This window comes from Rana temporaria (assembly GCF_905171775.1).
Source record: "Rana temporaria chromosome 4 unlocalized genomic scaffold, aRanTem1.1 chr4z, whole genome shotgun sequence".
Classification (NCBI taxonomy): domain Eukaryota; kingdom Metazoa; phylum Chordata; class Amphibia; order Anura; family Ranidae; genus Rana; species Rana temporaria.
This window is the reverse complement of record NW_024404463.1, coordinates 1-144,179: the sequence shown is the minus strand read 5'-3', so window position 1 is coordinate 144,179 and position 144,179 is coordinate 1. Positions and strand designations below refer to the sequence as shown.

The 144,179-nt window shown below is 46.6% G+C and overlaps 1 protein-coding gene across 2 annotated transcripts; it reads right to left on the bottom strand.

Moving 5' to 3' along the window:
* Positions 1–82,926: 82,926 nt before the first annotated feature.
* Positions 82,927–144,032, bottom strand: GNMT (glycine N-methyltransferase). 2 transcript variants are annotated; one of them, XM_040334332.1, is made up of 7 exons: positions 143,726–144,032; positions 110,974–111,101; positions 99,621–99,734; positions 87,529–87,671; positions 87,339–87,457; positions 83,169–83,365; positions 82,927–83,084 (listed from the first exon to the last, which is right to left on the bottom strand). In XM_040334332.1, the coding sequence occupies exons 1-6, from the start codon at positions 143,929–143,931 to the stop codon at positions 83,194–83,196; spliced, it is 882 nt and encodes a 293-aa protein (XP_040190266.1). In that variant the 5' UTR covers positions 143,932–144,032; the 3' UTR covers positions 82,927–83,084; positions 83,169–83,193. The 2 variants fall into 2 exon arrangements, with proteins under 2 accessions (XP_040190266.1, XP_040190265.1); XM_040334331.1 differs by having other exon boundaries at positions 82,927–83,365.
* Positions 144,033–144,179: the final 147 nt, after the last annotated feature.

The following is a 144,179-nucleotide window of genomic DNA, read 5'->3' as shown; positions in this document are numbered from 1 at the left end:
TTTGCACATGCCTAGAATGCACTACCAACCCCTATCCGACTGGAGTCGGACCACTTGGCCTTCAGGAGAAAGATTAAAACCCATCTCTTCTGAGGTCAAGGGGTTCCTTACCCATAAAATGGATACAGCGCCCAGAGGCGATTCAGTTCGCATGTGTTGCACGTTACAAGTCTCTCTCTCTCTCTCTCTGTATGATCGCTTTGGCTTTGAACCGCATAATCTCTGAAATCTGCCTCCTTAGTTGTCCTAGCTCTCTCCCCACCTCAGATGATTGTTTTTTTTTGTGTTGGAGTTCTAATTTCTGAATTTCCTCTAATATCTCCCTAATCTGTTTATCCTGTTTTTTTTTCAAATATGACCCATGTTTTATCAGGATCCCCCTGATTACTGTCTTATGGGCCTCCCACACCATACCTGGATTGCACCCTGGTGTGTCATTGACCTGAAAGTATGCTGCAATCTCCCTGGCCACATCGTCTCTAACTTCTGGATTTTGCAGCAGACTTTCATTCAAACGCCAGGTTCTGTCTTGGGCAAATACCTCATTGGAGAGGGAGAGACATAGACTGATCGGGGCATGGTCTGACCACGTTATATTCCCAATTGTTATCTCCGTTACTGAGGTAATCAGATAATAAGGGATAAGAAACATATCTATACGAGTATATACTTGATGTGGATTAGAAAAGAAAGTGTAGTCTTTTTCCTCTGCGTGTAAAATCCTCCACACATCCACTAGTTGTACCTCGTGTAGTTTCTTTATTATACCCCTTCTGATACTCCCTGGGATCGACGAGGCCCCTGAGGATGCATCCATTCTGGGATCCAACGTAATATTGAAATCGCCTCCCAAAATTAATTTACCCTCTGAAAATTCAACCTTCTGTAAGAGCTTTCTTAATAAATATATCTTGTTTAGTATTTGGTGCATACAGCGTAGCCAAGGTCACCTTGACCCCTCCTATACTACCTTTCAGGAAAAGGAACCTGCCATTGGAGCCCAGACGTTTGTCTTGTAGAGTCCAAGCCACTTGATTCGAGATCAAAATTGATACTCCCTTAGATTTCGCCTTCTGATTCATTGCGTGGTACACGCATGGAAAGAATCTGTTCTGGAGAAATGGCAGGCTCCCTCCCCTAAAGTGGGTTTCCTGGACAAAGGCCACATCCGTCCCCCAATTCCTTAAATCCTTTAAGATCATTTTCTGTTTTTATGGAATATTCAGTCCTTTAGCATTCAAAGAAGTTACTTTTATTGTCCCCATCTTGAGAGTCAACGAGGTAAAGAGGAGAGAGGGAGAGAGAGAGAGAGAGAGAGAGAGAGAGAAAAAAAAACATCTCCCTATGACCCTATTCCTGTTCCCCCCATCCCCCTATGACCCTAGTCCTGTCCCCCATCTCCCTATGCCCCTATTCCTGTCCACTGTCCCCCTATGACCCCATTCTTCTCCCCCATCTCCCTATGACCCTACTCCTGTCCCCCATCCCCCTATGACTCTATTCCTGTCCCCCATCTCCCTATGACCCTATTTCTGTCCCCCATCCCCCTATGACCCTATTCCTGTTCCCCCATCCCCCTATGACCCTAGTCCTGTCCCCCATCTCCCTATGCCCCTTTTCCTGTCCCCCTATGACCCCATTATTCTCCCCATCCCACTATGACCCTATTCCTGTTCCCCCATCCCCCTATGACCCTAGGCGTGTCCCCCATCTCCCTATGCCCCTATTCCTGTCCCCTGTCCCCCTATGACCCCATTCTTCTCCCCCATCCCCCTATGACCCTATTTCTGTCCCCCATCCCCCTATGACCCTATTTCTGTCCCCCATCCCCCTATAACCCTCTTCCTGTCCCCCATCCCCCATGACCCTATACCTGTCCCCCATCTCCCTTATTTGTGAACAAATCCAATCCTCCTGAGAAAGTCATGTGACATGTGAGAAAACGTGTAGGGGTGGGACGTGACGAATGACGCTGGGAGGACGGTCTAAGGTGAGCCGATATACAAAGCCGATTTTACAGCATAATCTGGCGGTCTGTAAATGGAGAAAAGGATTTATACTCTGAAATAAATACCCCTACAGTATATATAATTACTACACCCCACTATATATAACTGCCCCTCCCCCTACAGTATATAGAATTACTACACCCCACTATATATAACTGCCCCCCCTACAGTATATAGAATTACTACACCCCACTATATATAACTGCCCCTCCCCTACAGTATATAGAATTACTACACCCCACTATATATAACTGCCCCCTACAGTATATAGAATTACTACACCCCACTATATATAACTGCCCCATAACTGCCCCCCCTACAGTATATAGAATTAATATTCTGCTCAGTATATAGTCCTTCTAAACCCCCAGCATATACAATTCCTATAAGATATGATATTATTATGTCCCCAGTATATAAGTGCAGTATTACCCCCGGAGGAGCTGCTGGTTCTTTTGGGCGTCACATTTTGTTAGCATACAAGGTTTGTATTTAATGAGCAACAACCACTATATGTCATTGCTGTGTGCCTACTACATTGTATGATCACTAGATGGCAGTGTTACGTTTGTGGGTTCATGTTTTGTCTATGCCTTATAAGTAATAAAAGAGTTCCTGTCGCAGTTTTTCCAGAGAAACAACAGACTGTCTGCCTGTACTTTGTTTAGCCCCAAAAGATTATATCTAACAGGTTATGGGCCCAGGACATGTTACAGAAGCCCAGGATATAATACAGATTACCCCTGGATATAGCCAGATACAGTAAGCTAGAGCAATTGAGTGCAGGAGACAGCAACAGAAAGACAAACAGCAGAAATGGCTGCTGCCATCCCCTCAGCAAAGTTCTCCATTGCAAATCTGACGAATCAGAACTACCCATCTTGGAAATTTAAGATGAAAATGCTGCTTATAAGAGAAGGTACGTGGAAATGTATAAATGAACCAAGACCTGCACAGCCCACAGAGGAGTGGTTAGACAGAGATCAGAAGGCGCAGAGCACAATCTCCCTGTGCATAGATGATGATCAAATCATACATATATGTAACTGTCAGACTGCAAAAGACATGTGGGAAGAGTTACAGAAAGCACATGAAAGAGTTAATCTCAGCAATAAACTGTATTTAATCAGAAAGCTCTATCAGACTAAGCTACAGAAAGACCAGGACATGCAGGACTATATAAGACAGACCTTAGAGATGGTGGAGAGACTGCGAGGGATTGGAGAAGAGATAAAAGATTTCCATGTTGCAGCGCTATTATTAAGTGGACTTAATACACTTGTAACAGCACTAGATGCACGTCCAGATGATGATCTGACACTGGAATATGTTAAAGGCAAGCTTGTGGATGAATACAAGCGCAAAACTGAAAGCATGAGTAATGTGAGTGTGTGTTCAGAGACGGCTTTAAAGACGAAATACAAAAATAAACACAGTAACGTGCAGCTAGAAAAGCGGGAATGCTTTGTGTGCAAGAAACCAGGACACCTAAAAGCAGATTGTAGAATCTGGAAAGCTAGAATGCAAAAACAAGCTAAGAATGTCATAGAAACAAGGAGTATGCATTCGGATCCAAAAATGGTGTCACCTCTGTGCAAGCATGGTGTGTGGACTCAGGTGCTACAAGTCACATGACAAATGACCAAAGTTTCTTCGCTCAGCTTGATGAAAGCAAAACAGAAGGGATAACTACAGCTAATGGACAATTCATGAAATCAGTGGGAATAGGAGATGGCTTTCTATACTGTCCTATCTCTCCAGATATCACTAAAAAGATCCATATGAGGAATGTTCTGTATGTGCCAGATCTTGAAAGCAACCTTTTGTCAGTAAAGAAACTCACTAACCAAGGCAATGTAGTCACATTTCAGGGTGACAGTTGTATCATAACAAAAGGGGATTGCTTGCTTGCAAAGGCTAAAATCATAGATGAACTATATCAGCTGAACTGCAGTGAAATGGTTAAAATAGCCAAAGAGGATAAACATTCAAACTGCATCCACACTTGGCACAGACGATTGGGGCACAGAAATTCTGATACAATAAAGAAAATAGTTGAGAATAACTATGCAAGTGGTATTAAGATTAATCCATGTGATCACATAATGATTTGTACCAGCTGTATTAAAGGAAAATGGCAAGGACACCTTTTCCCAAGCAGACCAACAGCAAAGCTCAAAAACCTCTGGACTTAATACATTCAGATCTTTGTGGTCCAATGAAAACTATGACTCCAGGAAAGAAAAAATACTTCCTGACCTTCATTGATGATTACTCCAGATATACCACAGTATTTCTACTTCACAATAAGGATGAAGTGCCAGAGAAATTAGAAGAGTATCTCGCTCAAGTAAATAATATTTTTGGCGGAATGCCCAGAGTACTACGAACAGATAATGGCTCAGAATATACAAGTGGTAAAACACAAGCCATTCTCAGGAAGCATGGAATTATGTTCCAGACAACAGTTCCATATAACCCGGAGCAAAATGGAGTTGCAGACAGAATGAACCGCACACTGTGTGAAAGTGGGAGGAGCATGCTATTTGATGCTGATACGCCAACTACATACTGGGGAGAAGCTATCACAACTGCATGTTATCTTCAAAATCGCTTGCCGGGAAAAGCAACAACAAAAACTCCATATGAACTGTGGAACAAAAGGAAACCAGATTTAAGACACATCAGAATTTTTGGAAGTAAAGCCTATGTACACATTCCAAAAGAAAAACGTACAAAATGGGATGCATGTGCAAAAGAAGGTGTACTTGTGGGGTACAGTGAATCTCAAAAAGGATACAGGATTTTACATCAAGACACGAACAAGGTAACAGTCAGCAGAAGTGTGATTATTGATGAAACTTCTATGTGCTCAAAGTTTGAACAACAGACACAAACTATTCAAACTGAGAAAGAATCAACATCAGTCACTCAAGAAAATAAGGAAGGTGATACAGAAATAGAAATTACTGCAGAAGAATCAAAACCTGAATCTGAACCAGAAATACCTTCAGTCAGAAAATCAACCAGAATCAATAAAGGTGTTCCAGCTGAACGTTTATCTTCCATAGCTCGCAGAGCTGTTCAAACTGAACCAGGTTCATGGAAAGAGATGCAGAAACTGCCAATGTGTGAGAAACAAGTATGGAAAAAAGCCGCTGATGAAGAAATTACATCACTCGAAGGTCTCCAGACATGGACACTTTCAGAGCTACCTCAAGGTAAACATGCCATAGGATGTAAATGGGTTTTTAAAACCAAATGTAACTCTGAAGGGAAAGTCTGTCGGTACAAGGCAAGGCTGGTTGCTAAAGGTTACTCACAGAAGTTCGGTGAGGACTATGATGCTACTTTTGCTCCAGTTGCTAAACAAAGTACTTTCAGAACACTAATGACAGTGGCTGCCATGCGTACAATGATTGTGAAACATCACGATATTAAGACAGCTTTTCTTAATGGTGATATTGAAGAAGAAATTTACATGTCACAGCCAGAAGGATATTTGAAAAAGGGACAAGAGCATCTTGTCTGCAAGTTGAATAAATCTCTTTATGGCCTTAAACAATCAGCTCGAGCATGGAACCTGAAGATTAATCAAGTTCTACTAAATGAAGGATTTACAAGAAGCAAAGCTGATCCGTGCCTATATTCTAAACAAGTAGACACTGAGTGGATGTATCTGCTAATTTATGTAGATGACCTGATCATTGCTCACAAAAACAACAATGAAATTGCAAAGTTAACAGGAGTACTCAACGAGCACTTTGAAACTAAAGACCTAGGTGAAGTGACATATTATCTTGGAATTGACATCCAGCGTGAGAAAGATGGAAGTTTCCTGTTGAATCAGAGTGCAAAAATTGAATCTATTCTTCAGCAATTCAACATGACAGAGGCGAAAGGAGCAAGCACACCTATGGATACAGCCTATCCAAAGTTAGAAGGAGAAGATGATCTTCTCACATCCAATGAACAATACAGACAAGCAGTGGGGGCACTTCTCTACATTGCAACCACTACATGTCCAGACATTGCAGCCAGCATGTCTCTTCTTTGCAGGCGAGTTGATAAACCACGTCAAAGAGACTGGAATGCGATCAAAAGAGTGATGAGATATCTGAAACAGACAAAAGACTTACATTTGAAACTGTCAGCAAGTGGTGATTTAAACCTCGTGGGATATGTGGACTCCGATTGGGCAGGTGATCACAGCACACGCAAATCCACAAGTGGTTACTTATTAAAATTGGGAGACAGTCCTATATCATGGTCCAGCAAGAAACAGATGTCAGTGGCATTGTCCTCTACAGAAGCTGAATACATATCTGCAGCTTATGCCAGTCAAGAAGTTGTGTGGTTACAGCAATTACTCAAGGATCTTGGAGAAGCAACATCAGAACCTACCGTCTTATTTGAGGACAATCAGGGTTGCATTAAGCTTGCAACAAGTGAGAAGATTAATAGAAGAACCAAGCACATCGATGTCAGACATCATTACATTCATGACTTAGTTGATCAGAAAGTGATTGAACTTGTGTATTGTGAGTCGGAAAAAATGATTGCTGATGCTTTGACAAAGCCACTAGCTAGAAACAGATTTGTTGATCTTAGATCAGAAATGGGATTGACATAGATAGTAGTTGTTGAGTGGGGGTGTTAGCATACAAGGTTTGTATTTAATGAGCAACAACCACTATATGTCATTGCTGTGTGCCTACTACATTGTATGATCACTAGATGGCAGTGTTACGTTTGGGAGTTCATGTTTTGTCTATGCCTCATAAGTAATAAAAGAGTTCCTGTTCCTGTCGCAGTTTTTCCAGAGAAACAACAGACTGTCTGCCTGTACTTTGTCTAGCCCCAAAAGATTATATCTAACACATTTACCTCGTGGCTCCTCCTCCTAGGGGTGGATGATGCGTATTGCATGTAGTAGAAGTAAAGGAAAGTCCAGACAGGTTCTCTTTATTACCCAGCCGGGGGAAAAACAATAAAACTTGTGGTGAGGAAAGTGAAGCTGAAGAAGAAGAAAGGAGAATAGCAGATTCAGGAGTAATGAACAGTCCTGATCCCAAACATAACACTTCTCTGCACCACTCCCGCCGGAGTGGGTATAGTGTACCCGGACAGGCCCCTCCCACTGACCCGGACAGGCCCCTCCCACTGACCCAGACAGGCCTCTCCCACTGACCCGGACAGGCCCCTCCCACTGACCCGGACAGGCCTCTCCCACTGACCCGGACAGGCCTCTCTCACTGACCCGGACAGGCCCCTCCCACTGACCCGGACAGGCCTCTCCCACTGACCCGGACAGGCCTCTCCCACTGACACAGACAGGCCCCTCCCACTGACCCGGACAGGCCTCTCCCACTGACACAGACAGGCCCCTCCCACTGACCCGGACAGGCCTCTCCCACTGACACAGACAGGCCCCTCTCACTGACCCGGACAGGCCCCTCTCACTGACCCGGACAGGCCTCTCCCACTGACCCGGACAGGCCCCTCCCACTGACCCGGACAGGCCCCTCCCACTGACCCGGACAGGCCTCTCTCACTGACCCGGACAGGCCCCTCTCACTGACCCGGACAGGCCCCTCCCACTGACCCGGACAGGCCCCTCTCACTGACCCGGACAGGCCCCTCCCACTGACCCGGACAGGCCCCTCTCACTGACCCGGACAGGCCTCTCCCACTGACCCGGACAGGCCCCTCCCACTGACCCGGACAGGCCCCTCTCACTGACCCGGACAGGTCCCTCTCACTGACCCGGACAGGCCCCTCTCACTGACCCGGACAGGCCCCTCCCACTGACCCGGACAGGCCCCTCTCACTGACCCGGACAGGCCCCTCCCACTGACCCGGACAGGCCCCTCCCACTGACCCGGACAGGCCCCTCTCACTGACCCGGACAGGCCCCTCCCACTGACCCGGACAGGCCCCTCCCACTGACCCGGACAGGCCCCTCCCACTGACCCGGACAGGCCTCTCTCACTGACCCGGACAGGCCTCTCTCACTGACCCGGACAGGCCTCTCTCACTGACCCGGACAGGCCCCTCCCACTGACCCGGACAGGCCTCTCCCACTGACCCGGACAGGCCCCTCCCACTGACCCGGACAGGCCCCTCCCACTGACCCGGACAGGCCCCTCCCACTGACCCGGACAGGCCCCTCTCACTGACCCGGACAGGCCTCTCCCACTGACCCGGACAGGCCTCTCCCACTGACCCGGACAGGCCCCTCTCACTGACCCGGACAGGCCTCTCCCACTGACCCGGACAGGCCTCTCTCACTGACCCGGACAGGCCCCTCCCACTGACCCGGACAGGCCTCTCCCACTGACCCGGACAGGCCCCTCTCACTGACCCGGACAGGCCTCTCCCACTGACCCGGACAGGCCCCTCCCACTGACCCGGACAGGCCCCTCTCACTGACCCGGACAGGTCTCTCTCACTGACCCGGACAGGCCCCTCTCACTGACCCGGACAGGCCCCTCCCACTGACCCGGACAGGCCCCTCTCACTGACCCGGACAGGCCCCTCCCACTGACCCGGACAGGCCCCTCCCACTGACCCGGACAGGCCTCTCCCACTGACCCGGACAGGCCCCTCCCACTGACCCGGACAGGCCCCTCCCACTGACCCGGACAGGCCCCTCCCACTGACCCGGACAGGCCTCTCCCACTGACCCGGACAGGCCTCTGTCACTGACCCGGACAGGCCCCTCCCACTGACCCGGACAGGCCCCTCCCACTGACCCGGACAGGCCCCTCCCACTGACCCGGACAGGCCTCTCCCACTGACCCGGACAGGCCCCTCTCACTGACCCGGACAGGCCTCTGTCACTGACCCGGACAGGCCCCTCCCACTGACCCGGACAGGCCCCTCCCACTGACCCGGACAGGCCCCTCCCACTGACCCGGACAGGCCCCTCCCACTGACCCGGACAGGCCCCTCCCACTGACCCGGACAGGCCCCTCCCACTGACCCGGACAGGCCTCTCTCACTGACCCGGACAGGCCTCTCTCACTGACCCGGACAGGCCTCTCTCACTGACCCAGACAGGCCCCTCCCACTGACCCGGACAGGCCCCTCCCACTGACCCGGACAGGCCCCTCCCACTGACCCGGACAGGCCCCTCCCACTGACCCGGACAGGCCTCTCTCACTGACCCGGACAGGCCCCTCCCACTGACCCGGACAGGCCTCTCCCACTGACCCGGACAGGCCCCTCTCACTGACCCGGACAGGCCCCTCTCACTGACCCGGACAGGCCTCTCCCACTGACCCGGACAGGCCCCTCCCACTGACCCGGACAGGCCCCTCTCACTGACCCGGACAGGCCTCTCTCACTGACCCGGACAGGTCTCTCTCACTGACCCGGACAGGCCCCTCTCACTGACCCGGACAGGTCTCTCTCACTGACCCGGACAGGCCCCTCTCACTGACCCGGACAGGTCTCTCTCACTGACCCGGACAGGCCTCTCTCACTGACCCGGACAGGCCCCTCTCACTGACCCGGACAGGCCTCTCCCACTGACCCGGACAGGCCCCTCCCACTGACCCGGACAGGCCTCTCCCACTGACCCGGACAGGCCCCTCCCACTGACCCGGACAGGCCTCTCCCACTGACCCGGACAGGCCCCTCTCACTGACCCGGACAGGCCCCTCCCACTGACCCGGACAGGCCCCTCTCACTGACCCGGACAGGTCTCTCTCACTGACCCGGACAGGTCTCTCTCACTGACCCGGACAGGCCCCTCCCACTGACCCGGACAGGCCCCTCTCACTGACCCGGACAGGCCCCTCCCACTGACCCGGACAGGCCCCTCCCACTGACCCGGACAGGCCTCTCCCACTGACCCGGACAGGCCCCTCCCACTGACCCGGACAGGCCCCTCCCACTGACCCGGACAGGCCCCTCCCACTGACCCGGACAGGCCTCTCCCACTGACCCGGACAGGCCTCTCTCACTGACCCGGACAGGCCCCTCCCACTGACCCGGACAGGCCCCTCCCACTGACCCGGACAGGCCCCTCCCACTGACCCGGACAGGCCCCTCCCACTGACCCGGACAGGCCCCTCTCACTGACCCGGACAGGCCTCTCTCACTGACCCGGACAGGCCCCTCCCACTGACCCGGACAGGCCCCTCCCACTGACCCGGACAGGCCCCTCCCACTGACCCGGACAGGCCCCTCCCACTGACCCGGACAGGCCCCTCCCACTGACCCGGACAGGCCCCTCCCACTGACCCGGACAGGCCTCTCTCACTGACCCGGACAGGCCTCTCTCACTGACCCGGACAGGCCTCTCTCACTGACCCAGACAGGCCCCTCCCACTGACCCGGACAGGCCCCTCCCACTGACCCGGACAGGCCCCTCCCACTGACCCGGACAGGCCTCTCTCACTGACCCGGACAGGCCCCTCCCACTGACCCGGACAGGCCTCTCCCACTGACCCGGACAGGCCCCTCCCACTGACCCGGACAGGCCCCTCTCACTGACCCGGACAGGCCCCTCCCACTGACCCGGACAGGCCCCTCCCACTGACCCGGACAGGCCCCTCTCACTGACCCGGACAGGCCTCTCTCACTGACCCAGACAGGTCTCTCTCACTGACCCGGACAGGCCCCTCTCACTGACCCGGACAGGTCTCTCTCACTGACCCGGACAGGCCCCTCTCACTGACCCGGACAGGTCTCTCTCACTGACCCGGACAGGCCTCTCTCACTGACCCGGACAGGCCCCTCTCACTGACCCGGACAGGCCTCTCCCACTGACCCGGACAGGCCCCTCCCACTGACCCGGACAGGCCTCTCCCACTGACCCGGACAGGCCCCTCCCACTGACCCGGACAGGCCTCTCCCACTGACCCGGACAGGCCCCTCTCACTGACCCGGACAGGCCCCTCCCACTGACCCGGACAGGCCCCTCTCACTGACCCGGACAGGCCCCTCCCACTGACCCGGACAGGCCTCTCCCACTGACCCGGACAGGCCCCTCTCACTGACCCGGACAGGCCCCTCTCACTGACCCGGACAGGCCTCTCCCACTGACCCGGACAGGCCCCTCCCACTGACCCGGACAGGCCCCTCTCACTGACCCGGACAGGCCTCTCTCACTGACCCAGACAGGTCTCTCTCACTGACCCGGACAGGCCCCTCTCACTGACCCGGACAGGTCTCTCTCACTGACCCGGACAGGCCCCTCTCACTGACCCGGACAGGCCTCTCTCACTGACCCGGACAGGCCTCTCTCACTGACCCGGACAGGCCCCTCTCACTGACCCGGACAGGCCTCTCCCACTGACCCGGACAGGCCCCTCCCACTGACCCGGACAGGCCTCTCCCACTGACCCGGACAGGCCCCTCCCACTGACCCGGACAGGCCTCTCCCACTGACCCGGACAGGCCCCTCTCACTGACCCGGACAGGCCCCTCCCACTGACCCGGACAGGCCCCTCTCACTGACCCGGACAGGTCTCTCTCACTGACCCGGACAGGTCTCTCTCACTGACCCGGACAGGCCTCTCCCACTGACCCGGACAGGCCCCTCCCACTGACCCGGACAGGCCCCTCCCACTGACCCGGACAGGCCCCTCCCACTGACCCGAACAGGTCTCTCTCACTGACCCGGACAGGCCTCTCCCACTGACCCGGACAGGCCCCTCTCACTGACCCGGACAGGCCTCTGTCACCGACCCGGACAGGCCTCTGTCACCGACCCGGACAGGCCTCTGTCACCGACCCGGACAGGCCTCTGTCACCGACCCGGACAGGCCCCCCTCACTGACCCCGACAGGCCTCTCCCACTGACCCGGACAGGCCCCTCTCACTGACCCGGACAGGCCCCTCCCACTGACCCGGACAGGCCTCTCCCACTGACCCGGACAGGCCCCTCCCACTGACCCAGACAGGCCCCTCCCACTGACCCGGACAGGCCTCTCTCACTGACCCGGACAGGCCCCTCCCACTGACCCGGACAGGCCCCTCCCACTGACCCGGACAGGCCTCTCTAACTGACCTGGACAGGCCCCTCCCACTGACCTGGACAGGCCTCTCTCACTGACCCGGACAGGCCCCTCCCACTGACCCAGACAGGCCCCTCCCACTGACCCGGACAGGCCCCTCTCACTGACCCGGACAGGCCCCTCCCACTGACCCGGACAGGCCCCTCCCACTGACCCGGACAGGCCTCTCTAACTGACCTGGACAGGCCCCTCCCACTGACCTGGACAGGCCTCTCTCACTGACCCGGACAGGCCCCTCTCACTGACCCGGACAGGCCCCTCCCACTGACCCGGACAGGCCCCTCCCACTGACCCAGACAGGCCCCTCCCACTGACCCGGACAGGCCTCTCTCACTGACCCGGACAGGCCCCTCCCACTGACCCGGACAGGCCCCTCCCACTGACCCGGACAGGCCTCTCTCACTGACCCGGACAGGCCCCTCCCACTGACCCGGACAGGCCTCTCTCACTGACCCGGACAGGCCTCTCTCACTGACCCGGACAGGCCTCTCTCACTGACCCGGACAGGCCTCTCCCACTGACCCGGACAGGCCCCTCCCACTGACCCGGACAGGCCCCTCCCACTGACCTGGACAGGCCTCTCTCACTGACCCGGACAGGCCCCTCCCACTGACCCGGACAGGCCCCTCCCACTGACCCGGACAGGCCTCTCTAACTGACCTGGACAGGCCCCTCCCACTGACCTGGACAGGCCTCTCTCACTGACCCGGACAGGCCCCTCTCACTGACCCGGACAGGCCTCTCCCACTGACCCGGACAGGCCTCTCTCACTGACCCGGACAGGCCCCTCCCACTGACCTGGACAGGCCTCTCTCACTGACCCGGACAGGCCTCTCTCACTGACCCGGACAGGCCTCTCTCACTGACCCGGACAGGCCTCTCTCACTGACCTGGTACCCGAAGTATCACTCAAACCTTTGAGGATAAGTCTCTGCCACAGACCCTCTCTGACTGCAGTAACGGAGGCAATCCTCCTTAGGTGAATTACGCCTGTATCTCCTTCTTAACGTCGCCCGACTGACAGGAGATCAATCCTTCAGTGTCCGGCTACCTCGATCCCCGGTGGTTTGTCGCTGTTCAGATGCTCCGAGCCAACGTGGTCCCGATACCAGGAACACCGCGTGGCACGCACGCCCCGGCCAGGTAGGCCATAATGCTGGGGCGCCGTGATGTGGCCACCCTAAAGGTGGGTGCCACACTGGACGAAGGAGAACCCAGAACCAATGGCGTCTGCCCCATAAATACCCTCCCCCAGCATGCACAGCGAGGCTCAACCCTCCTGATTGGCTGCTGGGGAAGAGCACCTTGACTCCACTGCTGCCATCTATTGCACAGGGGTGGGAGGAACACCCCAATACAGCAGAATGAGCCCACAGCACAGCCGAGACAGAGACCCTGCTTTGCACATAACAATTTGGATCAGAGTTTAAAGCGGAGTTCCGGCCACAATGTCACTCTTTATATATAAATACCCCTGTAATACACAAGCTTAATGTATTCTAGTAAAGTTAGTCTGTAAACTAAGGTCCGTTTTGTTAGGTTGTTACAGCATTTAGACACTTTATAAAATAGAAATTGACTGGGGCCATCTTAAGTGTGGGCATCATGAAGCCAGACTGTATGACTTCCTGGATTTCAGCCTTGCAGATCTCGCACATCCTCTGTGCTGCACAAGCGGTGTAATAGGTTTCAGATCAGGTTTCAATAGCAACGGGAGTGTCAGAGGAAGTTGCCGCCCCTTATCTATGCAAACCCCTCCTCCCCTCCTCCCCTCCTCCCCTCCTCCCCTCTCCTCCCCTCCTCCCCTCCTCCCCTCCTCCCCTCCTCCCCTCTCCTTCCCTCCTCCCCTCTCCTCCTCCTTCCAGGAACCAGTAAATATACTAAATAATTTGTTCCTGTGCAGATATATATATCTCTTGTTATATATGTGGTGTGTATACATATACCAGACATCTGCACTGACAATAAATTCATTTTGTTTAGTTCCGTTTCGCATTAGCCGTTATTTCATATTTTATGCCCGAAACTCAATTCGGATTCGTACGAAATATGAATTTTCGTTACATTCGTTCACTTTTCATAACAATTACCAACATTCGTTATGATGAATTTAAAAAGCTGGATGCAATAGTATCTGCTGTGCCCATTATGAGGGGTTCCCACCATCCCTGTGCTGACTTCCTGTGACTGTACCCCCCGCTGTGCCCATTATGAGAGGTTCTCACCATCCCTGTGCTGAGTTCCCTGGTCTGTACACCCGCTGTGCCCATTATGAGGGGTTCCCACCATCCCTGTGCTGAGTTCCCGGGTCTGTACACCCGCTGTGCCCCATTATGAGGGGTTCCCACCATCCCTGTGCTGAGTTCCTGGGTCTGTACACCCGCTGTGCCCATTATGAGGGGTTAATTTTGTTTATTGAAAAAATCTTACAAACAACAACTTATATCCAATAAAACCATAATAAATAAAACATATTTACAAAACAATTGAATATGACTATACAAAACAGAAACAAACACAAGAACATAATAAACGGTGCAAACCAAATTGCGCACAACATAATCCCTACGGGAGAGCCAGACTAAAGAGCATCACCATGCATGTCACCTTTTATATAAAGTGAGTGGGAACTGCCATTAAGGTGGCTGAGGCTGTTTCCCAGCCTGGCTCCTCCCTCTCCCTGGAGAACCAGCGCGCTTCGTTGCACCCTGGCACTCTTCATCCATAGAGGATGCAGAACTGAACGAGTCCCATTCATAGTCATCCTCAGACAGTACCGTAAATTTATTCGCCAAAGGCAAAACCTCAGGACTTAAGGTAACTGTATCTCCTTTTTTCCCCTTCTTTTTGCCTCTCCTCCTTTTATCCTCCAACCACTCCATATCATCCTTGGACAACCCGTAGTCACCAGCCTCCCCACACCCTTCACCCCCCTCCCCCCCATACTCCCTTCCCTTATCTACCCCCAGGCCAGCCTCTTCACCATCCTCCCCACTCCTCTGCACCCCACCATCCTTAACAGGAACCCTGCAGCATCGAGGGAGGGGGACTGGCACCGCACCTGATGCACCAGCACCTCTTGCTGCCTCTGCGATTTTAGAAGACACAGAAGGATTGGACACATTCTCTGCAACTGACACCTTACCTACAGACTGGGAAGACACTGACACATTGGGAATTGGCACAGTCTGGGGCACCACGGACACATTGGGAATTGGCACAGTCTGGGGCACCACGGACACATTGGGAATTGGCACAGACTGGGGCACCACGGACACATTGGGAATTGGCACAGACTCAGATGGACTCACAGGCCCTCCAGCTGTTGAGCTCCGAGCATCCTCCATGTCCAGGCGGAAGAACTCCCTCATGAGCTCAGGCTTGTTGTGCATTGCCTCAGGACACTGGCTATAAGGATGCCCCACTGCATTGCACAGATTGCACCTTATGAGGTTACAATCCTTAGCCAGATGTCCTATACCCTGGCACAGAGAGCACTTCATCACTGGACAAGAGGACGCAAGGTGACTCTTGTCTCCACATTTATTGCAGAGCTTTGGCTGGCCTGGATAGAAGATGGTCAGCCTGTCCCTCCCCAGGAAAGCTGAGGACGGCAGATGCTGGACGACATGGTCAATGACTTTTAGTTTCAACTGAGCAGACCATCCCCCCGTCCATATTCCCCGGTCATCCAGAATCTTCTTTAGGGGGCCCAGGACGTCTCCATACCTCCTCAGCCATATACATAGATCCCCCGATGGTATGGACTCATTGCGGACCAGAATCGTGACCACTTTAATGAGTGGCTGGCGGGAGACAAGTTTGGGCATGAGCCCCTTCCAGTCCGGCAGGCCCCTACACACGTGTTCATATTTCTCCCAAAAAATGTCCAAAGACTCCGGGCGGAGAAAGGACAAATCATACTCATAGGAACCTGCCGGACTGATCAGGGCGAAGATATCTGCGGGCGTGAACCCCATCTGCAGAATCTTATCCACCACCGCCCTCCTGTGTGGGGGGATTCCACCGCCGCCCTCCTATGTGGGAGGGATTCCACCACCGCCCTCCTATGTGGGGGGATTCCACCGCCTTCCCACCTCAGCTGCACAACATTCCTCCTTTTAAACAGGGAGGAAGACAACCCATTCCCATGCTCCTTCCCTGCTTGTTCCCCCTTCCCAGATCCTGCAGCAGCAACACCAGCATAGGATTTCCTTCCACCCCCAGCACTTGCAGTCCTGTCCTTAGACACATTCAAACCTGCCGGCAAAGCGTCTGATTCAGCTGGGATTGTATTAGCAGAGGCAGGACCCACCCCCTCCCCCCGCTCTGTACACACAGCTCCAGTCCTGTCCAATGCAGACTTCTGCAGAGTTGTGGCACCACTGCACCCAGCATCTCCTCCATCATTCATAGTTACAGCCGCTGTGCCTGGTCCAGGCAAAGTCTCTGTATTGTCCATGGACCTCTCCGCAGACTGGCAGTTATCAGGTGTACGCTGTACATTGTCTATGGGCTGACTGCCTGCAGCACTACAACTCTCAGCAAGCTTATTGTCAATAATAAAGTTCCCACCACCATCCTGCACACACACTGTACCTGCTTGCTGGGTTGTCACCTGTGCGATTTTATGGCTGGGATCAGAGCTTCCCTCAGCTGCTGCAGACTCCATGGTGGATCTTGCTCTCTCCACAGGACTAGAAACGGCGTCCATCTTGACATCACCATCCGGGGAAGCCGCATCTGGAGGGGATTCCAACTTGGTTATGAAATCCAGCATGGCAGGACCTTCACCCTCCTGAGATGTGCCACATTGCTGGGGTGTGAAGGGGGCAGAGGGCTCAGCGAATGTCAGAGGTGCCTGCACCTGCATCTCCTCGCTGGCTTCCCCATCCTCCATGCATGAAGCGGCTCCTCTTCCCATGCGATTAAATCGCTCCTCATTCTTATATATTTTTTTAAATATTCCGCTCTTCTCCTTCAGAGAATACAGCAAATCCTTCTGTTTCCTCACAGCTTGTTCCAGGTCCTTCAGCTCAGGCCTCAGAGCTGGTCTTTTCTTACTGTATACTTTAGCACAGATCTGTTTTTTCTTTCTGAACTCGGCCATCAAAACCATCAATTTCTCCTCCTCCTTCTCAATCCGCTTCAACTTACTGACAGTCCTCTGTCTGAAGGCTGACAGGGACTCATCTTTCCTTTGGGTAGGCCCAGAATCTTCCACAGGCCTATCCAGGGGGGCCCCGCCCGGCTCTTCCCCAGGATCCAGCATCCCTCCTGGGGGAAGAGAAGCCACTCTAGCCCCTGGTCTCTGGAGCACAGGAGCAAAGGAATTAGCAACCACACCCTTCACTGACAAGGAGTGGAATGGCAGTTTCCCACCATCCCTGTGCTGAGTTCCCAGGTCTGTACCCCCCGCTGTGCCCCATTATGAGGGGTTCCCACCATCCCTGTGCTGAGTTCCCTGGTCTGTACACCCGCTGTGCCCATTATGAGGGGTTCTCACCATCTCTGTGCTGAGTTCCCTGGTCTGTACACCCGCTGTGCCCATTATGAGGGGTTCTCACCATCTCTGTGCTGAGTTCCCTGGTCTGTACACCCGCTGTGCCCATTATGAGGGGTTCTCACCATCTCTGTGCTGAGTTCCCTGGTCTGTACACCCGCTGTGCCCATTATGAGGGGTTCTCACCATCTCTGTGCTGAGTTCCCTGGTCTGTACACCCGCTGTGCCCATTATGAGGGGTTCTCACCATCCCTGTGCTGAGTTCCCCGGTCTGTACACCCGCTGTGCCCATTATGAGGGGTTCCCACCATCCCTGTGCTGAGTTCCCGGGTCTGTACCCCCGCTGTGCCCATTATGAGGGGTTCCCACCATCCCTGTGCTGAGTTCCCGGGTCTGTACACCCGCTGTGCCCCATTATGAGGGGTTCCCACCATCCCTGTGCTGAGTTCCCGTGTCTGTACCCCACTGTGCCCATTATGAGGAGTTCCCACCATCCCTGTGCTGAGTTCCCGGGTCTCTACACCCGCTGTGCCCATTATGAGGAGTTCCCACCATCCCTGTGCTGACTTCCTGTGACTGTACCCCTGCTGTGCTCATTATGAGGGGTTCCCACCATCCCTGTGCTGAGTTCCCGGGTCTCTACACCCGCTGTGCCCATTATGAGGGGTTCCCACCATCCCTGTGCTGAGTTCCCGGGTCTGTACACCCGCTGTGCCCATTATGAGGGGTTCCCACCATCCCTGTGCTGACTTCCTGGGGCTGTACCCCTGCTGTGCTCATTATGAGGGGTTCCCACCATCCATGTGCTGTGCTGACTTCCTGGGGCTTTAGGGATGGTGGGAACCCCTCATAATGGGCACAGTGGATGTACAGACCGGGGAACTCAGCACAGGGATGGTGGGAACCTCTCATAATGGGCACAGCGGGTGTACAGACCAGAGAACTCAGCACAGGGATGGTGGGAACCCCTCATAATGGGCACAGCGGGGGGTACAGACCCGGGAACTCAGCACAGGGATGGTGGGAACCCCTCATAATGGGGCACAGCGGGGGGTACAGACCCGGGAACTCAGCACAGGGATGGTGGAAACCCCTCATAATGGGCACAGCGGGTGTACAGACCCGGGAACTCAGCACAGGGATGGTGGGAACCCCTCATAATGGGCACAGTGGGTGTACAGACCCCGGAACTCAGCACAGGAATGGTGGAAACCCCTCATAATGGGCACAGCGGGTGTACAGACCCGGGAACTCAGCACAGGGATGGTGAGAACCCCTCATAATGGGCACAGCGGGTGTACAGACCCGGGAACTCAGCACAGGGATGGTGGGAACCCCTCATAATGGGCACAGTGGGTGTACAGACCCCGGAACTCAGCACAGGAATGGTGGAAACCCCTCATAATGGGCACAGCGGGTGTACAGACCAGGGAACTCAGCACAGGGATGGTGAGAACCCCTCATAATGGGCACAGCGGGTGTACAGACCCCGGAACTCAGCACAGGAATGGTGGAAACCCCTCATAATGGGCACAGCGGGTGTACAGACCAGGGAACTCAGCACAGGGATGGTGAGAACCCCTCATAATGGGCACAGCGGGTGTACAGACCGGGGAACTCAGCACAGGGATGGTGAGAACCCCTCATAATGGGCACAGTGGGTGTACAGACCCCGGAACTCAGCACAGGAATGGTGGGAACCCCTCATAATGGGCACAGCGGGTGTACAGACCAGGGAACTCAGCACAGGGATGGTGAGAACCCCTCATAATGGGCACAGTGGGTGTACAGACCCCGGAACTCAGCACAGGAATGGTGGAAACCCCTCATAATGGGCACAGCGGGTGTACAGACCAGGGAACTCAGCACAGGGATGGTGAGAACCCCTCATAATGGGCACAGCGGGTGTACAGACCGGGGAACTCAGCACAGGGATGGTGAGAACCCCTCATAATGGGCACAGCGGGTGTACAGACCGGGGAACTCAGCACAGGGATGGTGAGAACCCCTCATAATGGGCACAGCGGGTGTACAGACCGGGGAACTCAGCACAGGGATGGTGGGAACCCCTCATAATGGGCACAGTGGGTGTACAGACCCCGGAACTCAGCACAGGAATGGTGGAAACCCCTCATAATGGGCACAGCGGGTGTACAGACCCGGGAACTCAGCACAGGGATGGTGGGAACCCCTCATAATGGGCACAGCGGGTGTACAGACCCGGGAACTCAGCACAGGGATGGTGGGAACCCCTCATAATGGGCACAGTGGGTGTACAGACCCCGGAACTCAGCACAGGAATGGTGGAAACCCCTCATAATGGGCACAGCGGGTGTACAGACCAGGGAACTCAGCACAGGGATGGTGAGAACCCCTCATAATGGGCACAGCGGGTGTACAGACCGGGGAACTCAGCACAGGGATGGTGAGAACCCCTCATAATGGGCACAGCGGGTGTACAGACCGGGGAACTCAGCACAGGGATGGTGGGAACTCCTCATAATGGGCACAGCGGGTGTACAGACCAGGGAACTCAGCACAGGGATGGTGGGAACCCCTCATAATGGGGCACAGCGGGGGGTACAGACCTGGGAACTCAGCACAGGGATGGAGGGAAACTGCCATTCCACTCCTTGTCAGTGAAGGGTGTGGTTGCTAATTCCTTTGCTCCTGTGCTCCAGAGACCAGGGGCTAGAGTGGCTTCTCTGCCCCAGGAGGGATGCTGGATCCTGGGGAAGAGCCGGGCAGGCCCCCCTGGATAGGCCTGTGGAAGATTCTGGGCCTACCCAAAGGAAAGATGAGTCCCTGTCAGCCTTCAGACAGAGGACTGTCAGTAAGTTGAAGCGGATTGAGAAGGAGGAGGAGAAATTGATGGTTTTGATGGCCGAGTTCAGAAAGAAAAAACAGATCTGTGCTAAAGTATACAGTAAGAAAAGACCGGCTCTGAGGCCTGAGCTGAAGGACCTGGAACAAGCTGTGAGGAAACAGAAGGATTTGCTGTATTCTCTGAAGGAGAAGAGCGGAATATTTAAAAAAATATATAAGAATGAGGAGCGATTTAATCGCATGAGAAGAGGAGCCGCTTCATGCATGGAGGATGGGGAAGCCAGCGAGGAGATGCAGGTACAGGCACCTCTGACATTCGCTGAGCCCTCTGCCCCCTTCACACCCCAGCAATGTGGAATGTCTCAGGAGGGTGAAGGTCCTGCCATGCTGGATTTCATAACCAAGTTGGAATCCCCTCCAGATGCGGCTTCCCCGGATGGTGATGTCAAGATGGACGCCGTTTCTAGTCCTGTGGAGAGAGCAAGATCCACCATGGAGTCTGCAGCAGCTGAGGGAAGCTCTGATCCCAGCCATAAAATCGCACAGGTGACAACCCAGCAAGCAGGTACAGTGTGTGTGCAGGATGGTGGTGGGAACTTTATTAATGACAATAAGCTTGCTGAGGGTTGTAGTGCTGCAGGCAGTCAGCCCATGGACAATGTACAGCATACACCTGATAAAAACTGCCAGTCTGCGGAGAGGTCCATGGACAATACAGTGACTTTGCCTGGACCAGGCACAGCGGCTGTACCTGCGAATGATGGAGGAGATGCTGGGTGCAGTAGTGCCACAACTCTGCAGAAGTCTGCATTGGACAGGACTGGAGCTGTGTGTACAGAGCGGGGGGAGGGGGTGGGTCCTGCCTCTGCTAATACAATCCCAGCTGAATCAGACGCTTTGCCGGCAGGTGTGACTGTGTCTAAGGACAGGACTGCAAATGCTGGGGGTGGAAGGAAATCCTATGCTGGTGTTGCTGCTGCAGGATCTGGGAAGGGGAACAAGCAGGAAATGAGCATGGGAATGGGTTGTCTTCCTCCCTGTTTAAAAGGAGGAATGTTGTGCAGCTGAGGTGGGAAGGCGGTGGAATCCCCCCACATAGGAGGGCGGCGGTGGAATCCCCCCACATAGGAGGGCGGTGGTGGAATCCCCCCACATAGGAGGACGGTGGTGGAATCCCCCCACACAGGAGGGCGGTGGTGGATAAGATCCTACAGATGGGGTTCACGCCCGCAGATATCTTCGCCCTGATCAGTCCGGCAGGTTCCTATGAGTATGATTTGTCCTTTCTCCGCCCGGAGTCTTTGGACATTTTTTGGGAGAAATATGAACACGTGTGTAGGGGCCTGCCGGACTGGAAGGGGCTCATGCCCAAACTTGTCTCCCGCCAGCCACTCATTAAAGTGGTCACGATTCTGGTCCGCAATGAGTCCATACCATCGGGGGATCTATGTATATGGCTGAGGAGGTATGGAGACGTCCTGGGCCCCCTAAAGAAGATTCTGGATGACCGGGGAATATGGACGGGGGGATGGTCTGCTCAGTTGAAACTAAAAGTCATTGACCATGTCGTCCAGCATCTGCCGTCCTCAGCTTTCCTGGGGAGGGACAGGCTGACCATCTTCTATCCGGGCCAGCCAAAGCTCTGCAATAAGTGTGGAGACAAGAGTCACCTTGCGTCCTCCTGTCCAGTGATGAAGTGCTCTCTGTGCCAGGGTATAGGACATCTGGCTAAGGATTGTAACATCATAAGGTGCAATCTGTGCAATGCGGTGGGACATCCTTATAGTCAGTGTCCTGAGGCAATGCACAATAAGCCTGAGCTCATGAGAGAGTTCTTCCGCCTGGACATGGAGGATGCTCGGAGCTCAACAGCTGGAGGGCCTGTGAGTCCATCTGAGTCTGTGCCAATTCCCAATGTGTCCGTGGTGCCCCAGACTGTGCCAATTCCCAATGTGTCCGTGGTGCCCCAGACTGTGCCAATTCCCAATGTGTCCGTGGTGCCCCAGACTGTGCCAATTCCCAATGTGTCCGTGGTGCCCCAGACTGTGCCAATTCCCAATGTGTCCGTGGTGCCCCAGACTGTGCCAATTCCCAATGTGTCAGTGTCTTCCCAGTCTGTAGGTAAGGTGTCAGTTGCAGAGAATGTGTCCAATCCTTCTGTGTCTTCTAAAATTGCAGAGGCAGCAAGAGGTGCTGGTGCATCAGGTGCGGTGCCAGTCCCCCTCCCTCGATGCTGCAGGGTTCCTGTTAAGGATGGTGGGGTGCAGAGGAGTGGGGAGGATGGTGAAGAGGCTGGCCTGGGGGTAGATAAGGGAAGGGAGTATGGGGGGGAGGGGGGTGAAGGGTGTGGGGAGGCTGCTGACTCCGGGTTGTCCAAGGATGATATGGAGTGGTTGGAGGATAAAAGGAGGAGAGGCAAAAAGAAGGGGAAAAAAGGAGGTACAGTTACCTTAAGTCCTGAGGTTTTGCCTTTGGCGAATAAATTTACGGTACTGTCTGAGGATGACTATGAATGGGACTCGTTCAGTTCTGCATCCTCTATGGATGAAGAGTGCCAGGGTGCAACGAAGCGCGCTGGTTCTCCAGGGAGAGGGAGGAGCCAGGCTGGGAAACAGCCTCAGCCACCTTAATGGCAGTTCCCACTCACTTTATATAAAAGGTGACATGCATGGTGATGCTCTTTAGTCTGGCTCTCCCGTAGGGATTATGTTGTGCGCAATTTGGTTTGCACCGTTTATTATGTTCTTGTGTTTGTTTCTGTTTTGTATAGTCATATTCAATTGTTTTGTAAATATGTTTTATTTATTATGGTTTTATTGGATATAAGTTCTTGTTTGTAAGATTTTTTCAATAAACAAAATTAACCCCTCATAATGGGCACAGCGGGTGTACAGACCCAGGAACTCAGCACAGGGATGGTGGGAACCCCTCATAATGGGGCACAGCGGGTGTACAGACCCGGGAACTCAGCACAGGGATGGTGGGAACCCCTCATAATGGGGCACAGCGGGTGTACAGACCCGGGAACTCAGCACAGGGATGGTGGGAACCCCTCATAATGGGCACAGCGGGTGTACAGACCAGGGAACTCAGCACAGGGATGGTGAGAACCCCTCATAATGGGCACAGCGGGTGTACAGACCAGGGAACTCAGCACAGGGATGGTGAGAACCCCTCATAATGGGCACAGCGGGTGTACAGACCGGGGAACTCAGCACAGGGATGGTGAGAACCCCTCATAATGGGCACAGCGGGTGTACAGACCCGGGAACTCAGCACAAGGATGGTGGGAATCCCTCATAATGGGCACAGCGGGTGTACAGACCCGGGAACTCAGCACAGGGATGGAGGGAACCCCTCATAATGAGCACAGCGGGTGTACAGACCCGGGAACTCAGCACAGGGATGGTGAGAACCCCTCATAATGAGCACAGCAGAAGTACAGGCCCAAGAAGTCAGCACAACACAACACAGGGATGGTGGGAACCCCTCATAATAAAATAAATAATAAATAAATAAATAAAATGAATAAAAAAATGCACATTACAACATTAGAAGCGGTGGGGGGGGGGGGCAGGGGGTTGTTTGCCACTGATCGCCGTAAAAAAAAAATCCCATTGCAACATTAGAAGGAGGGGGGTGCTTGCCGCCGTTTGCTGTTTAAAAAAAAAATTGCACCATTAGAAGCGGGGGGGGGGGGTATTGGTTGCCGCCACTCGCCGTTAAAAAAATAAAAATGTATTAGAAGCAGGGGGGGGTTCCGAGCGGTGCCGAACTGGGGTGCAGATTGTACAATCGCTGCTGCGAGCGAGGAGTGAGGAGCGTCCTGCACCATGGTTACAGGCAGGATTTCGCCCCTCTGATGGGTGTCATGATGTGCTGGCCAATAAGGAAACGGGGGCGTGGCTTATCGCGATCTGGGGGCGTGGCTTATCGCGATCTCCGAAGTGTGTGTAACTGCGGCCTGACTATTGTCTCCTGGCTGGGATTGATTACAAACATCTCCCAGGAGGCATAGCGGACGGGGGGATGAAGAAAATCATTGATAAAACTGTGAGTTTAAAAAAATAAATAAAATATATATATATATGCCAAATACGTTTAAGGGTACTGAGCAGCAGGCGATGAGGAAAAGTTAAAAAAGAGGGTGAAACTCCACTTTAACTAACACTCTGATCTCCCTTTAAATGTAACTATCACCGGTACTGTAAAGTAAGCAGGCGCTACATATGATACGATATTATTATATCCCTAGTATATAAGATTACTCCCTGTAACGGTCAGGGGTTAACGCCGTTTACAATATTCCATTCCACCAACCCACCACAGCTTATCGACACAATCCAGCAAACACGATCCATAGGATTCCCCAGAATAACGAGACACACAGCTCTGTTCTCTGGTTCAACAGGAATAGATCCTTTAATGGGGAACTCAGGCTCTTCACAACATCATACAATAGTTCCTAACGAGCCCCCCTCAATACACATCTTTTAAGATAGACACCTGCTTATACAATACACATTCCTTTAGTCAGACATTCTGACTCCAATTCTAATTACCTACAGCTGGCAAGTCAGATATCTCACAATCCACATCTATCATCAATAGAACTTCACACAATACAGTGTTAATTAGCATCACACAATGAAAAGGTCTTTAGAAGTCAGACTAAGGTTAGTTTACATGACAGTAGCAGACTTAATTACCACCTTAACAGTCTGTGTCCCCACATGAATGAATCACTCTATTGACCTGTTGGGTTTAGAATCAACAACTTGTAATATTTCAAGATATCCTGGAATATATTGTAAATTATCATTATTGTCCCATCTCCTATAATCCGAGATATCATTTCTCAGTCATCCTATGCCCCTAGTGGACATAGGATGACCCTAGACCCAAGAGTCATTGGTGAAGCTGAACCAGGAGTACCCCGCACCCTGCAAGAGCCTCTGGGTTCCACGGGCCATACCGTTACATCTCTCCCCTTTCGGCAGGAGACTAACACAGGAGGAGACCCCAGACGGGTTGACTCCGAAGTTAGTCCATAGTTCCAGTCCTCCAATGCTGGTACCCACACAGTACCCCAGATAAATTGCTCCAAACAGAGCATTACTCACCCAGCCAACCTCTGCCTCTCTCAGAGAACATGCCTGCCGCTGGGGAGAGGCCTGGACTGGCCCTTCTCCCTGGAGTCCTTTCAGCCGCTGGAGAGAAGACAGGGTTACTGGGCTCAGTCCATCATGCTGTTGGGCATCTGGGCCAACTGCCCCCCATCCCTGGAGTATACAAGTGGAGACTGAAGTCCCATCCACTGGTGGTAGGTAAAAATCCCCCGGTGCTTGCAAAGCAAAGCCGACATCCTCCTGTCTCAGTGCCGCACCATTTTCTGGGGTTGTGTCAGTGAAGATCGAAGTCCCATCCACTACCCCAGGAACTCACTCTCCTGCTAGTTGGGAGCAGAGGCCTGTGGCACTGTTACGTACCTGGTTTCCAGAGTCTGATGCAGGGTAGCCTCTCTTACGACTCTGGTTCGCGAGCCACTGGATATGGGACAGCGGGCTCGGAGCACAGAGGGGTAGGAGTGCCGGGTGGTGATGTGTAGAAGCAGGTGGACGTAGATGCTGAACGTACAGCGGAGGATGGGTCAGCGACCCGCACAGAAGCTGCGACTACAGCGGCACAAGTTAGTAACAGTTCAGGTAGGATGGGTCAGCGACCCGCACAGAAGCTGCGACTACAGCGGCACAAGTTAGTAATAGTTCAGGTATACCGGGAAAGTAGGGTCAAACAAGCCGGGTCATAACAGGTGATCGTGCATGTAACGGACACATGCATGCTGCCGGGACAGTTATGATCTTCGTGCAGGGGGACTACAAGGAACTGCATGGCTTGTCACAATTGGATGTACCACATTGTATTCTGAGCTCAAAGGGTTAACTGGACAAGGGTCTCTGTCACTGCTGAATGCTAATGTACTCTTCGCATAGCTAATGAACTCTCTTTTGTGTAGGTAACAGCCTCCTGTGAGGTGTATGCTGAGGGGGATTATGTGTGAGTGATAATTGTTTTAAAGGTTAATTGAATTCTATTGTCTGATCAAGCTAAGTTAAGGAGCCAAAATGGCTAGCAGCTGATTGGCTCAAGGGAAGGTCATTGTTTCAAAGTGTGTGTATTGAAGTCCCCCTGGGGGGGGGGGAGTGTCATTTGTTTCTGTACAGTTGTAACCAGATTTAAGGAGGAAAAATGTGACATTAAAAGTCAGTCTGCTTGACTCTGCAAACGTAGCACGTCTCGTTTCTTGGAAGGGCAATCGATGGGATATACCGGCGGTACTTGCATATCGCAGCTTGCCAGGGAAAAGGACGTCTCCAACGGCTGAGACGCTCTCACCAGTGGGTAGCCGTTACATTGGTGGCAGCGGTGGGATGGTCCTTTTATCCAAAGAGCAAGTGCTGAATGGAGTCGCAGTACGCCAGGCTGAAAAGATCCACACTGAAAGATTTATTAGAGAGTCGTGGTAGGAGCGCCAGCAACAGACCACGGAGGGAGCTGATAGCTGACCTGCTGGAGCTGGACGAAATGGATGGATCCATGGAAGGAACGGAGCCCCTTGCACCGGTCAGCAAAGAAGATGTAATTACTGGGATTGTACAGCGGAGATTATCCTTGTATCCAGAAACGTCCGTGGAACTTATCAACCAGCTGTTCCGGGAGGCAAGGGAAGAGATACAAACGAAGAGGGGACAAGAACTGGAACTGGTAAGAGCGAGACAGCCCATTACACCTGCAGTTCCTACCCCCCCACCTGCTGCTACAGGAAAGAAAATACCGTTCACTGCATTTAAAGCTTTTGTAGAAAGTGAGGAGGAAATCGATGGATATTTGGCGGACTTTGAGAGGCAGTGCTCACTACACCAGGTACCACCAGACCAATGGGTCACTATTTTGTCTGGGAAATTGTCGGGCAAAGCCAATGAAGCCTTTCGGGCTCTCGCTCCAGAGGATATTTTACAATACCAGCAAGTTAAAAAGGCGCTGCTAACCCGATACGCCGTAACGCCAGAAGCCTACCGCCGGCGCTTCCGGGAGTCCAAGAAGATGGCTGTGGACTCCCACATGGAATGGGCCAACCAGTTACAAAGGGTGGCATCCCTTTGGGTCCAGGGGTGCAAGGCCAACACCGGGGAGGAAGTATTGCAGCTGTTCCTAATGGAACATTTCTTCCAAGACCTGGCCGCAGACATACAAGACTGGGTACGAGATCGCCGGCCCGCTAACTTAAACGAGGCGGCTCGGCTAGCAGATGAGTACGCGGAAACAAGGAAAGTAAGCCAGGGTACTACACGGCTGGCTCATAAGGTAGAACCGCGTACTCCAACCGTCACCCCACGCCCAGAGTTTCGGGCTCCAGTCCCACCACGTCCTCAGGGGCATAGCAACTACCCCCGGGATTCGCATAGGGTGACGTGCCATCACTGCAGCGACACGGGACATATTGCTCGTTATTGCCCTTTGAGAGCTACAAATAACAATTGGAGACGCACAGAACCTAACACAGAGGTCACTCCATCACGTCCCTTTGCGGCCCACTGCCTGGAGACCGAGGGGGGCCCTGAGGAATGTCTGGGAATTTGGTATGAGGCAGACCCAATACAAGCGGCCTCTCCGGATAACCGTCAGCATCACCGTCAGGAGGTACGAGTGAATGGACAAGTAGCACAAGGCTTAAGAGATTCCGGGACTACTATCACTCTGATTCAAAAACATCTGGTAAAGCCAGAGAACGTGTCCACTCGCACAGTTGCCGTCCGGGTCGCAGGGGGTGCTGTACTTCGCGTACCCACCACCCGGGTGCACTTAGACTGGGGAGCCGGGTCAGGAAAGACCACAGTTGGTATCATGGACAACCTACCTGCCGAGGTGGTGCTGGGCAACGACATTGGCCCTCTGACTTCGGCTTATTTACCTACACCTGCTGCTGCTTGTCCCGTGACCACCCGCGTTGCTGGAATCAACCCGCTTGCTGCTGAGAACCGGGTAAGACTACCTTCCCCGACATGTACTGTAGATCCGGCACAATATCACAGTCTAAAATGGGAATGTGACAAGTTGGCCAGTGAGAAATCAGAGATGCAACGACACTATGTCATGTATTATGAGATGTCCCGTGGCTTGAACATTGAAATGCACAAACAGGCGGAAATTGTCAAAAGATTAAATGGGATTTGCATCCAGGTGGTGCCGTATCTGTCCCAAGAGCATCAGCAACAGGTTTTGGGAGCCATTGAGAGAGCAAAGCAAGTGACTTTTCCAGAACTGAATTCCATTATTCACCTTCACCATCAGCTACCGACCTGGTAAGCCAATGAGAAGGCCGACGGACTGTCCAGGCAAACGGAACTTTTACCCTAACAGCAGACCGGACATCCCCAAGTTGATCCGAAAAGGATCAATCCGGGTCTGCCGGAGTGTTCCACAAAGGGGGAGTAGTGTAACGGACACATGCATGCTGCTGGGACAGTTATGATCTTCGTGCAGGGGGACTACAAGGAACTGCATGGCTTGTCACAATTGGATGTACCACATTGTATTCTGAGCTCAAAGGGTTAACTGGACAAGGGTCTCTGTCACTGCTGAATGCTAATGTTCCCTTCGCATAGCTAATGAACTCTCTTGTGGAGATAACAGCCTCCTGTGAGGTGTATGCTGAGGGGGATTATGTGTGAGTGATAATTGTTTTAAAGGTTAATTGAATTCTATTGTCTGATCAAGCTAAGTTAAGGAGCCAAAATGGCTAGCAGCTGATTGGCTCAAGGGAAGGTCATTGTTTCAAAGTGTGTGTATTGAAGTCCCCCTGGGGGGGGGGGGGGGAGTGTCATTTGTTTCTGTACAGTTGTAACCAGATTTAAGGAGGAAAAATGTGACATTAAAAGTCAGTCTGCTTGACTCTGCAAACGTAGCACGTCTCGTTTCTTGGAAGGGCAATCGATGGGATATACCGGCGGTACTTGCATATCGCAGCTTGCCAGGGAAAAGGACGTCTCCAACGGCTGAGACGCTCTCACCAGTGGGTAGCCGTTACAGTGCAGAAAGATGACTGAAGAATAGTCGGTAAACAAGCAGGTGGATCTGGCAGCAGTGAAGTCAAGCAGGCGGATGGTCAAACGGAGCCGGGTCAGGATAGGAGAGATGAGAGGAGTCAGACAAGCCGGGTTCGGTGTTCAAATCAGGTTTCAGGTAGAGTAGTCAAAACAAGCCAAGTTCAGTGTTCAAATCAGGTTTCAGATAGCAAACAGGTCTCAGATAGGATCCACGTCAGAACTGCAGATCAGGCAGCAAAGACACTGTGCTGCTGAGGTGTTTAAATAGGGCAGCCTGCTGTTAATCACTGAAATCAGTCTGCACCATTAAACCTTAAGTGGCAGATCCATGACATTGCCCCCCCCCCCAAGGGGCAGCCTCCGGATGCCCAGTCGGGCTTCTTTGTCAGGATGAGCAAGGAAAAAAGCACGTAACAACCTCTTGGCATGTATATTACCTTCTGGCTCCCAAGAATTATCCTCTGGGCCGTACCCCTTCCATTTGACTAGGAATTGATTCTGGCCTTGTCGCTTCCTACAGTCCAAGATAGCTTCCACCACGTATTCTTCCCAACCGTCAACCTGGATGGGTTCGGGAGGTCTGGATCCTCTGTTGGGAAAAGGATCGGCCACTGCAGGCTTGAGTAGAGAAACGTGGAACACAGGGTGAATTTTCAATGAGTCAGGCAAAAACAGTTCGTAAGAAGCTAAGTTGATTTTTCTTTTAACTGAAAATGGACCCAAAAACCTAGGTGCCAACTTTTTGGATGGGCAAGGTAATTTGAGATTACTTGTAGACAGCTGTGATACATTTGCCTATATGTCTCAGTTTACTGCTCCCTGCTAGCCAGGTTATTGATGTGCTAATGTCCCCTCACTATTTCTAAAGGTTAATTGATCTATTGTGTTGTGTGAAGGAGAGCTGGGTTTAAGTGGCTTGTGTTAATTATTCTGATTGCTTCATTGTGGTAATTATCTCTCTATATGCGGGGTCGAGCGGTCTGGTTGATGTATTCAGTACAGCTAGTGCTCAGCGTCATTGATGTCATTGTCTAAAGAAAATGTGTTTCAGCATCGGCCCCGTCGTGTCTACCTATAATCTGTATGGAAGCCCCAGTGTGAGGGGGGCGGAGATTTGTCATTGTAACAGTTTTGGAAATGACATATAAGCTGTGTGTTATAACATTAAAGTCTGTGTTGTTCAAGCAGTAAGCTGGTCTCATGTGTGGCTTTCTGGGCGATTCCAGGGATATCCCTCCTCGTGGAATATTGGGGTGATTTTCGTTATGGGAAGAAGGGAACGTTGACGGGGATATCATACCGATACCGTCACAACAGCCATACCTGATCGTCTGGTTTCAGGTCCAAGTCACCCCTTCTTTTCTTGTTAAAAAATCTCTTGCTATCGGCCTGGGCTTTAGTTACTGCGTCGTGCAATAACTGATTGTTGCGTTGGAGAAAGTCCATAGTACTCTGCACAGCTGGAACTGCTGACTCTGAAAAGAAATCTGGTAAAAATGTTAAATTAAAGCCATAATTAGAGAAAAAAGGGGATTGCCCAGTAGCTGAGTGATTGGTGTTATTATATGCAAATTCTGCCAAAGGCAGCAGAGAGACCCAGTCGTCTTGAGAGAAGGCTGTGAAACACCTAATATATTGTTCCAGGGTTTGATTCGTCCTCTCTGTTTGCCCATTAGACTGGGGGTGGTAGGCTGAGGACAAGGAAAGTTGAATCTGTAGTGTTTCACAGAGGGCTCTCCAGAAACGAGAAGTAAATTGGACTCCCCTGTCCGAAACGATGTTGGAAGGTACCCCATGTAGTCTAATGATTTCCTTGATAAACACGCGGGCCGTTTCTGCAGCAGAAGGTGTGTTTTTTAAAGGCAGGAAATGAGCCATTTTAGTAAAACGGTCCACGACAACAAAAATTGCGGTACATCCCTCGGAACGAGGAAGTTCAACAATAAAATCCATTGCGATCATCTCCCATGGTCGGTTAGGTACTGGTAAGGGTTTTAGTAAACCCCAGGCTAGTTTTCGGGGTGTTTTATTTCGGTTGCATATCGGACAAGAACTGATGTAAGACTTGCAAAATTCCTCCAAATTGGGCCACCAGAAGGTGCGTCGTACCAATTCAAGAGTCTTATTAACTCCAAAGTGACCTGCAAGTGGGTGATCATGAAGAAGTTTCAAGACTTCCACTCTAATGTTTTCTGGGACAAAAACCTGACTTCCTCTTCAAAACAGCCCGTTTCTGGAAGTTAGTGAGACATTAGAGGGTTTGGATGAATCGGAAGATGCTCCTCGGATCATGGAGATTAGGTCAGTGTGTAGGAGCAGGAAGTTGCCATCCGACAGGATGGTATCGGGAATAGAAGTATCCTTTGGGTTATCGTACATTCGGGATAATGCATCCGGTTTAATGTTTTTGGATCCTGGTCGGAAGGTAATATGGAAACAAAAACGAGAAAAGAAAAGAGCCCAACGGGCTTGTCGAGGTTTAAGACGTCTGGCAGATTTCAAATACTCCAAATTCTTATGATCTGTGTAGATCAGTACAGGATGAATGGCGCCCTCCAATAGATATCTCCATTCCTCTAGAGCTGTCTTAATGGCCAGTAATTCTCGATCTCCTACATCATAGTTCTTTTCTGTGGGGGAAAGCTTTCGAGAGAAGAATCCCACTGGGTGTATTAAATCTTTGTCCCCCAAGCGCTGAGAGAGAACGGCTCCTACCGCAACTTCGGAGGCATCGACCTCAAGAAGGAAAGGTAACGTTGGATTGGGATGTCTAAGGATCGGAGCTGAAGTAAAGAGTCTTTTTAAAATGTCAAAGGCCTTCTGCGCTTCAGGGTTCCAACAGAAACGAAGATTTTGTTTCGTGAGTTGTGTGATAGGGGCCACAATAGCCGAAAACCCTCTAATAAATTTTCTATAGAAGTTTGCGAATCCAATGAAACGCTGCACCCCTTTTTTATCCAAGGGTGTTGGCCAGTCTAAGATTGCAGATACCTTCTTTTGATCCATCTCAATTCCTGTAGGGGAAATTACCAGGCCTAAGAATTGGATGGTTTGCTGTTCAAACTCGCATTTTTCAGCTTTCGCATATAAACTGTGCTGACGGAGGCGATCCAGAACCTTACAGACATGTCCTCGGTGCTCCTCCAAGGAACGGGAGAAAATCAGTATGTCATCTAGATACACGATTACAAAAATGTCCAAAAAATCTCAGAATACGTCGTTGACGAAGTGCTGAAAAGTAGCGGGCGCATTACATAGCCCGAAGGGCATGACCAAATATTCGTAATGGCCATAGCGGGTACGGAATGCTGTTTTCCACTCATGTCCATCCTTGATACGTATTAAATTATACGCTCCCCTTAGGTCTAATTTTGTAAAGATAACGGCAAATCTTAATTTTTGGAAAAGTTCAGGTATTAAAGGTAGAGGGTAACGATTTTTCACGGTGACTTTGTTGAGTTCCCGGTAGTCAATACAGGGACGAAGAGTTTGGTCCTTCTTTGTGACGAAAAATATTCCGGCACCTGCTGGTGAAGTGGACGGGCGGATAAATCCCTTTTCCAAATTCTCGTCAAGGTAGATTTTTAACGCGTCTTGTTCTTTTTCAGAAAGTGGGAAAATTTGTCCGAAAGGGATCTCGGCCCCTGGAAGAAGATCAATCGGACAATCGGACGGCCGATGAGGTGGAAGGGAATCTACCCCTTTCTTACTGAAGACATCCAGAAATCCATGGTAGGGTTTGGGGATGGATTGAATCAAACTTGGGTCAGTGTTTAAGCACAGCAGGGCAGAAGATGGTTTAGGACGTTCGGGAAAACAGTGTTCCTGACAATAATGAGATGGGAACGAAAGATTTTTAGATGTCCAGTCAATCTGAGGATTGTGTACCTGAAGCCAGGGTATACCCAGGATTACTGGAAACAAAGGAGATGAAATGACGTCCAAAATTAAAAGTTCCTTATGATTGGATGAAGTAATAGCAGGTAAAGGAAGGGTCTCATGGGTCACTTGCCCAGACTTGATGTGTGAGCCATCAGCCAAAAAAACGGAAAGTCTAAAGTCCTTTGTGCGGACGGGAATGTTATGCAGATCGGCAAATGAGGAATCGATGAAACAACTGCATGCCCCTGAATCAACGATAGCGTTGACCGACACCGTCTTTCCCGGAAGCTGTAAGGAAAGGAAGAGAGCAAGATGGTTGGGGTTGGTAGTAATAGCAGAGATGTTACCAGGAACTGAAGAACGGAACTTACGTATTTTGACGGGACAATTGTGTACGTAGTGACCGGCCTCACCGCAATATAGACACAGGTTTAGCTGACAGCGGCGTGTGCGTTCTTCAGGTGGCAAGGTGGGTCGCATCATGCCTATTTGCATGGGTTCTGAAGTATCCATGGGTGGACCAGCAGAATTGGAAGAAACAGGTGGTGGAAAACGAGAAGGAGGCAAGGGAGCCCGGGTGGTGACCCAGACTGGGCGACTCTGTTGAGAGGATCGTTCCGCTCGGCGTTCCCTTAGTTGTCGGTCGATCTGAACGGCTTTGTCAATCAGATCATCCAGGGTGTCAGGTACCCCAATACGGGCCAATTCATCCTTTAAGGCTTCAGACAGACCTAAGCGAAATTGGTGGCGCAAGGCTGCGCTATTCCACTGGGTGTCCGCACTCCAGCGGCGGAAATCAGTAACATAGTCCTCCACTGCTCTACGCCCCTGTTGGAGAGCGAGTAAAGCAGCTTCAGCAGTAGCAGTCCTTTGCGGGTCGTCGTAGAGCTGTGCCATAGTCTGGAAGAAGTTTAGCAAAGTCTCTGTCTGGACACCGTTCTCCTCTAACAAGCGATGTGCCCAATTTTGGGGTTCCCCTTGGAGTAGGGAAACGACAAATCCCACTTTAGTGGCTTCCAAAGAAAAGGTTCGGGGTTGCAAAGCAAAGTATAACTGACATGCGTTTCGGAAGTCCCGGAACTTGGTTCGATCCCCGGAGAATCGTTCGGGCATGGGAACCCTGGGTTCAGGTGGCAACATCACAACTGACGGACCCGCAGATGACGATGATCTAGCAGTGGATGCTGAAGTTGCGTCCCCAGAAGCTGATAAGTTCTGAACCTGCCCCTCCAATCTCAGGTAGCCATCTTGTAGGTTTTGAACGGCCTGGGTAAGTGATGCTAAGTTCAGGTAGGATGGGTCAGCGACCCGCACAGAAGCTGCGACTACAGCGGCACAAGTTAGTAATAGTTCAGGTATACCGGGAAAGCAGGGTCAAACAAGCCGGGTCATAACAGGTGATCGTGCAGAAAGATGACTGAAGAATGGTCGGTAAACAAGCAGGTAGATCTGGCAGCAGTGAAGTCAAGCAGGCGGATGGTCAAACGGAGCCGGGTCAGGATAGGAGAGATGAGAGGAGTCAGACAAGCCGGGTTCGGTGTTCAAATCAGGTTTCAGATAGCAAACATGTCTCAGATAGGATCCACGTCAGAACTGCAGATCAGGCAGCAAAGACCCTGTGCTGCTGAGGTGTTTAAATAGGGCAGCCTGCTGTTAATCACTGAAATCAGTCTGCACCATTAACCCTTAAGTGGCAGATCCATGACAGGCACTCTGCTCTGTTGCTCTTCTGCTGGGTTGCTATGAGTGGAGACCACAGTCCCATCCCCCGATATCAGCTCAAGCTGCAGTGGTGTTCAGCGGTCAGCAGCATCCTGCCCCGCTGCCAGTGATTCAGCTGGGAGTAAAAGCTTTACCACCTCAGCTTGTTGCTGGAGAGAAGGGCCAACCTCCCTAGCTCCCTGGAACTCCACACCATCCGCTTCGGCTTTAGGGATGGCAATCTCCATATTTTCCACTGCCGATTCATCAGCCAGAATGTCAGGGCTGTCATCTGAAATTTCCTCATAGTCCCAGGCAGCGGGAGCCCCACCCTGCTGCTGAGCAGAGTCTAGCAGCTGTCTGTAGGCGATCTCCGGCTCCCATTCCTGAACGGCCAGAATCTCCAAATCTTCCTGTGCCCAGTGCCCATCCGAGTCATTCAATTTTTGCTCTCTGTGCTCCATTATGTCCTCCAAGCGCCACTCCCGATCATTCCCAATGTCAGGATCACTGGACATCCTCCAATACAACAATCCCAGGCCATCATAGTCATAGCCTTCCGTGGGGCTGTCATCCGCTGACCACGGGCACTCTTGGGCTACATACCACCGGAGGGCTCTGTAGCTCTCGTCCAACCGCATCTCTGCCCGGATCAGCCTGCTTAACTCTGCTGTCCCCCCAACAACGGCATTCGTGCGTCATACTGCGACCAGTACCTTACATGGATGGAGGGGAGGACCTTCCCCTGGTGTTGGAGCTCAAGAGCTAGCGCTTCCTTCCAGAGTTGGCAACGAATCACATCCGACCCTCCCAGCAGGGCCTCCTCTGATACTGGTCCTCTGTGCTGTATCCTCATCTCTTGTAACCTCCTGAATTCCTCTTCCATGGAGACTGGTATCTGTACCTCTCCTCTCTTCAGTTGGTGCTGCTGTGACTTCTGCTGCTGCAGCACCTCTTTGATGTAGCCAAGTGGCATCCACAGCCGCTATAACCCGGTCTATGATCTCCGGTGGAGGATTAGGACCATACTGTGCCAGTCCTCGTTTAACAGCCCGGTCAAAACTTTCCTCCTCGGGTGTCCTGTCTGTTACGCCGGGCCTCTCAGCTCTATCCATTTCCACAAGTTCTGCCATAATGTCCCTTTTCTTACGGTTGCTGGCCGGTCTGCCCCGGCTGTCCAGTAAGTCCATGAGGGAAGAGAGTCAGCCGTGCATACTGAGTCTCCATCGTCCTGTGTCCTTGCCTGTGTCTGGCGATGGAAACATCCCACTGCTGCCACCAATTGTAACGGTCAGACATCTCACAATCCACATCTATCATCAATAGAACTTCACACAATACAGTGTTAATTAGCATCACACAATGAAAAGGTCTTTAGAAGCCAGACTAAGGTTAGTTTACATGACAGTAGCAGACTTAATTACCACCTTAACAGTCTATGTCCCCACATTGAATGAGTCACTCTATTGACCTGTTGGGTTCAGAATCAACAACTTGTAATTTTCCAAGATCTCCTGCAATACATTGTGAATTATCATTACTGTCCCATCTCATGCAATCCGAGATATCAGTTCTCAGTCATCCTATGCCCCTAGTGGACACAGGATGACCCTAGACCCAAGAGTCATTGGTGGAGCTGACACAGGAGTCCCCCACATCCTTCATGAGCCTCTGGATCCCACGGGCCCTCCCGTTACACTCCCTGTGCAGTATATAGAAGAGATATTACTGAAGTATACTAATGACATGATATATATCTCATCCCCACATTATATATCAGTATATAAGCCCTTCCCCCACACTATACATTCTCACCCCCGGAGTTACATTATACAATTTCCTTCAACAAGGAGTGATTGAGTGTGACCTCATAGTGAGGAAAATTGTACAATGTATGGCCGGCTCAATCCCCCCACCGATATAAGATTCTTATCTCTGCAGTATACGGATGTATTACCCCCCCAATATACAGCATTCTTAGTGTACAGTATACGGATGTATTACCCCCCAATATACAGCATTCTTAGTGCACAGTATACGGATGTATTACCCCCAATATACAGCATTCTTAGTGTACAGTATACGGATGTATTACCCCCCAATATACAGCATTCTTAGTGTACAGAATACAGATGTATTACCCCCCAATATACAGCATTCTTAGTGTACAGTATACGGATGTATTACCCCCAATATACAGCATTCTTAGTGTACAGTATACGGATGTATTACCCCCCAATATACAGCATTCTTAGTGTACAGTATACGGATGTATTACCCCCCAATATACAGCATTCTTAGTGTACAGAATACAGATGTATTACCCCCCAATATACAGCATTCTTAGTGCACAGTATACGGATGTATTACCCCCCAATATACAGCATTCTTAGTGTACAGTATACGGATGTATTACCCCCAATATACAGCATTCTTAGTGCACAGTATACGGATGTATTACCCCCCAATATACAGCATTCTTAGTGTACAGTATACGGATGTATTACCCCCCAATATACAGCATTCTTAGTGTACAGAATACAGATGTATTACCCCCCAATATACAGCATTCTTAGTGTACAGTATACGGATGTATTACCCCCCAATATACAGCATTCTTAGTGCACAGTATACGGATGTATTACCCCCCAATATACAGCATTCTTAGTGCACAGTATACGGATGTATTACCCCCCAATATACAGCATTCTTAGTGCACAGTATATGGGTGTATTACCCCCCAATATACAGCATTCTTAGTGCACAGTATACGGATGTATTACCCCCCAATATACAGCATTCTTAGTGCACAGTATACGGATGTATTACCCCCCCAATATACAGCATTCTTAGTGCACAGTATACGGATGTATTACCCCCCAATATACAGCATTCTTAGTGCACAGTATACGGATGTATTACCCCCCAATATACAGCATTCTTAGTGCACAGTATACGGATGTATTACCCCCAATATACAGCATTCTTAGTGTACAGTATACGGATGTATTACCCCCCAATATACAGCATTCTTAGTGTACAGAATACAGATGTATTACCCCCCAATATACAGCATTCTTAGTGTACAGTATACGGATGTATTACCCCCCAATATACAGCATTCTTAGTGTACAGTATACGGATGTATTACCCCCCAATATACAGCATTCTTAGTGCACAGTTTACGGATGTATTACCCCCCAATATACAGCATTCTTAGTGTACAGTATACGGATGTATTACCCCCCAATATACAGCATTCGTAGTGTACAGTATACGGATGTATTACCCCCCAATATACAGCATTCTTAGTGCACAGTATACGGGTATTACCAATGACAATTTATCACGCTGGTAGAATTTTATTACCACAAAGTACAGGAGTAATACCCGTGTACTGTATATAGGAGGATCACCTCTGGAGTATATAGGAGGATCACCTCTGGAGTATATAGGAGGATCACCTCTGGAGTATATAGGAGGATCACCTCCGGAGTATATAGGAGGATCACCTCCGGAGTATATAGGAGGATCACTTCCGGAGTATATAGGAGGATCACTTCCAGAGTATATAGGAGGATCACCTCCGGAGTATATAGGAGGATCACCTCTGGAGTATATAGGAGGATCACCTCCGGAGTATATAGGAGGATCACTTCCGGAGTATATAGGAGGATCACCTCCGGAGTATATAGGAGGATCACTTCCGGAGTATATAGGAGGATCACTTCCAGAGTATATAGGAGGATCACCTCCGGAGTATATAGGAGGATCACCTCCGGAGTATATAGGAGGATCACCTCCGGAGTATATAGGAGGATCACCTCCGGAGTATATAGGAGGATCACCTCCGGAGTATATAGGAGGATCACCTCCAGAGTATATAGGAGGATCACCTCCGGAGTATATAGGAGGATCACCTCCGGAGTATATAGGAGGATCACCTCCGGAGTATATAGGAGGATCACCTCCGGAGTATATAGGAGGATCACCTACGGAGTATATAGGAGGATCACCTCTGGAGTATATAGGAGGATCACCTCCGGAGTATATAGGAGGATCACCTCCGGAGTATATAGGAGGATCACCTCCGGAGTATATAGGAGGATCACCTCCAGAGTATATTGGAGGATCACCTCAGGAGTATATAGGAGGATCACCTCCGGAGTATATTGGAGGATCACCTCCGGAGTATATAGGAGGATCACCTCCGGAGTATATAGGAGGATCACCTCCGGAGTATATAGGAGGATCACCTCCGGAGTATATTGGAGGATCACCTCCGGAGTATATAGGAGGATCACCTCTGGAGTATATAGGAGGATCACCTCCGGAGTATATAGGAGGATCACCTCCGGAGTATATAGGAGGATCACCTCCGGAGTATATAGGAGGATCACCTCCGGAGTATATAGGAGGATCACCTCCGGAGTATATAGGAGGATCACCTCCGGAGTATATTGGAGGATCACCTCCGGAGTATATAGGAGGATCACCTCTGGAGTATATAGGAGGATCACCTCCGGAGTATATAGGAGGATCACCTCCGGAGTATATAGGAGGATCACCTCCGGAGTATATAGGAGGATCACCTCCGGAGTATATTGGAGGATCACCTCCGGAGTATATTGGAGGATCACCTCCGGAGTATATAGGAGGATCACCTCCGGAGTATATAGGAGGATCACCTCCGGAGTATATAGGAGGATCACCTCCGGAGTATATAGGAGGATCACCTCCGGAGTATATAGGAGGATCACCTCCGGAGTATATTGGAGGATCACCTCCGGAGTATATAGGAGGATCACCTCTGGAGTATATAGGAGGATCACCTCCGGAGTATATAGGAGGATCACCTCCGGAGTATATAGGAGGATCACCTCCGGAGTATATAGGAGGATCACCTCCGGAGTATATTGGAGGATCACCTCCGGAGTATATTGGAGGATCACCTCTGGAGTATATAGGAGGATCACCTCCGGAGTATATAGGAGTCAGTGGTCCCCTCCCCCCATCACACTCACCAATTGGAGCCACACATTGGATTCCTGTCTTTGCTGCTCGTTCTTTCTGATCCGCATCCCTCATCTGTGTGACTAGAAGCTTCACCCGGACAATGAGCCGGGTCATCACCTCAACCGGACTGTCCACTCAGCAAAGAGCCACCAATCCTGGCCGTCCCACCCTGCGTTCCCCCTACTCACCCTATACATCCCATCCTATATATACAATGTACATCCCATAATATCCCATCCTATATATACAATGTATATCCCATAATATCCCATCCTATATATACAATGTACATCCCATAATAATATCCCATCCTATATATACAATGTACATCCCATATGTAAAGGAATGACCCGGGACATCCAGAGACTTTGTGAGGAGGGGGGATACTCCTGTGTCAGCATCCCTGATAAGTCTTGGGTCTGAGTCCACTCTGTGCCCTTTGGGCATGGAGTGGCAAGTGAATCATAACTCATGTATTACATGAGATGGGACATCACTGACAGTTCGTATTGCAGGATTTTGAGACACTGCAAGATGTTGGATTGTTCTGGCATGGATAGTGTTTTACAGTATATTCCTTAAAATGCCTGCAAAGAATATTCTATGATTTCTAGTGACATGCTAATTGCGTCAGGGCCTGGGAGGCAGTCCATTGTCCTTGTGTAAAGGTGTTGTAACGGACAGGTGTTAATCCCAGGTCTGCTCTCAGACCTATAATTATGCATGCTAAAAACTGTTTATGTGTGATAACACTGTCTCTGTATGCAGAGACGAAACGTCTGCCTAGGAGACGGAGTGGGTGAAGGTTTTGTTGTTATTAATTAAAGAATGTTTAGTAATTAGCCTTAGTGTGTGATGAGGGGGGGGGGGGGACAGTTTGATTGTTCCTGTAAATTCTGTGACCTGTTGTACTATATAAAAAGCTGAGAAGAAATCATTAAAGTGTCATTACATTTGGAACAAGTACAGAGCTGCGTGTCTCGTCTTGATTCTGGGAAAATGGGATGCCTGCTGGTCTGTCTGTGTGTCAGATGAGCTGTTGTCGTGGATGGAAGGTCGTAAACGGTGGTGACCGTTACAGTGGTGGCACAGCAGTGGGATAATTCCATCGCTTAAAGGACGGCGACAAGGACACAGGACGATGGAGACGCTGTATGAACGGCTGAAGCTCTCTTCCCTCAAGGACTTATTGGAGAGCCGGGGCAGATCGGCCAGCAACCGTAAGAGAAGGGACATTATCGCACAACTTGTCGAAATGGATAGAGCTGAGAGGCCCAGCGTAACAGACAGGACACCCGATGAAGAGTTTTGGGACCGGGCTGTTAGACGTGGACTGGCACAGTATGGACCTAATCCTCCACCGGAGATCATAGACCGGGTTATAGCGGCTGTGGATGCCACTTGGCTGGAGCAAAGAGGTGCTGCAGCAGCAGAAGTCACATCAGCACCAACTGAAGAGAGGGGAGAGGTACAGATGCCAGTCACCATGGAAGTGGAGTTCCAGGGAGCCGGGGCAACTGGCCCCTCTCCCCAGCAACAAGCTGTGGTGGTAAAGCATTTACCCCCAGCTGAATCCCTGGCAGCAGAGCAGGATGATACTGGCTGCGGCACACAACTGCAGCTTGAGCTGACATCGGGGGATGGGACTGTGGTCCCCCCTCAAAGCGACCCAGCAGAAGGGCTGGCAACGGAGCAGAGTGCCACAAGTCTTGGCTCTCACCTAGCAGAAGAGGGAGTTCCTGTGGCAGTGGATGGGACTGTGGTCTCCACTGACACAACCCCAGAAAATGGTGCGTCACAGAGACAGGGGGATGTCGGCTTTGCTTTGCAAGCATCAGGGGATTTTCTACTACCAGTGGATGGGACTTCAGTCTCCACTGGAATACCCCAGGAATGGTGGCCAGTTGGCCCAGATCCCCAGCAGCATGATGAACTGAGCCCAGTCACCCTGTCTTCTCTCCAGCGGCGGAAAGGACTCCAGGGAGAAGGGCCAGTCCAGGCCTCTCCCCAGCGGCAGGCAGATTCTCTGAGAGAGACAGAGGTTGGCTGGGTGAGTAATGCTCTGTTTGGAGCAATTTATTTGGGGTACGGTATGGATACCAGCATTGGAGGACTGGATCTACTGACTGACTTCGGAGTCAACCCGTTCGGGGTCTCCTCCTGTGTCAGTCTCCCACCGAAAGGGGAGAGATGTAAAGGAATGACCCGGGACATCCAGAGACTTTGTGAGGATGGGGGATACTCCTGTGTCAGCCTCCCTGATAAGTCTTGGGTCTGAGTCCACTCTGTGCCCTTTGGGCATGGAGTGGCAAGTGAATCATAACTCATGTATTACATGAGATGGGACATCACTGACAGTTCGTATTGCAGGATTTTGAGACACTGCAAGATGTTGGATTGTTCTGGCATGGATAGTGTTTTACAGTATATTCCTTAAAATGCCTGCAAAGAATATTCTATGATTTCTAGTGACATGCTAATTGCGTCAGGGCCTGGGAGGCAGTCCATTGTCCTTGTGTAAAGGTGTTGTAACGGACAGGTGTTAATCCCAGGTCTGCTCCCAGACCTATAATTATGCATGCTAAAAACTGTTATGTGTGATAACACTGTCTCTGTATGCGGAGACGAAACGTCTGCCTAGGAGACGGAGTGGGTGAAGGTTTTGTTGTTATTAATTAAAGAATGTTTAGTAATTAGCCTTAGTGTGTGATGAGGGGGGGGGGGGGACAGTTTGATTGTTCCTGTAAATTCTGTGACCTGTTGTACTATATAAAAAGCTGAGAAGAAATCATTAAAGTGTCATTACATTTGGAACAAGTACAGAGCTGCGTGTCTCGTCTTGATTCTGGGAAAATGGGATGCCTGCTGGTCTGTCTGTGTGTCAGATGAGCTGTTGTCGTGGATGGAAGGTCGTAAACGGTGGTGACCGTTACACCATAATATCCCTTCCTATATATACAATGTACATCCCATAATATCCCATCCTATATATACAATGTATATCCCATAATATCCCATCCTATATATACAATGTACATCCCATAATATCCCATCCTATATATACAATGTACATCCCATAATAATATCCCATCCTATATATACAATGTACATCCCATAATAATATCCCATCCTATATATACAATGTACATCCCATAATAATATCCCATCCTATATATACAATGTATATCCCATAATATCCCATCCTATATATACAATGTACATCCCATAATATCCCATCCGATATATACAATGTACATCCCATAATATCCCATCCTATATATACAATGTACATCCCATAATAATATCCCATCCTATATATACAATGTACATCCCATAATAATATCCCATCCTATATATACAATGTACATCCCATAATATCCCATCCTATATATACAATGTACATCCCATAATATCCCATCCTATATATACAATGTATATCCCATAATAATATCCCATCCTATATATACAATGTACATCCCATAATAATATCCCATCCTATATATACAATGTACATCCCATAATAATATCCCATCCTATATATACAATGTACATCCCATAATATCCCATCCTATATATACAATGTACATCCCATAATATCCCATCCTATATATACAATGTACATCCCATAATAATATCCCATCCTTTATATGCAATGTATATCCCATAATATCCCATCCTATATATACAATGTACATCCCATAATAATATCCCATCCTATATATACAATGTATATCCCATAATATCCCATCCTATATATACAATGTATATCCCATAATATCCCATCCTATATATACAATGTACATCCCATAATATCCCATCCTATATATACAATGTACATCCCATAATATCCCATCCTATATATACAATGTACATCCCATAATAATATCCCATCCTATATATACAATGTACATCCCATAATATCCCATCCTATATATACAATGTACATCCCATAATAATATCCCATCCTATATATACAATGTACATCCCATAATATCCCATCCTATATATACAATGTATATCCCATAATAATATCCCATCCTATATATACAATGTATATCCCATAATAATATCCCATCCTATATATACAATGTACATCCCATAATATCCCATCCTATATATACAATGTATATCCCATAATATCCCATCCTATATATATACAATGTACATGCCATAATAATATCCCATCCGATATATACAATGTACATCCCATAATATCCCATCCTATATATACAATGTACATCCCATAATAATATCCCATCCTATATATACAATGTACATCCCATAATATCCCATCCTATATATACAATGTACATCCCATAATATCCCATCCTATATATACAATGTACATCCCATAATATCCCATCCTATATATACAATGTACATCCCATAATAATATCCCATCCTATATATACAATGTACATCCCATAATATCCCATCCTATATATACAATGTACATCCCATAATATTATCCCATCCTATATATACAATGTACATCCCATAATATCCCATCCTATATATACAATGTACATCCCATAATATCCCATCCTATATATACAATGTATATCCCATAATAATATCCCATCCTATATATACAATGTACATCCCATAATATCCCATCCTATATATACAATGTATATCCCATAATAATATCCCATCCTATATATACAATGTACATCCCATAATAATATCCCATCCTATATATACAATGTACATCCCATAATAATATCCCATCCTATATATATACAATGTATATCCCATAATATCCCATCCTATATATATACAATGTATATCCCATAATAATATCCCATCCTATATATACAATGTACATCCCATAATATCCCCTCCTATATATACAATGTACATCCCATAATATCCCTTCCTATATATACAATGTATATCTCATAATAATATCCCATCCTATATATACAATGTATATCCCATAATATCCCATCCTATATATATACAATGTATATCCCATAATAATATCCCATCCTATATATACAATGTATATCCCATAATAATATCCCATCCTATATATACAATGTATATCCCATAATAATATCCCATCCTATATATACAATGTACATCCCATAATATCCCATCCTATATATACAATGTATATCCCATAATATCCCATCCTATATATACAATGTATATCCCATAATATCCCATCCTATATATACAATGTACATCCCATAATAATATCCCATCCTATATATACAATGTACATCCCATAATATCCCCTCCTATATATACAATGTACATCCCATAATATCCCATCCTATATATACAATGTACATCCCATAATATCCCTTCCTATATATACAATGTACATCCCATAATATCCCCTCCTATATATACAATGTACATCCCATAATATCCCATCCTATATATACAATGTACATCCCATAATATCCCATCCTATATATACAATGTACATCCCATAATAATATCCCATCCTATATATACAATGTACATCCCATAATATCCCATCCTATATATACAATGTACATCCCATAATATCCCATCCTATATATACAATGTACATCCCATAATATCCCATCCTATATATACAATGTATATCCCATAATAATATCCCATCCTATATATACAATGTACATCCCATAATATCCCATCCTATATATACAATGTACATCCCATAATATCCCTTCCTATATATACAATGTATATCTCATAATAATATCCCATCCTATATATACAATGTATATCCCATAATATCCCATCCTATATATATACAATGTATATCCCATAATAATATCCCATCCTATATATACAATGTATATCCCATAATATCCCATCCTATATATATACAATGTATATCCCATAATAATATCCCATCCTATATATACAATGTACATCCCATAATAATATCCCATCCTATATATACAATGTACATCCCATAATAATATCCCATCCTATATATACAATGTATATCGCATAATATCCCATCCTATATATACAATGTACATCCCATAATAATATCCCATCCTATATATACAATGTACATCCCATAATAATATCCCATCCTATATATACAATGTACATCCCATAATATCCCATCCTATATATACAATGTATATCCCATAATAATATCCCATCCTATATATACAATGTATATCCCATAATAATATCCCATCCTATATATACAATGTACATCCCATAATATCCCATCCTATATATACAATGTACATCCCATAATAATATCCCATCCTATATATACAATGTATATCCCATAATATCCCATCCTATATATACAATGTACATCCCATAATAATATCCCATCCGATATATACAATGTACATCCCATAATAATATCCCATCCTATATATACAATGTATATCCCATAATATCCCATCCTATATATATACAATGTACATCCCATAATAATATCCCATCCGATATATACAATGTACATCCCATAATAATATCCCATCCTATATATACAATGTATATCCCATAATATCCCATCCTATATATACAATGTACATCCCATAATATCCCATCCTATATATACAATGTACATCCCATAATATCCCATCCTATATATACAATGTATATCCCATAATAATATCCCATCCTATATATACAATGTACATCCCATAATATCCCATCCTATATATACAATGTACATCCCATAATAATATCCCATCCTATATATACAATGTACATCCCATAATAATATCCCATCCTATATATACAATGTACATCCCATAATATCCCATCCTATATATACAATGTACATCCCATAATATCCCATCCTATATATACAATGTATATCCCATAATAATATCCCATCCTATATATACAATGTACATCCCATAATATCCCATCCTATATATACAATGTACATCCCATAATAATATCCCATCCTATATATACAATGTATATCCCATAATATCCCATCCTATATATACAATGTACATCCCATAATAATATCCCATCCTATATATACAATGTACATCCCATAATATCCCATCCTATATATACAATGTACATCCCATAATAATATCCCATCCTATATATACAATGTACATCCCATAATATCCCATCCTATATATACAATGTACATCCCATAATATCCCATCCTATATATACAATGTACATCCCATAATATCCCATCCTATATATACAATGTACATCCCATAATATCCCATCCTATATATACAATGTATATCCCATAATAATATCCCATCCTATATATACAATGTACATCCCATAATATCCCATCCTATATATACAATGTACATCCCATAATATCCCATCCTATATATACAATGTACATCCCATAATATCCCATCCTATATATACAATGTACATCCCATAATATCCCATCCTATATATACAATGTACATCCCATAATATCCCATCCTATATATACAATGTACATCCCATAATAATATCCCATCCTATATATACAATGTACATCCCATAATATCCCATCCTATATATACAATGTATATCCCATAATATCCCATCCTATATATACAATGTACATCCCATAATAATATCCCATCCTATATATACAATGTATATCCCATAATATCCCATCCTATATATACAATGTACATCCCATAATATCCCATCCTATATATACAATGTACATCCCATAATATCCCATCCTATATATACAATGTACATCCCATAATATCCCTTCCTATATATACAATGTATATCCCATAATATCCCATCCTATATATACAATGTACATCCCATAATATCCCATCCTATATATACAATGTACATCCCATAATATCCCATCCTATATATACAATGTACATCCCATAATATCCCATCCTATATATACAATGTACATCCCATAATATCCCATCCTATATATACAATGTACATCCCATAATATCCCATCCTATATATACAATGTATATCCCATAATATCCCATCCTATATATACAATGTACATCCCATAATATCCCATCCTATATATACAATGTACATCCCATAATAATATCCCATCCTATATATACAATGTACATCCCATAATAATATCCCATCCTATAAATACAATGTACATCCCATAATAATATCCCATCCTATATATACAATGTACATCCCATAATAATATCCCATCCTATATATACAATGTACATCCCATAATATCTCATCCTATATATACAATGTACATCCCATAATATCCCTTCCTATATATACAATGTATATCCCATAATACTATCCCATCCTATATATACAATGTACATCCCATAATAATATCCCATCCTATATATACAATGTACATCCCATAATAATATCCCATCCTATATATACAATGTACATCCCATAATATCCCATCCTATATATACAATGTACATCCCATAATATCCCATCCTATATATACAATGTACATCCCATAATATCCCATCCTATATATACAATGTACATCCCATAATATCCCCTCCTATATATACAATGTACATCCCATAATAATATCCCATCCTATATATACAATGTATATCCCATAATATCCCATCCTATATATATACAATGTACATCCCATAATATCCCATCCTATATATACAATGTACATCCCATAATATCCCATCCTATATATACAATGTACATCCCATAATAATATCCCATCCTATATATACAATGTACATCCCATAATATCCCATCCTATATATACAATGTACATCCCATAATATCCCATCCTATATATACAATGTACATCCCATAATAATATCCCATCCTATATATACAATGTACATCCCATAATAATATCCCATCCTATATATACAATGTACATCCCATAATAATATCCCATCCTATATATACAATGTACATCCCATAATATCCCATCCTATATATACAATGTATATCCCATAATAATATCCCATCCTATATATACAATGTACATCCCATAATATCCCATCCTATATATACAATGTACATCCCATAATAATATCCCATCCTATATATACAATGTACATCCCATAATAATATCCCATCCTATATATACAATGTACATCCCATAATATCCCATCCTATATATACAATGTACATCCCATAATAATATCCCATCCTATATATACAATGTACATCCCATAATATCCCATCCTATATATATAATGTACATCCCATAATATCCCATCCTATATATACAATGTACATCCCATAATATCCCCTCCTATATATACAATGTACATCCCATAATAATATCCCATCCTATATATACAATGTACATCCCATAATATCCCATCCTATATATACAATGTACATCCCATAATATCCCATCCTATATATACAATGTACATCCCATAATAATATCCCATCCTATATATACAATGTACATCCCATAATAATATCCCATCCTATATATACAATGTACATCCCATAATAATATCCCATCCTATATATACAATGTACATCCCATAATATCCCATCCTATATATACAATGTATATCCCATAATAATATCCCATCCTATATATACAATGTACATCCCATAATATCCCATCCTATATATACAATGTATATCCCATAATATCCCATCCTATATATACAATGTACATCCCATAATATCCCCTCCTATATATACAATGTACATCCCATAATATCCCATCCTATATATACAATGTACATCCCATAATAATATCCCATCCTATATATACAATGTACATCCCATAATATCCCATCCTATATATATAATGTACATCCCATAATATCCCATCCTATATATACAATGTACATCCCATAATATCCCCTCCTATATATACAATGTACATCCCATAATAATATCCCATCCTATATATACAATGTATATCCCATAATAATATCCCATCCTATATATACAATGTACATCCCATAATAATATCCCATCCTATATATACAATGTACATCCCATAATATCCCTTCCTATATATACAATGTACATCCCATAATATCCCATCCTATATATACAATGTACATCCCATAATATCCCATCCTATATATACAATGTACATCCCATAATATCCCATCCTATATATACAATGTACATCCCATAATATCCCATCCTATATATACAATGTACATCCCATAATAATATCCCATCCTATATATACAATGTATATCCCATAATAATATCCCATAATAACATCCCATCCTATATATACAATGTACATCCCATAATAATATCCCATAATAATATCCCATCCTATATATACAATGTACATCCCATAATATCCCATCCTATATATACAATGTACATCCCATAATAATATCCCATCCTATATATACAATGTACATCCCATAATATCCCATCCTATATATACAATGTACATCCCATAATATCCCATCCTATATATACAATGTACATCCCATAATATCCCATCCTATATATACAATGTACATCCCATAATAATATCCCATCCTATATATACAATGTACATCCCATAATAATATCCCATCCTATATATACAATGTACATCCCATAATATCCCCTCCTATATATACAATGTACATCCCATAATATCCCATCCTATATATACAATGTACATCCCATAATATCCCATCCTATATATACAATGTATATCCCATAATAATATCCCATCCTATATATACAATGTACATCCCATAATAATATCCCATCCTATATATACAATGTACATCCCATAATAATATCCCATCCTATATATACAATGTACATCCCATAATATCCCCTCCTATATATACAATGTACATCCCATAATATCCCATCCTATATATACAATGTACATCCCATAATATCCCATCCTATATATACAATGTACATCCCATAATATCCCTTCCTATATATACAATGTATATCTCATAATAATATCCCCTCCTATATATACAATGTACATCCCATAATATCCCATCCTATATATACAATGTACATCCCATAATATCCCATCCTATATATACAATGTACATCCCATAATATCCCATCCTATATATACAATGTACATCCCATAATATCCCTTCCTATATATACAATGTACATCCCATAATATCCCATCCTATATATACAATGTACATCCCATAATAATATCCCATCCTATATATACAATGTACATCCCATAATATCCCATCCTATATATACAATGTACATCCCATAATAATATCCCATCCTATATATACAATGTACATCCCATAATATCCCATCCTATATATACAATGTACATCCCATAATATCCCATCCTATATATACAATGTATATCCCATAATATCCCTTCCTATATATACAATGTATATCCCATAATAATATCCCATCCTATATATACAATGTACATCCCATAATATCCCATCCTATATATACAATGTACATCCCATAATAATATCCCATCCTATATATACAATGTACATCCCATAATATCCCATCCTATATATACAATGTACATCCCATAATATCCCTTCCTATATATACAATGTACATCCCATAATATCCCATCCTATATATACAATGTACATCCCATAATATCCCTTCCTATATATACAATGTACATCCCATAATATCCCATCCTATATATACAATGTACATCCCATAATAATATCCCATCCTATATATACAATGTATATCCCATAATAATATCCCATAATAACATCCCATCCTATATATACAATGTATATCCCATAATAATATCCCATAATAACATCCCATCCTATATATACAATGTACATCCCATAATAATATCCCATAATAATATCCCATCCTATATATACAATGTACATCCCATAATATCCCATCCTATATATACAATGTACATCCCATAATAATATCCCATCCTATATATACAATGTACATCCCATAATAATATCCCATCCTATATATACAATGTACATCCCATAATATCCCATCCTATATATACAATGTATATCCCATAATATCCCCTCCTATATATACAATGTACATTCCATAATATCCCTTCCTATATATACAATGTACATCCCATAATATCCCCTCCTATATATACAATGTACATCCCATAATATCCCTTCCTATATATACAATGTATATCTCATAATAATATCCCATCCTATATATACAATGTACATCCCATAATATCCCATCCTATATATACAATGTACATCCCATAATAATATCCCATCCTATATATACAATGTACATCCCATAATATCCCATCCTATATATACAATGTACATCCCATAATATCCCATCCTATATATACAATGTACATCCCATAATATCCCATCCTATATATACAATGTACATCCCATAATATCCCATCCTATATATACAATGTATATCCCATAATATCCCATCCTATATATACAATGTACATCCCATAATATCCCATCCTATATATACAATGTACATCCCATAATATCCCATCCTATATATACAATGTACATCCCATAATATCCCATCCTATATATACAATGTACATCCCATAATATCCCATCCTATATATACAATGTACATCCCATAATAACATCCCATCCTATATATACAATGTATATCCCATAATATCCCATCCTATATATACAATGTACATCCCATAATATCCCATCCTATATATACAATGTACATCCCATAATATCCCTTCCTATATATACAATGTATATCCCATAATAATATCCCATCCTATATATACAATGTACATCCCATAATATCCCATCCTATATATACAATGTACATCCCATAATATCCCATCCTATATATACAATGTACATCCCATAATATCCCATCCTATATATACAATGTACATCCCATAATATCCCATCCTATATATACAATGTACATCCCATAATATCCCATCCTATATATACAATGTACATCCCATAATAATATCCCATCCTATATATACAATGTACATCCCATAATATCCCATCCTATATATACAATGTACATCCCATAATATCCCTTCCTATATATACAATGTACATCCCATAATATCCCTTCCTATATATACAATGTACATCCCATAATATCCCATCCTATATATACAATGTACATCCCATAATAATATCCCATAATAATATCCCATCCTATATATACAATGTACATCCCATAATATCCCATCCTATATATACAATGTACATCCCATAATATCCCATCCTATATATACAATGTACATCCCATAATAATATCCCATCCTATATATACAATGTACATCCCATAATATCCCATCCTATATATACAATGTACATCCCATAATATCCCATCCTATATATACAATGTACATCCCATAATATCCCATCCTATATATACAATGTATATCCCATAATATCCCCTCCTATATATACAATGTACATCCCATAATATCCCTTCCTATATATACAATGTACATCCCATAATATCCCCTCCTATATATACAATGTATATCTCATAATAATATCCCATCCTATATATACAATGTATATCCCATAATATCCCATCCTATATATATACAATGTATATCCCATAATATCCCATCCTATATATACAATGTACATCCCATAATAATATCCCATCCTATATATACAATGTACATCCCATAATAATATCCCATCCTATATATACAATGTACATCCCATAATATCCCATCCTATATATACAATGTATATCCCATAATAATATCCCATCCTATATATACAATGTACATCCCATAATATCCCATCCTATATATACAATGTACATCCCATAATAATATCCCATCCTATATATACAATGTACATCCCATAATAATATCCCATCCTATATATACAATGTACATCCCATAATATCCCATCCTATATATACAATGTACATCCCATAATATCCCATCCTATATATACAATGTATATCCCATAATATCCCTTCCTATATATACAATGTATATCCCATAATATCCCATCCTATATATACAATGTATATCCCATAATATCCCATCCTATATATACAATGTACATCCCATAATATCCCATCCTATATATACAATGTACATCCCATAATATCCCATCCTATATATACAATGTACATCCCATAATATCCCATCCTATATATACAATGTACATCCCATAATATCCCATCCTATATATACAATGTATATCCCATAATATCCCATCCTATATATACAATGTACATCCCATAATAATATCCCATCCTATATATACAATGTACATCCCATAATATCCCATCCTATATATACAATGTACATCCCATAATAATATCCCATCCTATATATACAATGTACATCCCATAATATCCCCTCCTATATATACAATGTACATCCCATAATATCCCATCCTATATATACAATGTACATCCCATAATATCCCTTCCTATATATACAATGTACATCCCATAATATCCCCTCCTATATATACAATGTATATCCCATAATAATATCCCATCCTATATATACAATGTATATCCCATAATATCCCATCCTATATATACAATGTACATCCCATAATAATATCCCATCCTATATATACAATGTATATCCCATAATATCCCATCCTATATATATACAATGTATATCCCATAATATCCCATCCTATATATACAATGTACATCCCATAATAATATCCCATCCTATATATACAATGTACATCCCATAATAATATCCCATCCTATATATACAATGTACATCCCATAATATCCCATCCTATATATACAATGTACATCCCATAATAATATCCCATCCTATATATACAATGTATATCCCATAATAATATCCCATCCTATATATACAATGTATATCCCATAATAATATCCCATCCTATATATACAATGTACATCCCATAATATCCCATCCTATATATACAATGTACATCCCATAATAATATCCCATCCTATATATACAATGTACATCCCATAATAATATCCCATCCTATATATACAATGTACATCCCATAATAATATCCCATCCTATATATACAATGTATATCCCATAATAATATCCCATCCTATATATACAATGTACATCCCATAATATCCCATCCTATATATACAATGTACATCCCATAATAATATCCCATCCTATATATACAATGTATATCTCATAATAATATCCCATCCTATATATACAATGTATATCCCATAATATCCCATCCTATATATACAATGTACATCCCATAATAATATCCCATCCTATATATACAATGTACATCCCATAATATCCCATCCTATATATACAATGTACATCCCATAATAATATCCCATCCTATATATACAATGTACATCCCATAATATCCCATCCTATATATACAATGTATATCCCATAATATCCCTTCCTATATATACAATGTATATCCCATAATAATATCCCATCCTATATATACAATGTACATCCCATAAAATCCCATCCTATATATACAATGTACATCCCATAATAATATCCCATCCTATATATACAATGTACATCCCATAATATCCCATCCTATATATACAATGTATATCCCATAATAATATCCCATCCTATATATACAATGTACATCCCATAATATCCCATCCTATATATACAATGTACATCCCATAATAATATCCCTTCCTATATATACAATGTATATCCCATAATAATATCCCATCCTATATATACAATGTATATCCCATAATATCCCTTCCTATATATACAATGTACATCCCATAATATCCCATCCTATATATACAATGTACATCCCATAATAATATCCCATCCTATATATACAATGTACATCCCATAATATCCCATCCTATATATACAATGTATATCCCATAATAATATCCCATCCTATATATACAATGTACATCCCATAATATCCCATCCTATATATACAATGTATATCCCATAATAATATCCCATCCTATATATACAATGTACATCCCATAATATCCCATCCTATATATACAATGTACATCCCATAATATCCCATCCTATATATACAATGTACATCCCATAATAATATCCCATCCTATATATACAATGTACATCCCATAATATCCCATCCTATATATACAATGTACATCCCATAATATCCCATCCTATATATACAATGTATATCCCATAATAATATCCCATCCTATATATACAATGTACATCCCATAATATCCCATCCTATATATATACAATGTATATCCCATAATAATATCCCATCCTATATATACAATGTATATCCCATAATAATATCCCATCCTATATATACAATGTACATCCCATAATATCCCATCCTATATATACAATGTATATCCCATAATAATATCCCATCCTATATATACAATGTACATCCCATAATATCCCATCCTATATATACAATGTACATCCCATAATATCCCATCCTATATATACAATGTACATCCCATAATATCCCTTCCTATATATACAATGTACATCCCATAATATCCCATCCTATATATACAATGTACATCCCATAATATCCCATCCTATATATACAATGTATATCCCATAATATCCCATCCTATATATACAATGTACATCACATAATATCCCATCCTATATATACAATGTACATCCCATAATATCCCATCCTATATATACAATGTACATCCCATAATATCCCATCCTATATATACAATGTATATCCCATAATATCCCATCCTATATATACAATGTACATCCCATAATATCCCATCCTATATATACAATGTACATCCCATAATAATATCCCATCCTATATATACAATGTATATCCCATAATAATATCCCATCCTATATATACAATGTACATCCCATAATATCCCATCCTATATATACAATGTACATCCCATAATAATATCCCATCCTATATATACAATGTACATCCCATAATAATATCCCATCCTATATATACAATGTACATCCCATAATATCCCATCCTATATATACAATGTACATCCCATAATATCCCATCCTATATATACAATGTATATCCCATAATAATATCCCATCCTATATATACAATGTACATCCCATAATATCCCATCCTATATATACAATGTACATCCCATAATAATATCCCATCCTATATATACAATGTATATCCCATAATATCCCATCCTATATATACAATGTACATCCCATAATAATATCCCATCCTATATATACAATGTACATCCCATAATATCCCATCCTATATATACAATGTACATCCCATAATAATATCCCATCCTATATATACAATGTACATCCCATAATATCCCATCCTATATATACAATGTACATCCCATAATATCCCATCCTATATATACAATGTACATCCCATAATAATATCCCATCCTATATATACAATGTACATCCCATAATATCCCATCCTATATATACAATGTACATCCCATAATATCCCATCCTATATATACAATGTATATCCCATAATAATATCCCATCCTATATATACAATGTACATCCCATAATATCCCATCCTATATATACAATGTATATCCCATAATATCCCTTCCTATATATACAATGTACATCCCATAATATCCCATCCTATATATACAATGTACATCCCATAATATCCCATCCTATATATACAATGTACATCCCATAATAATATCCCATCCTATATATACAATGTACATCCCATAATATCCCATCCTATATATACAATGTACATCCCATAATATCCCATCCTATATATACAATGTACATCCCATAATAATATCCCATCCTTTATATACAATGTATATCCCATAATATCCCATCCTATATATACAATGTACATCCCATAATAATATCCCATCCTATATATACAATGTATATCCCATAATATCCCATCCTATATATACAATGTATATCCCATAATATCCCATCCTATATATACAATGTACATCCCATAATATCCCATCCTATATATACAATGTACATCCCATAATATCCCATCCTATATATACAATGTACATCCCATAATATCCCATCCTATATATACAATGTACATCCCATAATATCCCATCCTATATATACAATGTACATCCCATAATATCCCATCCTATATATACAATGTATATCCCATAATATCCCATCCTATATATACAATGTACATCCCATAATATCCCATCCTATATATACAATGTACATCCCATAATAATATCCCATCCTATATATACAATGTACATCCCATAATAATATCCCATCCTATAAATACAATGTACATCCCATAATAATATCCCATCCTATATATACAATGTACATCCCATAATAATATCCCATCCTATATATACAATGTACATCCCATAATATCTCATCCTATATATACAATGTACATCCCATAATATCCCTTCCTATATATACAATGTATATCCCATAATACTATCCCATCCTATATATACAATGTACATCCCATAATAATATCCCATCCTATATATACAATGTACATCCCATAATATCCCATCCTATATATACAATGTACATCCCATAATATCCCATCCTATATATACAATGTACATCCCATAATATCCCCTCCTATATATACAATGTACATCCCATAATATCCCATCCTATATATACAATGTACATCCCATAATATCCCATCCTATATATACAATGTACATCCCATAATAATATCCCATCCTATATATACAATGTATATCCCATAATATCCCATCCTATATATATACAATGTACATCCCATAATATCCCATCCTATATATACAATGTACATCCCATAATATCCCATCCTATATATACAATGTATATCCCATAATATCCCATCCTATATATACAATGTATATCCCATAATAATATCCCATCCTATATATACAATGTACATCCCATAATAATATCCCATCCTATATATACAATGTACATCCCATAATAATATCCCATCCTATATATACAATGTACATCCCATAATATCCCATCCTATATATACAATGTACATCCCATAATATCCCATCCTATATATACAATGTATATCCCATAATATCCCATCCTATATATACAATGTACATCCCATAATATCCCATCCTATATATACAATGTACATCCCATAATATCCCATCCTATATATACAATGTACATCCCATAATATCCCATCCTATATATACAATGTACATCCCATAATAATATCCCATCCTATATATACAATGTACATCCCATAATAATATCCCATCCTATATATACAATGTACATCCCATAATAATATCCCATAATAACATCCCATCCTATATATACAATGTACATCCCATAATAATATCCCATAATAATATCCCATCCTATATATACAATGTACATCCCATAATATCCCATCCTATATATACAATGTACATCCCATAATAATATCCCATCCTATATATACAATGTACATCCCATAATATCCCATCCTATATATACAATGTACATCCCATAATAATATCCCATCCTATATATACAATGTACATCCCATAATATCCCATCCTATATATACAATGTACATCCCATAATATCCCATCCTATATATACAATGTACATCCCATAATAATATCCCATCCTATATATACAATGTACATCCCATAATATCCCATCCTATATATACAATGTACATCCCATAATATCCCATCCTATATATACAATGTACATCCCATAATAATATCCCATCCTATATATACAATGTACATCCCATAATAATATCCCATCCTATATATACAATGTACATCCCATAATAATATCCCATCCTATATATACAATGTACATCCCATAATATCCCATCCTATATATACAATGTACATCCCATAATATCCCATCCTATATATACAATGTATATCCCATAATATCCCATCCTATATATACAATGTACATCCCATAATAATATCCCATCCTATATATACAATGTATATCCCATAATAATATCCCATCCTATATATACAATGTACATCCCATAATATCCCATCCTATATATACAATGTACATCCCATAATAATATCCCATCCTATATATACAATGTACATCCCATAATAATATCCCATCCTATATATACAATGTACATCCCATAATATCCCATCCTATATATACAATGTACATCCCATAATAATATCCCATCCTATATATACAATGTACATCCCATAATATCCCATCCTATATATATAATGTACATCCCATAATATCCCATCCTATATATACAATGTACATCCCATAATAATATCCCATCCTATATATACAATGTACATCCCATAATATCCCATCCTATATATACAATGTACATCCCATAATATCCCATCCTATATATACAATGTACATCCCATAATAATATCCCATCCTATATATACAATGTACATCCCATAATAATATCCCATCCTATATATACAATGTACATCCCATAATAATATCCCATCCTATATATACAATGTACATCCCATAATAATATCCCATCCTATATATACAATGTACATCCCATAATATCCCATCCTATATATACAATGTATATCCCATAATAATATCCCATCCTATATATACAATGTACATCCCATAATATCCCATCCTATATATACAATGTATATCCCATAATATCCCATCCTATATATACAATGTACATCCCATAATATCCCCTCCTATATATACAATGTACATCCCATAATATCCCATCCTATATATACAATGTACATCCCATAATAATATCCCATCCTATATATACAATGTACATCCCATAATATCCCATCCTATATATATAATGTACATCCCATAATATCCCATCCTATATATACAATGTACATCCCATAATATCCCCTCCTATATATACAATGTACATCCCATAATAATATCCCATCCTATATATACAATGTATATCCCATAATAATATCCCATCCTATATATACAATGTATATCCCATAATAATATCCCATCCTATATATACAATGTACATCCCATAATATCCCATCCTATATATACAATGTACATCCCATAATATCCCATCCTATATATACAATGTACATCCCATAATAATATCCCATCCTATATATACAATGTACATCCCATAATATCCCATCCTATATATACAATGTACATCCCATAATATCCCATCCTATATATACAATGTACATCCCATAATAATATCCCATCCTATATATACAATGTACATCCCATAATAATATCCCATCCTATATATACAATGTACATCCCATAATAATATCCCATCCTATATATACAATGTACATCCCATAATATCCCATCCTATATATACAATGTATATCCCATAATAATATCCCATCCTATATATACAATGTACATCCCATAATATCCCATCCTATATATACAATGTACATCCCATAATAATATCCCATCCTATATATACAATGTACATCCCATAATAATATCCCATCCTATATATACAATGTACATCCCATAATATCCCATCCTATATATACAATGTACATCCCATAATAATATCCCATCCTATATATACAATGTACATCCCATAATATCCCATCCTATATATATAATGTACATCCCATAATATCCCATCCTATATATACAATGTACATCCCATAATAATATCCCATCCTATATATACAATGTACATCCCATAATATCCCATCCTATATATACAATGTACATCCCATAATATCCCATCCTATATATACAATGTACATCCCATAATAATATCCCATCCTATATATACAATGTACATCCCATAATAATATCCCATCCTATATATACAATGTACATCCCATAATAATATCCCATCCTATATATACAATGTACATCCCATAATATCCCATCCTATATATACAATGTATATCCCATAATAATATCCCATCCTATATATACAATGTACATCCCATAATATCCCATCCTATATATACAATGTATATCCCATAATATCCCATCCTATATATACAATGTACATCCCATAATATCCCCTCCTATATATACAATGTACATCCCATAATATCCCATCCTATATATACAATGTACATCCCATAATAATATCCCATCCTATATATACAATGTACATCCCATAATATCCCATCCTATATATATAATGTACATCCCATAATATCCCATCCTATATATACAATGTACATCCCATAATATCCCCTCCTATATATACAATGTACATCCCATAATAATATCCCATCCTATATATACAATGTACATCCCATAATAATATCCCATCCTATATATACAATGTACATCCCATAATATCCCTTCCTATATATACAATGTACATCCCATAATATCCCATCCTATATATACAATGTACATCCCATAATATCCCATCCTATATATACAATGTACATCCCATAATATCCCATCCTATATATACAATGTACATCCCATAATATCCCATCCTATATATACAATGTACATCCCATAATATCCCATCCTATATATACAATGTACATCCCATAATAATATCCCATCCTATATATACAATGTATATCCCATAATAATATCCCATAATAACATCCCATCCTATATATACAATGTACATCCCATAATAATATCCCATAATAATATCCCATCCTATATATACAATGTACATCCCATAATATCCCATCCTATATATACAATGTACATCCCATAATAATATCCCATCCTATATATACAATGTACATCCCATAATATCCCATCCTATATATACAATGTACATCCCATAATATCCCATCCTATATATACAATGTACATCCCATAATATCCCATCCTATATATACAATGTACATCCCATAATAATATCCCATCCTATATATACAATGTACATCCCATAATATCCCATCCTATATATACAATGTACATCCCATAATAATATCCCATCCTATATATACAATGTACATCCCATAATAATATCCCATCCTATATATACAATGTACATCCCATAATATCCCCTCCTATATATACAATGTACATCCCATAATATCCCATCCTATATATACAATGTACATCCCATAATATCCCTTCCTATATATACAATGTACATCCCATAATATCCCATCCTATATATACAATGTACATCCCATAATAATATCCCATCCTATATATACAATGTATATCCCATAATATCCCATCCTATATATACAATGTACATCCCATAATATCCCATCCTATATATACAATGTATATCCCATAATATCCCTTCCTATATATACAATGTACATCCCATAATAATATCCCATCCTATATATACAATGTACATCCCATAATATCCCATCCTATATATACAATGTATATCCCATAATATCCCTTCCTATATATACAATGTACATCCCATAATAATATCCCATCCTATATATACAATGTACATCCCATAATATCCCATCCTATATATACAATGTACATCCCATAATAATATCCCATCCTATATATACAATGTACATCCCATAATAATATCCCATCCTATATATACAATGTACATCCCATAATATCCCATCCTATATATACAATGTACATCCCATAATATCCCATCCTATATATACAATGTATATCCCATAATATCCCTTCCTATATATACAATGTATATCCCATAATAATATCCCATCCTATATATACAATGTACATCCCATAATATCCCATCCTATATATACAATGTACATCCCATAATAATATCCCATCCTATATATACAATGTACATCCCATAATATCCCATCCTATATATACAATGTATATCCCATAATATCCCATCCTATATATACAATGTACATCCCATAATAATATCCCATCCTATATATACAATGTACATCCCATAATATCCCATCCTATATATACAATGTACATCCCATAATAATATCCCATCCTATATATACAATGTACATCCCATAATAATATCCCATCCTATATATACAATGTACATCCCATAATATCCCATCCTATATATACAATGTACATCCCATAATATCCCATCCTATATATACAATGTATATCCCATAATATCCCTTCCTATATATACAATGTACATCCCATAATATCCCATCCTATATATACAATGTATATCCCATAATATCCCCTCCTATATATACAATGTATATCCCATAATATCCCATCCTATATATACAATGTATATCCCATAATAATATCCCATCCTATATATACAATGTACATCCCATAATATCCCATCCTATATATACAATGTACATCCCATAATAATATCCCATCCTATATATACAATGTACATCCCATAATATCCCATCCTATATATACAATGTACATCCCATAATATCCCATCCTATATATACAATGTACATCCCATAATATCCCATCCTATATATACAATGTACATCCCATAATATCCCTTCCTATATATACAATGTACATCCCATAATATCCCATCCTATATATACAATGTACATCCCATAATAATATCCCATCCTATATATACAATGTATATCCCATAATAATATCCCATAATAACATCCCATCCTATATATACAATGTACATCCCATAATAATATCCCATAATAATATCCCATCCTATATATACAATGTACATCCCATAATATCCCATCCTATATATACAATGTACATCCCATAATAATATCCCATCCTATATATACAATGTACATCCCATAATAATATCCCATCCTATATATACAATGTACATCCCATAATATCCCATCCTATATATACAATGTATATCCCATAATATCCCCTCCTATATATACAATGTACATCCCATAATATCCCTTCCTATATATACAATGTACATCCCATAATATCCCCTCCTATATATACAATGTACATCCCATAATATCCCTTCCTATATATACAATGTATATCTCATAATAATATCCCATCCTATATATACAATGTACATCCCATAATATCCCATCCTATATATACAATGTACATCCCATAATAATATCCCATCCTATATATACAATGTACATCCCATAATATCCCATCCTATATATACAATGTACATCCCATAATATCCCATCCTATATATACAATGTACATCCCATAATATCCCATCCTATATATACAATGTACATCCCATAATATCCCATCCTATATATACAATGTATATCCCATAATATCCCATCCTATATATACAATGTACATCCCATAATATCCCATCCTATATATACAATGTACATCCCATAATATCCCATCCTATATATACAATGTACATCCCATAATATCCCATCCTATATATACAATGTACATCCCATAATATCCCATCCTATATATACAATGTACATCCCATAATATCCCATCCTATATATACAATGTACATCCCATAATATCCCATCCTATATATACAATGTACATCCCATAATAACATCCCATCCTATATATACAATGTACATCCCATAATATCCCTTCCTATATATACAATGTATATCCCATAATAATATCCCATCCTATATATACAATGTACATCCCATAATATCCCATCCTATATATACAATGTACATCCCATAATAATATCCCATCCTATATATACAATGTACATCCCATAATATCCCATCCTATATATACAATGTACATCCCATAATATCCCTTCCTATATATACAATGTACATCCCATAATATCCCTTCCTATATATACAATGTACATCCCATAATATCCCATCCTATATATACAATGTACATCCCATAATAATATCCCATAATAATATCCCATCCTATATATACAATGTACATCCCATAATATCCCATCCTATATATACAATGTACATCCCATAATATCCCATCCTATATATACAATGTACATCCCATAATAATATCCCATCCTATATATACAATGTACATCCCATAATATCCCATCCTATATATACAATGTACATCCCATAATATCCCATCCTATATATACAATGTACATCCCATAATATCCCATCCTATATATACAATGTATATCCCATAATATCCCCTCCTATATATACAATGTACATCCCATAATATCCCTTCCTATATATACAATGTACATCCCATAATATCCCCTCCTATATATACAATGTATATCTCATAATAATATCCCATCCTATATATACAATGTATATCCCATAATATCCCATCCTATATATATACAATGTATATCCCATAATAATATCCCATCCTATATATACAATGTATATCCCATAATAATATCCCATCCTATATATACAATGTACATCCCATAATATCCCATCCTATATATACAATGTACATCCCATAATAATATCCCATCCTATATATACAATGTACATCCCATAATAATATCCCATCCTATATATACAATGTACATCCCATAATATCCCATCCTATATATACAATGTACATCCCATAATATCCCATCCTATATATACAATGTATATCCCATAATATCCCTTCCTATATATACAATGTATATCCCATAATATCCCATCCTATATATACAATGTATATCCCATAATATCCCATCCTATATATACAATGTACATCCCATAATATCCCATCCTATATATACAATGTACATCCCATAATATCCCATCCTATATATACAATGTACATCCCATAATATCCCATCCTATATATACAATGTACATCCCATAATATCCCATCCTATATATACAATGTATATCCCATAATATCCCATCCTATATATACAATGTACATCCCATAATAATATCCCATCCTATATATACAATGTACATCCCATAATATCCCATCCTATATATACAATGTACATCCCATAATAATATCCCATCCTATATATACAATGTACATCCCATAATATCCCCTCCTATATATACAATGTACATCCCATAATATCCCATCCTATATATACAATGTACATCCCATAATATCCCTTCCTATATATACAATGTACATCCCATAATATCCCCTCCTATATATACAATGTATATCCCATAATAATATCCCATCCTATATATACAATGTATATCCCATAATATCCCATCCTATATATACAATGTACATCCCATAATAATATCCCATCCTATATATACAATGTATATCCCATAATATCCCATCCTATATATATACAATGTATATCCCATAATATCCCATCCTATATATACAATGTACATCCCATAATAATATCCCATCCTATATATACAATGTACATCCCATAATAATATCCCATCCTATATATACAATGTACATCCCATAATATCCCATCCTATATATACAATGTACATCCCATAATAATATCCCATCCTATATATACAATGTATATCCCATAATAATATCCCATCCTATATATACAATGTATATCCCATAATAATATCCCATCCTATATATACAATGTACATCCCATAATATCCCATCCTATATATACAATGTACATCCCATAATAATATCCCATCCTATATATACAATGTACATCCCATAATAATATCCCATCCTATATATACAATGTACATCCCATAATAATATCCCATCCTATATATACAATGTATATCCCATAATAATATCCCATCCTATATATACAATGTACATCCCATAATATCCCATCCTATATATACAATGTACATCCCATAATAATATCCCATCCTATATATACAATGTACATCCCATAATATCCCATCCTATATATACAATGTACATCCCATAATAATATCCCATCCTATATATACAATGTACATCCCATAATATCCCATCCTATATATACAATGTACATCCCATAATATCCCATCCTATATATACAATGTATATCCCATAATATCCCATCCTATATATACAATGTACATCCCATAATAATATCCCATCCTATATATACAATGTACATCCCATAATATCCCATCCTATATATACAATGTACATCCCATAATATCCCATCCTATATATACAATGTATATCCCATAATAATATCCCATCCTATATATACAATGTACATCCCATAATATCCCTTCCTATATATACAATGTACATCCCATAATATCCCATCCTATATATACAATGTACATCCCATAATATTCCATCCTATATATACAATGTACATCCCATAATATCCCTTCCTATATATACAATGTACATCCCATAATATCCCATCCTATATATACAATGTACATCCCATAATAATATCCCATCCTATATATACAATGTACATCCCATAATATCCCATCCTATATATACAATGTATATCCCATAATAATATCCCATCCTATATATACAATGTACATCCCATAATATCCCATCCTATATATACAATGTATATCCCATAATAATATCCCATCCTATATATACAATGTACATCCCATAATATCCCATCCTATATATACAATGTATATCCCATAATAATATCCCATCCTATATATACAATGTACATCCCATAATATCCCATCCTATATATACAATGTATATCCCATAATAATATCCCATCCTATATATACAATGTACATCCCATAATATCCCATCCTATATATACAATGTACATCCCATAATATCCCATCCTATATATACAATGTATATCCCATAATATCCCTTCCTATATATACAATGTACATCCCATAATATCCCATCCTATATATACAATGTACATCCCATAATATCCCATCCTATATATACAATGTATATCCCATAATATCCCATCCTATATATACAATGTATATCCCATAATAATATCCCATCCTATATATACAATGTATATCCCATAATATCCCATCCTATATATACAATGTACATCCCATAATATCCCATCCTATATATACAATGTACATCCCATAATATCCCTTCCTATATATACAATGTACATCCCATAATATCCCATCCTATATATACAATGTACATCCCATAATATCCCATCCTATATATACAATGTACATCCCATAATAATATCCCATCCTATATATACAATGTACATCCCATAATAATATCCCATCCTATATATACAATGTACATCCCATAATAATATCCCATCCTATATATACAATGTACATCCCATAATATCCCATCCTATATATACAATGTATATCCCATAATAATATCCCATCCTATATATACAATGTATATCCCATAATATCCCATCCTATATATACAATGTACATCCCATAATATCCCATCCTATATATACAATGTACATCCCATAATATCCCATCCTATATATACAATGTACATCCCATAATATCCCATCCTATATATACAATGTATATCCCATAATATCCCATCCTATATATACAATGTACATCCCATAATATCCCATCCTATATATACAATGTATATCCCATAATATCCCATCCTATATATACAATGTACATCCCATAATATCCCATCCTATATATACAATGTATATCCCATAATATCCCATCCTATATATACAATGTACATCCCATAATAATATCCCATCCTATATATACAATGTATATCCCATAATATCCCATCCTATATATACAATGTACATCCCATAATAATATCCCATCCTATATATACAATGTATATCCCATAATATCCCATCCTATATATACAATGTACATCCCATAATATCCCATCCTATATATACAATGTACATCCCATAATAATATCCCATCCTATATATACAATGTACATCCCATAATAATATCCCATCCTATATATACAATGTACATCCCATAATATCCCATCCTATATATACAATGTACATCCCATAATAATATCCCATCCTATATATACAATGTACATCCCATAATATCCCATCCTATATATACAATGTACATCCCATAATATCCCATCCTATATATACAATGTATATCCCATAATATCCCTTCCTATATATACAATGTATATCCCATAATATCCCATCCTATATATACAATGTACATCCCATAATAATATCCCATCCTATATATACAATGTACATCCCATAATATCCCATCCTATATATACAATGTACATCCCGTGATTTGCTGGATCCTTATTGATCGGGTTTCCTCCGGGTCACGGGACGGAATCGGCTCACAATCTGGGATCGCGCTCTAGAGGCCGCAGACGAAGGAGAATCTTGTCTCCTGCTGGACCTAAGCGCGGCTTGTGACGCTGTAGACCACGGACTATTGATAACTCTGCTAGCTGAAGTAGCCGGAGTCGCTGAGGATGACTTACCCTGGTTCTCCTCCTCCTCGGAAAACCGATCACAAATAGTGAAACTGGGGTCTTTCACTTCTGAGAAACGTACGGCGTCATGCGCAGTCCCTCAGGGATCCCCTCTGTCCCTGGTGCTGTTTAATATCTATCTCCGCCCCCTTTTTGAAATCATCAGCAGCCAGAAGCTGCTCTACCACTCCTATGCGGATGACATGCAATTGTACTTTCCTATCTGCAACAAAAAGGATCATCATCGCGATCTAGAGACACGCCTCTCTGATAGAGGACTGGATGACACAGCGTTACCTCAAACTCAACGGAGCGAAAACAGAACTTCTCCTGTTTCACGCCAATCGCAAGAATCACCACGCAACAACCTGGACCCCCCCGCCAATTCTAGGAAACATCATCACCCCTAGCGCCAAAGTCACAAGTCTCGGGGTCATCTTTGACTCCCACATGACATTGGACGCACAAATAGGGTCAGTAGTCAGCGGATCTCACCATCTGCTGCGCCTTCTACGCAGACTCCTCCCCTTTATCCCAAAAGAGGACATTGCAGTCGCGGTGGGAACAATTGTTAGTTCCAGACTGGACTACGCAAACGCCCTTTACCTCGGACTCCCCAAGTACCAAATCACGCGCCTACAGGTCGTTCAGAACACGGCCGCGCATCTGGTGACCGGAAAAAACCCTGGGAATCAATCTCCCCTTCACTGAGATCCCTTCACTGAGATCCCTTCACTGAGATCCCTTCACTGAGATCCCTTCACTGAGATCCCTTCACTGAGATCCCTTCACTGAGATCCCTTCACTGAGAGCCCTTCACTGAGATCCCTTCACTGAGATCCCTTCACTGAGATCCCTTCACTGAGATCCCTTCACTGAGATCCCTTCACTGAGATCCCTTCACTGAGATCCCTTCACTGAGAGCCCTTCACTGAGATCCCTTCACTGAGAGCCCTTCACTGAGATCCCTTCCCTGAGATCCCTTCACTGAGATCCCTTCACCGAGATCCCTTCACCGAGATCCCTTCACCGAGATCCCTTCACCGAGATCCCTTCACCGAGATCCCTTCACCGAGATCCCGTCACTGAGATCCCTTCACTGAGATCCCTCCACTGAGATCCCTTCACTGAGATCCCTCCACTGAGATCCCTTCACTGAGATCCCTTCACCGAGATCCCTTCACCGAGATCCCTTCACCGAGATCCCTTCACTGAGATCCCTTCACTGAGAGCCCTCCACTGAGATCCCTTCACCGAGATCCCTTCACCGAGATCCCTTCACCGAGATCCCTTCACCGAGATCCCGTCACCGAGATCCCTTCACTGAGATCCCTTCACTGAGATCCCTTCACTGAGATCCCTTCACTGAGATCCCTTCACTGAGATCCCTTCACTGAGAGCCCTTCACTGAGATCCCTTCACTGAGAGCCCTTCACTGAGATCCCTTCCCTGAGATCCCTTCACTGAGATCCCTTCACCGAGATCCCTTCACCGAGATCCCGTCACCGAGATCCCTTCACTGAGATCCCTTCACTGAGAGCCCTTCACTGAGAGCCCTTCACTGAGATCCCGTCACTGAAATCCCTTCACTGAGATCCCTTCGCTGAGATCCCTTCGCTGAGATCCCTTCACTGAGATCCCTTCACTGAGAGCCCTTCACTGAGATCCCTTCACTGAGATCCCTTCACTGAGAGCCCTTCACTGAGATCCCTTCACTGAGATCCCTTCACTGAGAGCCCTTCACTGAGATCCCTTCACTGAGATCCCTTCTCTGAGATCTCTTCACTGAGATCCCTTCACTGAGATCCCTTCACTGAGATCCCTTCACTGAGATCCCTCCACTGAGATCCCTTCACTGAGATCCCGTCCCTGAGATCCCGTCACTGAGATCCCGTCACTGAGATCCCTTCTCTGAGATCTCTTCACTGAGATACCTTCACTGAGATCCCTTCACTGAGATCCCTTCACTGAGATCCCGTCACTGAGATCCCTTCACTGAGATCCCTTCACTGAGATCCCGTCCCTGAGATCCCGTCACTGAGATCCCTTCTCTGAGATCTCTTCACTGAGATACCTTCACTGAGATCCCTTCACTGAGATCCCATCACTGAGATCCCTTCACTGAGATCCCTTCACTGAGATCCCGTCACTGAGATCCCTTCACTGAGATCCCTTCACTGAGATCCCGTCACTGAGATCCCTTCACTGAGATCCCTTCACTGAGATCCCGTCACTGAGATCCCGTCACTGAGATCCCGTCACTGAGATCCCTTCACTGAGATCCCTTCACTGAGATCCCTTCACTGAGATCCCTTCACTGAGATCCCTTCTCTGAGATCCCTTCTCTGAGATCCCTTCACTGAGATCCCTTCACTGAGATCCCTTCACTGAGATCCCTTCACTGAGATCCCTTCTCTGAGATCCCTTCACTGAGATCCCTTCACTGAGATCCCTTCACTGAGATCCCTTCATTGGCTCCCAGTAAAAGACAGAATCACTTTCAAGGCACTCTGCCTAATACATAAGTGTATTTGGGGAAACGCCCCCCAATATCTATGCGAGAAAATAAAAGCCCATAACCCCAATCACATTCTGCGATCCACCAATCAGAACCTCCTCCAGATACGCAAAGCCAGATACAAAACCAAAGGAGATCGAAGATTCGCAGTCCAGGGACCTCGACTTTGGAACACTTTCCCAACCTCCATTCGATTGGAGGAGAACCACCTGGCCTTCAGGAGAAAGATCAAACCCACCTCTTCTGAGGTCAAAGGAGAAATGGACACCAAGCGCCCAGCGGCGATTCAGTTCGCATGTGCCGCGCTATATACGTTTCTCACTCAGTAAATACACAAAGAAAGGTCCATAAAGACATGGATGGGAGAGTTTGGGGTGGAGGAACCTGACTGGTCTGCACAGAATCCTTACCTCAACCCCATAGAACACCTTTGGGATGGATTAGAGCGGAGACTGCGAGCCAGGCCTTCTCGTCCAACATCAGTGCCTGACCTCACAAATGGGCTTCTGGAAGAAAACGTACCTTACATACAATAGGCAGAGAAGGAATGGCGCCCCAATCTGTATATCATTGAGGACAATAGACCTTTATGGGGGCTGTCCTGGAGGATCTTCTGGTCTATGGATGATGGGGGTCGGGGGGCATTTTGGGACTTCTTGTCACTTTTATTTCTCTGAAGAATACAAATTATCATGGTGCGGGGGGGGGGGGTCAGAAGACAAAGAGGGGACACAAATCTTTGGAGTCTGGTGGGGCTCCCAGTCTCCGCCTCTTCCCAGTCTCCGCCTCCTCCCAGTCTCCACCTCTTCCCAGTCTCCGCCTCTTCCCAGTCTCCACCTCCTCCCAGTCTCCACCTCCTCCCAGTCTCCACCTCTTCCCAGTCTCCGCCTCTTCCCAGTCTCCACCTCCTCCCAGTCTCCGCCTCTTCCCAGTCTCCGCCTCTTCCCAATCTCCGCCTCCTCCCAGTCTCCGCCTCTTCCCAGTCTCCGCCTCCTCCCAGTCTCCACCTCTTCCCAGTCTCCACCTCCTCCCAGTCTCCACCTCCTCCCAGTCTCTGCCTCTTCCCAGTCTCCGCCTCCTCCCAGTCTCCACCTCTTCCCAGTCTCCGCCTCTTCCCAGTCTCCACCTCCTCCCAGTCTCCGCCTCTTCCCAGTCTCCGCCTCTTCCCAATCTCCGCCTCCTCCCAGTCTCCGCCTCTTCCCAGTCTCCGCCTCCTCCCAGTCTCCGCCTCCTCCCAGTCTCCGCCTCTTCCCAGTCTCCACCTCCTCCCAGTCTCCACCTCCTCCCAGTCTCCGCCTCTTCCCAGTCTCCGCCTCCTCCCAGTCTCCACCTCTTCCCAGTCTCCACCTCTTCCCAGTCTCCACCTCCTCCCAGTCTCCGCCTCCTCCCAGTCTCCGCCTCCTCCCAGTCTCCGCCTCTTCCCAGTCTCCACCTCCTCCCAGTCTCCGCCTCTTCCCAGTCTCCGCCTCCTCCCAGTCTCCACCTCTTCCCAGTCTCCGCCTCTTCCCAGTCTCCACCTCCTCCCAGTCTCCACCTCCTCCCAGTCTCCGCCTCCTCCCAGTCTCCGCCTCTTCCCAGTCTCCACCTCCTCCCAGTCTCCACCTCCTCCCAGTCTCCGCCTCTTCCCAGTCTCCGCCTCTTCCCAGTCTCCGCCTCTTCCCAGTCTCCACCTCCTCCCAGTCTCCGCCTCCTCCCAGTCTCCGCCTCCTCCCAGTCTCCACCTCCAAAACTCCACCTCTTCTTAGTCTCCACCTCTTCCCATCATTTTCCAGCCTCTCATCAATGATCACATATGGATCAGGTATAGTGGGGGGGAGGGGTCCAACCATTAACCCCTTGTCTACTACATCCGACCCCTCACCTGATAACACAGGAGCATGGAAGGCGCCAACACTCCATCCTGGACCCCCATCTACACAAGAGTGAGATAGAGAGAGTCAAATCACCACTCAGAAGTCTCAGCATTCTCCTAAACCAGTCATGGTGAACCTCAACCCCCCAGAGAGCCAGAGCATCATGGGAAATATACTTCCAAAACTCTGGGTGGCCGAGTTTCTCCATCACTGACACCAATGATGGGGCATTATTCCTCCCACTGACACCAATGATGGGGCATTATTCCTCCCACTGATACCAATGATGGGACACTATTCCTCCCACTGACACCAATGATGGGACACTATTCCTCCCACTGACACCAATGATGGGACACTATTCCTCCCACTGACACCAATGATGGGACACTATTCCCCCCACTGACACCAATGATGGGACACTATTCCTCCCACTGACACCAATGATGGGACACTATTCCTCCCACTGACACCAATGATGGGACACTATTCCTCCCACTGACACCAATGATGGGACACTATTCCTCCCACTGACACCAATGATGGGACACTATTCCTTCCACTGACACCAATGATGGGACACTATTCCTCCCACTGATACCAATGATGGGACACTATTCCCCTCACTGACACCAATGATGGGACACTATTCCTCCCACTGACACCAATGATGGGACACTATTCCCCCCACTGACACCAATGATGGGACACTATTCCTCCCCACTGACACCAATGATGGGTCACTATTCCTTCCCTGACACCAATGATGGGGCACTATTCCCCCACTGACACCAATGATGGGACACTATTCCTCCCACTGACACCAATGAAGGGACACTATTCCTTCCCTGACACCAATGAAGGGACACTATTCCTTCCCTGACACCAATGATGGGGCACTATTCCCCCACTGACACCAATGATGGGACACTATTCCTCCCACTGACACCAATGATGGGACACTATTGATCTTTTATTGAAAAGAATCAAGCAACCAAATTTTATACAAAAGTAAAAAACAAAACTATAGTACAAAACTTCAAACATAAATCCAAAGAAAACACATCCAGGTTCAGAATATATACAATATATACAATATACACCACCACCAAAACATTACTACAAAACTATTTACACAAAGCAGCAGAGAGGGCCTAAGAGGCACAACCCGTCACCTATGTACGCAGCCATTTATCAAAAATAATAATCTAGGGTGATAAGAGACAGACAGCCACACCCGGGAAAGAGACTCCTGGCAGTCAGGGAGGCTTGAAACCCCTCCACGCCTTCAGCCAAGCCCCCTGAGCCCGCTTGTCTCTCTCAAGCCCCCGAATCTTCCCCACCTCATGCACAATGTCATACACCACCACCTCAACAGGAAGGATTTTTTGCCGAATGCTGACCTGACACCGTGCGTTCCAGGTGAAATAACGGACCACTAGGCTAACTAAAAAAAGTGTATCCAAACAAAAACCTCCACCGGTACTGAATGCTCCGTACACCCACTCGGCATAACCCAGCCTGGAGAGGAGAGGAACACCGAGCGCCCGCCCCACCTGTTTGTACACTTCTATGTCAGAAAATGGTCCATAGTCTCCTCCTCACCTGCACACTCCTCCCGAGGACAGCTACGATCCACCCCACTGCGGAATTTCAAATTGCCCCGAACATAGAGCCTCCCATGGAAGCACAACCAGGCCAGATCCCTAAATTTAGGAGGTATTCTATCCAAATTAATTAGTCTCAACCCCGCCCTCAAAACTGGGCCTGGGCAATCCCTTAAGGCCAGTGGGTCATGAAAGACTTCGCTCAAGACTCGACTCATAAGGTCTTTCCTCGGAACCGATCTGAGATCTTCAGCCGACAATCGCCACTGCCGCAGTAACTTCAGGCACGGAGCTACATAGGCTGGTAGCTGACCACGATGACCCCTGCGATTCTTCACTTGGCCACCTTCTTCCCAAAGTCGCAGAAAAGGACTAAACCAAGATCTAAATATGCCTGCCCATCCAGGAGGTTCCACTGCAAGCATACTACCAATGTTAAACTTGAGAAATAGCAGTGAAAAGAAAAGAACTGGGTTGACCATACCTAAGCCACCCTCCCTCCTGGATAGGTAGGTGACATTCCTCTTGATGGGGTTCAGTCTGTTCCCCCACAGCATCTGGAAGAACACACTATTGACCCTAGCATAGAGAGACACTGGCAAGATGCAGACAAAGCTGACATACAAGAAGATCGGTATCAGGTAAGTCTTAATCAGATCAACCCTTTCCCTCATAGATAACTTCCATCTCTTCCAGTTGACCACCTTAGCATTGGCAATTTCCAGTCTGCCTTCCCAGTTTTTGAGGCCATAATCGCCGGGTCCAAATTCAATGCCTAGTATCTTAATTCTTTCCCGGGGCACTGGAAAGGGAGATCAAACCCCTCACCTTCCTTTCCCATCCAGAAAACTTCACTCTTTTCCTGATTGATCTTGGAGCCTGATGCTTCAGAATACCGTGATGTCAGAGAGACCACCTCATCCGCCTCATCCGTCCCAGTGACAATCACCGATACATCGTCCGCATAAGCAACAACCCTCAATGGCGGCTCACCCGGGAGACCCACTGGTACCCCACACAACATGCCGCTCTCTAGCCTCCTGATGAAGGGGTCGATTGCAAACACATAGAGCAGGGGACTCAGGGGACAACCCTGGCGCACCCCGGAGCCAACCTCAAAGGACTGCCCAACCCAACCATTAACAAGAGGGAAGCTTTCTGCCCCCTTATACAAGACTTTCAGCCAATCAACAAAACCACCCGGCAGACCGTACTTACTAAGGAGCAACCACAGGTACTCAAAAGCCTTTGCCTGATCCAATGTCAGCAAGTACTTTCCCCAGCCTGCAGCCCTGCACCGCTCCAAGGCCTCCCGGACAGCTAACACCGCTGTGAAGGTGCTCCTACCCTGGACCCAACAGTGCTGATGGCGAGAAAGCAAAGACTCTGCTACTGACGACAGGCGCCAGAAAAATATCTTCGCCAGTATCTTCCTATCGACATTAAAGTGGAGCTCCGGCCAAAATTACACTTTTTAAATATAAATACCCCTATAATACACAAGCTTAATGTATTCTAGTAAAGTTAGTCTGTAAACGAAGGTCCGTTTTGTTAGGTTGTTACAGCATTTTGAAAGTTTATAAACTAGCATTAGACCGTAGCCATCTTAAGTGTGGGCATCTGAAGCCAGACGGTATTACTTCCTGGATTTCAGCTTTGCAGATCTCGCACATGCTCAGTGCTGCACAAGCAGTGTAATAGGTTTCAGGTCAGGTTTCCACAGCAACGGCAGTGTCAGACGAAGTTGCCGCCCCTTATGAAGACCTCTCCTGAAATAACCCATTAAAAGTTGATATGTGGGTGGAATAGGGATTGGCGATCGCTAAAAGTAAATGTCATTAAAAGTTGATGAGCGGGGGGGGGGATTTGAGGATGGTTTCCGCCAATCGCTGAATATAAATTACATTGCCCATTAGTAGTTGATATACAGGGAGGGGGGGGTCGTGGTGGTTTTCGCCGATTGCCGAATGTAAATTACATTGCCCATTAGAAGTTGCTAACCGGGGGGGGTGGTTGCCGATCGCCAAATATAAACGACATTGCCAATTAGAAGTTGATAACTGGGGGGGTTTGCAGGATGGTTGCCGCCAATCGCCAAATAAAAATGACATTGCCCATAAGGTTGCCGCCGATCTCTGAATATAAATGACATTAGAAGTTGATAACCGTGGGGGGGGGTTTGTCGCGATCGCCGAATATAAACGACATTGCCAATTAGCAGTTGATACCCGGTGGGGGGGTTTGAGTATGGTTGCTGCCGATCGCCGAATAATAATTTGGCGAGTGGTACTTCCCATAGTCCCTCTCCAGAACCAAAGAGGCATGCCGGTCATATTGACACTTCCTGAGAAGGAGTTTCACTTCGGAGATTGCCCCAGGATCTCCTCCTCTCGAGACAAGAATATCCAGCTTCCTCCGCAAACGTTGGTAGGTCATGTATTTATTAAACTGTGTTCTATTGGCTAGGCCCCTGAAGAATCCAGCGATCCTCTTTTTGGTCAGCTCCCACCACTCAGCCTTGCTGCTACAAAAGTCCAGGAGGGTCACCTGTGCCTGAAAGAATTCCTCAAAAGATTGTCTAACATGTTCTTCCTTGAGTAGAGTGGAATTCAATCTCCAGATGCCCTTTCCCCTCTGAGGGGCGTCTGAAGCATTCAGGGCCACAGATAGCATACAGTGATCAGAGAACTCTACTGCCTGCACCACTGGGGGTGAGAAAGCAGAGGCCTCCTGTCTATCCTACTCTGACTATTACCACGATGAAAGGTGAACCCGGTGTCATCCGGGAGGTGCGCAATGTGCACATCCACAAGACCAGCATCCCTAACCATACTATTTATCATATCCCAGCCTGTCCTTGAAGTCCTTCCTGTCCTTGGGCCTAGTCACCGTATTAAAGTCACCTCCAAAGACCACTTGCCGGGATGTAAAAAGAAATGGCTTGATCCTTGTAAAAAGGCATTTCCTGTCCCACTTTGTGTGCGGCCCATAGACATTAATTAGGCGCAGGTCCTGCCCTCCCACAAGGACGTCTAAGACCATACATCTCCCAATCTCCACCTCAATAACCCGCCGGACAGTTACCATGCCGGTTTTACACAACACCGCCACACCGCCGTAAGGCTCGGCCGCAAGAGACCAGTAAGATGGACCATACCTCCACTCTCTCTTGCCAAGGAGGTGAGCCTAGTCACTTGCAAAAATAAAAAATACATTTCTGTCCGTCCGTCTGTGTGTCTGTTTGTGTGTCTATCAGTCTGTCTGTCTATCAGTCGGTCTGTCTGTCTATCAGTATGTCTGTGTGTCTATCAGTCTGTCTGTCTGTGTGTCTATCAGTCTTTCTGTGTGTCTGTCCATCTGTCTGTGTGTCTATCAGTCTGTCTGTCTATCAGTCGGTCTGTCTGTGTGTCTATCAGTATGTCTGTGTGTCTATCAGTCTGTCTGTCTGTGTGTCTATCAGTTTGTCTGTCTGTCTATCAGTCTGTCTGTGTGTCTATCAGTGTGTCTGTCTGTGTGTCTATCAGTCTGTCTGTGTGTCTGTCCGTCTGTCTGTGTGTCTATCAGTCTGTCCATCTGTCTGTGTGTCTATCAGTCTGTCTGTGTGTCTGTCCATCTGTCTGTGTGTCTATCAGTCTGTCTGTGTGTCTGTCTGTGTGTCTATCAGTCTGTCTGTGTGTCTGTCTGTGTGTCTATCAGTCTGTCTGTGTGTCTGTCCGTCTGTCTGTGTGTCTATCAGGCTGTCCATCTGTCTGTGTGTCTGTCTGCGTGTCTATCAGTCTGTCTGTGTGTCTGTCCATCTGTCTGTGTGTCTATCAGTCTGTCTGTGTGTCTGTCCGTCTATCAGTCTGTCTGTGTGTCCGTCTGTCTGTCCGTCTGTGTGTCTGTCCATCTGTCTGTGTGTCTATCAGTCTGTCTGTGTGTCTGTGTGTCTGTCCGTCTGTCTGTGTGTCTGTCTGTCTGTGTGTCTGTTTGTCTGTCTGTCTGTGTGTCTGTCCGTCTGTCTGTGTGTCTGTCCGTCTGTCTGTGTGTCTGTCTCTGTGTCTATCAGTCTGTCTGTTTGTCTGTCTGTGTGTCTGTCCGTCTGTCTGTGTGTCTATCAGTCTGTGTGTCTGTCCGTCTGTGACCAGCCTAATCCGAGCCAGGGAGCCCCTCAAATGTTTTTTCCTCTCACTACTTTGTTATGAAGCCTCTTGGTTGCCTTTTTCTTCATTGGAACACCCGGATGATATGATAGATGTGACCTTCATACATGACAAGATGTGACCTTCATACACGACAAGATGTGACCTTCATACACGACAAGATGTGACCTTCATACACGACAAGATGTGACCTTCATACATGACAAGATGTGACCTTCATACACGACAAGATGTGACCTTCATACACGACAAGATGTGACCTTCATACATGACAAGATGTGTCCTTCATACACGACAAGATGTGACCTTCATATATGACAAGATGTGACCTTCATACACGACAAGATGTGACCTTCATACACGACAAGATGTGACCTTCATACATGACAAGATGTGACCTTCATACATGACAAGATGTGACCTTCATACACGACAAGATGTGACCTTCATACATGACAAGATGTGACCTTCATACACGACAAGATGTGACCTTCATACATGACAAGATGTGACCTTCATACACGACAAGATGTGACCTTCATACATGACAAGATGTGACCTTCATACACGACAAGATGTGACCTTCATACACGACAAGATGTGACCTTCATACATGACAAGATGTGACCTTCATACATGACAAGATGTGACCTTCATACACGACAAGACGTGACCTTCATACATGACCTTCATACATGTGACCTTCATACATGACAAGACGTGACCTTCATACATGACAAGATGTGACCTTCATACACGACAAGATGTGACCTTCATACATGACCTTCATACATGTGACCTTCATACATGACAAGACGTGACCTTCATACATGACAAGATGTGACCTTCATACACGACAAGATGTGACCTTCATACACGACAAGATGTGACCTTCATACATGACAAGATGTGACCTTCATACAGGACAAGATGTGACCTTCATACACGAGAAGATGTGACCTTCATACACGACAAGATGTGACCTTCATACACGACAAGATGTGACCTTCATACACGACAAGATGTGACCTTCATACACGACAAGATGTGACCTTCATACACGACAAGATTTGACCTTCATACACGACAAGATGTGACCTTCATACATGACAAGATGTGACCTTCATACATGACAAGACGTGACCTTCATACATGACAAGATGTGACCTTCATACACGACAAGATGTGACCTTCATACATGACAAGATGTGACCTTCATACATGACAAGATGTGACCTTCATACATGACAAGACGTGACCTTCATACATGACAAGATGTGACCTTCATACATGTGACCTTCATACATGACAAGACGTGACCTTCATACATGACAAGATGTGACCTTCATACACGACAAGATGTGACCTTCATACATGACAAGATGTGACCTTCATACATGACAAGATGTGACCTTCATACACGACAAGATGTGACCTTCATACATGACAAGATGTGACCTTCATATATGACAAGATGTGACCTTCATACACGACAAGATGTGACCTTCATACACGACAAGATGTGACCTTCATACACGACAAGATGTGACCTTCATACACGACAAGATGTGACCTTCATACATGACAAGATGTGACCTTCATACATGACAAGATGTGACCTTCATACACGACAAGATGTGACCTTCATACATGACAAGATGTGACCTTCATACATGACAAGACGTGACCTTCATACATGACAAGATGTGACCTTCATACATGACAAGATGTGACCTTCATACACGACAAGACGTGACCTTCATACATGACAAGATGTGACCTTCATACATGACAAGATGTGACCTTCATACATGACAAGATGTGACCTTCATACATGACAAGATGTGACCTTCATACATGACAAGACGTGACCTTCATACATGACAAGATGTGACCTTCATACATGACAAGACGTGACCTTCATACATGACAAGATGTGACCTTCATACACGACAAGATGTGACCTTTATACATGACCTTCATACACGACAAGATGTGTCCTTCATACATGACAAGATGTGACCTTCATACATGACAAGATGTGACCTTCATACATGACAAGATGTGACCTTCATACATGACAAGACGTGACCTTCATACACGACAAGATGTGACCTTCATACATGACAAGATGTGACCTTCATACATGACAAGACGTGACCTTCATACATGACAAGATGTGACCTTCATACATGACAAGATGTGACCTTCATACACGACAAGATGTGACCTTTATACATGACCTTCATACACGACAAGATGTGTCCTTCATACATGACAAGATGTGACCTTCATACATGACAAGATGTGACCTTCATACACGACAAGATGTGACCTTCATACACGACAAGATGTGACCTTCATACATGACAAGATGTGACCTTCATACACGACAAGATGTGACCTTCATACACGACAAGATGTGACCTTCATACACGACAAGATGTGACCTTCATACACGACAAGATGTGACCTTCATACATGAGAAGATGTGACCTTCATACATGACAAGATGTGACCTTCATACACGACAAGATGTGACCTTCATACACGACAAGATGTGACCTTCATACACGACAAGATGTGACCTTCATACACGACAAGATGTGACCTTCATACAGGACAAGATGTGACCTTCATACATGACAAGATGTGACCTTCATACATGACAAGACGTGACCTTCATACATGACAAGACGTGACCTTCATACATGACCTTCATACATGACAAGATGTGACCTTCATACATGACAAGATGTGACCTTCATACAGGACAAGATGTGACCTTCATACATGACAAGACGTGACCTTCATACATGACAAGACGTGACCTTCATACATGACCTTCATACATGACAAGATGTGACCTTCATACATGACAAGATGTGACCTTCATACAGGACAAGATGTGACCTTCATACATGACAAGATGTGACCTTCATACATAATAAGACAACAATGTAAACAATATAGAAGACAATTTATTTTGCTCTTTGCAGTAGGATGTCCATTGGACCGCATACATTTCATTATTGGAAGTTGAAGGGCTTAAAGCTGATTTCATGTTTTCAATCGGAATGGTGAGAAGACATCAATGTTCTGATGACCTCACTGGTGACCTCACTGATGACCTCACTGGTGACCTCACTGGTGACCTCACTGATGACCTCACTGATGACCTCACTGGTGACCTCACTGATGACCTCACTGGTGACCTCACTGGTGACCTCACGCCGTCCTCTTGGTCACATGGATGAAGTAACATGGGTCGGTCTCTTGTCCCGGGGTGAAGGGCAGGAAGTCTCCGTACACCATGTGCTCACACCGACCCCCGAACGCCTCGCGTAGAAGGCCGGTGAAGGACTCCAGGCGGTGAGGGTAATAGGACAAGCGGAAATTGCTGCGGAAACAAAAGGTGACATCACTGACCAATCCTGAGATAGAAAATATCCATGAAATGACCTTTTTTTATGTAATCTTTATTTATGACAAAGAAAAATGAAAACTAAAGAGGATATATAGAATGAACTTCGTCATACTGGGAGGCAGGAACCAATCAGACAGATGGATCCAAGCAGCAGAAGGTCGTGAACTTCTTACCAATGCAATACCGACTTTTCCCACAAGGGGGTGGAGGCTTCCTAGGCCAATAGAGGTGTGTATAGGTGGGTGTGTCTCGCCTCCCCGGAGGGCGTAACCATTCGGGCCCCATCCTCCGTCTGACCCTCTCCGGAGAGTATCTGGCCAATGGACAAGCAGGGAAAGGCGTCGCCCCATTATGGGCCCCGCCTCCATTACAGAGAGGAGAGGGACCGCCCACCTTTGTAAAATATGAACCTAGTGGGCGCAGAGTGAATGGGGGGAGGGGCGCAGAGTGAATGGGGGGAGGGGCGCAGAGTGAATGGGGGAGGGGCACAGAGTGAACAGGGAGGAGGGGGTGCAGAGTGAATGGGGGGAGGGGCACAGAGTGAACGGGGGGAGGGGGCACAGAGTGAACGGGGGAGGGGGCACAGAGTGAACGGGGGGAGGGGACGCAGAGTGAATGGGGGGAGGGGCGCAGAGTGAACAGGGGGAGGGGGCGCAGAGTGAATGGGGGGAGGGGCGCAGAGTGAACGGGGGGAGGGGCACAGAGTGAATGGGGGGAGGGGGCACAGAGTGAATGGGGGGAGGGGCGCAGAGTGAACAGGGGGAGGGGGCGCAGAGTGAACGGGGGGAGGGGATGCAGAGTGAATGGGGGGAGGGGCACAGAGTGAATGGGGGGAGGGGCACAGAGTGAACGGGGGGAGGGGGCACAGAGTGAACGGGGGGAGGGGGCGCAGAGTGAATGGGGAGAGGGGCGCAGGGTGAACGGGGGAGGGGGCACAGAGTGAACGGGGGGAGGGGACGCAGAGTGAATGGGGGGAGGGGCACAGAGTGAATGGGGGGAGGGGCACAGAGTGAACGGGGGGAGGGGGCACAGAGTGAACGGGGGGAGGGGCACAGAGTGAACGGGGGGAGGGGGCACAGAGTGAACGGGGGGAGGGGACGCAGAGTGAATGGGGGGAGGGGCACAGAGTGAATGGGGGGAGGGGCACAGAGTGAACGGGGGGAGGGGGCACAGAGTGAACGGGGGGAGGGGGCACAGAGTGAACGGGGGGAGGGGACGCAGAGTGAATGGGGGGAGGGGCGCAGAGTGAATGGGGGAGGGGCGCAGAGTGAATGGGGGAGGGGCGCAGAGTGAACGGGGGGAGGGGCACAGAGTGAACAGGGAGGAGGGGGCGCAGAGTGAACGGGGGGAGGGGGCGCAGAGTGAACGGGGGGAGGGGCACAGAGTGAACAGGGAGGAGGGGGTGCAGAGTGAATGGGGGGAGGGGGTGCAGAGTGAACGGGGGAGGGGGAGGGGGGCCGACCATCTCATTCATCAAGTAGAAAAGCTATAATGTATCTGAATAGTTGACTGTCTAGAAATTGAAGCAATATATATATTTGGGGGGCAATGAGAATGTGAAAACTTATTTTGGGGCCTGGTGGTCACTCTAACCCTAATGCTGGGATTGGGGGATGGGACAGCCAAGAGTTATCAAACAAAGCAACTGACACCACTGATGGGGGTTATTGTTGTAGCACTGACACCAATGATGGGGGTTATTGTTGCAGCACTGACTTCAATGATGGGGGTTATTGTTGCAGCACTGACACCAATGATGGGGGTTATTGTTGCAGCACTGACACCACTGATGGGGGTTATTGTTGCAGCACTGACACCAATGATGGGGGTTATTGTTGCAGCACTGACACCACTGATGGGGGTTATTGTTGCAGCACTGACACCAATGATGGGGGTTATTGTTGCAGCACTGACACCAATGATGGGGGTTAATGTTGCAGCACTGACACCAATGATGGGGGTTATTGTTGCAGCACTGACACCAATGATGGGGGTTGTTGTTGCAGCACTGACACCACTGATGGGGGTTATTGTTGCAGCACTGACACCACTGATGGGGGTTATTGTTGCAGCACTGACACCAATGATGGGGGTTATTGTTGCAGCACTGACACCAATGGTGGGGGTTATTATTGCAGCACTGACACCAATGATGGGGGTTATTGTTGCAGCACTGACACCAATGATGGGGGTTATTGTTGCAGCACTGACACCAATGATGGGGGTTGTTGTTGCAGCACTGACACCAATGATGGGGGTTGTTGTTGCAGCACTGACACCAATGATGGGGGTTATTGTTGTAGCACTGACACCAATGATGGGGGTTATTATTGCAGCACTGACACCAATGATGGGGGTTATTGTTGCAGCACTGACACCACTGATGGGGGTTATTATTGCAGCACTGACACCAATGATGGGGGTTATTGTTGCAGCACTGACACCAATGATGGGGGTTATTATTGCAGCACTGACACCAATGATGGGGGTTATTGTTGCAGCACTGACACCACTGATGGGGGTTATTGTTGCAGCACTGACACCAATGATGGGGGTTATTGTTGCAGCACTGACACCACTGATGGGGGTTATTATTGCAGCACTGACACCAATGATGGGGGTTATTGTTGCAGCACTGACACCACTGATGGGGGTTATTATTGCAGCACTGACACCACTGATGGGGGTTATTATTGCAGCACTGACACCAATGATGGGGGTTATTATTGCAGCACTGACACCACTGATGGGGGTTATTATTGCAGCACTGACACCAATGATGGGGGTTATTGTTGCAGCACTGACACCAATGATGGGGGTTATTATTGCAGCACTGACACCAATGATGGGGGTTATTGTTGCAGCACTGACACCACTGATGGGGGTTATTATTGCAGCACTGACACCACTGATGGGGGTTATTATTGCAGCACTGACACCAATGATGGGGGTTGTTGCAGCACTGAGGATGTCTGATTGATTATGGACAGGCATGTTTATGGCACCCCCATCCATGCCATGGTTGGACCTTCTGACACTTATCTCTACAATTGACCTCACCCCAAACGCCAGCTCTAATGCCGCGTACACACGATCGGAAATTCCAACAAGAAAAGTTCCATGTGAGCTTTTGGCGGTAAATTCCGACCGTGTGTATTCTCCAACTGACTTTTTCTGTCGGAATTTAGAGCTGGTTCTCAATTTTTCCGACGGGAAAACCAACAAAAAAACACGCATGCTCGGAATCATTGAACTTCATTTTTCTCGGCTCGTTGTGTTGTCAGTGTGTGCAAGAAAAGTTTGAGCCAAAATTCTGTCGGAAAAATTCCACGGTTTTCTTGTCGGAGTTTCCGATCGTCTGACACCAACCCAAAGACTTTTACAGCTCTGCGCCGATCTTGCACCAGGTTGATCGGAATTCCATTGTGTGGATTTGTGGTCGGGGTCAGGGTCGGGGTCGGGGTCGGGGTTGGGGTCGGGGTTGGGGTCAGGGTCGGGGTCAGGGTCAGGGTCGGGGTCAGGGTCGGGGTCAGGGTCGGGGTCAGGGTCAGGGTCGGGGTCGGGGTCAGGGTCGGGGTCAGGGTTGGGGTCAGGGTCGGGATCGGGATCGGGTCGGGGTCAGGGTCAGGGTCGGGGTCGGAGTCGGGGTCAGGGTCGGGGTCAGGGTCGGGGTCGGAGTCGGGGTCGGGGTCAGGGTCGGGGTCAGGGTCGAGGTCGGGGTCAGGGTCGGGATCGGGTCGGGGTCAGGGTCGGGGTCAGGGTCAGGGTCGGGGTCGGAGTCGGGGTCAGGGTCAGGGTCGGGGTCAGGGTCGGAGTCGGGGTCAGGGTCGGGGTCAGGGTCGGAGTCGGGGTCAGGGTCGGAGTCGGGGTCAGGGTCGGGGTCAGGGTCGGGGTCAGGGTCGGGGTCGGGGGTCGGCACATTGGAAGCAGTAATATGAATCAGTACCTGACGTCTGCCTGGGACTCCTCTGTAGCCGGAATGTGGACAGTGTAGTCCAGGGTCACCATGTGCGCTTTGTTATTCACCAATAAGACGGAGGTAGAGATGTCCTGGGTCAAGTCACTCTGTGGAGACATAAAAGGATCTGTCAGCAGGAAGTGTAATACCAGAAGAGTCCTGTGGAGGCGCCCCTCACCTTGTAGTAAATGTTCTTCCCCTGAGGAGCACAGCCAGTGTTCAGGATGTAGTCATAATTTCTATGATCAATAATAAATATTCCTCCCGGGCGGACCATGCTTGCAATGTTGTGAAGAGCCAGACGCTGGTCGCTCTGATCTCCTAATGTGACAGAAAGTGAATGGTGAGCATAAAAAACTCCACAAACCTGTCATACTGAGGGTCCTCTGACCCCATCTACCACTGAGGGTCCTCTGACCCCATCTACCACTGAGGGTCCTCTGACCCCATCTACCACTGAGGGTCCTCTGACCCCATCCACCACTGAGGGTCCTCTGAACCCATCTACCACTGAGAGTCCTCTGACCCCATCTACCACTGAGGGTCCCCTGACCCCATCTACCACTGAGGGTCCTCTGACCCCATCTACCACTGAGGGTCCCCTGACCCCATCTACCACTGAGGGTCCTCTGACCCCATCTACCACTGAGGGCCCTCTGACCCCATCTACTGAGTGTCCTCTGACCCCATCTACCACTGAGGGTCCTCTGATCCCATCTACCACTGAGAGTCCTCTGACCCCATCTACCACTGAGGGTCCTCTGACCCCATCTACCGCTGAGGGTCCTCTGACCCCATCTATCGCTGAGGGTCCTCTGACCCCATCTACCTCTGAGGGTCCTCTGACCCCATCTACCTCTGAGGGTCCTCTGACCCCATCTACCACTGAGAGTCCTCTGACTCCATCCACCACTGATGGTCCTCTGACACCATCCACCAGTGAGAGTCCTCTGACACCATCTACCACTGAGGGTCCTCTGACACCATCCACCAGTGAGAGCCCTCTGACCCCCCATCTACTACTGATGGTCCTCTGACCCCCATCTACCAATCAGGTCCTCTGATCCCATATACCACTGAGGGTCCTCTGACTCCATCCACCACTGATTGGCTGCTGATGTTGGCTTTCATTTCTCCTGTCCGGCACACACACCTCCCAACTTTATGAGATGGAAATGAGGAACACCTATTACCAAAAGTATGTAGGCATAGGACACACCCCCTGCCACGCCCCTTAAAAGAGCATTGTAAAAAATAATATTTGCTGAGCACCCTATAGCAGGGCAGCGGCTGTGTGCAGGATCACGTATGTATATATATATATGTAGCACCCCCTAGAAGAGCAATGTCGTTTTTTGAGAGTATGTCAATTTCCAGGCATGGCTGGCAGAAAAGTCTGAGTGTGTTCTTGTGATCTGGGTTGGGAGTGGCTCAGAGTAGAGCTGGGTGACTCACTCTCACTTCTTTCCAGAATGTTCTGGTTCTTTCTGCAAAGAAAGGTGGAGAGGGGAGGTGGAGCCACCTGGGGTATTCTAGGGAGCCCTGATCAATCCCTAACTTGGATTGGCAGGGGGCAGGCTTCCCCAAACATAGGTCAGCCCTAAATGGGTCAGACATTTGTTCAGGAGGAAGTTAGAAATGGAATGTTAGGCTGTCCTAAGGGCCTTTGTCTGGGGGAAAGGGTGACCCTGGGCCTGGGCTCGGGTGCGGACGGGGCCCTCTTACAACCAACAGAGGTGTCCTGGTCAAGAGACACAGGAGGAGCAAGAGAGGACAGTGGGAGAACACTGTCAGGCAAGTCTCCAGGAGTTCCACAGAGGCAGCCAGGAGGGCTGATGAGTAAGAACACCGTCAGGAGGACTGGGAGGCACGCCTGAGAGGACTGAGATGGAGTGGTCTGGGATGGGTGCAGAGCCAGTCTGGAGAATGGTGGTGGCACAGGCAGTGAAGGGAGGCAGCTGCAGCCAGCAGGGCTGGCAGTGCCTGAAGAGGTGGTACTGGGAGCAGTAGCCACAGGGACAGCTAGCACTGGAACTTTCTATATTTCGCTACACCATAGGCACCTGCGGTCCCTGCCTGTAAAGGGCCTTTGCTTTGGGCCTGGCAGTGCCTGAAGAGGTGGTACTGGGAGCAGTAGCCACAGGGACAGCTAGCGCTGGAACTTTCTATATTTCGCTACACCATAGGCGCCTGTGGTCCCTGCCTGTAAAGGGCTTTTGCTTTGGGCCTGGCAGTGCCTGAAGAGGTGGTACTGGGAGCAGTAGCCACAGGGACAGCTAGCACCGGAACTTTCTATATTTCGCTACACCATAGGCGCCTGCGGTCCCTGCCTGTAAAGGGTTTTTGCTTTGGGCCTGGCAGTGCGCTAGCTAGTGTAGCACGGTCCTCTTGAGGACTGCTTGGATTTACCTGCTCATCTGCATCCCCATGACCCTGTAAACCTTCCAACCCACCTAACACTCTGGGTTCAGACATCTTTCCACCAGCATCTTTAAATGACACGTCACACAGATCAATATGTTTATAGTAAAGAGGAGATCCACCTCAACAAAAAATATTAAAAGCCAGCAGCTACAAATACTGCAGCTGCTGACTTTTAATAAATGGACACTTACCTGTCCAGGGTGGCCGCAAAGTCGGCAATCGCTTGTCTCTCGGCTGCCCCTGCCGCCATCCTCGGTGAGGAAACCAGGAAGTGAAGCGTTGCGGCTTCACTGCCCGGTTCCCTACTGCGCATGCGCGAGTCGCGCCACACATTTTGACTGGTCCCTTGGGTTCACTGGAACTGTGTGTTTCCCAGAACACAGTTGGGGGGGGGATTCTGTGGATATTTTGCGGATATCTCTCTACCAGAAGTGGGTGCAAACACCTGTATCTGCACCCCCCCCCCCCTGAAAGGTGCCAATTGTGGCACCGGAGGGGGGAGGAATCCAATGAGCGGAAGTTCCACTTTAGGGTGGAACTCCGCTTTAACTCAGCTTTTACTGGAGTAGCAAAGTAGTATTCATTTACAAAGGAGGACAACTGAGTTCTGAATTGTTTCCAGACTTGGTAGAGGAATTCCCCAGAGACAATTTCCCAGTATGGAGATATAATATATGTACAGGGAGATACCACCTGGAGCATGACCTGCAGGACAATAAAGGGTTAAGTGTTTAATGCAGGTAGTTACACTCTAAAGGGGAGCCTTTAAATTCAACCTTTAAATCCTAATGAGAGATCAGAAAGAATAAGGATAGTGTTGGGCCCTTTAAATAATAACAACAGCAGAGTCCGAGGTGCAGGCCTGATAGTCTTCACCGGCAGTTGGAGCTCATCCGATTATATCCAATAAGGCACAGTGTTGTATTGATAGACTGACTGGCATTGAAATGGTTGTAGGTAGAGGTGTCTATGTACAGTGTTCAAGTGTTCCCAAGGTAAAGGTGTCTGTACACAGTGTTCCAATAAAGTAACCAGGGAAATATTGCAGAAGATAGGCTATTGGCCTCTCACCAACAACTAAACAGAACTGGATGCCTTGGAGACAGTGACCCGGAAAGAGACATCCGTCCGAATCACATTGAGCCACACCAGAAAGGGAGATTAGGGAAGTAAACAAGTGGCTGAGGATCTGGTGTAGTAAGGAGGGGTTTGGGTTCCTGGAGGACTGGGCCGACTTCTCAGTCGATCACCAGTACTATAGAAGGGACGGAATTCACCTAAATGAGGGGGGTGCAGATCAGCTGGGAATGATGGCCAAAAAGTTAGAGGGGTTTTTAAACTATGCAAAGGGGAGAGGGTCCAGAGGTAGAGCTAGTCAGCACGGAACATATTGCAGAGGGTAGTATTGGGGGCATTAGTGGTAGGTTGACCAAAGCACATAGACCCGATTATAGTATAGTAGAAAGTACTAGTTGGAACACCCAATAAGAGGATAGTATGCGATCAGTCTAAACTACGTGGCATGTTCCCTGATGCCAGGAGCCTGGAGGACAAGATGGGAGAAGGAGAGATACTGCTGTACGAGGAGGATTTCAGAGACTTGGCTCAACAGCTCTCATGATTGGCTGATGACCATTTAATGGTATTCCCTTTATCGCAGGGATAGAGGGGGTAATAAAGGGGGAGGGGTATGCCTGTATATCAAGAATAATGTACAAGGGAATGTGAGAGATGACGTCACTAAGGGAGCGGGGGAGGAGATGGAAACTTTATGGGTGGAGCTCCAAAGGGATGAAGCTAAGGGGAAAATAATACTGGGAGTATGCTATAGGCCCCCTAACCTGGGGGAGGGGGAGACGGACCTCCTATCACAATTTGGATTAGCAGCAAGGATGGGAAGTGTTATCATAATGGGGGATTTTACTAATCCAGACATAGACTGGGGGGGAGGGAACCGCGCATTCATCTGAGGCTCGCCAGTTCCTAAATGTCTGGCAGGACAATTTCATGGGTCAGGTGGAAGACGCACCAACTAGAAATAAAGCGTTACTGGATCTACTGATTACCAACAATACAGACCTGATCACAGAGGGGGAAATTCGGGGGAATTTAGGAAACGGCGATCACAGGTCACTTGTCTTCAGTATAAATCACACAAATAGGAAACATAAGGGGAACACAAAGACACTGAATTTCAAAAGAGCGACTTCCTTAAACTACAATCCTTCCTAGAAGATAAATTGGGATAAAATCTTAGGAACAAAGAACATGGAGGAAAGACGGGTTTACTATTAAATAAGGGTGTAACGGCTACCCACTGGTGTGAGGGTCTCAGCCGCTGGAGACGACCTTTTCCCTGGCAAGCTGCGATATGCAGGTACCGCCGGTATATCCCATCGAACGCCCTTTCAAGAAACGAGACGGACTACGTTTGCAGAGTCAAGCAGACTAACTTTTAATGTCAAATTTTTCCTCCTTATATCTGGTTACAAACTGTACAGAAACAAATGACACTCCCCCCCCCCAGGGGGGACTTCAATACACACACTTTGAAACAATGACATTCCCTTGAGCTAATCAGCCGCTAGACTTTTTGGCTCCTAACTTAACTTGATCAGACAATAGAATTCAATTAACCTTTAAAACAATTATCACTCACACATAATCCCCATCAGCATACACCTAACAGGGGACTGTTAACTTCACAAGAGAGAGTTCTCATTAGCTATGCGAAGGGTACATTAGCATTCAGCAGTGAAAGAGACTTGTCCAATTAACCCTTTGAGCTCAGAATACAATGTGGTGCATCCAATTGTGACAAGCCATGCAGTTCCTTGTAGTCCTCCCTGAATGACGATTATAACTGTCCCGGCAGCATGCATATGTCCGTTACACTACTCCCCTTTTGTGGAACACTCCGGCAGACCCGGATTGATCTTTTTCGGATCAACTTGGGGATGTCCGGTCTGCTGTTAGGGTAAAAGTTCCGTTTGCCTGGACAGTCCGTCGGCCTTCCCATTGGCTTACCAGGTCGGTAGCTGATGGTGACGGTGAATAATAGAATTCAATTCTGGAACAGTCACTTGCTTTGCTCTCTCAATGGCTCCCAAAACCTGTTGCTGATGCTCTTGGGACAGATACGGCACAACCTGGATGCAAATCCCATTTAATCTTTTGACAATTTCCGCCTGTTTGTGCATTTCAATGTTCAAGCCACGGGACATCTCATAATACATGACATAGTGTCGTTGCATCTCTGATTTCTCACTGGCCAACTTGTCACATTCCCATTTTAGACTGTGATATTGTGCCGGATCTACAGTACATGTCGGGGAAGGTAGTCTTACCCGGTTCTCAGCAGCAAGCGGGTTGATTCCAGCAACGCGGGTGGTCACGTGACAAGCAGCAGCAGGTGTGGGTAAATAAGCCGAAGTCAGAGGGCCAATGTCGTTGCCCAGCACCACCTCGGCAGGTAGGTTGTCCATGATGCCAAATGTGGTCTTTCCTGACCCGGCTCCCCAGTCTAAGTGCACCCGGGTGGTGGGTACGCGAAATGCAGCACCCCCTGCGACCCGGACGGCAACTGTGCGAGTGGACACGTTCTCTGGCTTTACCAGATGTTTTTGAATCAGAGTGATAGTAGTCCCGGAATCTCTTAGGCCTTGTGCTACTTGTACATTCACTCGTACCTCCTGACGGTGATGCTGACGGTTATCAGGAGAGGCCGCTTGTATTGGGTCTGCCTCATACCAAATTCCCAGACATTCCTCAGGGCCCCCCTCGGTCTCCAGGCAGTGGGCCGCAGAGGGACGTGATGGAGTGACCTCTGTGTTGGGTGTTGTGCGTCTCCAGTTGTTATTTGTAGCTCTCAAAGGGCAATAACGAGCAATATGTCCCGTGCCGCTGCAGTGATGGCACGTCACCCTAGGCGAATCCCGGGGGTAGTTGCTAGGCCCCTGAGGACGTGGTGGGACTGGAGCCCGAAACTCTGGGCGTGGGGTGACGGTTGGAGTACGCGGTTCTACCTTCTGAGCAAGCCGCATAGTACCCTGGCTTACTTTCCTTGTCTCCGCATACTCATCTGCTAGCCGAGCCGCCTCGTTTAAGTTAGCGGGACGGCGATCTCGTACCCAGTCTTGTATGTCTGCGGCCAGGTCTTGGAAGAAATGTTCCATTAGGAACAGCTGCAATACTTCCTCCCCGGTGTTGGCCTTGCACCCTTGGACCCAAAGGGATGCCACCCTTTGTAACTGGTTGGCCCATTCCATGTGGGAGTCCACAGCCATCTTCTTGGACTCCCGGAAGCGCCGGCGGTAGGCTTCTGACGTTACGGCATATCGGGTTAGCAGCGCCTTTTTAACTTGCTGATATTGTAAAATATCCTCTGGAGCGAGAGCCCGAAAGGCTTCATTGGCTTTGCCCGACAATTTCCCCGACAAAATAGTGACCCACTGGTCTGGTGGTACCTGGTGTAGTGAGCACTGCCTCTCAAAGTCCGCCAAATATCCATCTATTTCCTCCTCACTTTCTACAAAAGCTTTAAATGCAGTGAATGGTATTTTCTTTCCTGTAGCAGCAGGTGGGGGAGTAGGAACTGCAGGTGTAATGGGCTGTCTCGCTCTTACCAGTTCCAGTTCTTGTCCCCTCTTCGTTTGTATCTCCTCCCTTGCTTCCCGGAACAGCTGGTATATTAGTTCCACGGACGTTTCTGGATACAACGATAATCTCCGCTGTACAATCCCAGTAATTACATCTTCTTCGCTGACCGGTGCAAGGGGCTCCGTTCCTTCCATGGATCCATCCATTTCATCCAGCTCCAGCAGTTCAGCTATCAGCTCCCTCCGTGGTCTGTTGCTGGCGCTCCTACCACGACTCTCTAATAAATCTTTCAGTGTGGATCTTTTCAGCCTGGCGTACTGCGACTCCATTCAGCACTTGCTCTTTGGATAAAAGGACCATCCCACTGCTGCCACCAATGTAACGGCTACCCACTGGTGTGAGGGTCTCAGCCGTTGGAGACGTCCTTTTCCCTGGCAAGCTGCGATATTCAGGTACCGCCGGTATATCCCATCGAACACCCTTTCAAGAAACGAGACGGGCTACGTTTGCAGAGTCAAGCAGACTAACTTTTAATGTCACATTTTTCCTTCTTATATCTGGTTACAAACTGTACAGAAACAAATGACACTCCCCCCCCCCAGGGGGGACTTCAATACACACACTTTGAAACAATGACATTCCCTTGAGCCAATCAGCCGCTAGACTTTTTGGCTCCTAACTTAACTTGATCAGACAACAGAATTCAATTAACCTTTAAAACAATTATCACTCACACATAATCCCCATCAGCATACACCTCACAGGGGGGCTGTTACCTTCACAAGAGAGTTCTCATTAGCTATGTGAAGGGTACATTAGCATTCAGCAGTGAAAGAGACTTGTCCAATTAACCCTTTGAGCTCAGAATACAATGTGGTGCATCCAATTGTGACAAGCCATGCAGTTCCTTGTAGTCCTCCCTGCATGACGATTATAACTGTCCCGGCAGCATGCATATGTCCGTTACAAAGGGCATTAGCCAAATCATCCCGTTGGGAAATACATTTAAAAGAGCGAACAAAAGTTCTGGATGGCTTAACTCCAATGTAAAAATACATATAAAAGCAAAGGAGAAGAACTTTCAAAAAATACAAGCCTGAGGGATCATCATAAGCATTCAGACCTTACAAAGCAACAAGAACTGTTATGCCGCGTACACGCGATCATTTTTCAGCATGAAAAAAACTTTGTTTTTAAAAAATGTAATTTAAAATGATGGTGTGTGGGCTTCACATCATTTTTCAGGTTCTGAAAAACAACAACATTTTTTTTCAAACATGCTGCATTTTTTAACATCGTTTTAAACAATGTCGTTTTTCAGGTTGTAAAAAATGATCGTGTTTGGGCTAAAACGACGTTAAAAATCCGCGCATGCTCAGAAGCAAGTTATGAGACGGGAGCGCTCGTTTTGGTAAAACTACCATTCATAATGGAGTAAGCACATTCATCACGCTATAACAGACAGAAAAGCGCGAATCGTCTTTTACTAACACCAGAGAAAAATGTAACAATACATTTAAGTGTTTGTTCACCAATGCCAGAAGTCTGCCAAGCAAAACAGGTGAGTTGGAAGCTCTGGTGCATGAGAAGAGCTATGATGTAATCGGTATTGCTGAAACTTGGCTTCAATCCTCACATGACTGGGCTATTAATATTCCTGGCTATGCTCTCTTTCGGAAAGACAGGGTAAAAAGGAAAGGTGGAGGGGTCTGTCTCTATGTGAGAAGTGACCTCGGGGTGAGCGTGAAAGAGAACCTGGTTGATGGAGAGTGTGATGAGGCTGAAGCATTATGGGTGGAACTGCATACAGATGTGCGTAGTTCAAAATTAATCATTGGAGTTTGTTATAGACCACCCAATGTTAATGAGGAGGTGGAGACTCAGCTCCTTGCACAGATGGAAAGGGCTGCAAGGGCTGGGACGGTGATAATAATGGGGGATTTTAACTACCCAGAAATTGACTGGATTAATGGCACTTCTGGGACAGTTAAAGAACACAAATTTAAAAACCTATTGCAGGACAATTTTATGGTGCAGTTTATTGAGGCCCCAACTAGGAATGATGCCATGCAGAGCTTATTACTAATGTTCAGATAAAGGAACACCTGGGTAGCAGTGATCATAACATGATTCCATTTAATGTTAACTATAAGCAAGAAATACATACAGGAAATATTAAAACTATTTTCCAAGGATGAGGGCTGCTCTCCAGGACTTGGACTGGGAGGGACTATTGGCACCGATGAACACAGAACAGAAATGGGAATTCTTCAAAAAGACTGTGTGGAACCTCACTGCAAAGTATGTTCCCATGGGCAATAAGTTTAAAAGGCTAAAAATAAAACCTATGTGGCTCACGGTCAAAGTTAAAAAAGCTATAAACAAGAAGAAAATAGCCTTTAAAAAATCTAAAAATGAAGGAACACTAGTGTCGTTTAAATGTTATAAAGAATATAACGGAATATGTAAAAAGGAAATCAAGGATGCAAAAATTCAAAACGAACGACAGATTGCAAAAATAGGACAAATTCTTCAAATATATTAATAGTAAAAAGGTGAAGTCTGAGCATGTAGGCCCCTTACAAAATAATCTAGAGTGGGTGACTGGGGACAAAGAGAAGGCAAATTTATTAAATGCTTTCTTCAGCTCTGTGTATACAATGGAGCATGGGGGAGGGGCTCATGTCCAAAATGGGGGTGGGAGTGACACAGCCCCAAATCCACAATGGCTCAAAAGTGATCTGGTCCAGAAATATTTAGACAGAATAAAGGTGGATAAAGCACCTGGACCTGATGGCATCTGTAACGGTCACCACCGTTTACGACCTTCCATCCCATCCACGACAGCTCATTTGACACACAGACAAATCAGCAGGCCTCCCATTTTCCCAGAATCAAGACGAGACACAGCTCTGTACTTGTTCCAAATGTAATGACTCCTTTAATGGTTTCTTCTCAGCTTTTTATGCAGTTACAATCATGTGACATTATTCAAAGGGACAATGAGTTCTCCACCCCCCTAATCACACACCTAGGCTAATTACTAAACATTCTAGACGTGTCGGCGCCGGCCTATAATTATCATGATTTAATCACTGCACATTCCTTCATTAACAGCATAACAAACAAAACACCATCACACACTGAGTTCCCTAGGCAGACGTTCTGTCTCCGACAAGTACATTCCACACATAAACAGTATTTATCATACATAATTAGAGGTCTGGGAGCAGACCTGGATTAACACCTTTACACAAGGGACAATGAAATGTCTTCCAGGCCCTGACTCAATTAGCATGTCACTAGTCAGGGCTAATCATAGAATGAGTCACTATTGACTGGTTAGGGTCACAATTAACCAACATCGTGCAGTATCTCAAAATCCCGCAATACGAACTATCAGTGATGTCCCATCTCATGTAATACATGAATTATGATTCACTTGCCACCCCATGCCCAAAGGGCACAGGGTGGACTCAGACCCAAGAGTTATCAGTGACGCTGACACAGGAGTATCCCCCATCCTCACAAAGTCTCTGGGTGTCCCGGGTCATTCCGTTACAGCATCTACCTGCGGATCCTAGGTGAGTTGAGCTCTGTCATTTCAAAGCCACTGTATCTAATATTTAGGGACTCATTAATGACAGGAATAGTACCACTGGATTGGCGCAGGGCCAATGTGGTGCCCATATTTAAAAAGGGAACAAAGTCTTTACCAAGTAACTATAGACCTGGTAGTCTAACTTCTATAGTTGGGAAGATACTGGAACGTTTAATAAAAGACACATGGATGAGCTCTTGCTGGAAAAAAATTATTTAAGCAGCAGACAGCATGGAGTCATGAAAGACAGAAGTTGTCAGACAAACCTGATTTCCTTTTATGTAGAGGTAAGTAAAACCCTGGACAGAGGCGTGGCTGTGGATGTGGTATACTTGGACGTCTCTTTGCTGGATGGGGATGTCTCTTTGCTGGATGGGGCTGTCTCTTTGCTGGATGGGGATGTCTCTTTGCTGGATGGGGATGTCTCTTTGCTGGATGGGGACGTCTCTTTGCTGGATGGGGATGTCTCTTTGTGGGATGGGGCTGTCTCTTTGCTGGATGGGGACGTCTCTTTGCTGGATGGGGATGTCTCTTTGCTGGATGGGGATGTCTCTTTGCTGGATGGGGATGTCTCTTTGTGGGATGGGGCTGTCTCTTTTCTGGATGGGGCTGTCTCTTTGCTGGATGGGGATGTCTCTTTGCTGGATGGGGACGTCTCTTTGCTGGATGGGGCTGTCTCTTTGCTGGATGGGGATGTCTCTTTGCTGGATGGGGATGTCTCTTTGTGGGATGGGGATGTCTCTTTGCTGGATGGGGACGTCTCTTTGCTGGATGGGGATGTCTCTTTGCTGGATGGGGATGTCTCTTTGCTGGATGGGGATGTCTCTTTGTGGGATGGGGCTGTCTCTTTTCTGGATGGGGCTTGTGAAGGATGTCAGTGTAAATCTCCCTGCTTGGTTCATGTGTCACAAGCTATTGACATGTTAATGACCCTTCCTCAGCCAGCTCCCTAGTTCAAATGGTAATTGATTTATTGTGTGTGGGAAGGAGACCGGCCTTACTGTTTACAATGATTAGATAAGGGGCTCATGTTAATTATTCTGATTGCTTCATTGTGGTCAGGCTGTTACACCTAGTAATTAACTCCGCTGATGTCTTTATCTAAAGAAACATGTCTGCATGGTCGGCTCCGACTTGTCTCCTATAATCTGTAAGGGAAACCCCACTGTGTGAGGGGGGCGTTCCTAACAGGCTGTAACCACATATAAGCTGAGTTTTTGTGTCAATAAGGTGTCTTGTTCCAGCAGTAAGCTTGTCTCATGTGTGGCTTTCTGGGCGATTCCAGGGATATCCCTCCTCGTGGAATATTGGGGTGATTGTCGTTATGGGAAGAAGGGAACGTTGACGGGGATATCATACCGATACCGTCACAGGGCTGTCTCTTTGCTGCATGGGGATGTCTCTTTGCTGGATGGGGATGTCTCTTTGCTGGATGGGGATGTCTCTTTGCTGTAGGGGGATGTCTCTTTGCTGGATGGGGATGTCTCTTTGTGGGATGGGGGATGTCTATTTGTCGGAGTGTTATAATAAAAGTGGATGCACTGAAGGGCTCGGTGAGATGCTCCTGGGGAATGTTGGTGGTCCGGCCCGGGGGGGGGGGGCACACATTACAGAGGTCAGAGGTCAGCAGATTGTTAGGAAATTACCTTTAAAGTCGGGAAGATGAGCGAATGAATTCCCCAGACAAATAACAGCATCAAATCCCCGCCCCGGAGGAGTGACGTCCCGGTCCAGAGTCAGCCAATTTCCCTCCTCAATCACTGCAACATACAGAGAAATGATGAGGACAGAGACAGAGGACACAGACAGAGGACAGAGGACACAGACAGAGGACAGAGGACACAGACAGAGGACACAGAGTACAGAGGACACAGACAGAGGACAGAGGACACAGACAGAGGACAGAGGACACAGACAGAGGACACAGAGTACAGAGGACACAGACAGAGGACAGAGGACACAGACACAGACAGAGGACACGACAGAGGACACAGACATGGGACAGAGACAGAAGACACAGAGTACAGAGGACACAGACAGAGGACAGAGGACACAGACAGAGGACACAGACAGAGGACACAGACAGATGACAGAGGACACATACACAGACAGAGGACAGAGGACAGAGAACAGAGGACACAGACTGAGGACACAGACAGATGACAGAGGACACAGACACAGACAGAGGACACGACAGAAGACACGGACAGAGGACACAGACAGAGGACAGACAGAGGACACAGACACAGGACAGACAGAGGACACGACAGAGGACATGAACAGAGGACAGACAGAGGACACGGACAGAGGACACGGACAGAGGACACAGACAGAGGACACGGACAGAGGACAGGGACAGAGGACTCAGACAGAGGACATGGACAGAGGACAGACAGAGGACATGACAGAGGACAGACAGGACAGACAGAGGACACAGACAGAGGACAGAAAGAGGACACAGACAGAGGACACAGACAGAGGACAGAAAGAGGACACAGACAGAGGACACAGAGAGAGGACACGGACAGAGGACAGACAGAGGACACGGACAGAGGATACGGACAGAGGACACAGACACAAGACACCTGACAGAGGACACAGACAGAGGATACGACAGAGGACACGACAGATGACACGGACAGAGGACACGGACAGAGGACAGACAGAGGACATGGACAGAGGACACAGACACAGGACACAGACACAGGACACGGACAGAGGACACAGACACAGGACTCAGACAGAGGAGACAGACAGAGGTCACGGGCAGAGGACATGGACAGAGGACAGGGACAGAGGACACGACAGAGGACAGGGACAGAGGACACAGACTGAGGACAGACAGAGGACACGGACAGAGGACACGGCCAGAAGACATGGACAGAGGACAGGGACAGACAGAGGACACAACAGATGACACGGACAGAGGACACGGACAGAGGACACGACAGAGGACAGATAGAGGACACGGACAGAGGACATGACAGAGGACAGACAGAGGACAGACAGGACATGGACAGAGGACACATACAGAGGACAGACAGAGGACACGACAGAGGACACGGACAGAGGACACAGACAGAGGACAGACAGGACACAGACTGTCCTCTGTCCGTGTCCTCTGTCCCTGTCCTCTGTCCGTGTCCTCTGTCTGTGTCCTCTGTCCGTGTCCTCTGTCCCTGTCCTCTGTCCCTGTCCTCTGTCCGTGTCCTCTGTCCAAAGACACAGACAGAGGACAGGGACAGAGGACATGGACAGAGAACATGGACAGAGGACACAACAGAGGACACGGACAGAGGACACAGACAGAGGACAGACAGAGGACACAGACAGAGGACAGACAGGACACGGACAGAGGACACAGACAGAGGACAGACAGGACATGGACAGAGGACACAGAGGACAGACAGGACACGGACAGAGGACACAGACAGAGGACAGACAGGACACGGACAGAGGACACGGACAGAGGACAGGGACAGAGGACACGCACAGAGGACACCCACAGAGGACACGGACAGAGGACACAGACAGAGGACAGACAGGACACGGACAGAGGATACAGACAGAGGACAGGGACAGAGGACACGCACAGAGGACACGCACAGAGGACACGGACAGAGGACTGTGGTGGAAATTTGAAGATGTATTTAATATGTATTGTCATAATGGCACCCAGTCTTAGTACTGCCACAACCCGCTCTAAATAGAACTGACTGGGGCAGTCTGAGGCTGGTTGAATCTCGTCTGGTAGTAGAAAATGTCTTGAGGTTGGAGTGTGATGTTTGCGGCGTGGGTATATGTCCGCTAACGAGGGGCCCTCTGTGCATTTAGCACAGACGATCGTTGGGGAGGGGATGCGCTCACTCCGCGGGCACACTAGTGGTTATGGACAGATGTGCGCTCTTATCTGGGTCTTGTCTGATCAGCAGGGCTTGGGATTCGTAGCGTACGCCTGTAGATAGCTTCCTTTCCACCTTAATAAGGGTATAATCTGGATATGCATTATTCTATGGAATGGCGCAGATTAGGATTCTATCAGGCGATTAATATGAGAGCTTATGATCGGTTAGAGGCAGGGGGGGCACTCCCTGCCACGCCCATAAGCCTTTAGCAGCATTGTATGTACTTCTATGCATTGTATTGTATCCATTGTATTTTATTCTATTCATGTATTCTATGGGACTTCCTGTTAGAAGGAACGTCCTTATATGGTGTTAGCTGTGTCAGTGGAACATCATGTGTTAACCACTCCCATGAGGGAGGTGTTTAATGGGTGCAGTGAGCACTTCCTGTTTTGGGTAAATAAAGGGGGCTTGGCTGAGCCAGGAATGGCAGTCATGCTGGCAGAATGATATGAGAACAGGCTGGTGGTGGTGTCTCTTTGTATGAATGGCAGAGAATGATGGTGAGTGAATCTATTTAGCTTAAATAAGCATTATTTCATTAAGACTGGATTCTGTGCTTTATAGCACAGGGCAAAATGGCGCTGTGCTCTGCGTACGGCCTATTTTGCCACCACAGGACACAGACAGAGGACAGGGACAGAGGACAAGGACAGAGGACAGGGACAGAGGACACGGACAGAGGACACGGACAGAGGACATGGACAGAGGACAAGGACAGAGGACATGGACAGAGGACAGGGACACAGGACACAGGACACAGACAGAGGACACGGACAGAGGACACAGGACACGGACAGAGAACACGGACAGAGAACACGGACACAGGACACAGACAAAGGACACGGACACAGGATACAGACAGAGGACACGGACAGAGGACACAGACAGAGAACACGGACACAGAACACGGACAGAGGACACAGACAGAGGACACAGACAAAGGACAGAGGACACAGGACACAGACAGAGGACACGGACAGAGGACACGGACACAGGACACAGACAGAGGACACGGACAAAGGACAGAGGACAGAGAACACGGACAGAGGACACAGACAGGGACAGAGGACACAGACAGAGGACACGACAGAGGACAGACAGAGGACACAGACACAGGACACAGACACAGGACACAGACACAGGACAGACAGAGGACACAGACAGAGGACACAGACAGGGACAGAGGACACAGACAGAGGACCACGACAGAGGACAGACAGAGGACACAGACACAGGACACAGACAAGGGACAGACAGAGGACACAGACAGAGGACACAGACAGGGACAGAGGACACAGACACAGGACACAGACACAGGACAGACAGAGGACACAGACAGAGGACACGGACAGAGGACACAGACACAGGACACGGACAGAGGACACAGACAGAGGACATGGACAGAGGACAGACAGAGGACACAGGACACGGATAGAGGACACAGACACAGGACACAGACAGAAGACAGAAGACACAGACAGAGGACACAGATGCAGGACTCGGACAGAGGACACAGACAGGGACAGAGGACACAGACAGAGGACACGGACAGAGGACACAGACAAAGGACACAGACAGAGGACACAGACAGAGGACACGGACAGAGGTCACGGACAGAGGACACAGACAGAGGACACAGACAAAGGACACAGGACACAGACAGAGGACACAGACAGAGGACACGGACAGAGGACACAGACAGAGGTCACGTGCATAGGACACGGACAAAGGACACAGGACACAGACAGAGGTCACGTGCATAGGACACGGACAAAGGACACAGGACACAGACAGAGGACATGGACAGAGGACATGGACAAAGGACACGGACAGAGAACACGGACACAGGACACAGACAGAGGACACAGACACAGGACTCGGACAGAGGACACAGACAGGTACAGAGGACACAGACAGAGGACACAGACAGGGACAGAGGACACAGACAGAGGACACAGACAAAGGACACAGGACAAAGACAGAGGACACGGACACAGGACACAGACAGAGGACAGAAGATACAGACAGAGGACACGGACAAAGGACACAGGACACAGACAGAGGACACGGACAGAGGACACAGGACACGGACAGAGAACATGGACAGAGAACACGGAGACAGGACATGGACAGAGGACACGGACACAGGACACAGACAAAGGACACGGACACAGGATACAGACAGAGGACACGGACAGAGGACATGGACAGAGAACACGGACACAGGACACGGACAGAGGACACGGACACAGGACACGGACAAAGGACACGGACAGAGGACACAGACAGAGAACATGGACAAAGGACACGGACAGAGAACACAGACACAGGAGACGGACAGAGGACACAGACAGAGGACACGGACAGAGAACACAGGACACGGACAGAGGACACGGACAGAGGACATGGACAAAGGACACGGACAGAGAACACGGACACAGGACACAGACAGAGGACACAGACACAGGACTCGGACAGAGGACACAGACAGGGACAGAGGACACAGACAGAGGACACAGACAGGGTCAGAGGACACAGACAGAGGACACAGACCAAGGACACAGGACAAAGACAGAGGACACGGACACAGGACACAGACAGAGGACAGAAGATACAGACAGAGGACACGGACAAAGGACACAGGACACAGACAGAGGACACGGACAGAGGACACAGGACACGGACAGAGAACACGGACAGAGAACGCGGAGACAGGACACGGACAGAGGACACGGACAGAGGACACAGACAAAGGACACAGACAGAGGACACAGACAGAGGACACGGACACAGGATACAGACAGAGGACACGGACAGAGGACATGGACAGAGAACACGGACACAGGACACAGAAAGAGGACACGGACACAGGACACGGACAAAGGACACAGACAGAGGAGACAGACAGAGGACACGGACAGAGGACACAGACAAAGGACACGGACACAGGATACAGACAGAGGACACGGACAGAGGACACAGACAGAGAACATGGACAAAGGACACGGACAGAGAACACAGACACAGGAGACGGACAGAGGACACAGACAGAGGACACAGACAGAGGACACGGACAGAGGACACGGACACAGGACACAGACAGAGGACACGGACAGAGAACACAGGACACGGACAGAGGACACGGACACAGGACACGGACAAAGGACACAGACAGAGAACACGGACACAGGACACGGACAGAGGACACAGACAGAGGACACAGACAAAGGACACAGACAAAGGACACAGACACAGGACACGGACAGAGGACACGGACAGAGAACACGGATAGAGAATACAGACAGAGGACACGGACAAAGGACACGGACAGAGAACACGGACACAGGACACGGACAGAGGACACAGACAGAGGACACAGACAGAGGACACAGACAGAGGACACGGACAGAGAACACGGACACAGGACACAGACAGAGGACATGGACAGAGAACACGGACACAGGACACGGACAGAGGACACGGACAAAGGACACGGACAGAGAACACGGACACAGGACACAGACAGAGGACACGGACAGAGGACACGGACACAGGACACGGACAGAGGACACGGACAAAGGACAGAGGACAGATAACACGGACAGAGGACACAGACAGGGACAGAGGACACAGACAGAGGACACGACAGAGGACAGACAGAGGACACAGACACAGGACACAGACACAGGACAGACAGAGGACACAGACAGAGGACACAGACAGGGACAGAGGACACAGACAGAGGACAGACAGAGGACACAGACACAGGACACAGACACAGGACACAGACAAGGGACAGACAGAGGACACAGACAGAGGACACAGACAGGGACAGAGGACACAGACACAGGACACAGACACAGGACAGACAGAGGACACAGACAGAGGACACGGACAGAGGACACAGACACAGGACACGGACAGAGGACACAGACAGAGGACATGGACAGAGGACAGACAGAGGACACAGGACACGGATAGAGGACACAGACACAGGACACAGACAGAAGACAGAAGACACAGACAGAGGACACAGATGCAGGACTCGGACAGAGGACACAGACAGAGGACACAGACAGAGGACACGGACAGAGGTCACGGACAGAGGACACAGACAGAGGACACAGACAAAGGACACAGGACACAGACAGAGGACACAGACAGAGGACACGGACAGAGGACACAGACAGAGGTCACGTGCATAGGACACGGACAAAGGACACAGGACACAGACAGAGGACACGTGCATAGGACACGGACAAAGGACACAGGACACAGACAGAGGACATGGACAGAGGACATGGACAAAGGACACGGACAGAGAACACGGACACAGGACACAGACAGAGGACACAGACACAGGACTCGGACAGAGGACACAGACAGGGACAGAGGACACAGACAGAGGACACAGACAGGGACAGAGGACACAGACAGAGGACACAGACAAAGGACACAGGACAAAGACAGAGGACACGGACACAGGACACAGACAGAGGACAGAAGATACAGACAGAGGACACGGACAAAGGACACAGGACACAGACAGAGGACACGGACAGAGGACACAGGACACGGACAGAGAACATGGACAGAGAACACGGAGACAGGACATGGACAGAGGACACGGACACAGGACACAGACAAAGGACACGGACACAGGATACAGACAGAGGACACGGACAGAGGACATGGACAGAGAACACGGACACAGGACACGGACAGAGGACACGGACACAGGACACGGACAAAGGACACGGACAGAGGACACAGACAGAGAACATGGACAAAGGACACGGACAGAGAACACAGACACAGGAGACGGACAGAGGACACAGACAGAGGACACAGACAGAGGACACGGACAGAGGACACGGACACAGACAGAGAACACGGACAGAGAACACAGGACACGGACAGAGGACACGGACAGAGGACATGGACAAAGGACACGGACAGAGAACACGGACACAGGACACAGACAGAGGACACAGACACAGGACTCGGACAGAGGACACAGACAGGGACAGAGGACACAGACAGAGGACACAGACAGGGTCAGAGGACACAGACAGAGGACACAGACCAAGGACACAGGACAAAGACAGAGGACACGGACACAGGACACAGACAGAGGACAGAAGATACAGACAGAGGACACGGACAAAGGACACAGGACACAGACAGAGGACACGGACAGAGGACACGGACAGAGAACACGGACAGAGAACACGGAGACAGGACACGGACAGAGGACACGGACAGAGGACACAGACAAAGGACACAGACAGAGGACACAGACAGAGGACACGGACACAGGATACAGACAGAGGACACGGACAGAGGACATGGACAGAGAACACGGACACAGGACACGGACAGAGGACACGGACACAGGACACGGACAAAGGACACAGACAGAGGACACAGACAGAGGAGACAGACAGAGGACACGGACAGAGGACACAGACAAAGGACACGGACACAGGATACAGACAGAGGACACGGACAGAGGACACAGACAGAGAACATGGACAAAGGACACGGACAGAGAACACAGACACAGGAGACGGACAGAGGACACAGACAGAGGACACAGACAGAGGACACGGACAGAGGACACGGACACAGGACACAGACAGAGGACACGGACAGAGAACACAGGACACGGACAGAGGACACGGACACAGGACACGGACAAAGGACACAGACAGAGAACACGGACACAGGACACGGACAGAGGACACAGACAGAGGACACAGACAAAGGACACAGACAAAGGACACAGACACAGGACACGGACAGAGGACACGGACAGAGAACACGGATAGAGAATACAGACAGAGGACACGGACAAAGGACACGGACAGAGAACACGGACACAGGACACGGACAGAGGACACAGACAGAGGACACAGACAGAGGACACGGACAGAGGACACAGGACACGGACAGAGAACACGGATAGAGAATACGGACAGAGGACACGGACAAAGGACACGGACAGAGAACACGGACACAGGACACGGACAGAGGGACAAAGGACACGGACAGAGAACACGGACACAGGACACGGACAGAGGACACAGACAGAGGACACGGACAGAGAACACGGACAGAGGACATGGACAGAGAACACAGACACAGGACACGGACAGAGGACACGGACAAAGGACACGGACAGAGAACACGGACAGAGGACACAAAGGACACAGACAGAGGACACGGACACAGGACACGGACACAGGACACGGACAGAGGACACGGACAAAGGACACAGACAGAGGACATGGACACAGGACACAGACAGAGGACAGAAGACACAGACAGAGGACACAGATGCAGGACTCGGACAGAGGACATAGACAGGGACAGAGGACACAGACAGAGGACACAGACAGAGGACAGACAGAGGACAGAGACAGAGGACAGACAGAGGACACAGACACAGGACATGGACAGAGGACACAGACACAGGACACAGACACAGGACAGACAGAGGACACAGATAGAGGACACGGACAGAGGACACGGATAGAGGACACAGACAGAGGAAACAGACAAAGGACACATGACACATACAAAGGACACGGACAGAGGACATGGACAGAGGACAGACAGAGGTCACAGACAGAGGACACGGACAGAGGACACGGACACAGGACACGGACACAGGACACAGACAGAGGACACGGACAGAGGACACAGACAGAGGACACGGACAGAGGACACGGACAGAGGACACAGACAGAGGACACAGACACAGGACACGGACAGAGGACACAGGACACAGACAGAGGACACAGACAGAGGACACGGACAGAGGACAGACAGAGGTCACAGACAGAGAACACGGACAAAGGACACGGACACAGGACACGGACACAGGACACGGACAGAGGACATGGACACAGGACACAGACAGAGGACATGGACAGAGGACACGGACAGAGAACACGGACACAGGACACGGACAGAGGACACAGACAGAGGACACGGACAGAGGACACGGACACAGGACACAGACAGAGGACACGGACAGAGGACACAGACAGAGGACACAGACAAAGGACACAGGACACAGACAGAGGACACGGACAGAGGACACGGACAGAGGACACGGACAGAGGACAGACAGAGGTCACAGACAGAGAACACGGACAAAGGACACGGACACAGGACACGGACACAGGACACGGACAAAGGACATGGACACAGGACACAGACAGAGGACATGGACAGAGGACACGGACAGAGAACACGGACACAGGACACGGACAGAGGACATGGACAGAGGACACGGACAGAGGACACAAATGACACAGACAGAGGACACGGACAGAGGACACAGACAGAGGACACGGACACAGGACACGGACAGAGGACACGGACAAAGGACACGGACAGAGAACACAGACACAGGACACAGAGGACAGAAGACACAGACAGAGGACACAGATGCAGGACTCGGACAGAGGACACAGACAGGGACAGAGGACACAGTCAGAGGACAGACAGAGGACAGAGGACAGACAGAGGACACAGGACACAGACACAGGACAGACAGAGGACACAGATAGAGGACACGGACAGAGGACACAGACACAGGACACGGACAGAGGACAGGGACAGACAGAGGACATGGACAGAGGACATGGACAGAGGTCACAGACACAGGACACGGACAGAGGACACAGACACAGGACACAGACAGAGGACAGAAGACACAGACAGAGGACACAGACACAGGACTCGGACAGAGGACACGGACACAGGACACAGACAGAGGACAGAAGACACAGACAGAGGACACAGACACAGGACTCGGACAGAGGAAACAGACAAAGGACACAGGACACAGACAGAGGACAAGGACAGAGGACACAGACACAGGACACGGACAGAGGACACGGACACAGGACACAGACAGAGGACACGGACAGAAGACACGGACAGAGAACACGGACACAGGACACGAACAGAGGACACAGACACAGGACACGGACAAAGGACACGGACACAGGACACAGACAGAGGACACAGACAGAGGACACGGACAGAGAACACGGACACAGGACACGGACAGAGGACACAGACAGAGGACACAGACAGAGGACACGGACAGAGGACACGGACACAGGACACAGACAGAGGACACGGACAGAGAACACGGACACAGGACACGGACAGAATACATGGACAAAGGACACGGACAGAGAACACAGACACAGGACACAGACAGAGGACAGAAGACACAGACAGAGGACACAGACACAGGACTCGGACAGAGGACACAGACAGGGACAGAGGACACAGACAGAGGACACGGACAAAGGACATGGACAGAGGACACAGACAGAGGACACAGACAAAGGACACATGACACAGACAGAGGACACGGACAGAGGACACGGACAGAGGACATGGACAGAGGACAGACAGAGGTCACAGACAGATTACACGAACAGAGGACACGGACACAGGACACAGACAGAGGACACGGACAGAGGACACAGACAGAGGACAGACAGAGGTCACAGACTGAGGACACGGACAGAGGACACGGACACAGGACACGGACAGAGGACACGGACAGAGGACACGGACACAGGACACAGACAGAGGACACGGACAGAGGACACAGACAGAGAACACGGACACAGGACATGGACAGAGGACACGGACACAGGACACGGACAAAGGACACGGACAGAGGACACGGACAGAGAACACGGACACAGGACACGGACAGAGGACACGGACAGAGGACACGGACAGAGAACACGGACACAGGACACGGACAGAGGACACGGACAAAGGACACGGACAGAGAACACGGACACAGGACACGGACAGAGAACATGGACAGAGGACACAAAGGACACAGACAGAGGACACAGACAGAGGACACGGACAGAGGACACGGACACAGGACACGGACAGAGATCATGGACAGAGGACACAAAGGACACAGACAGAGGACACAGACAGAGGACACGGACAGAGGACACGGACACAAGACACGGGCAGAGGACACGGGCAGAGGACACAGACATGGCTGAACGTTTTCTGTATAGAGCATAATCCATACCCCATCGATCGAATGCCGGCTCTTTCCTCCGGTTCCAGCGCGTCTTCAGGGCGTATTTCAGCATCTTATCGCTGGCGTCAACGCTGACCACCGAGAAACCTTCTTCCACCAACATCTCCGAATCCACACTGAGGAGCGGGAAAGACCACTAGTCAGAAATTCCATGGATGATCCCCCCGAAACTGACCCCAGACAATGTACAATGTTATCTCTTTATCTCTCATTATCTGTCTCTTTATCTCTTATAAACTGTCTCATAATCTGTCTCATTATCTGTCTCTTTATCTCTTATAAACTGTCTCATAATCTGTCTCATTATCTGTCTCTTTATCTCTTATAAACTGTCTCATAATCTGTCATTATCTGTCTCTTTATCTGTCTCGCTATCTCTCATAATCTGTCATTATCTGTCTCATTATCTGTCTCATTGCCCGGGTTTAGCATTTCCTTTGCACAGAAATTGATAAATGCCCCCGAAGTGAGATACAGTTCTATGGGGTTTGAGAAAGATTTTCTCCACAGTTCTTGCTGCTAATTAGGTGAGTGCAGAATTCTGTATCTTGTGATGTGGAGACTCTGGCTTTTCCTTCCTCAAGAGCTGATAATAGATCTGATCTCCCATCTTCTGCGTCTCTCACACATTCTGAAGCCACAGATAATAGATTCATTCCTCTGCTCCCCTCCCTCAGCTCAGGCAGATCCGTTCCTCTGCTCCCCTCCCTCGGCTCAGGCAGATCCTCTCCTCTGCTTCCCTCCCTTGGCTCAGGCAGATCTGTTCCTCTGCTCCCCTCCCTTGGCTCAGGCAGATCCTCTCCTCTGCTTCCCTCCCTTGGCTCAGGCAGATCTGTTCCTCTGCTCCCCTCCCTTGGCTCAGCACATCTGTTCCTCTGCTCCCCTCCCTCAGCTCGGGCAGATCCATTCCTCTGCTCCCCTCCCTCGGCTCAGGCAGATCCTCTCCTCTGCTTCCCTCCCTTGGCTCAGGCAGATCTGTTCCTCTGCTCCCCTCCCTTGGCTCAGCACATCTGTTCCTCTGCTCCCCTCCCTCAGCTCAGGCAGATCCATTCCTCTGCTCCCCTCCCTTGGCTCAGGCATATCCGCTCCTCTGCTCCCCTCCCTTGGCTCAGGCAGATCCGTTCCTCTGCTCCCCTCCCTTGGCTCAGACAAAATAGGGGATATAATTGTAGCACCACCCCCGAAGGAGCTGCTGGTGTGTTTTGGGCGGCGTGTTACCTCATGTTTCTCTGATGTCTAGGGGTGAAAGTTGTAGTAACGGAATGTCCACACAACAGGTGCTCTTTTCTGTGCTCTTTATTTCCCAGCCGGGTAAAAACAATAAAGCTTGGTGAAGAGTCGAGGTTTAGCGATGGTGGAGATCGCAGATTCAGGTGTAACAGGGAAACAGTCCTGCTTCCAACAATACTTTCTTTATCACCACTCCAGCCGGAATGGGTGTAGTGTACCCGGGCAGGCCTCTCTCACCAGCCTCAATGGGTGTAGTGTACCCGGACAGGCCTCTCTCACCAGCTGGAATGGGTGTAGTGTACCCGGACAGGCCTCTCTCACCAGCCTCAATGGGTGTAGTGTACCCGGACAGGCCTCTCTCACCAGCCTCAATGGGTGTAGTGTACCCAGACAGGCCTCTCTCACCAGCCTCAATGGGTGTAGTGTACCCGGACAGGCCTCTCTCACCAGCCTCAATGGGTGTAGTGTACCCGGACAGGCCTCTCTCACCAGCTGGAATGGGTGTAGTGTACCCGGACAGGCCTCTCTCACCAGCCTCAATGGGTGTAGTGTACCCAGACAGGCCTCTCTCACCAGCCTCAATGGGTGTAGTGTACCCGGACAGGCCTCTCTCACCAGCCTCAATGGGTGTAGTGTACCCGGAAAGGCCTCTCTCACCAGCCTCAATGGGTGTAGTGTACCCGGACAGGCCTCTCTCACCAGCCTCAATGGGTGTAGTGTACCCGGACAGGCCTCTCTCACCAGCCTCAATGGGTGTAGTGTACCCGGAAAGGCCTCTCTCACCAGCCTCAATGGGTGTAGTGTACCCGGACAGGCCTCTCTCACCAGCCTCAATGGGTGTAGTGTACCCGGACAGGCCTCTCTCACCAGCCTCAATGGGTGTAGTGTACCCGGACAGGCCTCTCTCACCAGCCTCAATGGGTGTAGTGTACCCGGACAGGCCTCTCTCACCAGCCTCAATGGGTGTAGTGTACCCGGACAGGCCTCTCTCACCAGCCTCAATGGGTGTAGTGTACCCGGACAGGCCTCTCTCACCAGCCTCAATGGGTGTAGTGTACCCGGACAGGCCTCTCTCACCAGCCTCAATGGGTGTAGTGTACCCGGACAGGCCTCTCTCACCAGCCTCAATGGGTGTAGTGTACCCGGACAGGCCTCTCTCACCAGCCTCAATGGGTGTAGTGTACCTGGACAGGCCTCTCTCACCAGCCTCAATGGGTGTAGTGTACCCGGACAGGCCTCTCTCACCAGCCTCAATGGGTGTAGTGTACCCGGACAGGCCTCTCTCACCAGCCTCAATGGGTGTAGTGTACCCGGACAGGCCTCTCTCACCAGCCATTTTACTCCAACCTTCCAATTCAATTTTTAGAAATGTCTCAATTTCAGCAAAATGTGTCCTTTTAAAATCTAAAACTTTGTTTTTTGTATATGATTATTTCGTTTTTGTTTTAATATAAAACCAAAGACATTGGTGATAACTAGAAACCAAATTCTTTCCTACCCCAAACCTAATCCAAACCCCAATCCGAAACCCAACACTAACTCCAACTCCAGCATTACCCTAACTCTACCCCTAACCCCAACACCATCCCCAAACCCAACCTCAACCCCAACCTTAACCCCAACCCTACTCAAGAACTAAACCTAACTCTAAACCTAACCCCAACCCTAATCCCAACCCTAACCCTAACCTTAACCTCAAACCTAACTCCAACATTTACCCTAACTTTACCCCTAACCCCAAACCCATCCCCAAATCCCAACCTTAACCCCAACCCTAACTCAAACCCTAACTACTCTAACCCCAACCCCAAACCCAACCCTTATCCCAACTCAAACCCTAACCTTAGTCCCAAACCTTACTCCAACTCAAGAACTAAACCTAACTCTAACCCTAACCCCAACCCTAATCCCAACCCAAACCCTAACCTTAACCCCAAACCTAACTCCAACATTTACCCTAACTTTACCCCTAACCCCAAACCCATCCCCAAATCCCAACCTTAACCCCCAACCCTAACTCAAACCCTAACTACTCTAACCCCAACCCCAAACCCAACCCTTATCCCAACTCAAACCCTAACCTTAGTCCCAACCCTTACTCCAACTCAAGAACTAAACCTAACTCTAACCCTAACCCCAACCCTAATCCCAACCCAAACCCTAACCTTAACCCCAAACCTAACTCCAACATTTACCCTAACTTTACCCCTAACCCCAAACCCATCCCCAAATCCCAACCTTAACCCCAACCCTAACTCAAACCCTAACTACTCTAACCCCAACCCCAAACCCAACCCTTATCCCAACTCAAACCCTAACCTTAGTCCCAAACCTTACTCCAACTCAAGAACTAAACCTAACTCTAACCCTAACCCCAACCCTAATCCCAACCCAAACCCTAACCTTAACCCCAAACCTAACTCCAACATTTACCCTAACTTTACCCCTAACCCCAAACCCATCCCCAAATCCCAACCTTAACCCCAACCCTAACTCAAACCCTAACTACTCTAACCCCAACCCCAAACCCAACCCTAATCCCAACTCAAACCCTAACCTTAGTCCCAACCCTTACTCCAACTCAAGCACTAACCCTAACCCCAATCCCATCCCCAAACCCAACACTAACCCTAATCCCAACCCAAGCCCCATCCTTAACGATAACTACAACTCAAGCACTAACTCTAACCCTAACTCCAATCCTTTCCTCAATCCTAACCTTAATACCAACCCAAACCCCACCCTTAACCCCAACCCTAACTCCAACTCAAGTACTGACCCTAACTCTAACCCCAACCCCATCCCCAAACCCAACCCTAACCCCAAACTTAACCCCAACCCAAACCCTAACTCCAACCCTATCCCCAAACCCAGCCCTAACCCCAAATCTGATCCTAAGGCAATGCATTGCAGACATGTACTGAGAACATTACTAGCGTACTGTGTATGTTTATGTTGGCTGTTCCTTAGATGTGCTAATTGTCTATGATAATGTGTTCAAGCTGTTACCTGATCTTGCATGGTATATTTTCTGTGTGAATTTACAATAAGGTCAGTTCCAGTTTGCACCTAAGCTAGTGTTGTCTAGTCCTTGGGTGCAATACTCAAGCTATTATACCTGGTTCCTAGTTCCAGATTGGAGGAAGCAATTGACATGCACAGTATAGGCATGTCACTAATAAAAGGGCTGGTAAGGTTATGAAGATAAGAGGCAGGTGGTCAGTATGGTACTGCTCCATTATTTCAGGGTGGTTGGGTGACCACTGAGGTACTTTCACTCTTGTGGTGTATCCATGATGGCAGGTCTCATAAAATGTGTCATACTGAACCTTCTGAGGGAAGAACCCGTGCTTGGTGTCCACAATGGTATAGAACCTTCTAGTACATTGATCAATGTTTCATTTGTGCTTATGAGCCTTTCTGCGCTATGGTAGCCACAGGTGTCACGCGGTGTCCAGAGGGTTGCCATGTCCTGGCTGACTACATACAAGCAGGGAACTGGCTCATCACATTAACCTCTTTATATATTTCTTGGAAAAACCATTTGCTGCAGTAGAGCCAACCTTGTGGATTCATTGTGATGTTGTGTACATGTGGGCTTCCCATTGGCCAGGGACTGGAGGGCTGAATGTTCCATATGTGGCCTTTCCATATCCATGGAAACCTATCAGAGCCTCGGTCACGTAGCGTTTTGCTAGTTGAATTTTGGTGTCATGTGACCAGAGCACCTTCTTCCACATGTTTGCTGTGTCCCCTCCCCCACATGATTGCTGTGTCCCCTCCCCCACATGGCTTCTCACAAACTACAAACAGGACTTCTTATGTCTTTCTTTCTCCAATGTCTTTCTTCTTGTCACTCTTCCATAAAGGGCAGATTTGTGGAGAGACCACTAATAGTTGTCCTGTGGACAGATTCTCCCCCCTGAGCTGTGAAGCTCCTCCAGAGTTACCATGGGCCTCTTGGCTGCTTCTCTGATGAATGCTCTCCTTGCCCGACCCGGTCAGTTTAGGTGGACGGCCATGTCTTGGTAGGTTTGCGGTTGTGCCATACTCGTTCCATTTTCCGATGATGGATTGAACAGAAGCTCCGGGAGATCTTCTTATAACCTCACCCTGCTTTATACTTCTCCACAACTTTATCCCTGACCTGTCTGGTGTGTTCCTTGGCCTTCATGATGCTGTTTGTTCACTAAGGTTCTCTAACAAACCTCTGAGGGCTTCACAGAACAGCTGTATTTATACTGAGATGACATGACACACAGGTGACTCTATTTACTAATCAGGTGACTTCTGAAGGCGATTGGTTCCCCTAGATTTTAGTTATCAGAGTAAAGGGGGCGTTATACAAATGCCCCTCCCCCCACACTTCTCACAGATTTATTTGTATCATTTTCCTTCCACTTCACAATTATGTGACACTTTGCCTCTCACATAAAATCCCAATAAAATACATTTATGTTTTTGGATGTAACATGACAAATTGTGGGAAATCTTAAGGGGTATGAATACTTTTTCCAGGCACAGTACATTACACTGTGTGTTTAGTATCACTTTAAGGTGCGGTGTTCTAGAGCAGCGGTCATCTCCTATCCTGCAGGACCCACTAACAGGCCAGGTTTTATGTATTACCTTGGGGAGATGCAATCACTGAGCAGCAAATGATATCACCTGTCATGTATTTCAGTTATCCTGCAAACCTGGCCTGTTACTGGGCCCTGCAGGACGGGGGTGATGACCTCTGCCCTAGAGGAGCCGGACTGTGTTTGACTGAAATGTCCCAGGTAAGCAGTAAAGTTCATGAGTGTCGGTGTGAGGATATAATGTCATTTCTCTGTGTGATGATCGGGGATGGTGAGACGATCGACTTCTGTGAGGCAAGGAAGGTGAATGATGGACATTCCTATCTCAAGGGAGATGAGGAGGAAGGGAGATGAGGAGGAAGGGAGATGAGGAGGAAGGGAGATGAGGAGGAAGGGTGATGAGGAGGAAGGGAGATGAGGAGAAAGGGAGATGAGGAGGAAGGGAGATGAGGAGGAAGGGAGATGAGGAGATGAGGAGGAAGGGAGATGAGGAGATGAGGAAGAAGGGAGATGAGGAGGAAGGGAGATGAGGAGAAAGGGAGATGAGGAGGAAGGGAGATGAGGAGGAAGGGAGATGAGGAGATGAGGAGGAAGGGAGATGAGGAGGAAGGGAGATGAGGAGGAAGGGAGATGAGGAGGAAGGGAGATGAGGAGAAAGGGAGATGAGGAGGAAGGGAGATGAGGAGGAAGGGAGATGAGGAGGAAGGGAGATGAGGAGAAAGGGAGATGAGGAGGAAGGGTGATGAGGAGGAAGGGAGATGAGGAGAAAGGGAGATGAGGAGGAAGGGAGATGAGGAGGAAGGGAGATGAGGAGGAAGGGAGATGAGAAAGAAGGGAGATGAGGAGGAAGGGAGATGAGGAGGAAGGGAGATGAGGAGGAAGGGAGATGATGAGAAGGGGAGATAAGGAGGAAGGGAGATGAGGAGGAAGGGAGATGAGGAGGAAGGGAGATGAGGAGGAAGGGAGATGAGGAGGAAGGGAGATGAGGAGATGAGGAGGAAGGGAGATGAGGAGATGAGGAGAAAGGGAGATGAGGAGGAAGGGAGATGAGGAGGAAGGGAGATGAGGAGGAAGGGAGATGAGGAGAAAGGGAGATGAGGAGGAAGGGAGATGAAGAGGAAGGGAGAAGAGGAGGAAGGGAGATGAGGAGGAAGGGATATGAGGAGGAAGGGAGATGAGGAGGAAGGGAGATGAGGAGAAAGGGAGATGAGGAGGAAGGGAGATGAGGTGATGAGGAGGAAGGGAGATGAGGAGGAAGGGAGATGAGGAGGAAGGGAGATGAGGAGGAAGGGTGATGAGGAGGAAGGGAGATGAGGAGAAAGGGAGATGAGGAGGAAGGGAGATGAGGAGAAAGGGAGATGAGGAGGAAAGGAGATGAGGTGGAAGGGAGATGAGGAGGAAGGGAGATGAGGAGGAAGGGAGATGAGGAGGAAGGGAGATGAGGAGGAAGGGAGATGAGGAGAAAGGGAGATGAGGAGAAAGGGAGATGAGGAGGAAGGGAGATGAGGAGGAAGGGAGATGAGGAGATGAGGAGGAAGGGAGATGAGGAGGAAGAGAGATGAGGAGAAAGGGAGATGAGGAGGAAGGGAGATGAGGAGGAAGGGAGATGAGGAGGAAGGGAGATGAGGAGAAAGGGAGATGAGGAGATGAGGAGGAAGGGAGATGAGGAGAAAGGGAGATGAGGAGAAAGGGAGATGAGGAGGAAGGGAGATGAGGAGAAAGGGAGATGAGAAGGAAGGGAGATGAGGAGGAAGGGAGATGAGGAGATGAGGAGGAAGGGAGATGAGGAGGAAGAGAGATGAGGAGAAAGGGAGATGAGGAGGAAGGGAGATGAGGAGGAAGGGAGATTAGGAGGAAGGGAGATGAGGAGGAAGGGAGATGAGGAGATGAGGAGGAAGGGAGATGAGGAGAAAGGGAGATGAGGAGGAAGGGAGATGAGGAGAAAGGGAGATGAGGAGGAAGGGAGATGAGGAGGAAGGGAGATGAGGAGATGAGGAGGAAGGGAGATGAGGAGAAAGGGAGATGAGGAGGGAGGGAGATGAGGAGGAAGGGAGATGAGGAGGAAGGGAGATGAGGAGGAAGGGAGATGAGGAGATGAGGAGGAAGGGAGATGAGGAGGAAGGGAGATGAGGAGGAAGGGAGATGAGGAGGAAGGGTGATGAGGAGGAAGGGAGATGAGGAGGAAGGGAGATGAGGAGGAAGGGAGATGAGGAGATGAGGAGGAAGGGAGATGAGGAGGAAGGGAGATGAGGAGGAAGGGAGATAAGGAGGAAGGGAGATGAGGAGAAAGGGAGATGAGGAGGAAGGGAGATGAGGAGGAAGGGAGATGAGGAGATGAGGAGGAAGGGAGATGAGGAGAAAGGGAGATGAGGAGGAAGGGAGATGAGGAGGAAGGGAGATGAGGAGGAAGGGAGATGAGGAGGAAGGGAGATGAGGAGAAAGGGAGATGAGGAGGAAGGGTGATGAGGAGGAAGGGAGATGAGGAGAAAGGGAGATGAGGAGGAAGGGAGATGAGGAGGAAGGGAGATGAGGAGGAAGGGAGATGAGGAGGAAGGGAGATGAGGAGGAAGGGAGATGAGGAGGAAGGGAGATGAGGAGGAAGGGAGATGATGAGAAGGGGAGATAAGGAGGAAGGGAGATGAGGAGGAAGGGAGATGAGGAGGAAGGGAGATGAGGAGGAAGGGAGATGAGGAGGAAGGGAGATGAGGAGATGAGGAGGAAGGGAGATGAGGAGATGAGGAGAAAGGGAGATGAGGAGGAAGGGAGATGAGGAGGAAGGGAGATGAGGAGGAAGGGAGATGAGGAGAAAGGGAGATGAGGAGGAAGGGAGATGAAGAGGAAGGGAGAAGAGGAGGAAGGGAGATGAGGAGGAAGGGATATGAGGAGGAAGGGAGATGAGGAGGAAGGGAGATGAGGAGAAAGGGAGATGAGGAGGAAGGGAGATGAGGTGATGAGGAGGAAGGGAGATGAGGAGGAAGGGAGATGAGGAGGAAGGGAGATGAGGAGGAAGGGTGATGAGGAGGAAGGGAGATGAGGAGAAAGGGAGATGAGGAGGAAGGGAGATGAGGAGAAAGGGAGATGAGGAGGAAAGGAGATGAGGTGGAAGGGAGATGAGGAGGAAGGGAGATGAGGAGGAAGGGAGATGAGGAGGAAGGGAGATGAGGAGGAAGGGAGATGAGGAGAAAGGGAGATGAGGAGAAAGGGAGATGAGGAGGAAGGGAGATGAGGAGGAAGGGAGATGAGGAGATGAGGAGGAAGGGAGATGAGGAGGAAGAGAGATGAGGAGAAAGGGAGATGAGGAGGAAGGGAGATGAGGAGGAAGGGAGATGAGGAGGAAGGGAGATGAGGAGAAAGGGAGATGAGGAGATGAGGAGGAAGGGAGATGAGGAGAAAGGGAGATGAGGAGAAAGGGAGATGAGGAGGAAGGGAGATGAGGAGAAAGGGAGATGAGGAGGAAGGGAGATGAGGAGGAAGGGAGATGAGGAGATGAGGAGGAAGGGAGATGAGGAGGAAGAGAGATGAGGAGAAAGGGAGATGAGGAGGAAGGGAGATGAGGAGGAAGGGAGATTAGGAGGAAGGGAGATGAGGAGGAAGGGAGATGAGGAGAAAGGGAGATGAGGAGGAAGGGAGATGAGGAGGAAGGGAGATGAGGAGATGAGGAGGAAGGGAGATGAGGAGAAAGGGAGATGAGGAGGGAGGGAGATGAGGAGGAAGGGAGATGAGGAGGAAGGGAGATGAGGAGGAAGGGAGATGAGGAGATGAGGAGGAAGGGAGATGAGGAGGAAGGGAGATGAGGAGGAAGGGAGATGAGGAGGAAGGGTGATGAGGAGGAAGGGAGATGAGGAGGAAGGGAGATGAGGAGGAAGGGAGATGAGGAGATGAGGAGGAAGGGAGATGAGGAGGAAGGGAGATGAGGAGGAAGGGAGATAAGGAGGAAGGGAGATGAGGAGAAAGGGAGATGAGGAGGAAGGGAGATGAGGAGGAAGGGAGATGAGGAGATGAGGAGGAAGGGAGATGAGGAGGAAGGGAGATGAGGAGGAAGGGAGATGAGGAGAAAGGGAGATGAGGAGGAAGGGACATAAGGAGGAAGGGAGATGAGGAGGAAGGGAGATGAGGAGGAAGGGAGATGAGGAGGAAGGGAGATGAGGAGATGAGGAGGAAGGGAGATGAGGAGGAAGGGAGATGAGGAGAAAGGGAGATGAGGAGGAAGGGACATAAGGAGGAAGGGAGATGAGGAGAAAGGGAGATGAGGAGGAAGGGAGATGAGGAGAAAGGGAGATGAGGAGAAAGGGAGATGAGGAGGAAGGGAGATGAGGAGAAAGGGAGATGAGGAGGAAGGGACATAAGGAGGAAGGGAGATGAGGAGGAAGGGAGATGAGGAGGAAGGGAGATGAGGAGAAAGGGAGATGAGGAGGAAGGGTGATGAGGAGGAAGGGTGATGAGGAGGAAGGGTGATGAGGAGAAAGGGAGATGAGGAGGAAGGGAGATGAGGAGGAAGGGAGATGAGGAGGAAGGGAGATGAGGAGGAAGGGAGATGAGGAGAAAGGGAGATGAGGAGAAAGGGAGATGAGGAGGAAGGGAGATGAGGAGGAAGGGAGATGAGGAGAAAGGGAGATGAGGAGGAAGGGAGATGAGGAGGAAGGGAGATGAGGAGGAAGGGAGATGAGGAGGAAGGGTGATGAGGAGAAAGGGAGATGAGGAGGAAGGGAGATGAGGAGAAGGGAGATGAGGAGGAAGAGAGATGAGGAGAAAGGGAGATGAGGAGGAAGGGAGATGAGGAGGAAGGGAGATGAGGAGGAAGGGAGATGAGGAGAAAGGGAGATGAGGAGGAAGGGAGATGAGGAGGAAGGGAGATGAGGAGATGAGGAGGAAGGGAGATGAGGAGGAAGGGAGATGAGGAGGAAGGGAGATGAGGAGGAAGGGAGATGAGGAGGAAGGGAGATGAGGAGAAAGGGAGATGAGGAGGAAGGGAGATGAGGAGGAAGGGAGATGAGGAGGAAGGGAGATGAGGAGAAAGGGAGATGAGGAGAAAGGGAGATGAGGAGGAAGGGAGATGAGGAGGAAGGGAGATGAGGAGAAAGGGTGATGAGGAGGAAGGGAGATTAGGAGATGAGGAGGAAGGGAGATGAGGAGGAAGGGAGATGAGGAGGAAGGGTGATGAGGAGAAAGGGAGATGAGGAGGAAGGGAGATGAGGAGGAAGGGAGATGAGGAGGAAGGGAGATGAGGAGGAAGGGAGATGAGGAGAAGGGGAGATGAGGAGGAAGAGAGATGAGGAGAAAGGGAGATGAGGAGGAAGGGAGATGAGGAGGAAGGGAGATGAGGAGGAAGGGTGATGCGTCACCGGATCGGCACGAAGGTCGAATCTTCTTCATTTTATTGTTTTTTGTCCCATTTTTCTATTTCTTTTGGAGTTATGTTCCGGTATAAGGGATGTTATTGTAGTGATGTTGGGTTGTCGTGTTTGCCATGAGATATGGAGTCCCAATGCTGACTGAGGGGAAGACGATAAGAAGATCTTCCACTGGCACTGGAGGATTTCCTTCCACACACGAACATTCATTCACATGAGATCGACTTTCTTCCAAGGTCCCATTTATTAGCACAGATGCCGTAAACATTCATTTATTTTCTGCTTTTGCCAATCCACACCGGAAATCTGTGACTTTGGACTGTTTACTCCTCCGTGTCCATGCCGGTCACTGACCTTCGCTGGTGTTTGTTATTGTGAGGTAAGTCCTGAAACATTCCATATCAGCGACATGGTCCCAGGTTCATTCTCCTGGAGGTACTTTCTGGGTGAGAGGTACCTACATGGAGCGCCTCTCCATTCCATGGGCAGATATCACTTCGGGGTAACTCTTAACCTCTTCAATACCAGGAGATTTCACCCCCTTCCTGCCCAGGCCTCAGTGTGACGAACCCTCGTCCTCAACAGGACTATGTCCGCCGTCAATGCTTCCTCTGTCCAGAACCAGCACCGTCCAAGACTCTCCCCCTCCCCCAGTCACCAGCCGTAACACAGTGTAGGGTGAACAACAACATCAAACTTCCTTTATTTCAGCACATGATACTACAGATATCCAACTCCAAGACACTTCCCCCCACCCTTGGATTTAGGCCTGGCTAAAGTGGTAGTAAACTCTGCACTACCACTTTAACCTGCAGGTAAGCCTATAATAACCCTAACCCTATAATAAGGCCTATAATAACCCTAACCCTATAATAAGGCCTATAATAACCCTAACCCTATAATAAGGCCTATAATAACCCTAACCCTATAATAAGGCCTATAATAACCCTAACCCTATAATAAGGCCTATAATAACCCTAACAATATAATATTGCCTATAATAACCCTAACCCTATAATAAGGCCTATAATAACCCTAACCCTATAATAAGGCCTATAATAACCCTAGCCCTATAATAAGGCCTATAATAACCCTAACCCTATAATAAGACCTATAATAACCCTAACCCTATAATAAGACCTATAATAACCCTAAACCTATAATAAGGCCTATAATAACCCTAACCCTATAATAAGGCCTATAATAACCCTAACCCTATAATGAGGCCTATAATAACCCTAACCCTATAATAAGACCTATAATAACCCTAACCCTATAATAAGGCCTATAATAACCCTAACCCTATAATAAGGCCTATAATAACCCTAACCCTATAATGAGGCCTATAATAACCCTAACCCTATAATAAGGCCTATAATAACCCTAACCCTATAATAAGACCTATAATAACCCTAACCCTATAATAAGGCCTATAATAACCCTAACCCTATAATAAGGCCTATAATAACCCTAACCCTATAATAAGACCTATAATAACCCTAACCCTATAATAAGGCCTATAATAACCCTAACCCTATAATGAGGCCTATAATAACCCTGACCCTATAATAACCCTAACCCTATAATGAGGCCTATAATAACCCTAACCCTATAATAAGGCCTATAATAACCCTAACCCTATAATGAGGCCTATAATAACCCTGACCCTATAATAACCCTAACCCTATAATGAGGCCTATAATAACCCTAACCCTATAATAAGGCCTATAATAACCCTAACCCTATAATGAGGCCTATAATAACCCTAACCCTATAATGAGGCCTATAATAACCCTAACCCTATAATAAGCCTTCCTGTAGGTATAAGGAATATCTCCCTCCAGAGGTGGATCTGGCCAGCTCAGTAGATTGCTATAAGAAGGGCCTGGATTCTTTCCTAAATGTACAGAATATAACTGAGTACTAAGATTTGTAGGTAAAGGTGATCCAGGGTAAATCCGATTGCCTCTCGGGGGATCAGGAAGGAATTTTTTCCCCTGCTGTAGCAAATTGGATCTCATGCTCTGCTGGGGTTTTTTGCCTTCCTCTGGATCACCTGTGGGTATGGAGTTGGGTGTATGGGATTGTATTGTGTTTTTTTATTTTTTGTGGTTGAACTGGATGGACTTGTGTCTTTTTTTAACCTGACTAACTATGTAACTATGTAACTATCTCCTAAGACATCTCCACTCCAGCCAATCACAGCGCTGGAGCGGCGATACCCAGAAGACACGCCGAGGTAAGATGACATCTTCCTCGGCGTGGACCAGGTAAGTTCCTCACACCTCGTTTCAAGGTAAGTATTTCATAATGAGCTAGTATGCGGTGCATACTAGCTCATTATGGCTTTTGCTTTTCAGGTGTTAAAAAAAAGAAAAAAACGGCAGCAGGATTACTACCGCTTTAAACTGTCCAATGACAATAGACACACAGGTCAGGTGTATTCAATCTTCTCATCAGTAAACAGTCTTATCAGCAGGGGGGCTGTTGGAGGAATCCCCCCTCTACATGGACATCCATCCCATAATATACGTTTCTTCCATGGCAGACAGACACAATTAATGGAATACAACCACACCCCAAACGATCACAGCAAAGAGTCCACAACAGCATGAGACAACACACAATTAGCCAGATTCACGTACGGCGGCATATCTTTATGCCGGCGTAGCGCATCCCATTTGCACTACGCCAACGTAACATAGTAAGGCAAGTACTGTATTCACAAAGCACTTGCCTCCTAAGTTACATCGGCGTAGCGCAAATACACCCGGCGTAACCCCCGCCTAATTCAAAATAGGCAGGTAGGGGGCGTGCTCCATATAAATTACCTGTGACCCCAAGTAAATGAGGGCCGTTGGTATGGCGCATGCGCGCGCATGCTCAGAATCACGTCGCAAATACTCATTGCTTTCGACATGAACGTAACCTACGCCCAGCCCCATTAACGTACGCATACAAAAACGACGTAAAATAAGACAGCTGTTCTGTCGTCCATAACTTGCATGGGCTGCGCCATCTTTTTGGTGGTTTATCTTTACGCCGGAAAAACACCTTACGTAAACAGCGTATCGGGCGCAAATACGTTTGTGAATCGGCGTATCTAGGTCATTTCCATATTTGATGCGTAAATCCATGTACACGCTGTGAAGGACTTTTTACCTATATGCTTCAGGTTAATCCTCCCTGCTTGTTTAAGGCTGTTAATGGTATTTACCCTTCTGCAGCCAGTCCTGTTTCAAATGTTAATTGTTCTAGCCCTGTGTTTACTGGTTACTGTGATTAGATAAGTGGCTCATGTTAATTATGCTGATTGCTTTATTGTGGTAATTATCTCTCTATATGCGGAGCCGAACCGGCTAGATACTGATTAGTTCAAAGAAATATCTTTATTTCAAAGGAGCTGTATTGAAGACCCCCCACTGTGTGAGGGGGGGCGGAGATTTGTCATTGTAACAGTTTTGGAAATGACATATAAGCTGTGTGATTTAACATTAAAGGCTGTCTTGTTCTAGCAGTAAGCCTGGACTAATGTGTGGCTTAATGGGCGATCTCAGGAATATCCCTCCTAGTGGAATATTGGGGTGATGTTCTTATGGAAGAAGGGAATCTTTGACGGGGATATCATACCAATACCGTCACAATTGGTTGGTAGCAGTGGGATTTTCCCTTCTATTCCCCTTCACACCCGGATTCCAAGCAGACACTGGAAGAACTACTGGAAGTTCGTGGAAGGATTGCTAGCAACAAAACCAAGCGAGTCATCATAGCAGAATCAATGGAGCTAGACCAGGAGGACGGGATTGCAGCAACGCCAGCAGTACAAGAGATGGAGACACCAGTGATTCAGGAGGAGGAATCGCCAGCCAACAAACTAATGAGAGAGAAGCTAGCTTGGTTCGGCCCGAACCCAACGCCGGATGTGGTGCTGAAAGTGATGGACCTATTAGTAAACGCAGAACTACAGTTAAAACTGGCAGCAGTCCAACAAGCAGCCGCACATTCTCCAAACAGTGAGTACAGCACAGCAGACGCAAGGAAGATTCCGTTTAGCGCTTTTAAAGCTTTTGATGAAAAGGACTGTGAAATTGATAACTACCTGGCAGATTTTGAGCGACAATGTAACCTGCACCGAATAGCTAGAAGAGAGTGGGTTGCAATATTGTCAGGCAAACTGTCAGGCAAAGCTTCTGATGCTTTCCGGACCTTGCCAGATCAGGATATCCATAGCTATGCCAGGGTTAAAGAAGCGCTCCTGGCTCGTTATGCAGTAACCCCAGAGTCCCACCGACAGAAGTTCAGGGACTCACGCAAAACCACGAAAGACTCTTACGCGGAATGGGCATGCCAGTTGTCCCGGTCGGCCTCTAACTGGGCTAACAGCAGCCAGGCCACCACCGCAGAGGACATTTTGCAACTAATGCTCCTGGAGCAATTTTACAATCACATCCAGACGGATGTCAAAGATTGGCTGAGAGATCGCAGGCCCATGACTCTACCAGAGGCCGCGAAGTTGGCGGATGAATATGCAGATACTCGCAAGACGAACCAGGTCACACCACAGGTACAACCTCCACGACCAACAGTGCCCTCACACCCACCAGCCGCTAGATACCAACCTCCTAACAGACCGATGACATCGAGCCCTCGCTATCCACGCCAGGAGGACAACGAACAACGCTGCTTCCGGTGCAAACAGTTGGGTCACTCCAAGCAGAATTGCCCCCTGAATGACAACACCAGATCAAATTGGTCTCAACCTGGGTACCGCCCACCAGCAGCAGCCCATTGTGTAGACTCGGCTTGGGATCCCCAGGAGCTGGGTCCGGAAGAACCATCGGACACCATTTACGAAGTCCTCGCGGTACAATCTGGTATTACGGACAACAGGGAACACCATTGTCAGCTGGTCATGGGCGACAGCCCTGAGCCGGAGGGGCCCTGGAGGGAGCGGGGCAGAAAGAGGCACCGCCTGCTACCCCCCAAGAAGAAGAGGTCCTGGAAGCCGTATAACAAGCTGACCTGGGAGGAGAAGAAGCGACTGGAGGAGAGGGAGTCGCAGCGGGCGTCCCAGATGCGGGCCGAGATGTTCGCCAAGGGCCCACCGGTGGCCCCTTACACCACCACCCAGTTCCTGATGATGAAGGACCACGTTGAAAGCCTGCAGGACATGAGCAAGCAGGAGCTGATCCGTGAGTACATGGAGCTGGAGGAGTGCATAAGCCGCATGGAGGAGGAGAACAACCACCTGAGGTCACAGCAGGCTGACCCCCCCAGGCTCCATGAACTGGAGATGGAGCTGGAGAAGCTCAAAGAGAAGAACTGGCGGCTGCGGAGGGAGCAGAGGGTGGCTGACCCTATGGGGCCCTGATTCCTCCCCCACTCCCACCCCCCCCCCAACTCTGAGCACCGGTGCTACAGCATTTCAACAAATATAACTTTTTCTTTTTTATGAATCTCCTGTGATTGTCACTTCAGAGCCATAACCTGCCCCTCCCATAGCGGGACACCTACATGGCGGCGCACAGACCCATTCGCCGTCTTCACACTGACTTCTGGTGACTCTGCAGATCGCACAAAGACTTGGGGACTGAACGGCGTGTGATCTGACGACCCGGTGGCATACCTGAGTCTGAAGCAGTTGCCAAGGGAGGTCAGTCACGCCAAACGGAGTTAACCTCGGACTAAAAGCTCTGAACCTGTCAACCCTACTGGACCAGGAAAGGTCCAACCGGGTTTGCCGGAGCAGGGAGAAAGGGGGGCCATTGTGAAGGACTTTTTACCTATATGCTTCAGGTTAATCCTCCCTGCTTGTTTAAGGCTGTTAATGGTATTTACCCTTCTGCAGCCAGTCCTGTTTCAAATGTTAATTGTTCTAGCCCTGTGTTTACTGGTTACTGTGATTAGATAAGTGGCTCATGTTAATTATGCTGATTGCTTCATTGTGGTAATTATCTCTCTATATGCGGAGCCGAACCGGCTAGATACTGATTAGTTCAAAGAAATATCTTTATTTCAAAGGAGCTGTATTGAAGACCCCCCACTGTGTAAGAGGGGGGCGGAGATTTGTCATTGTAACAGTTTTGGAAATGACATATAAGCTGTGTGATTTAACATTAAAGGCTGTCTTGTTCTAGCAGTAAGCCTGGACTAATGTGTGGCTTAATGGGCGATCTCAGGAATATCCCTCCTAGTGGAATATTGGGGTGATGTTCTTATGGAAGAAGGGAATCTTTGACAGGGATATCATACCGATACCGTCACACACGCCCCTAGCGGCCAGCGTAAATATGCACATAAGATACGACGGCGTAGGAGACTTACGTTGATCGTATCTTGGCCAAATTTAAGCGTATCTGGTTTCCAGAATACGCTTAAATATACGACGGCGCGCATTTGGACTTACGACGGCGTATCTACTGATACGCAGTCATAATTCTTTTTGAATCCGGCTAAATATATACAACATTGAGTCTGACTAGCACAGATCCCGCATTCTGCAGGTCTGTCCCTGGCACCTTGAATCTGGGACAATACAGTGTCCCGGAATGAAACTGACACAGGTCCCAGCATGAACCCCTCAGAGCTTAAGATGTGACACCCCCCAAACTAGTGAAGAACTACAGGTCCCAGCATAGATCAGTGAAATCTATGGGGTCACACCCTTAGATCTCATGGATTCATGCTGGGAGTTTCAAAATTGGGGGGGCTGGGGGTCACATCTTTAAATATCATCGTTCATGCTGGGATTTGTATTCCTTTACTTTGGGGGGGTGTGATCTCCCCAAAGTTAAGGACTACAGGTGCCAGCATGACCCCCCCAGAACTGAAGATGTGAGACCCCCTGCCCCCCAAATAGTGAAGAACTACAGGTCCCAGCATAAACCTGTGAAATCTATGGGATCACACCCTTAGATCTCAAGAGTTTTATGCTGGGTGTTGTAGTCCTTCAAATTGGGGGGGCACATCTTTAGATATTAGGAGTTCATGCTGGGACTTGTAGTCCTTCACTTTTGGGGGGAATGTGACCTCCAAAAGTGAAGGACTACAGGTCCCACCATGAACCCCTCAGAGCTGAAGATGCGACCCCCCCCCAACTAGTGAAGAACTGCAGGTCCCAGGATGAACCGGTGAAAACCATGGGGGGGTCACAATCTTTTTTAATAAAAAGTTATCTGTTTTTAGGAAGGGGGGTGTCCCTGAATGGCAGTTTGGAAATGTGGTCACCCTAACCACCTTGCCCGGCGTCTGACAGCTGGCTTGTCGGAACTCTTAGCCCGCCAGCTTATACCATACAAGCTGGTGGAGTCTGAGGCCTTCAAAAAATGTGTAGCTATTGGGACACCGCAGTGGAAGGTACCCGGCCGAAATTTCTTTTCACAAAAGGCAATCCCCAACCTGTACTCTATTGTGCAAACAGAGGTCATGGCATCCCTGGCACACAGTGTTGGGGCAAGGGTCCATCTGACCACTGATACCTGGTCTGCAAAGCATGGTCAGGGCAGGTATATCACCTACACTGCGCATTGGGTAAACCTGCTGACGGCTGCCAAGCATGTAATGCGTGGCTCTACAGAGGAGTTGGTGACACCGCCACGACTTGCAGGCAGGTCTGCTGCCACCTCCTCTACTCCTCCTACTCCATCCTCTTCGATAACCTCCTCGGCTGAGTCCTCTTCTGTTCAACTTCACCCCCCCAGCTCCCCAGGGGCTATTCCACATCACGCATACGACAGTGTCACGCCGTCTTGGGGTTGACTTGCCTGAAAGCAGAGAGTCACACCGGACCAGCACTCCTGTCCACCCTGAACACACAGGTGGATCAGTGGCTGACTCCGCACCAACTGGAGATCGGCAAAGTGGAGTGTGACAACGGAAGCAATTTGTTGGCGGCATTGAATTTGGGCAAGTTGACACATGTCCCGGGCACATGTGATGAATCTGATTGTACAACGCTTTGTGCATAAGTACCCAGACTTACAGGACGTCCTCAAGCAGGCCAGGAAGGTGTGTGGCCATTTCAGGCGTTCCTACATGGCCATGGCGCACTTTTCAGATATCCAGCGGCGAAACAACATGCCAGTGAGGCGACTGATTTGCGACAGCCCGACACGTTGGAATTCAACACTCCTAATGTTCGACCGCCTGCTCTAACAAGAAAAAGACGTCAACGAGTATTTGTATGACCGGGGTGCTAAGACAGCCTCTGCGCAGCTGGGAATTTTTTTGCCACGTTACTGGACGCTCATGCGCAATGCCTGTAGGCTCATGCGTCCTTTTGAGGAGGTGACAAACCTAGTCAGTCGCACTGAAGGCAGCATCAGTGACATCATCCCATTTGTTTTTTCCTGGAACGTGCGCTGCAAAGAGTGCTGGATCAGGCCATAGATGAGCGAGAGGAAGAGGAAGAGTTGTGGTCACCATCACCACCACCAGAAACAGCCTTATCAGCATTGCTTGCTGGACCTGCAGAAACGCTGGAAGAGGAGTGTGAGGAAGAGGAGTCAGAGGAGGAATGTGGCTTTGAGGAGGAGGAAGACCAACCACAGCAGGCATCCCAGGGTGCTCGTTGTCACCTATCTGGTACCCGTGGAGTTGTACGTGGCTGGGAGGAAGAACAGACCTTCAGTGAGATCAGTGAGGACGAGGAACGGGACATGAGTAGCTCGGCATGCAACCTTGTGCAAATGGGGTCTTTCATGCTGTCGTGCCTGTTGAGGGACCCTCGTATAAAAAGGCTGAAAGAGAATGACCTGTACTGGCCACTCTACTAGACCCCCGGTATAAGCAGAAAGTGCCTGAAATGTTACCAAATTACCGGAAGTCGGAAAGGATGCAGCAGTTCCAAAATAAATTGAAAAGTATACTTTACACATCATACAAGGGTGATGTCACAGCACAACGGGAATCTAACAGTGGAAGAGGTGAAAGTAATCCTCCTCCTACCATGACCACGCCGGCAAGGACAGGACGCTTTACAGACGTGTTGTTGATGGAGGACATGCAGAGCTTTTTCAGCCCTACGCATCGCCACAGCCCTTTGGGGTCAACCCTCCGAGAACGAATCGACCGACAGGTAGCAGACTACCTCGCCTTAACTGCAGATATCGACACTCTGAGGAGCCATGAACCCCTTGACTACTGGGTGTGCAGGCTTGACCTTTGGCCTGAGCTATCCCAATTTGTGATAGAACTTCTGGCCTGCCCTGCTTCAAGTGTCCTTTCAGAAAGGACCTTCAGTGCAGCAGGAGGTATTGTCACTGAGAAGAGAAGTCGCCTAGGTCAAAAAAGTCTAGATTACCTCACCTTTATTAAGATGAATGAGGCATGGATCCCGAAGGGACTGACAGTGGGCGATACATTTGACTAAAGGCCTGATGAGATGAGCTTCCTTGGGCTACAAATGTTCCACACGCTGCTGTATTTTATCTCTGCCGGGTGACTTATCCGCCACCAACTAGGGTTCAAGCCGCAATGTTTTAGTGCACTTTCTGCCTGGAAAACATCAATTTTTCTGGCCGCTGCTACAGCAGCAGCTGCAACAATACCTAATTTTTTAGGCATGTGTACATGCCTAATTTTTCTGGCCTCTGGTGCTGCACTGTGGCTGCAAAAACAAAACCAAACAAAAGGCACAAACATGTGTCAATTCCCCTTCGTGATCACTACCTTGGTGTGGTGAAGGGGCTTGCATATCACAATGAAGCGACCATCTCTATGAGTGTGTTGGCAATGGCAATGCTGGCACACCCCAGATGATAAGGTCGTTGCTTCATTGTGATCAGACCAAAAGCGATCGGCTGGATAATTTTGCATAGAAAAACCATTAAATTTCTTTGTGATCATCTAAGGTGATCATTAAAGCCTACTAGGCCAACAATGGGCCCACACTGCAGAATCATTGTTTTCTGGGTCACTTAACTGTCACTGAACTACCTCAGCACGACCATAGGCTTTGAAAAACCCCCATCGCCTGCAATCTCAAAAACGTCCATTGACGTCAGTGAGGACAAGGAACGGGACATGGCTAGCTTGGTATCCAACCTTGTGTAAATGGGGAGTTTGCGGTTGTGCAAATGGACTGTTTTCAGGTGTTTGCGGTGCGTTAAATGGGGAGTTTGGTCTGTCAGAGTTTGGTCTGTCACTGTGAACCCTAACCCTATTACAGACAGGGTTAGGGTTACAGACAGGGTTAGGGTTACAGATAGGGTTAGGGTTACAGATAGGGTTAGGGTAGGGTTAGGGTTACAGATAGGGTTAGGGTTACAGATATGGTTAGGGTTACAGACTATAACCCTAACCCTGTCTGTAACCCTAACCCTAACCCTACCCTAACCCTATCTTTTACCCTAACCCTATCTGTTACCCTAACCCTAACCCTATATGTTACCCTAACCCTATCTGTAACCCTAACCCTGTCTGTAACCCTAACCCTAAACCTACCCAAACCCTATCTGTTACCCTAACCCTAACCCTATCTGTTACCCTAACAGTATCTGTTACCCTAACCTTGTTTGTAACCCTAACCCTAACCCTACCCAAACCCTATATGTTACCCTAACCCTAACCCTATCTGTTACCCTAACCTAATCCTAACCCTATCTGTAACCCTAACCCTATCTGTTACCCTAACCCTATCTGTTACCCTAACCCTATCTGTAACCCTAACCCTATCTGTTACCCTAACCCTAACCCTATCTGTTACCCTAACCCTATCTGTAACCCTAACCCTATCTGTTACCCTAACCCTAACCCTAACCCTATCTGTTACCCTAACCCTAAGCCTATCTGTTACCCTAACCCTAACCCTATCTGTTACCCTAACCCTATCTGTAACCCTAGCCCTCTCTGTAACCCTAACCCTATCTGTTACCCTAACCCTAACCCTATCTGTTACCCCAACCCTGTCTGTAACCCTAACCCTAACCCTATCTGTTACCATAACCCTAACCCTATCTGTTACCCTAACCCTAACCCTATCTGTAACCCTAACCCTATCTGTTACCCTAACCCTAACCCTATCTGTTACCCTAACCTTAACACTATCTGTTACCCTAACCCTAACCCTATCTGTTACCCTAACACTAACCCTATCTGTTACCCTAACCCTGTCTGTAACCCTAACCCAAACCCTATCTGTTACCCTAACCCTATCTGTTACCCTAACCCTAACCCTATCTGTTAACCTAACCCTAACCCTATCTGTTACTCTAACCCTAACCCTATCTGTAACCCTAACCCTATCTGTTACCCTAACCCTAACCCTATCTGTTACCCTAACCCTAGCCCTATCTGTAACCCTAACCCTATCTGTTACCCTAACCCTATCTGTTACCCTAACCCTAACCCTATCTGTTACCCTAACCCTAACACTATCTGTTACCCTAACCCTAACCCTATCTGTTACCCTAACCCTAACCCTATCTGTTACCCTAACCCTGTCTGTAACCCTAACCCTACCCAAACCCTATCTGTTACCCTAACCCTATCTGTTACCCTAACCCTATCTGTTACCCTAACCCTAACCCTACCTGTTACCCTAACCCTAACCCTATCTGTAACCCTAACCCTATCTGTTACCCTAACCCTAACCCTATCTGTTACCCTAACCCTATCTGTAACCCTAACCCTATCTGTTACCCTAACCATAACCCTATCTGTTACCCTAACCCTAACCCTATCTGTAACCCTAACCCTATCTGTTACCCTAACCCTAATCCTAACCCTATCTGTTACCCTAACCCTATCTGTTACCCTAACCCTAACACTATGTGTTACCCTAACCCTAACCCTATCTGTTACCCTAACCCTAACCCTGTCTGTAACCCTAACCCTAACCCTACCCAAACCCTATCTGTTACCCTAACACTAACCCTATCTGTTACCCTAACCCTAACCCTATCTGTTACCCTAACCCTATCTGTTACCCTAACCCTAACCCTATCTGTTACCCTAACCCTATCTGTAACCCTAACCCTATCTGTTACCCTAACCCTAACCCTATCTGTTACCCTAACCCTAAGCCTATCTGTTACCCTAACCCTAACCCTATCTGTTACCCTAACCCTAACCCTATCTGTAACCCTAGCCCTCTCTGTAACCCTAACCCTATCTGTTACCCTAACCCTAACCCTATCTGTTACCCCAACCCTGTCTGTAACCCTAACCCTAACCCTACCCAAACCCTATCTGTTACCCTAACCCTAACCCTATCTGTTACCCTAACCCTAACCCTATCTGTAACCCTAACCCTATCTGTTACCCTAACCCTAACCCTATCTGTTACCCTAACCCTAACACTATCTGTTACCCTAACCCTATCTGTTACCCTAACACTAACCCTATCTGTTACCCTAACCCTGTCTGTAACCCTAACCCAAACCCTATCTGTTACCCTAACCCTATCTGTTACCCTAACCCTAACCCTATCTGTTAACCTAACCCTAACCCTATCTGTTACCCTAACCCTAACCCTATCTGTAACCCTAACCCTATCTGTTACCCTAACCCTAACCCTATCTGTTACCCTAACCCTAACCCTATCTGTTACCCTAACCCTAACCCTATCTGTTACCCTAACCCTAACCCTATCTGTTACCCTAACCCTAACACTATCTGTTACCCTAACCCTAACCCTATCTGTTACCCTAACCCTAACCCTATCTGTTACCCTAAACCTAACCCTTTCTGTAACCCTAACCCTAACCCTACCCAAACCCTATCTGTTACCCTAACCCTATCTGTTACCCTAACCCTAACCCTATCTGTTACCCTAACCCTATCTGTTACCCTAACCCTATCTGTAACCCTAACCCTATCTGTTACCCTAACCCTAACCCTATCTGTTACCCTAACCCTAACCCTATCTGTAACCCTAACCCTATCTGTTACCCTAACCCTAATCCTAACCCTATCTGTTACCCTAACCCTAACCCTATCTGTTACCCTAACCCTAACACTATGTGTTACCCTAACCCTAACCCTATCTGTTACCCTAACCCTAACCCTGTCTGTAACCCTAACCCTACCCAAACCCTATCTGTTACCCTAACACTAACCCTATCTGTTACCCTAACCCTAACCCTATCTGTTACCCTAACCCTAACCCTATCTGTTACCCTAACCCTATCTGTAACCCTAACCCTATCTGTTACCCTAACCCTAACCCTAATTGTTACCCTAACCCTAACCCTATCTGTAACCCTAACCCTATCTGTTATCCTAACCCTAACCCTATCTGTTACCCTAACCCTAACCCTATCTGTTACCCTAACCCTAACCCTAAGCCTTACACTACCTGATCGATATAACATCATACTTGATGTTTTAAACCACGTTATTCCAAACAATTTATAAATGTTAGGTGATTTATGCCCTTTATAGATTTAAAACGGACTCTGCGACAACTTCGTAATTTTCCATGGGAGTTTTGCCATGGATCCCCCTCCGGCATGCCACAGTCCAGGTGTTAGTCCCCTTGAAACAACTTTTCCATCATTATTGTGGCCAGAAAGAGTCCCTGTGGGTTTTAACCACTTGACCACCAGGCACGTAAACCCCCTTAATAACCAGACCAATTTTCAGCTTTTGGCGCTCTCACAATTTGAATGACAATTACTCAGTCATACAACACTGTACCCAAATGAAATTTTCGTCCTTTTTTTCACACAAATAGAGCTTTCTTTTGGTGGTATTTAATTACCGTTGGGTTTTTTATTTTTTGAGCTATAAAAGAAAAAAGACTGAAAATTCTGTAAAAAAAAATAATTTTTCTTTGTTTCTGTTATAAAATTTGGCAAATTTAGTATTTTTTCTTCATTCTTTTGCATAAATGTGAAAGATGAAGTTACGCCGAGTAAATAGATACCCAACATGTCACCCTTCAAAATTGCACACGCTCGTGGAATGGCGCCAAACTTCGCTACTTAAAAATCCCCATAGACGACGTTGCAGGGTATTGCGGAGTATTGTGGGGTATTGCGGAGTATTGTGGGGTATTGCAGGGTATTGCGGAGTATTGCGGGGTATTGCGGGGTATTGTGGGGTATTGCGGAGTATTGCAGGGTATTGCGGGGTATTGCAGAGTATTGCGGGGTATTGCGGAGTATTGCGGGGTATTGCGGAGTATTGCGGGGCATTGCGGAGTATTGCGGGGCATTGCGGAGTATTGCGGGCATTGCAGAGTATTTTGGGGTATTGCACAGTGTGGGGGCATTGCAGAGTGTGGGGGCATTGCAGAGTATTTTGGGGTATTGCACAATGTGGGGGCATAATTGCAGAGTGTGGGGGCATTGCAGAGTGTGGGGGCATTGCAGAGTGTGGGGGCATTGCAGAGTGTGGGGGCATTGCAGAGTGTGGGGGCATTGCAGAGTGTGGGGGCATTGCAGAGTATGGGGGCATTGCAGCGTGTGGGGGCATTGCAGAGTGTGGGGGCATTGCAGCGTGTGGGGGCATTGCAGAGTGTGGGGGCATTGCAGAGTGTGGGGGGCATTGCAGAGTATGGCTGGTACTGCAGAGTATTGCACAGGCAAGGATCGATGGCTGGATCTGTGACTGCATGTGTCACAGATCCAGCCCGAAGCAGCAGCAGCAGCTGCTGCTTCTGCTCTCTCCCCTCTCCTCATAAATATGCGTCGATGTATGTGAATCCGGGCCAGTGTGTCTGCTGAGAGATGGTAAAGCAAACTATTGGGGATGTGTTTTTATACTTATGTGTATTATGAGTTGGGAGACGGTAAGGCTGCCCTGAAAGGTCATATCTCGGAGTCCCCTCGTCTGGGTAAATAGGTTCTGGTTACAGTTTGTATTGTGTCATCTCAAATCAGTTCATGTTCAGCAACCAAACGAGTATCATCTTGTTTTGTAGTTGTCAGCGGTTGGAATATCTGATATCTATATTCAGACTGGAAGGAAGTGGTATAAGATGAGTGTGGGGCGTTTCATTACACTCACCTCCTGGTGGGGCTATCCTAAGGATTGTGACCTGGTACTAACACGGAGCAAAGCCCACCTCCACCATCAGGAGCTCTGGTGAATAGTGCTTAGACCCCGCACCTCAGGTGAACCCGTGTCATCAGCCAGGGTGACCTGTGTGAATATCTGCTCCGCTGCTATAGCTACTGGCCTCCAAGCCTGACTCCAGACTGTAATGGCGCATACACACGACCCTTTTTCATGACGAGAAAAATGCCATTTTTTTAATAGGTCATGAAAAATGATCGTGTGTACGCTTTAACAAGGGGGAAAAAAACCCTGACAGGTGATATGTTGGGGTGTTGGTGAGTGTGTGATATTGGGGTGTATCTGTATAGACACATGACAGGTGATATGTTGGGGTTTTGGTGAGTGTGTGATATTGGGGTGTATCGGTACGGACACATGACAGGTGATATGTTGATGAGTGTGTGATATTGGGGTGTATCTGTACGGACACATGACAGGTGATATGTTGGGGTGTTGGTGAGTGTGTGATATTGGGGTGTATCTGTACGGACACATGACAGGTGATATGTTGGGGTGTTGGTGAGTGTGTGATATTGGGGTGTATCTGTACGGACACATGACAGGTGATATGTTGGGGTGTTGGTGAGTGTGTGATATTGGGGTGTATCTGTAAGGACACATGACAGGTGAGATGTTGGGGTGTTGGTGAGTGTGTGATATTGGGGTGTATCTGTATGGACACATGATAGGTGATATGTTGGGGTGTTGATGAGTGTGTGATATTGGGGTGTATCTGTATGGACATATGACAGGTGATATGTTGGGGTTTTGGTGAGTGTGTGATATTGGGGTGTATCTGTATGGACACATAACAGGTGATATGTTGGGGTGTTTGTGAGTGTGTGATATTGGGGTGTATCTGTATGGACACATGATAGGTGATATGTTGGGGTGTTGGTGAGTGTGCGATATTGGGGTGTATCTGTACGGACATGACAGGTGATATGTTGGGGTGTTGGTGACAATGTAATATTGGGGTGTATCTGTAGGGACACATGACAGGTGATATGTTGGGGTGTTGGTGAGTGTGTGATATTGGGGTTTATCTGTATGGACACATGACAGTTGATATGTTGGGGTGTTGGTGAGTGTGTGATATTGGGGTGTATCAGTATGGACACATGACAGGTGATATGTTGGGGTGTTGGTGAGTGTGTGATATTGGGGTGTATCTGTACGGACACATGACAGTTGATATGTTGGGGTGTTGGTGAGTGTGTGATATTGGGGTGTATCTGTACAGACACATGACAGTTGATATGTTGGGGTGTTGGTGAGTGTGTGATATTGGGGTGTATCTGTACGGACACATGACAGGTGATATGTTGGGGTTTTGGTGAGTGTGTGATATTGGGGTGTATCTGTATGGACACATAACAGGTGATATGTTGGGGTTTTGGTGAGTGTGTGATATTGGGGTGTATCTGTATGGACACATAACAGGTGATATGTTGGGGTGTTGGTGAGTGTGTGATATTGGGGTGTATCTGTACGGACACATGACAAGTGATATGTTGGGGTGTTGGCGAGTGTGTGATATTGGGGTGTATCTGTACGGACACATGACAGGTGATATGTTGGGGTGTTGGCGAGTGTGTATTATTGGGGTGTATCTGTATGGACACATGACAGGTGATATGTTGGGGTGTTGGTGAGTGTGTGATATTGGAGTGTATCTGTACGGACACATGACAGGTGAGATGTTGGGGTGTTAGTGAGTGTGTGATATTGGGGTGTATCTGTATGGACACATGACAGGTGATATGTTGGGGTGTTGATGAGTGTGTGATATTGGGGTGTATCTGTACGGACACATGACAGGTGATATGTTGGGGTGTTGGTGAGTGTGTGATATTGGGGTGTATCTGTACGGACACATGACAGGTGATATGTTGGGGTGTTGGTGAGTGTGTGATATTGGGGTGTATCTGTACGGACACATGACAGGTGATATGTTGGGGTTTTGGTGAGTGTGTGATATTGGGGTGTATCTGTACGGACACATGACAGGTGATATGTTGGGGTTTTGGTGAGTGTGTGATATTGGGGTGTATCTGTATGGACACATAACAGGTGATATGTTGGGGTTTTGGTGAGTGTGTGATATTGGGGTGTATCTGTATGGACACATAACAGGTGATATGTTGGGGTGTTGGTGAGTGTGTGATATTGGGGTGTATCTGTACGGACACATGACAAGTGATATGTTGGGGTGTTGGCGAGTGTGTGATATTGGGGTGTATCTGTACGGACACATGACAGGTGATATGTTGGGGTGTTGGCGAGTGTGTATTATTGGGGTGTATCTGTAAGGACACATGACAGGTGATATGTTGGGGTGTTGGTGAGTGTGTGATATTGGAGTGTATCTGTACGGACACATGACAGGTGAGATGTTGGGGTGTTAGTGAGTGTGTGATATTGGGGTGTATCTGTATGGACACATGACAGGTGATATGTTGGGGTGTTGATGAGTGTGTGATATTGGGGTGTATCTGTACGGACACATGACAGGTGATATGTTGGGGTGTTGGTGAGTGTGTGATATTGGGGTGTATCTGTACGGACACATGACAGGTGATATGTTGGGGTGTTGGTGACAGTGTGATATTGGGGTGTATCTGTATGGACACATGACAGTTGATATGTTGGGGTGTTGGTGAGTGTGTGATATTGGGGTGTATCTGTACGGACACATGACAGGTGATATGTTGGGGTGTTGGTGACAATGTAATATTGGGGTGTATCTGTACGAACACATGACAGGTGATATGTTGGGGTGTTGGCGAGTGTGTATTATTGGGGTATATCTGTACGGACACATGACAGGTGATATGTTGGGGTTTTGGTGAGTGTGTGATATTGGGGTGTATCTGTATGGACACATAACAGGTGATATGTTGGGGTGTTGGTGAGTGTGTGATATTGGGGTGTATCTGTACGGACACATGACAAGTGATATGTTGGGGTGTTGGTGAGTGTGTATTATTGGGGTGTATCTGTATGGACACATGACAGGTGATATGTTGGGGTGTTGGTGAGTGTGTGATATTGGGGTATATCTGTATAGACACATGACAGGTGATATGTTGGGGTGTTAGTGAGTGTGTGATATTGGGGTGTATCTGTACGGACACATGACAGGTGATATGTTGGGGTGTTGGTGAGTGTGTGATATTGGGGTGTATCTGTATGGACACATGACAGGTGAGATGTTGGGGTGTTGGTGAGTGTGTGATATTGGGGTGTATCTGTACAGACACATGACAGTTGATATGTTGGGGTGTTGGTGACAATGTAATATTGGGGTGTATCTGTACGGACACATGACAGGTGATATGTTGGGGTGTTGGCGAGTGTGTATTATTGGGGTGTATCTGTATGGACACATGACAGGTGATATGTTGGGGTGTTGGTGAGTGTGTGATATTGGGGTGTATCTGTACGGACACATGACAGGTGAGATGTTGGGGTGTTAGTGAGTGTGTGATATTGGGGTGTATCTGTACGGACACATGACAGGTGATATGTTGGGGTGTTGGTGAGTGTGTTATATTGGGGTGTATCTGTACGGACACATGACAGGTGATATGTTGGGGTGTTTGTGAGTGTGTGATATTGGGGTGTATCTCTAGGGACACGACAGGTGATAAGTTGGGGTACTGGTGACAATGTAATATTGGGGTGTATCTGTACGGACACATGACAGGTGATATGTTGGGGTGTTGGTGAGTGTGTGATATTGGGGTGTATCTGTATGGACACATGACAGGTGATATGTTGGGGTGTTGGTGAGTGTGTGATATTGGGGTGTATCTGTATGGACACATGACAGGTGATATGTTGGGGTGTTAGTGAGTGTGTGATATTGGGGTGTATCTGTACGGACACATGACAAGTGATATGTTGGGGTGTTGGTGAGTGTGTGACATTGGGGTGTATCTGTACGGACACATGACAGGTGAGATGTTGGTGTTTTGGTGAGTGTGTGATATTGGGGTGTATCTGTATGGACACATGACAGGTGATATGTTGGGGTGTTGGTGAGTGTGTGATATTGGGGTGTATCTGTATGGACACATGACAGGTGATATGTTGGGGTGTTGGTGAGTGTGTGATATTGGGGTGTATCTGTATGGACACATGACAGGTGATATGTTGGGGTGTTTGTGAGTGTGTGATATTGGGGTGTATCTCTAGGGACACGACAGGTGATATGTTGGGGTACTGGTGACAATGTAATATTGGGGTGTATCTGTATGGACACATGACAGGTGATATGTTGGGGTACTGGTGACAATGTAATATTGGGGTGTATCTGTACGGACACATGACAGGTGAGATGTTTGGGTGTTGGTGAGTGTGTGATATTGGGGTGTATCTGTATGGACACATGACAGGTGATATGTTGGGGTGTTGGTGAGTGTGTGATATTGGGGTGTATCAGTATGGACACATGACAGGTGATATGTTGGTGTTTTGGTGAGTGTGTGATATTGGGGTGTATCTGAACGGACACATGACAGGTGATATGTTGGGGTGTTGGTGAGTGTGTGATATTGGGGTGTATCTGTATGGACACATGACAGGTGATATGTTGGGGTTTTGGTGAGTGTGTGATATTGGGGTGTATCTGTAAGGACACATGACAGGTGAGATGTTGGTGTTTTGGTGAGTGTGTGATATTGGGGTGTATCTGTAAGGACACATGACAGGTGAGATGTTGGTGTTTTGGTGAGTGTGCGATATTGGGGTGTATCTGTAAGGACACATGACAGGTGAGATGTTGGTGTTTTGGTGAGTGTGCGATATTGGGGTGTATCTGTACGGACATGACAGGTGATATGTTGGGGTGTTGGTGACAATGTAATATTGGGGTGTATCTGTAGGGACACATGACAGGTGATATGTTGGGGTGTTGGTGAGTGTGTGATATTGGGGTGTATCTGTACGGACACATGACAGGTGATATGTTGGTGTTTTGGTGAGTGTGTGATATTGGGGTGTATCTGTATGGACACATGACAGGTGATATGTTGGGGTGTTGGTGAGTGTGTGATATTGGGGTGTATCTGTACGGACACATGACAGGTGATATGTTGGGGTTTTGGTGAGTGTGTGATATTGGGGTGTATCTGTAAGGACACATGACAGGTGAGATGTTGGGGTGTTGGTGAGTGTGTGATATTGGGGTGTATCTGTATGGACACATGACAGGTGAGATGTTGGGGTGTTGGTGAGTGTGTGATATTGGGGTGTATCTGTACGGACACATGACAGGTGATAAGTTGGGGTACTGGTGACAATGTGATATTGGGGTGTATCTGTATGGACACATGACAGGTGATATGTTGGGGTGTTGGTGAGTGTGTGATATTGGGGTGTATCTGTACGGACACATGACAGGTGATATGTTGGGGTGTTGGTGAGTGTGTGATATTGGGGTGTATCTGTACGGACACATGACAGGTGATATGTTGGGGTGTTGGTGAGTGTGTGATATTGGGGTGTATCTGTATAGACACATGACAGGTGATATGTTGGGGTGTTGGTGAGTGTGTGATATTGGGGTGTATCTGTACGGACACATGACAGGTGATATGTTGGGGTGTTGATGAGTGTGTGATATTGGGGTGTATCTGTATGGACACATGACAGGTGATATGTTGGGGTGTTGGTGACAATGTAATATTGGGGTGTATCTGTATGGACACATGACAGGTGATATGTTGGGGTGTTGGTGAGTGTGTGATATTGGGGTGTATCTGTATGGACACATGACAGGTGATATGTTGGGGTGTTGGTGAGTGTGTGATATTGGGGTGTATCTGTACGGACACATGACAGGTGAGATGTTGGGGTGTTGGTGAGTGTGTGACATTGGGGTGTATCTGTACGGACACATGACAGGTGATATGTTGGGGTGTTGATGAGTGTGTGATATTGGGGTGTATCTGTATGGACACATGACAGGTGATATGTTAAGGTGTTGGTGACAATGTAATATTGGGGTGTATCTGTATGGACACATGACAGGTGATATGTTGGGGTGTTGGTGAGTGTGTGATATTGGGGTGTATCTGTATGAACACATGACAGGTGATATGTTGGGGTGTTGGTGAGTGTGTGATATTGGGGTGTATCTGTACGGACACATGACAGGTGAGATGTTGGGGTGTTGGTGAGTGTGTGACATTGGGGTGTATCTGTACGGACACATGACAGGTGAGATGTTGGGGTACCGGTGACAATGTAATATTGGGGTGTATCTTTACAGACACGACAGGTGATAAGTTGGGGTACCGGTGACAATGTAATATTGGGGTGTATCTTTACAGACACGACAGGTGAAATGTTGGGGTGTTGGCGAGTGTGTGATATTGGGGTGTATCTCTACAGACACATGACAGGTGAGATGTCGGGGTGTTGGTGAGTGTGTGATATTGGGGTGTATCTCTACAGACACATGACAGGTGAGATGTCGGGGTGCTGGTGACAATGTAATATTGGGGTGTATCTCTAGAGACACGACAGGTGATTTTTTGGGGTACATTATTATAGGGTGTTGCAGCTCACCCCGTGCCACATGCGACATCCAGCACCGTCTTGCAGTCGTGTTTCTGCAGCAGGGCGATGATCCAGGTTCGGTATTCGTCGGTTCGGCTTCTCTTGTCTCCGATGTAGTAATGCCAAACGCGAGCCGCTCGCCCGTCCGCGTACTGATCGGGCAAACCCTCGGCAGCCACTCCTAGAGAGCGAGTTCTGTACACGCCGTCCACCATTCTTACCTGAGAAGATGATGAAACGTCCCGGGGATTGGAAATGTTTTCATGCCGAGTCAGCAAACAGCGAGGATCACAGACGGTGCCAGAGCCAATGGCAGGGCCACTTCTCTGACACCCACCGTACCCAGCTCTGTCACTGGAGGGCCAAGGAACGCCCTCCTCTGACCAATCACAGCCTTCCTAAAAGTGTACACAGAGGGGCAACCCACCCCCGCTCGCTACTCACACGTCACTGAAAGAGCAGG

Excerpts from the sequence above, each read along its gene's own strand:
- GNMT (XM_040334331.1), bottom strand. The coding sequence starts at position 143,931 with ATGGTGGACGGCGTGTACAGAACTCGCTCTCTAGGAGTGGCTGCCGAG. Across the intron at positions 87,672-99,620 it reads TCATCTTCCCGACTTTAAAG|GAGATCAGAGCGACCAGCGT; the intron begins GTAATTTCCTAA and ends CTGTCACATTAG. Across the intron at positions 87,458-87,528 it reads GGAAGAACATTTACTACAAG|AGTGACTTGACCCAGGACAT; the intron begins GTGAGGGGCGCC and ends ATGTCTCCACAG.